The 144,179-nt window shown below is 41.4% G+C and overlaps 3 protein-coding genes and 1 pseudogene across 6 annotated transcripts; all 4 read left to right on the top strand.

Moving 5' to 3' along the window:
- The first annotated feature begins 41,143 nt into the window (after window positions 1-41,143).
- LOC119562527 (serine/threonine-protein kinase GE16371-like) lies at window positions 41,144-77,874 on the top strand. Of its 3 annotated transcripts, none has more exons than XM_037875721.1 (6): window positions 41,144-41,332; window positions 75,203-75,806; window positions 75,866-76,895; window positions 76,955-77,100; window positions 77,170-77,319; window positions 77,382-77,874. In XM_037875721.1, exons 2-6 carry the CDS (start codon window positions 75,204-75,206, stop codon window positions 77,661-77,663), a joined length of 2,211 nt encoding a protein of 736 aa, XP_037731649.1. In that variant the 5' UTR covers window positions 41,144-41,332; window position 75,203; the 3' UTR covers window positions 77,664-77,874. The 3 variants fall into 3 exon arrangements, 2 of the variants coding, with proteins under 2 accessions (XP_037731649.1, XP_037731648.1); XM_037875720.1 differs by having other exon boundaries at window positions 41,145-41,313; XR_005221879.1 differs by lacking the exons at window positions 41,144-41,332; window positions 77,382-77,874 and having other exon boundaries at window positions 75,866-76,888; window positions 77,170-77,311.
- LOC119562531 (uncharacterized protein DDB_G0290685-like) lies at window positions 71,521-99,048 on the top strand. Its single transcript, XM_037875723.1, has 2 exons — window positions 71,521-73,642; window positions 98,706-99,048. The coding sequence occupies exons 1-2, from the start codon at window positions 73,102-73,104 to the stop codon at window positions 98,729-98,731; spliced, it is 567 nt and encodes a 188-aa protein (XP_037731651.1). The 5' UTR covers window positions 71,521-73,101; the 3' UTR covers window positions 98,732-99,048.
- Window positions 99,049-99,906: 858 nt separating this feature from the next.
- LOC119562528 (serine/threonine-protein kinase GE16371-like) lies at window positions 99,907-102,937 on the top strand. Of its 2 annotated transcripts, XM_037875722.1 has the most exons (5): window positions 99,912-100,869; window positions 100,929-101,958; window positions 102,018-102,163; window positions 102,233-102,382; window positions 102,445-102,937. In XM_037875722.1, exons 1-5 carry the CDS (start codon window positions 100,267-100,269, stop codon window positions 102,724-102,726), a joined length of 2,211 nt encoding a protein of 736 aa, XP_037731650.1. In that variant the 5' UTR covers window positions 99,912-100,266; the 3' UTR covers window positions 102,727-102,937. The 2 variants fall into 2 exon arrangements, 1 of the variants encoding a protein (XP_037731650.1); XR_005221880.1 differs by lacking the exon at window positions 102,445-102,937 and having other exon boundaries at window positions 99,907-100,869; window positions 100,929-101,951; window positions 102,233-102,372.
- A 29,572-nt stretch (window positions 102,938-132,509) lies between these two features.
- LOC119562530 lies at window positions 132,510-134,976 on the top strand (annotated as a pseudogene).
- Window positions 134,977-144,179: the final 9,203 nt, after the last annotated feature.

Genomic DNA, 144,179 nt, shown 5'->3' with positions numbered 1-144,179 from the left:
GATTGAACGTAGCTAAGTTAGTGGTAGTTGACCTTCCAGGCATAAAACCATGTTGGTTAGGACTGATGATCCGACCAGCAAGAAAAATTAGCTGCTTAGCTAAAATTCGTTCAAAAATGTTTGAGACATTACTTAGCTTTGCAATTGGCCTATAATTTGAAACAATATTTTTGTAACCAGACTTGAATATAGGAGAAACTGTGGCAAGTTTCCATCTATGCGCAAATACGCCAGTGGAAAGAGACTTGTTGAAGATCATTTTTAGGGGCTCACAAAGAACACCTATACAGTTTTTCAAAATAAATGGAGAAAGGCCATCGCAGTCTAATTTTCCTGAGTCGTTAAAACTCTCAGCCGCCATATGACAGTCCAAATCAGTAACATCTAAGCACCCTATATTTAGCATCGTGGCAATGGCACTGAGTGAATCATCGGTTCAAAGTTAGATGCAAAGTACTTAGCAAATAGATTAGCGACCCCAATATCTGAAGAAGCTGAAAGACTTTCATATGACATATCGGAAGGAAAGTAAGAGGTTGTACGTTTAGAATTGACAAAGTGCCAGAATGATTTAGGATTGGTAATTAGATTACACTCTATATCAGCAATATATTGGCTGTATAAGAATTTATTTAGGAACTCAAACCCACGCTTATGTTGTTTGTACCGATCAAAGTCAGCAGCATCACCTCTTTCTATGTAGCGCTTATAGAATTTATTTCGGAGATTTTTGTATTTTTTTAGTCCTTGTGTGTACCGTGGTAGTCTATAAAAACTTTGAACTCTTGTTTTAGCGTATCTGCCTATAATAGTAGAGAGAAAAGATATAAAATCTTCATAGGATGTATTCACATCCGCATGCGAGAGGACTTCCGCCCATCTGATATTAGAAATATCACTACGGATAGAATCAAAACGGCTAGAATTAATATAGGTAAGAGGCAAGCGAGAATTATTTGGTGAGAAAATATAACAAGTATTTAGGATTAATAGGGGCTAGAGGATTATCGCTGCAACATAAAGTAAGGCATAAATCAGGGTGTACAAAAATTAGATCTAGAAGATTATTTAAGTTATTAAATACATGGTTAATCTGGACTAATCCCATACTAAGAAGCTCATCGATGACTAAGATTTCGTGGGGAAGATGCAAATTACTGGGAACCATTGCTGAAGACTCAACATCATGAGCCCACACGAGCGAAGATAGGTTGAAGTCGCCCAAAACACATATATATTGGCCATCTTCCAGCTCCTGGTATAGGTGGGCAATGTTGTCCACATGTGCTTTATATAAATCAAAACTGCTGCTTGGAGGTATGTATGATACTGTCAGGAAAATTGTTTCCGTAGGACCAGCGAGAGATACAGAGTTGGTCGAGCAGAGAATCCTCGTTCTGGAGACGAATAGCAATGCAACGCAGCTCACGCCGCACAGCAATTAAAACTTCGCCACCTCTGGAGCATCATGTTTTAACGGAATCTCGATCCTTACGGAACACATGATAAAGATTTGAATCAAAGAATTCATTATGGAAGAAATCCATGTTGAGCCAGGTTTAAAAAAAAATGATGACGTCATGATCACCATGAGACGTTTCCTGGAAAAGGGATTGAGCTTTCGTACGCATACCACCGATATTTTGAAAATAAATATTTAAATTTGTATTGTTAGCGCATATCCGGTCATCCATGGTCATGCTATCAATAACTGGTCCAGCATCATGGCCCGAATCCGTAAGAGGCCTCGCTGGGATTTTATCATAATTAATAAAATTATTTGTAAGAACCTTCAGTAAAGTAGTGGTACGGATACGAATAGGCTGGTGATCGGCGCTCCAAATATTAGGTGGGCAGTCAATATTAGCATTCAAAATATAACTGCACGCAGGTGAATCCACTCCTGGTAATAATGAGCGAGAACGTACTACAGCAGTCGCAGTCCATTGTTGTTGTTGATGGCGAAAGCATCTTCAGAGAGCACCTTCAGAGAGAGCACTCTGAGAGGCTCGCCATCCAGCCAAATGTGTCGATAAAAGTTGTTGTAGAAAGTCGAACGTCAGAAAGGTAGAGACGGAGAGCGCATAACTATTAGGCGATGAAGAGTAAAATCCAGCCGACTTTCTAGGTACTTCGGGAGAGAGGCGCAAGATGATGAGAGCTCAACTCCGAGGAGCGCGCCGATATTAGAGCCAGGCGGACGGCGAAAGTCGCGCACAGCGGACAACAAAAGCTCCAGCTGATGTTGTTGATGGTGCAACGGAAGAGAGGCGCAAGATGATGAGAGCGCAACTCCGAGGAGCGCGCCGATATTAGAACCAGGCGGACAGCGAATGTCGCGCAAAGCAAACAACAAAAGCTCCGGCTGATGTTGTTAATGAAGCATCAAGAGAGCAACGGAAAATGATGTTAGCGCAACTCCGAGGAGCGCGCCGAAATCCGAGCCAGGCGGACGGCGAATGTCGCACAAAGTGGACAACAAAAGCTCCAGCTGATGTTGTCGATGGTGCGTTAGGAGAGAGTCAGAAGATGAAGAGAGCGCAGTGAGAAAGGCAAGCAGCTGCCGATGAAAGGCAAGCAGCTCCGACAAATGAGGAAAGGCTTGCAGACGATGTCCCGCAAAAGTATCGACGCCAGTGGCGTCGAACACTAAGGGTTTTTTGATGGCTGACTTGATGATGAAGTTTGTCCAGGCTCCGGCAAATTAGATAAGATTCCATCCCCTACCACAATGGCCCGTTCTCTATGAATAAATCTTTTGACCTTAACTGAGTTCGGCCAGAAATCGTTTTTGAAGACTGTATCGTAAGGCTGATCGGGGATACCAATTTACAAACTTTAAAGTTGTAACGTCAACATCTTTTTTTACAAGTGAGAGAACTAGCATCCACCTTAAGCTTGGTGGACACATATTTTAAAACAGCATTCGGCTCTGTATCAGTTGCAAACTTTCCGACACGCAAAAATTTCTTGGTCGGCAAAACATGAAGGTCTTCGGCATTAGGAGCCACTCCAACAACATGTTTATTGGGCTTGTTGTTGTTCCTTCTCCTCTTATTTCGAACTTGTATGAAATTTCTTCTCTCTATATCCACAGCATGATTAGAAGGGTCAACGACCGCGGAAGCCGTAGCAGCAGCAGCCGCATATGACTGGGGAGCTGCAGCTACGTTGGTAGGCATCGGTAGACGAGGTTTGGGACTTACATTTAAATTCCGAGTCAATCCATCATCTTTAGGGGGAACGCCTCCAAGAATTTATTATGAAGTCAGATGGAAATAAATGACGAAGTTTTCATTAGATTCAAAAACATTACTGAGCACATAAATAGGGAACAAGAAACAATTAACGACTATATCAACATTCATAATAAAGACGTTTATAAAAAATTGTCACAAGAACATAAAGAAATCCACCTGTTACAGTATATAAACCGTATAAGTTTAATATTGACATTCTTACTAATCATGTTAACAATATTGCGGAAAGTCTGCTTCTATCAAAATTAAATGTCATACCAAAATACATATTGTCAAAACTAGAAATTGAAGTGTTAAAAAATATAATAGAAAAGCAAAATCTCAAAATACAGACGGACGAACAATTATACCGATTATTGAATCTAGACACCCTAGCGGACAAATATAATAGATTCATTTTTAATATTAAGATACCAATTTTTGAACCACACAAATTTGTACTTTCCTACATAATCCCCTTACCAATAAGAAACACAACAATCCTTCATTTACCCAAATACATTATACACATTAATATAACATATTCAACACGGACGTCAAATGCACCAACATTTATAATCAATACGTCTGCCACAACGACGAAGTTTTCCAAAAATTCAGTAAGGGATGTTTAAAAAGCATTTTGAACGGGAAAGCAGCTACATGCGAAGCCAAGGAGACGGGAACGGACGAGAAATTTATAGAAGCCGAAGACGGGAACGTTGTTCTAATCAACGCCGTGAACATATTTGTCATTCCCTCTTGTAAGCAACAGTTTATGTTCAGCGGATGTGCATTAATCAATACCAAAAACTGCACAACCCAAATTAATAATTTAACATATGGCGAAAACGTAGGTGAATTCACCGAGGACCTTGAGATATTTATACCTACAAGAGCCAACCATACCACCTCGTGCTACCCTGGACGGCGGCGATCGGTCAGTGGCCGCCCATTCCAACCAGAAAGTACAGCGTCAACAACAACCAGGATGTAGCTCTGTCGCAACATCGGTTGCCGACACCAAAGACCTACACACATACGTACACATATACTTACACTTAGAATTGCGAACATCCCTTGGCTCTGTATGTCGGCTGCCCATTTACCATAACGACGGATCAGGGCACCCAAATTCCTTACTCTTTGCCGATCTTGCCAAATTGATTGAGGCTGAAAGGATTCGACCAACTGCTTATCACCCACAATGAAAAGGAATGGTAGAGCGATAGCATCGCACCCTCAAGGCGGATCTGATGTGTAACTCTTAAATACTTTGGCCTGATCTTTTACCCACAGTACTGTTGGGTTTGCGTTCGTCTTATAAGGCGGAGCTGCAAGAATTTCCTGCTGAAAAGCTTTTCAGCATATAAATGTACTTCACAGTGATACAAGATACTAGGAAGATCATTTACATATATGGAAAACAAAAAAGGGCCCAGCACAGACCCATGTGGCACTTCCCTGGATAAATTGCAAAGAGAGGAAACTTACGTCCCAAATATGGCCGCTTTAGATCTGTTTGTTAAGTACGACATAATGAGCTTGGTCGCATTAAAAAGAAAGTTAAACATGAACTTAAGCTTGGTACAACGAATTCACGGAATAAATGGCCTTACTGTGGCAAGAAGCGGTAAAAACGTTTCGCTGTTTCTGTCCAGTTTTTGTTTTATATCTTCAACAAAATTTGTGATGGTATTAATACAACTCCTTTTCATTCAAAATCCAGGGTATTTCTCGTTGAGAAGAAAATTATTATTTCAGTAAAGTTGAATCTACTAGGACACAAGGTTTTCGAAGGCTTCGAGATAAAGGTTTAAACTAGATATAGGTCTATAGGCATTGTTCGGCTTTTTGGTTCTTGGGGTAATACACTTTTTAAATTGTATATTGTAATGCTTTATCTTTGCTGATTTTATCTTTTTGCTTACTTTAACCCAGCCTCTTAGTATTGAATACGAAATTATTCTGTTTGTATCGCTTTCACCGAAGGTAAGCAACATCTCGCTGACGGCTTGGATATTTTATTTTACTACAGAAACACGGATTTTGGCTTAATCACTTTGGTTCTTAAGGGCACAATATTGTTGAAGAAATACTGGATATTGTTGTTATAAACATCTAATTGGCAATCTGCATGACGGAAACGGTAAATACATGAGCAGTCACAACAAAAAATGTCCATCCTTAGTTCATTATAATCTATGTTTTTAAAATCGCTATACATAAAAGGATTAATTTTGTAATCTGATGTCAAGCCGTATGCCTAAAATATTGTGTCATGTCTAGAGAAAGCGGGTGCAGGAACCTAGACATAATGTATAGTTTTGTTAGGGTCATTAACAAAAAAAATGTCAAATAGTAACTCATAGTTGCTGCTATAGTGGTTGGGGATCGTTTCGTTAGCTGAATAAAGTGCTATGTATATAAAGTTATCCACGAGATGGCTTTCTGACAATAAGTTCCTATTGAAATCGCCTGCCACTATGATGTCGGTGTATTGCATTAAAATGTCTGTAATAGCATTTATTAATGACTTGTAGTCAATTGTCAATTGGGTCTGTACATACAACCTAGCAGGGTTCTTTCATGGGATATATTGGAAAATTCTAGGAGAATATATTCAATAATACTTTCACTTGGTTGCTTAGGTACCACTTTACATTTCAGCTTAGTATTCACATACATAACAAGAAAGGAAGTTAGCTTCGGCTTGCCGAACCCTTGCAGCTATAATTATTAAATTTAAAAACACAAAAAATTATATTCCCAATAGTATAAGATAATATGTCAAAAACAAGGAAGAACGCTATAGTCGACTATCAGATACCCGTTACTCAGCTAAAGGGACCAAAGGGAAATGGAGATATGCAAGCAGCAAAGCGAGAAATTGAAATGCGCCACCTACCCGCGCTAGACAGATTTAAGCGTTATGGGCATAAGAGTGGGCGTGGCAATTTTTTTTTGGATCAATCGATAGGTATTGACGAGATTAATACATTTCAGTTTAAATTTTTTATCTACCATGAAAATTGTGGGCGCCACAGACTTGGGCGGTTTGTGGGCGTTGGAGTGGGCGTGGCATATTCGCGTAATAAGCTTGCGCTGCGCTCAAGCCTACGGAATCTAAATCTGAAATCTCGTTTCTCTATCTTTGATATTTTCCGAGATATCCGCGTTCATATTTACGATTTTTTGAAGTTTGTGGGCGGTTTGTGGGCGTTAAAGTTGGCGTGGCAAACTTTTTTTTAGGTCAGTCGGTAGGTATTGATGAGAACAATACATTTCAGTTAAAATTTTTGTTCTAGCATCAAAACTGTAGGAGCCACAGTTTTGGGCGGTTTGTGGGCGTTAGAGTGGGCGTGGCACTCTTTTGAAACAAACTTGCGCTGCGCAGGAATCTCAGGAATCTGCATGCCTAATCCCAGTATTGTAGCTCTTATAGTTTCCAAGATCTCAGCGTTCATACGGACAGACGGACAGACGGACAGACGGACAGACGGACATGGCTAGATCGACTCGGCTAGTGATCCTGATCAAGAATATATATACTTTATGGGGTCGGAAACGCTTCCTTCTGCCTGTTACATACTTTCCGACGAATCTAGTATACCCTTTTACTCTACGAGTAACGGGTATAAAAATATTGAAATTTGTATTATTAGCGCATATCCGGTCATCCATGGTCATGCTATCCATAATAGGTCCAGCATCATGGCCCGAATCCGTAAGAGGCCTCGCTGGGATTCTATCATAATTACTAAAATTATTTGTAAGAACCTTCAGTAAAGTAGTGGTACGGATACGAATAGGCTGGTGATCGTCGCTCCAAATATTAGGTGGGCAGTCAATATTATCATTCAAACTATAACTGCACGCAGGTGAATCCATTCCTGGTAATAATGAGCGAGAACGTACTACAGCTGCCGCAGTCCATTGTTGTTGTTGATGACTAGAGCATCTCCAGAGAGCACCTTCAGAGAGAGCACTCTGAGAGGCTCGCCATCCAGCCAAATGTGTCGATAAAAGTTGTTGTAGAAAGTCGAACGTCAGAAAGGTAGAGACGGGGAGCGCATAACTATAGGACGACGAAGAGTTAGAATCCAAACGGTTTTCTAGGTACTTCGGGAGAGAGGCGCAAGATGATGAGAGCGCAACTCCGAGGAGCGCGCCGATACTAGAGCCAGGTGGACGGTGAATGTCGCACAAAGCGGACAACAAAAGCTCCAGCTGATGTTGTTGATGGTGAAACGGGAGAGAGGCGCAAGATGATAAGAGCGCAGTGAGAAAGGCAAGCAGCTGCCGATGTTGTTGCGAAAACCCCTCCGACAAATGAGGAAAGGCTTGCAGAAGATGTCCCGTAAAAGTATCGATGCCAGTGGGGTCGACCACTAGGGGTTTTTTGATGGATGACTTGACGTTGAAGTTTGTCCAGGCTCCGGCAAATTAGACAAGATTCCATCCTCTACCACAATGGACCGTTCTCTATGAATAAATCTTTTGACCTTAACTGAGTTCGGCCAGAAATCGTTTTTAAAGACTGAACCGTAATGCTGATCGGGGATACAAAGCTTGAAATTTACATACTTTAAAGTTGTAACGTCAACATCTTTATTTACAAGTTTTACACAAGTGAGAGAACTAGCATCCACCTTAAGCTTGGTGGACACATATTTTAAAACAGCATTCGACTCTGTATCAGTTGCAAACTTTCCGACATGCAAAAATTTCTTGGTCGGCAAAACATGAAGATCTTCGGCATTAGGAGCCACTCCAACAACATGTTTATTGGGCTTGTTGTTGTTCCTTCTCTTCTTATTTCGAACTTGTATGAAATTTCCTCTCTCAATATCCAGAGCATGATTAGAAGGGTCAACGACCGCGGAAGACGTAGCAGCAGCAGCCGCATATGACAGCAGCTACGTTGGTAGGCCTCGGTAGACGAGGTTTGGGATTTACATTCTGATTCAATGCATCATCTTTAGGGGGGGACGCCTCCAAGAATTTATTATGAAGGCCCTGATATAAGCGCTCCAGGGCTTTCAATTTATCATCGAATTCATCAATTTTAGAATGCGAATCATTCGCAACCACACAGCTATCACATTGCCACAGTATATTTGGATTTAAAAAGAGTTTGAGCACATCGTCCGGTAGGGCTACGCAAGAAGTATGATAGGCGCGACGGTACAAAGAAGAGCAGCGAACAGCATCCGAAGCGCGAAGCTGGGCCAGTGTAAGATCGGTTTTGCACTCGGGACAGCGGGGAAGTAACATAGCGAGAATTTTAGGCACGTCTGAACGCAAAGAAAGCTAGATGACGACTGAAATTGTGTTGTGTTGTATTGAATAAATTGTATGGAATTGATCTGCGCGTGCGGTCCCATATTGCTGAAGCGGAGTTGTAGCGACTAACCATAGGAGAGAGCGAGAGGCAGATACGCGGCTAACGCTTTTCGTCGGGTCTGTTTTTCAGCGCGGTACTCAGATGAGCTAAGGAAATACCAGAAAAAATACCGCAAAGCGTAATTGAAATGCGCCACCTACCGGCGGTAGGCAGATTTAAACGTAATGGGCGTTAGAGTGGTCGTGTCAAATTTTTTTTGGATCAATCGATAGGCATTGACGAGACCAATACATTTCAGTTATAATTTTGTATCTAACATGAAAATTGTGGGCGCCACAGGCTTGGGCGGTTTGTGGGCGTTAGAGTGGGCGTGTCATATTCGCGTTACAAACTTGCGCTGCGTACAAGGCTACGGAATCTAATTCTGAGATCCCAATTCTCTATCCTTAATAGTTTCCGAAATATCCACGTTCATATTTAGGATTTTTTGAAGTTTGGGGCGGTTTGTGGGCGATTAAGTGGGTGTGGCAAACTTTTTTTGGGTCAATCAATAGGTATTGATGAGAACAATACATTTCAGTTAAGATCTTTATTCTAGCATAAAAACTGTAGGAGCCACAGTTTTGGGCAGTTTGTGGGCGTTAGAGTGGGCGTGGCACTCTGCTGAAACAAACTTGCGCTGCGTAAGAAGCTGAGGAATCTGCATGCCGAATCTCAATGGCCTAGCTTTTATAGTTTCCGAGATCTCAGCGTTCATCCGGACGGACAGACAGACGGGCATAGCTAGATCGACTCGGCTAGTGATACTGATCAAGAATATATATACTTTATGGGGTCGGAAACGCTCCCTTCTGCCTGTTACATACTTTCCAACGAATCCAGTATACCTTTTTACTCTACGAGTAACGGGTATAAAAAGGGTGGAAAAGAGTAAAATCGACTGCAGGAGGTCAGTGCAGATGAAATAGAACGCCTAATCCAAGCTGTTGCCCTTTATTGTGGGATTTACTGACAGGAAGCAATACCACAACAGTGGCAAATCCGCAGAATAGATGAAGTGCTGGAGAAGATCCACTAGAGAATCCTAGTAGGAAGGACCATGCCGGGTGGGACTTCGCTCTCTACATGGACATTCTAAGATATGACCAAAAGAATTTGGTTGCGTTCTACTAATAGAAGTATCTTTTAAGTAGAACCACCAGTAATTTGATCTCCGACGACCTCTCCATTAGGACTCCGTACACCACCATCACCAGCTACTTGGCAGATTAAGCGGAGCTGGAGGAAATTAAAGCGCCCGCTAAGAAACAGTTGGGCGACTTCCTGCTGCATTAGCGGATCAACCCCGTTCCGAATCCGGCTCCCACTTTGTCACTGTCCAATATTATTATGCTATAATACTATTATGCGCTAGGTAAGCGATTTAAAAAAAAAATCATTGAGTTCTGGTTAATATTAAATTAGTTTCAGTTTCTTGTTAGCGGACAAACAATCTGAAACAGGTTTATATATGTAAAGCATTTACATTAAAAGCTTATACGGATTTTAAACTATTGACATATTCTATGTTTATACCCTTGCAGAGCAGAATCTTGATCAACATCACAAAATGAGTCGATCTACACATGCCCGTCTGTCTGATTTAACGCAAACAAGTCTCCCAGTTTAAAAGCTATCGGGATGAAACCTTCCCAAAAGTCTTTATTTTAATGCAGAATGTATACAAGCCGCGAAGTTCTTGCCTAAAACCAATTTTTCTAGGCTTATATGTCTTTCATGTACACGCTGGCATTACTCAACAAAATGTCCGTAGAGTCGTCCTTAAGATATTCGCAAAAACATGTTTTTCGGTGTTGCTTGATTAAAGAGCTAATATTAAAGAATCCAATTATCTACCACATATTTTCACATCACTTGTTGGGATCGGACACAATCTGAAAGAAGATAGATGTACCTTTCCGACGAAATCTCACTTGATGGAATCAGACTTTAATTAACGGAGTTATAAACCAAAGAAGTTACCAAAATTTAAATTTTCAAGCCTTTTTGAAAGAGTATTCTTTTCAGGATTACTGCCTTAAGAACAATTGTATAAATTATTTTGCGCACATGATTCAATAGATTAGTTTGTCCTTTAAATGTTAAGACCAACTTTGCAAAAATCGGTGGCAAATCGAAAGCGTTATGGTTGGTTGAATAGAAAGAACATTAATTGAGTTGTTAGCAGACTACAATGGGCAAGCACTCGATTAATAAATTTGGTTACGCATGCGGAAGCTATATATGTTAACAACTGTTGTTTACGTTTGTTGTTAGTGAATGACGGATGGTGCATGTACTCTGTGGGAATCAAAGTTTGACATATGCTAGGAACTACCATTTTTTCATGTACATGGCGCTTGCTATTAGTTCCGAGCCAATATAAACTTCGATTTGCCAAAGCTTTCTTTCTTTGTTTTTGAACAAAAATATATTTTTCACAATCTCAAACACAGCATGGAAAAACGCTATATACTATGCATTTCATGCATTCTCCAACACATGATATAAAACTCTCCTTTTTATAAAACCCAGACATATTCAAGAAGTGATATCATATGGCCAGCCATTTTATTTGAATATTTGATAGAGCTTTATAGAGCAGTAGTCTGTGCCTCAGCATTTCGTTCTGAATTCTACTGAATACATAGTCAACTTTCGTGTGTTATTGAATTTATGAAACGGTGTTTATGTACACAGGAATTTGCTCATTTCATGATTTTATGAAATTGGCATAGCATAAACACAGTAATAGTGGAGTGCCTCGACTGCTGAATACATTTTACTCACCTCCGTTCGAAACGGCTGGGATTTTTGACAAATGTGAAACTCCGATTTCCACAGGGCACATCACCATCTACCATCCGATAACAGCTGATCTGAAGACCTGTGGCTAATCAAAGCAAACCTGTTGCTTCTGCGCCTCCCATTTTTAAATGTGACACTCCGATTCCCATAAAGCATATTTACAAACATCGCCTTACTATCGCATAATAGAGTCCGTCAAATTTGGATAGGGAACTATCTGGGAAATTTTCGGAACGCAAAACCTTATGGACCATCCGTTCAACGTATGGTAGATGGTGGATGGATCTCTGTGGGAAGACGCTATTAAGGGAGTTCAAGGGAGATGGAGATATAAAAGCTGCGGCTTGTGGGCGTGGCCAATTTTTTTTGAAATTCAACCCTCTAGCTTTTACACTTCCTAATATCACAGCATTCACGCATTCATAGTGGATCTCCTCCAGCGCTTCAACTATTCTGCGGATTTGCCCCGTTGTGGTATTGCTTTCTGTCGGCCAAGTCCCACAATAATAGGCAACAGCTTGGATTAGGCGTCCGTTTTCATCTGCACTGACCTCCTTTAGCCGTTTTGGGTGTTTTTCTTCCATGTTTATACCCGTTACTCGTAGAGTAAAAGGGTATACTAGATTCGTCGGAAAGTATGTAGCAGGCAGAAGGAAGCGTTTCCGACCCAATATAGTATATATATTCTTGATCAGAATCACTAGCCGAGTCGATCTAGCCATGTCCGTCTGTCCGTCTGTCCGTCTATCCGTCTGTCCGTCTGTCTGTCTGTCCGGATGAACGCTGAGATCTCGGAAACTATAAGAGCTAGGCTATTGAGATTTGTCGTGCAGATTCCTAAGCTTCTTACGCAGCGCAAGTTTGATTCAGCAGAGTGCCACGCCCACTCTAACGCCCACAAACCGCCCAAAACTGTGGCTCCTACAGTTTTGATGCTAGAATAAAAATTTAAACTTAAATGTATTGTTCCATCGATTGACTCAAAAAAAAGTTTGCAACGCCCACTTCAACGCCCACAAACTACAAAAAATCGTAAGTATGAACGCGTATATCTCGGAAAATATCAACGATAGAGAAATGGGATTTCAGATTTAGATTCCGTAGCCTTCAGCGCAGCGTATGTTTGTTACGCGAATATGCCACGGCCACTCTAACGCCCACAAACCACAAAATTGTAACTGAAATGTATTGGTCTCGTCAATACCTATCGATTGATCCCAAAAAAAAACTTTGCCACGCCCACTTTAACGCCCACATCGCTTAAATCTGTCTGTAGGTGGCGCATTTCAATCTCGCTTTGCTGCTTGCATATCTCCGTTTTCCTTTGGTGCCTTTAGCTGAGTATCGGGTATCTGATAGTAGAGGTACTCGACTTTAGCGTTCTTCCTTGTTAATTTTTAAATTCCCCATCGCTTCTGCACGAACCCCGCCAAAGATTTAATTTCTTATTCTTTGTCCGCGGCTAACGGCGTTCGTCGAAAATTCACTCGCGAAATCTGATTACCGCGCTGAAAAACGGACCCGACGATAAGCTTTAGCCGCCTGTTTGCCTCTCGCTCACTCCTATGGTTATTTGCCAAAGCTTTCTTTCTTTGTTTTTGAACAAAAATATATTTTTCACAATCTCAAACACAGCATGAAAAAACGCTATATACTATGCATTTCATGCATTCTCCAACACATGATATAAAACTCTCCTTTTTATAAAACCCAGACATATTCAAGAAGTGATATCATATGGCCAGCCATTTTTTTTGAATATTCGATAGAGCTTTATAGAGCAGTAGTCTGTGCCTCAGCATTTCGTTCTGAATTCTACTGAATACATAGTCAACTTTCGTGTGTTATTGAATTTATGAAACGGTGTTTATGTACACAGGAATTTGCTCATTTCATGATTTTATGAAATTGGCATAGCATAAACACAGTAATAGTGGAGTGCCTCGACTGCTGAATACATTTTACTCACCTCCGTTCGAAACGGCTGGGATTTTTGACAAATGTGAAACTCCGATTTCCACAGGGCACATCACCATCTACCATCCGATAACAGCTGATCTGAAGACCTGTGGCTAATCAAAGCAAACCTGTTGCTTCTGCGCCTCCCATTTTTAAATGTGACACTCCGATTCCCATAAAGCATATTTACAAACATCGCCTTACTATCGCATAATAGAGTCCGTCAAATTTGGATAGGGAACTATCTGGGAAATTTTCGGAACGGCAAAACCTTATGGACCATCCGTTCAACGTATGGTAGATGGTGGATGGATCTCTGTGGGAAGACGCTATTAAGGGAGTTCAAGGGAGATGGAGATATAAAAGCTGCGGCTTGTGGGCGTGGCCAACTTTTTTTGAAATTCAACCATCTAGCTTTTACACTTCCTAATATCACAGCATTCACGCATTCTCAGTGGATCTCCTCCAGCGCTTCAACTATTCTGCGGATTTGCCCCGTTGTGGTATTGCTTTCTGTCGGTCAAGTCCCACAATAATAGGCAACAGCTTGGATTAGGCGTCCGTTTTCATCTGCACTGACCTCCTTTAGCCGTTTTGGGTGTTTTCCTTCCATGTTTATACCCGTTACTCGTAGAGTAAAAGGGTATACTAGATTCGTCGGAAAGTATGTAACAGGCAGAAGGAAGCGTTTCCGACCCAATATAGTATATATATTCTTGATCAGAATCACTAGCCGAGTCGATCTAGCCATGTCCGTCTATCCGTCTGTCCGTCTGTCTGTCTGTCCGGATGAACGCTGAGATCTCGGAAACTATAAGAGCTAGGCTATTGAGATTTGTCGTGCAGATTCCTAAGCTTCTTACGCAGCGCAAGTTTGTTTCAGCAGAGTGCCACGCCCACTCTAACGCCCACAAACCGCCCAAAACTGTGGCTCCTACAGTTTTGATGCTAGAATAAAAATTTAAACTTAAATGTATTGTTCCATCGATTGACTCAAAAAAAAGTTTGCAACGCCCACTTCAACGCCCACAAACCGCCCACAAACTACAAAAAATCGTAAGTATGAACGCGTATATCTCGGAAAATATCAACGATAGAGAAATGGGATTTCAGATTTAGATTCCGTAGCCTTCAGCGCAGCGTATGTTTGTTACGCGAATATGCCACGGCCAATCTAACGCCCACAAACCACAAAATTGTAACTGAAATGTATTGGTCTCGTCAATACCTATCGATTGATCCCAAAAAAACTTTGCCACGCCCACTTTAACGCCCACATCGCTTAAATCTGTCTGTAGGTGGCGCATTTCAATCTCGCTTTGCTGCTTGCATATCTCCGTTTTCCTTTGGTGCCTTTAGCTGAGTATCGGGTATCTGATAGTAGAGGTACTCGACTTTAGCGTTCTTCCTTGTTAATTTTTAAATTCCCCATCGCTTCTGCACGAACACCGCCAAAGATTTAATTTCTTATTCTTTGTCCGCGGCTAACGGCGTTCGTCGAAAATTCACTCGCGAAATCTGATTACCGCGCTGAAAAACGGACCCGACGATAAGCTTTAGCCGCCTGTTTGCCTCTCGCTCACTCCTATGGTTATTTGCCAAAGCTTTCTTTCTTTGTTTTTAAACAAAAATATATTTTTCACAATCTCAAACACAGCATGGAAAAACGCTATATACTATGCATTTCATGCATTCTCCAACACATGATATAAAACTCTCCTTTTTATAAAACCCAGACATATTCGAGAAGTGATATCATATGGCCAGCCATTTTATTTGAATATTTGATAGAGCTTTATAGAGCAGTAGTCTGTGCCTCAGCATTTCGTTCTGAATTCTACTGAATACATAGTCAACTTTCGTGTGTTATTGAATTTATGAAAAGGTGTTTATGTACACAGGAATTTGCTCATTTCATGATTTTATGAAATTGGCATAGCATAAACACAGTAATAGTGGAGTGCCTCGACTGCTGAATACATTTTACTCACCTCCGTTCGAAACGGCTGGGATTTTTGACAAATGTGAAACTCCGATTTCCACAGGGCACATCACCATCTACCATCCGATAACAGCTGATCTGAAGACCTGTGGCTAATCAAAGCAAACCTGTTGCTTCTGCGCCTCCCATTTTTAAATGTGACACTCCGATTCCCATAGAGCATATTTACAAACATCGCCTTACTATCGCATAATAGAGTCCGTCAAATTTGGATAGGGAACTATCTGGGAAATTTTCGGAACGGCAAAACCTTATGGACCATCCGTTCAACGTATGGTAGATGGTGGATGGATCTCTGTGGGAAGACGCTATTAAGGGAGTTCAAGGGAGATGGAGATATAAAAGCTGCGGCTTGTGGGCGTGGCCAATTTTTTTTTAAATTCAACCCTCTAGCTTTTACACTTCCTAATATCACAGCATTCACGCATTCACAGTGGATCTCCTCCAGCGCTTCAACTATTCTGCGGATTTGCCCCGTTGTGGTATTGCTTTCTGTCGTCCAAGTCCCACAATAATAGGCAACAGCTTGGATTAGGCGTCCGTTTTCATCTGCACTGACCTCCTTTAGCCGTTTTGGGTGTTTTTCTTCCATGTTTATACCCGTTACTCGTAGAGTAAAAGGGTATACTAGATTCGTCGGAAAGTATGTAACAGGCAGAAGGAAGCGTTTCCGACCCAATATAGTATATATATTCTTGATCAGAATCACTAGCCGAGTCGATCTAGCCATGTCCGTCTGTCCGTCTGTCCGTCTATCCGTCTGTCCGTCTGTCCGTCTGTCTGTCTGTCCGGATGAACGCTGAGATCTCGGAAACTATAAGAGCTAGGCTATTGAGATTTGGCGTGCAGATTCCTAAGCTTCTTATGCAGCGCAAGTTTGTTTCAGCAGAGTGCCACGCCCACTCTAACGCCACAAACCGCCCAAAACTGTGGCTCCTACAGTTTTGATGCTAGAATAAAAATTTAAACTTAAATGTATTGTTCCATCGATTGACTCAAAAAAAAGTTTGCAACGCCCACTTCAACGCCCACAAACCGCCCACAAACTACAAAAAATCGTAAGTATGAACGCGTATATCTCGGAAAATATCAACGATAGAGAAATGGGATTTCAGATTTAGATTCCGTAGCCTTCAGCGCAGCGTATGTTTGTTACGCGAATATGCCACGGCCACTCTAACGCCCACAAACCACAAAATTGTAACTGAAATGTATTGGTCTCGTCAATACCTATCGATTGATCCCAAAAAAACTTTGCCACGCCCACTTTAACGCCCACATCGCTTAAATCTGTCTGTAGGTGGCGCATTTCAATCTCGCTTTGCTGCTTGCATATCTCCGTTTTCCTTTGGTGCCTTTAGCTGAGTATCGGGTATCTGATAGTAGAGGTACTCGACTTTAGCGTTCTTCCTTGTTAATTTTTAAATTCCCCATCGCTTCTGCACGAACACCGCCAAAGATTTAATTTCTTATTCTTTGTCCGCGGCTAACGGCGTTCGTCGAAAATTCACTCGCGAAATCTGATTACCGCGCTGAAAAACGGACCCGACGATAAGCTTTAGCCGCCTGTTTGCCTCTCGCTCACTCCTATGGTTATTTGCCAAAGCTTTCTTTCTTTGTTTTTGAACAAAAATATATTTTTCACAATCTCAAACACAGCATGGAAAAACGCTATATACTATGCATTTCATGCATTCTCCAACACATGATATAAAACTCTCCTTTTTATAAAACCCAGACATATTCAAGAAGTGATATCATATGGCCAGCCATTTTATTTGAATATTTGATAGAGCTTTATAGAGCAGTAGTCTGTGCCTCAGCATTTCGTTCTGAATTCTACTGAATACATAGTCAACTTTCGTGTGTTATTGAATTTATGAAAAGGTGTTTATGTACACAGGAATTTGCTCATTTCATGATTTTATGAAATTGGCATAGCATAAACACAGTAATAGTGGAGTGCCTCGACTGCTGAATACATTTTACTCACCTCCGTTCGAAACGGCTGGGATTTTTGACAAATGTGAAACTCCGATTTCCACAGGGCACATCACCATCTACCATCCGATAACAGCTGATCTGAAGACCTGTGGCTAATCAAAGCAAACCTGTTGCTTCTGCGCCTCCCATTTTTAAATGTGACACTCCGATTCCCATAAAGCATATTTACAAACATCGCCTTACTATCGCATAATAGAGTCCGTCAAATTTGGATAGGGAACTATCTGGGAAATTTTCGGAACGGCAAAACCTTATGGACCATCCGTTCAACGTATGGTAGATGGTGGATGGATCTCTGTGGGAAGACGCTATTAAGGGAGTTCAAGGGAGATGGAGATATAAAAGCTGCGGCTTGTGGGCGTGGCCAATTTTTTTTTAAATTCAACCCTCTAGCTTTTACACTTCCTAATATCACAGCATTCACGCATTCACAGTGGATCTCCTCCAGCGCTTCAACTATTCTGCGGATTTGCCCCGTTGTGGTATTGCTTTCTGTCGGCCAAGTCCCACAATAATAGGCAACAGCTTGTATTAGGCGTCCGTTTTCATCTGCACTGACCTCCTTTAGCCGTTTTGGGTGTTTTTCTTCCATGTTTATACCCGTTACTCGTAGAGTAAAAGGGTATACTAGATTCGTCGGAAAGTATGTAACAGGCAGAAGGAAGCGTTTCCGACCCAATATAGTATATATATTCTTGATCAGAATCACTAGCCGAGTCGATCTAGCCATGTCCGTCTGTCCGTCTGTCCGTCTATCCGTCTGTCCGTCTGTCTGTCTGTCCGGATGAACGCTGAGATCTCGGAAACTATAAGAGCTAGGCTATTGAGATTTGGCGTGCAGATTCCTAAGCTTCTTATGCAGCGCAAGTTTGTTTCAGCAGAGTGCCACGCCCACTCTAACGCCACAAACCGCCCAAAACTGTGGCTCCTACAGTTTTGATGCTAGAATAAAAATTTAAACTTAAATGTATTGTTCCATCGATTGACTCAAAAAAAAGTTTGCAACGCCCACTTCAACGCCCACAAACCGCCCACAAACTACAAAAAATCGTAAGTATGAACGCGTATATCTCGGAAAATATCAACGATAGAGAAATGGGATTTCAGATTTAGATTCCGAAGCCTTCAGCGCAGCGAATGTTTGTTACGCGAATATGCCACGGCCACTCTAACGCCCACAAACCACAAAATTGTAACTGAAATGTATTGGTCTCGTCAATACCTATCGATTGATCCCAAAAAAAACTTTGCCACGCCCACTTTAACGCCCACATCGCTTAAATCTGTCTGTAGGTGGCGCATTTCAATCTCGCTTTGCTGCTTGCATATCTCCGTTTTCCTTTGGTGCCTTTAGCTGAGTATCGGGTATCTGATAGTAGAGGTACTCGACTTTAGCGTTCTTCCTTGTTAATTTTTAAATTCCCCATCGCTTCTGCACGAACACCGCCAAAGATTTAATTTCTTATTCTTTGTCCGCGGCTAACGGCGTTCGTCGAAAATTCACTCGCGAAATCTGATTACCGCGCTGAAAAACGGACCCGACGATAAGCTTTAGCCGCCTGTTTGCCTCTCGCTCACTCCTATGGTTATTTGCCAAAGCTTTCTTTCTTTGTTTTTGAACAAAAATATATTTTTCACAATCTCAAACACAGCATGGAAAAACGCTATATACTATGCATTTCATGCATTCTCCAACACATGATATAAAACTCTCCTTTTTATAAAACCCAGACATATTCAAGAAGTGATATCATATGGCCAGCCATTTTATTTGAATATTTGATAGAGCTTTATAGAGCAGTAGTCTGTGCCTCAGCATTTCGTTCTGAATTCTACTGAATACATAGTCAACTTTCGTGTATTATTGAATTTATGAAACGGTGTTTATGTACACAGGAATTTGCTTATTTCATGATTTTATGAAATTGGCATAGCATAAACACAGTAATAGTGGAGTGCCTCGACTGCTGAATACATTTTACTCACCTCCGTTCGAAACGGCTGGGATTTTTGACAAATGTGAAACTCCGATTTCCACAGGGCACATCACCATCTACCATCCGATAACAGCTGATCTGAAGACCTGTGGCTAATCAAAGCAAACCTGTTGCTTCTGCGCCTCCCATTTTTAAATGTGACACTCCGATTCCCATAGAGCATATTTACAAACATCGCCTTACTATCGCATAATAGAGTCCGTCAAATTTGGATAGGGAACTATCTGGGAAATTTTCGGAACGGCAAAACCTTATGGACCATCCGTTCAACGTATGGTAGATGGTGGATGGATCTCTGTGGGAAGACGCTATTAAGGGAGTTCAAGGGAGATGGAGATATAAAAGCTGCGGCTTGTGGGCGTGGCCAATTTTTTTTTAAATTCAACCCTCTAGCTTTTACACTTCCTAATATCACAGCATTCACGCATTCACAGTGGATCTCCTCCAGCGCTTCAACTATTCTGCGGATTTGCCCCGTTGTGGTATTGCTTTCTGTCGGCCAAGTCCCACAATAATAGGCAACAGCTTGGATTAGGCGTCCGTTTTCATCTGCACTGACCTCCTTTAGCCGTTTTGGGTGTTTTTCTTCCATGTTTATACCCGTTACTCGTAGAGTAAAAGGGTATACTAGATTCGTCGGAAAGTATGTAACAGGCAGAAGGAAGCGTTTCCGACCCAATATAGTATATATATTCTTGATCAGAATCACTAGCAGAGTCGATCTAGCCATGTCCGTCTGTCCGTCTGTCCGTCTATCCGTCTGTCCGTCTGTCCGTCTGTCTGTCTGTCCGGATGAACGCTGAGATCTCGGAAACTATAAGAGCTAGGCTATTGAGATTTGGCGTGCAGATTCCTAAGCTTCTTATGCAGCGCAAGTTTGTTTCAGCAGAGTGCCACGCCCACTCTAACGCCACAAACCGCCCAAAACTGTGGCTCCTACAGTTTTGATGCTAGAATAAAAATTTAAACTTAAATGTATTGTTCCATCGATTGACTCAAAAAAAAGTTTGCAACGCCCACTTCAACGCCCACAAACCGCCCACAAACTACAAAAAATCGTAAGTATGAACGCGTATATCTCGGAAAATATCAACGATAGAGAAATGGGATTTCAGATTTAGATTCCGTAGCCTTCAGCGCAGCGTATGTTTGTTACGCGAATATGCCACGGCCACTCTAACGCCCACAAACCACAAAATTGTAACTGAAATGTATTGGTCTCGTCAATACCTATCGATTGATCCCAAAAAAACTTTGCCACGCCCACTTTAACGCCCACATCGCTTAAATCTGTCTGTAGGTGGCGCATTTCAATCTCGCTTTGCTGCTTGCATATCTCCGTTTTCCTTTGGTGCCTTTAGCTGAGTATCGGGTATCTGATAGTAGAGGTACTCGACTTTAGCGTTCTTCCTTGTTAATTTTTAAATTCCCCATCGCTTCTGCACGAACACCGCCAAAGATTTAATTTCTTATTCTTTGTCCGCGGCTAACGGCGTTCGTCGAAAATTCACTCGCGAAATCTGATTACCGCGCTGAAAAACGGACCCGACGATAAGCTTTAGCCGCCTGTTTGCCTCTCGCTCACTCCTATGGTTATTTGCCAAAGCTTTCTTTCTTTGTTTTTGAACAAAAATATATTTTTCACAATCTCAAACACAGCATGGAAAAACGCTATATACTATGCATTTCATGCATTCTCCAACACATGATATAAAACTCTCCTTTTTATAAAACCCAGACATATTCAAGAAGTGATATCATATGGCCAGCCATTTTATTTGAATATTTGATAGAGCTTTATAGAGCAGTAGTCTGTGCCTCAGCATTTCGTTCTGAATTCTACTGAATACATAGTCAACTTTCGTGTGTTATTGAATTTATGAAAAGGTGTTTATGTACACAGGAATTTGCTCATTTCATGATTTTATGAAATTGGCATAGCATAAACACAGTAATAGTGGAGTGCCTCGACTGCTGAATACATTTTACTCACCTCCGTTCGAAACGGCTGGGATTTTTGACAAATGTGAAACTCCGATTTCCACAGGGCACATCACCATCTACCATCCGATAACAGCTGATCTGAAGACCTGTGGCTAATCAAAGCAAACCTGTTGCTTCTGCGCCTCCCATTTTTAAATGTGACACTCCAATTCCCATAAAGCATATTTACAAACATCGCCTTACTATCGCATAATAGAGTCCGTCAAATTTGGATAGGGAACTATCTGGGAAATTTTCGGAACGGCAAAACCTTATGGACCATCCGTTCAACGTATGGTAGATGGTGGATGGATCTCTGTGGGAAGACGCTATTAAGGGAGTTCAAGGGAGATGGAGATATAAAAGCTGCGGCTTGTGGGCGTGACCAATTTTTTTTTAAATTCAACCCTCTAGCTTTTACACTTCCTAATATCACAGCATTCACGCATTCACAGTGGATCTCCTCCAGCGCTTCAACTATTCTGCGGATTTGCCCCGTTGTGGTATTGCTTTCTGTCGGCCAAGTCCCACAATAATAGGCAACAGCTTGTATTAGGCGTCCGTTTTCATCTGCACTGACCTCCTTTAGCCGTTTTGGGTGTTTTTCTTCCATGTTTATACCCGTTACTCGTAGAGTAAAAGGGTATACTAGATTCGTCGGAAAGTATGTAACAGGCAGAAGGAAGCGTTTCCGACCCAATATAGTATATATATTCTTGATCAGAATCACTAGCCGAGTCGATCTAGCCATGTCCGTCTGTCCGTCTGTCCGTCTATCCGTCTGTCCGTCTGTCTGTCTGTCCGGATGAACGCTGAGATCTCGGAAACTATAAGAGCTAGGCTATTGAGATTTGGCGTGCAGATTCCTAAGCTTCTTATGCAGCGCAAGTTTGTTTCAGCAGAGTGCCACGCCCACTCTAACGCCACAAACCGCCCAAAACTGTGGCTCCTACAGTTTTGATGCTAGAATAAAAATTTAAACTTAAATGTATTGTTCCATCGATTGACTCAAAAAAAAGTTTGCAACGCCCACTTCAACGCCCACAAACCGCCCACAAACTACAAAAAATCGTAAGTATGAACGCGTATATCTCGGAAAATATCAACGATAGAGAAATGGGATTTCAGATTTAGATTCCGTAGCCTTCAGCGCAGCGTATGTTTGTTACGCGAATATGCCACGGCCACTCTAACGCCCACAAACCACAAAATTGTAACTGAAATGTATTGGTCTCGTCAATACCTATCGATTGATCCCAAAAAAACTTTGCCACGCCCACTTTAACGCCCACATCGCTTAAATCTGTCTGTAGGTGGCGCATTTCAATCTCGCTTTGCTGCTTGCATATCTCCGTTTTCCTTTGGTGCCTTTAGCTGAGTATCGGGTATCTGATAGTAGAGGTACTCGACTTTAGCGTTCTTCCTTGTTAATTTTTAAATTCCCCATCGCTTCTGCACGAACACCGCCAAAGATTTAATTTCTTATTCTTTGTCCGCGGCTAACGGCGTTCGTCGAAAATTCACTCGCGAAATCTGATTACCGCGCTGAAAAACGGACCCGACGATAAGCTTTAGCCGCCTGTTTGCCTCTCGCTCACTCCTATGGTTATTTGCCAAAGCTTTCTTTCTTTGTTTTTGAACAAAAATATATTTTTCACAATCTCAAACACAGCATGGAAAAACGCTATATACTATGCATTTCATGCATTCTCCAACACATGATATAAAACTCTCCTTTTTATAAAACCCAGACATATTCAAGAAGTGATATCATATGGCCAGCCATTTTATTTGAATATTTGATAGAGCTTTATAGAGCAGTAGTCTGTGCCTCAGCATTTCGTTCTGAATTCTACTGAATACATAGTCAACTTTCGTGTGTTATTGAATTTATGAAACGGTGTTTATGTACACAGGAATTTGCTTATTTCATGATTTTATGAAATTGGCATAGCATAAACACAGTAATAGTGGAGTGCCTCGACTGCTGAATACATTTTACTCACCTCCGTTCGAAACGGCTGGGATTTTTGACAAATGTGAAACTCCGATTTCCACAGGGCACATCACCATCTACCATCCGATAACAGCTGATCTGAAGACCTGTGGCTAATCAAAGCAAACCTGTTGCTTCTGCGCCTCCCATTTTTAAATGTGACACTCCGATTCCCATAAAGCATATTTACAAACATCGCCTTACTATCGCATAATAGAGTCCGTCAAATTTGGATAGGGAACTATCTGGGAAATTTTCGGAACGCAAAACCTTATGGACCATCCGTTCAACGTATGGTAGATGGTGGATGGATCTCTGTGGGAAGACGCTATTAAGGGAGTTCAAGGGAGATGGAGATATAAAAGCTGCGGCTTGTGGGCGTGGCCAATTTTTTTTGAAATTCAACCCTCTAGCTTTCACACTTCCTAATATCACAGCATTCACGCATTCATAGTGGATCTCCTCCAGCGCTTCAACTATTCTGCGGATTTGCCCCGTTGTGGTATTGCTTTCTGTCGGCCAAGTCCCACAATAATAGGCAACAGCTTGTATTAGGCGTCCGTTTTCATCTGCACTGACCTCCTTTAGCCGTTTTGGGTGTTTTTCTTCCATGTTTATACCCGTTACTCGTAGAGTAAAAGGGTATACTAGATTCGTCGGAAAGTATGTAGCAGGCAGAAGGAAGCGTTTCCGACCCAATATAGTATATATATTCTTGATCAGAATCACTAGCCGAGTCGATCTAGCCATGTCCGTCTGTCCGTCTGTCCGTCTATCCGTCTGTCCGTCTGTCTGTCTGTCCGGATGAACGCTGAGATCTCGGAAACTATAAGAGCTAGGCTATTGAGATTTGTCGTGCAGATTCCTAAGCTTCTTACGCAGCGCAAGTTTGTTTCAGCAGAGTGCCACGCCCACTCTAACGCCCACAAACCGCCCAAAACTGTGGCTCCTACAGTTTTGATGCTAGAATAAAAATTTAAACTTAAATGTATTGTTCCATCGATTGACTCAAAAAAAAGTTTGCAACGCCCACTTCAACGCCCACAAACTACAAAAAATCGTAAGTATGAACGCGTATATCTCGGAAAATATCAACGATAGAGAAATGGGATTTCAGATTTAGATTCCGTAGCCTTCAGCGCAGCGTATGTTTGTTACGCGAATATGCCACGGCCAATCTAACGCCCACAAACCACAAAATTGTAACTGAAATGTATTGGTCTCGTCAATACCTATCGATTGATCCCAAAAAAACTTTGCCACGCCCACTTTAACGCCCACATCGCTTAAATCTGTCTGTAGGTGGCGCATTTCAATCTCGCTTTGCTGCTTGCATATCTCCGTTTTCCTTTGGTGCCTTTAGCTGAGTATCGGGTATCTGATAGTAGAGGTACTCGACTTTAGCGTTCTTCCTTGTTAATTTTTAAATTCCCCATCGCTTCTGCACGAACACCGCCAAAGATTTAATTTCTTATTCTTTGTCCGCGGCTAACGGCGTTCGTCGAAAATTCACTCGCGAAATCTGATTACCGCGCTGAAAAACGGACCCGACGATAAGCTTTAGCCGCCTGTTTGCCTCTCGCTCACTCCTATGGTTATTTGCCAAAGCTTTCTTTCTTTGTTTTTGAACAAAAATATATTTTTCACAATCTCAAACACAGCATGAAAAAACGCTATATACTATGCATTTCATGCATTCTCCAACACATGATATAAAACTCTCCTTTTTATAAAACCCAGACATATTCAAGAAGTGATATCATATGGCCAGCCATTTTTTTTGAATATTTGATAGAGCTTTATAGAGCAGTAGTCTGTGCCTCAGCATTTCGTTCTGAATTCTACTGAATACATAGTCAACTTTCGTGTGTTATTGAATTTATGAAACGGTGTTTATGTACACAGGAATTTGCTCATTTCATGATTTTATGAAATTGGCATAGCATAAACACAGTAATAGTGGAGTGCCTCGACTGCTGAATACATTTTACTCACCTCCGTTCGAAACGGCTGGGATTTTTGACAAATGTGAAACTCCGATTTCCACAGGGCACATCACCATCTACCATCCGATAACAGCTGATCTGAAGACCTGTGGCTAATCAAAGCAAACCTGTTGCTTCTGCGCCTCCCATTTTTAAATGTGACACTCCGATTCCCATAAAGCATATTTACAAACATCGCCTTACTATCGCATAATAGAGTCCGTCAAATTTGGATAGGGAACTATCTGGGAAATTTTCGGAACGGCAAAACCTTATGGACCATCCGTTCAACGTATGGTAGATGGTGGATGGATCTCTGTGGGAAGACGCTATTAAGGGAGTTCAAGGGAGATGGAGATATAAAAGCTGCGGCTTGTGGGCGTGGCCAATTTTTTTTTAAATTCAACCCTCTAGCTTTTACACTTCCTAATATCACAGCATTCACGCATTCACAGTGGATCTCCTCCAGCGCTTCAACTATTCTGCGGATTTGCCCCGTTGTGGTATTGCTTTCTGTCGGCCAAGTCCCACAATAATAGGCAACAGCTTGTATTAGGCGTCCGTTTTCATCTGCACTGACCTCCTTTAGCCGTTTTGGGTGTTTTTCTTCCATGTTTATACCCGTTACTCGTAGAGTAAAAGGGTATACTAGATTCGTCGGAAAGTATGTAACAGGCAGAAGGAAGCGTTTCCGACCCAATATAGTATATATATTCTTGATCAGAATCACTAGCCGAGTCGATCTAGCCATGTCCGTCTGTCCGTCTGTCCGTCTATCCGTCTGTCCGTCTGTCTGTCTGTCCGGATGAACGCTGAGATCTCGGAAACTATAAGAGCTAGGCTATTGAGATTTGGCGTGCAGATTCCTAAGCTTCTTATGCAGCGCAAGTTTGTTTCAGCAGAGTGCCACGCCCACTCTAACGCCACAAACCGCCCAAAACTGTGGCTCCTACAGTTTTGATGCTAGAATAAAAATTTAAACTTAAATGTATTGTTCCATCGATTGACTCAAAAAAAAAGTTTGCAACGCCCACTTCAACGCCCACAAACCGCCCACAAACTACAAAAAATCGTAAGTATGAACGCGTATATCTCGGAAAATATCAACGATAGAGAAATGGGATTTCAGATTTAGATTCCGAAGCCTTCAGCGCAGCGAATGTTTGTTACGCGAATATGCCACGGCCACTCTAACGCCCACAAACCACAAAATTGTAACTGAAATGTATTGGTCTCGTCAATACCTATCGATTGATCCCAAAAAAAACTTTGCCACGCCCACTTTAACGCCCACATCGCTTAAATCTGTCTGTAGGTGGCGCATTTCAATCTCGCTTTGCTGCTTGCATATCTCCGTTTTCCTTTGGTGCCTTTAGCTGAGTATCGGGTATCTGATAGTAGAGGTACTCGACTTTAGCGTTCTTCCTTGTTAATTTTTAAATTCCCCATCGCTTCTGCACGAACACCGCCAAAGATTTAATTTCTTATTCTTTGTCCGCGGCTAACGGCGTTCGTCGAAAATTCACTCGCGAAATCTGATTACCGCGCTGAAAAACGGACCCGACGATAAGCTTTAGCCGCCTGTTTGCCTCTCGCTCACTCCTATGGTTATTTGCCAAAGCTTTCTTTCTTTGTTTTTGAACAAAAATATATTTTTCACAATCTCAAACACAGCATGGAAAAACGCTATATACTATGCATTTCATGCATTCTCCAACACATGATATAAAACTCTCCTTTTTATAAAACCCAGACATATTCAAGAAGTGATATCATATGGCCAGCCATTTTATTTGAATATTTGATAGAGCTTTATAGAGCAGTAGTCTGTGCCTCAGCATTTCGTTCTGAATTCTACTGAATACATAGTCAACTTTCGTGTGTTATTGAATTTATGAAACGGTGTTTATGTACACAGGAATTTGCTCATTTCATGATTTTATGAAATTGGCATAGCATAAACACAGTAATAGTGGAGTGCCTCGACTGCTGAATACATTTTACTCACCTCCGTTCGAAACGGCTGGGATTTTTGACAAATGTGAAACTCCGATTTCCACAGGGCACATCACCATCTACCATCCGATAACAGCTGATCTGAAGACCTGTGGCTAATCAAAGCAAACCTGTTGCTTCTGCGCCTCCCATTTTTAAATGTGACACTCCGATTCCCATAAAGCATATTTACAAACATCGCCTTACTATCGCATAATAGAGTCCGTCAAATTTGGATAGGGAACTATCTGGGAAATTTTCGGAACGGCAAAACCTTATGGACCATCCGTTCAACGTATGGTAGATGGTGGATGGATCTCTGTGGGAAGACGCTATTAAGGGAGTTCAAGGGAGATGGAGATATAAAAGCTGCGGCTTGTGGGCGTGGCCAATTTTTTTTTAAATTCAACCCTCTAGCTTTTACACTTCCTAATATCACAGCATTCACGCATTCACAGTGGATCTCCTCCAGCGCTTCAACTATTCTGCGGATTTGCCCCGTTGTGGTATTGCTTTCTGTCGGCCAAGTCCCACAATAATAGGCAACAGCTTGTATTAGGCGTCCGTTTTCATCTGCACTGACCTCCTTTAGCCGTTTTGGGTGTTTTTCTTCCATGTTTATACCCGTTACTCGTAGAGTAAAAGGGTATACTAGATTCGTCGGAAAGTATGTAACAGGCAGAAGGAAGCGTTTCCGACCCAATATAGTATATATATTCTTGATCAGAATCACTAGCCGAGTCGATCTAGCCATGTCCGTCTGTCCGTCTGTCCGTCTATCCGTCTGTCCGTCTGTCTGTCTGTCCGGATGAACGCTGAGATCTCGGAAACTATAAGAGCTAGGCTATTGAGATTTGGCGTGCAGATTCCTAAGCTTCTTATGCAGCGCAAGTTTGTTTCAGCAGAGTGCCACGCCCACTCTAACGCCACAAACCGCCCAAAACTGTGGCTCCTACAGTTTTGATGCTAGAATAAAAATTTAAACTTAAATGTATTGTTCCATCGATTGACTCAAAAAAAAGTTTGCAACGCCCACTTCAACGCCCACAAACCGCCCACAAACTACAAAAAATCGTAAGTATGAACGCGTATATCTCGGAAAATATCAACGATAGAGAAATGGGATTTCAGATTTAGATTCCGAAGCCTTCAGCGCAGCGAATGTTTGTTACGCGAATATGCCACGGCCACTCTAACGCCCACAAACCACAAAATTGTAACTGAAATGTATTGGTCTCGTCAATACCTATCGATTGATCCCAAAAAAAACTTTGCCACGCCCACTTTAACGCCCACATCGCTTAAATCTGTCTGTAGGTGGCGCATTTCAATCTCGCTTTGCTGCTTGCATATCTCCGTTTTCCTTTGGTGCCTTTAGCTGAGTATCGGGTATCTGATAGTAGAGGTACTCGACTTTAGCGTTCTTCCTTGTTAATTTTTAAATTCCCCATCGCTTCTGCACGAACACCGCCAAAGATTTAATTTCTTATTCTTTGTCCGCGGCTAACGGCGTTCGTCGAAAATTCACTCGCGAAATCTGATTACCGCGCTGAAAAACGGACCCGACGATAAGCTTTAGCCGCCTGTTTGCCTCTCGCTCACTCCTATGGTTATTTGCCAAAGCTTTCTTTCTTTGTTTTTGAACAAAAATATATTTTTCACAATCTCAAACACAGCATGGAAAAACGCTATATACTATGCATTTCATGCATTCTCCAACACATGATATAAAACTCTCCTTTTTATAAAACCCAGACATATTCAAGAAGTGATATCATATGGCCAGCCATTTTATTTGAATATTTGATAGAGCTTTATAGAGCAGTAGTCTGTGCCTCAGCATTTCGTTCTGAATTCTACTGAATACATAGTCAACTTTCGTGTGTTATTGAATTTATGAAACGGTGTTTATGTACACAGGAATTTGCTTATTTCATGATTTTATGAAATTGGCATAGCATAAACACAGTAATAGTGGAGTGCCTCGACTGCTGAATACATTTTACTCACCTCCGTTCGAAACGGCTGGGATTTTTGACAAATGTGAAACTCCGATTTCCACAGGGCACATCACCATCTACCATCCGATAACAGCTGATCTGAAGACCTGTGGCTAATCAAAGCAAACCTGTTGCTTCTGCGCCTCCCATTTTTAAATGTGACACTCCGATTCCCATAAAGCATATTTACAAACATCGCCTTACTATCGCATAATAGAGTCCGTCAAATTTGGATAGGGAACTATCTGGGAAATTTTCGGAACGCAAAACCTTATGGACCATCCGTTCAACGTATGGTAGATGGTGGATGGATCTCTGTGGGAAGACGCTATTAAGGGAGTTCAAGGGAGATGGAGATATAAAAGCTGCGGCTTGTGGGCGTGGCCAATTTTTTTTGAAATTCAACCCTCTAGCTTTCACACTTCCTAATATCACAGCATTCACGCATTCATAGTGGATCTCCTCCAGCGCTTCAACTATTCTGCGGATTTGCCCCGTTGTGGTATTGCTTTCTGTCGGCCAAGTCCCACAATAATAGGCAACAGCTTGTATTAGGCGTCCGTTTTCATCTGCACTGACCTCCTTTAGCCGTTTTGGGTGTTTTTCTTCCATGTTTATACCCGTTACTCGTAGAGTAAAAGGGTATACTAGATTCGTCGGAAAGTATGTAGCAGGCAGAAGGAAGCGTTTCCGACCCAATATAGTATATATATTCTTGATCAGAATCACTAGCCGAGTCGATCTAGCCATGTCCGTCTGTCCGTCTGTCCGTCTATCCGTCTGTCCGTCTGTCTGTCTGTCCGGATGAACGCTGAGATCTCGGAAACTATAAGAGCTAGGCTATTGAGATTTGTCGTGCAGATTCCTAAGCTTCTTACGCAGCGCAAGTTTGTTTCAGCAGAGTGCCACGCCCACTCTAACGCCCACAAACCGCCCAAAACTGTGGCTCCTACAGTTTTGATGCTAGAATAAAAATTTAAACTTAAATGTATTGTTCCATCGATTGACTCAAAAAAAAGTTTGCAACGCCCACTTCAACGCCCACAAACTACAAAAAATCGTAAGTATGAACGCGTATATCTCGGAAAATATCAACGATAGAGAAATGGGATTTCAGATTTAGATTCCGTAGCCTTCAGCGCAGCGTATGTTTGTTACGCGAATATGCCACGGCCAATCTAACGCCCACAAACCACAAAATTGTAACTGAAATGTATTGGTCTCGTCAATACCTATCGATTGATCCCAAAAAAACTTTGCCACGCCCACTTTAACGCCCACATCGCTTAAATCTGTCTGTAGGTGGCGCATTTCAATCTCGCTTTGCTGCTTGCATATCTCCGTTTTCCTTTGGTGCCTTTAGCTGAGTATCGGGTATCTGATAGTAGAGGTACTCGACTTTAGCGTTCTTCCTTGTTAATTTTTAAATTCCCCATCGCTTCTGCACGAACACCGCCAAAGATTTAATTTCTTATTCTTTGTCCGCGGCTAACGGCGTTCGTCGAAAATTCACTCGCGAAATCTGATTACCGCGCTGAAAAACGGACCCGACGATAAGCTTTAGCCGCCTGTTTGCCTCTCGCTCACTCCTATGGTTATTTGCCAAAGCTTTCTTTCTTTGTTTTTGAACAAAAATATATTTTTCACAATCTTAAACACAGCATGGAAAAACGCTATATACTATGCATTTCATGCATTCTCCAACACATGATATAAAACTCTCCTTTTTATAAAACCCAGACATATTCAAGAAGTGATATCATATGGCCAGCCATTTTTTTTGAATATTTGATAGAGCTTTATAGAGCAGTAGTCTGTGCCTCAGCATTTCGTTCTGAATTCTACTGAATACATAGTCAACTTTCGTGTGTTATTGAATTTATGAAACGGTGTTTATGTACACAGGAATTTGCTCATTTCATGATTTTATGAAATTGGCATAGCATAAACACAGTAATAGTGGAGTGCCTCGACTGCTGAATACATTTTACTCACCTCCGTTCGAAACGGCTGGGATTTTTGACAAATGTGAAACTCCGATTTCCACAGGGCACATCACCATCTACCATCCGATAACAGCTGATCTGAAGACCTGTGGCTAATCAAAGCAAACCTGTTGCTTTTGCGCCTCCCATTTTTAAATGTGACACTCCGATTCCCATAAAGCATATTTACAAACATCGCCTTACTATCGCATAATAGAGTCCGTCAAATTTGGATAGGGAACTATCTGGGAAATTTTCGGAACGGCAAAACCTTATGGACCATCCGTTCAACGTATGGTAGATGGTGGATGGATCTCTGTGTGAAGACGCTATTAAGGGAGTTCAAGGGAGATGGAGATATAAAAGCTGCGGCTTGTGGGCGTGGCCAACTTTTTTTTAAATTCAACCATCTAGCTTTTACACTTCCTAATATCACAGCATTCACGCATTCACAGTGGATCTCCTCCAGCGCTTCAACTATTCTGCGGATTTGCCCCGTTGTGGTATTGCTTTCTGTCGGTCAAGTCCCACAATAATAGGCAACAGCTTGGATTAGGCGTCCGTTTTCATCTGCACTGACCTCCTTTAGCCGTTTTGGGTGTTTTCCTTCCATGTTTATACCCGTTACTCGTAGAGTAAAAGGGTATACTAGATTCGTCGGAAAGTATGTAACAGGCAGAAGGAAGCGTTTCCGACCCAATATAGTATATATATTCTTGATCAGAATCACTAGCCGAGTCGATCTAGCCATGTCCGTCTATCCGTCTGTCCGTCTGTCTGTCTGTCCGGATGAACGCTGAGATCTCGGAAACTATAAGAGCTAGGCTATTGAGATTTGGCGTGCAGATTCCTAAGCTTCTTACGCAGCGCAAGTTTGTTTCAGCAGAGTGCCACGCCCACTCTAACGCCCACAAACCGCCCAAAACTGTGGCTCCTACAGTTTTGATGCTAGAATAAAAATTTAAACTTAAATGTATTGTTCCATCGATTGACTCAAAAAAAAAGTTTGCAACGCCCACTTCAACGCCCACAAACCGCCCACAAACTACAAAAAATCGTAAGTATGAACGCGTATATCTCGGAAAATATCAACGATAGAGAAATGGGATTTCAGATTTAGATTCCGTAGCCTTCAGCGCAGCGTATGTTTGTTACGCGAATATGCCACGGCCACTCTAACGCCCACAAACCACAAAATTGTAACTGAAATGTATTGGTCTCGTCAATACCTATCGATTGATCCCAAAAAAACTTTGCCACGCCCACTTTAACGCCCACATCGCTTAAATCTGTCTGTAGGTGGCGCATTTCAATCTCGCTTTGCTGCTTGCATATCTCCGTTTTCCTTTGGTGCCTTTAGCTGAGTATCGGGTATCTGATAGTAGAGGTACTCGACTTTAGCGTTCTTCCTTGTTAATTTTTAAATTCCCCATCGCTTCTGCACGAACACCGCCAAAGATTTAATTTCTTATTCTTTGTCCGCGGCTAACGGCGTTCGTCGAAAATTCACTCGCGAAATCTGATTACCGCGCTGAAAAACGGAACCGACGATAAGCTTTAGCCGCCTGTTTGCCTCTCGCTCACTCCTATGGTTATTTGCCAAAGCTTTCTTTCTTTGTTTTTGAACAAAAATATATTTTTCACAATCTCAAACACAGCATGGAAAAACGCTATATACTATGCATTTCATGCATTCTCCAACACATGATATAAAACTCTCCTTTTCCAGACATATTCAAGAAGTGATATCATATGGCCAGCCATTTTATTTGAATATTTGATAGAGCTTTATAGAGCAGTAGTCTGTGCCTCAGCATTTCGTTCTGTATTCTACTGAATACATAGTCAACTTTCGTGTGTTATTGAATTTATGAAAAGGTGTTTATGTACACAGGAATTTGCTCATTTCATGATTTTATGAAATTGGCATAGCATAAACACAGTAATAGTGGAGTGCCTCGACTGCTGAATACATTTTACTCACCTCCGTTCGAAACGGCTGGGATTTTTGACAAATGTGAAACTCCGATTTCCACAGGGCACATCACCATCTACCATCCGATAACAGCTGATCTGAAGACCTGTGGCTAATCAAAGCAAACCTGTTGCTTCTGCGCCTCCCATTTTTAAATGTGACACTCCGATTCCCATAAAGCATATTTACAAACATCGCCTTACTATCGCATAATAGAGTCCGTCAAATTTGGATAGGGAACTATCTGGGAAATTTTCGGAACGGCAAAACCTTATGGACCATCCGTTCAACGTATGGTAGATGGTGGATGGATCTCTGTGGGAAGACGCTATTAAGGGAGTTCAAGGGAGATGGAGATATAAAAGCTGCGGCTTGTGGGCGTGGCCAATTTTTTTTTAAATTCAACCCTCTAGCTTTTACACTTCCTAATATCACAGCATTCACGCATTCACAGTGGATCTCCTCCAGCGCTTCAACTATTCTGCGGATTTGCCCCGTTGTGGTATTGCTTTCTGTCGGCCAAGTCCCACAATAATAGGCAACAGCTTGGATTAGGCGTCCGTTTTCATCTGCACTGACCTCCTTTAGCCGTTTTGGGTGTTTTCCTTCCATGTTTATACCCGTTACTCGTAGAGTAAAAGGGTATACTAGATTCGTCGGAAAGTATGTAACAGGCAGAAGGAAGCGTTTCCGACCCAATATAGTATATATATTCTTGATCATAATCACTAGCCGAGTCGATCTAGCCATGTCCGTCTATCCGTCTGTCCGTCTGTCTGTCTGTCCGGATGAACGCTGAGATCTCGGAAACTATAAGAGCTAGGCTATTGAGATTTGGCGTGCAGATTCCTAAGCTTCTTACGCAGCGCAAGTTTGTTTCAGCAGAGTGCCACGCCCACTCTAACGCCCACAAACCGCCCAAAACTGTGGCTCCTACAGTTTTGATGCTAGAATAAAAATTTAAACTTAAATGTATTGTTCCATCGATTGACTCAAAAAAAAGTTTGCAACGCCCACTTCAACGCCCACAAACTACAAAAAATCGTAAGTATGAACGCGTATATCTCGGAAAATATCAACGATAGAGAAATGGGATTTTCAGATTTAGATTCCGTAGCCTTCAGCGCAGCGTATGTTTGTTACGCGAATATGCCACGGCCACTCTAACGCCCACAAACCACAAAATTGTAACTGAAATGTATTGGTCTCGTCAATACCTATCGATTGATCCCAAAAAAAACTTTGCCACGCCCACTTTAACGCCCACATCGCTTAAATCTGTCTGTAGGTGGCGCATTTCAATCTCGCTTTGCTGCTTGCATATCTCCGTTTTCCTTTGGTGCCTTTAGCTGAGTATCGGGTATCTGATAGTAGAGGTACTCGACTTTAGCGTTCTTCCTTGTTAATTTTTAAATTCCCCATCGCTTCTGCACGAACACCGCCAAAGATTTAATTTCTTATTCTTTGTCCGCGGCTAACGGCGTTCGTCGAAAATTCACTCGCGAAATCTGATTACCGCGCTGAAAAACGGACCCGACGATAAGCTTTAGCCGCCTGTTTGCCTCTCGCTCACTCCTATGGTTATTTGCCAAAGCTTTCTTTCTTTGTTTTTGAACAAAAATATATTTTTCACAATCTTAAACACAGCATGGAAAAACGCTATATACTATGCATTTCATGCATTCTCCAACACATGATATAAAACTCTCCTTTTTATAAAACCCAGACATATTCAAGAAGTGATATCATATGGCCAGCCATTTTTTTTGAATATTTGATAGAGCTTTATAGAGCAGTAGTCTGTGCCTCAGCATTTCGTTCTGAATTCTACTGAATACATAGTCAACTTTCGTGTGTTATTGAATTTATGAAACGGTGTTTATGTACACAGGAATTTGCTCATTTCATGATTTTATGAAATTGGCATAGCATAAACACAGTAATAGTGGAGTGCCTCGACTGCTGAATACATTTTACTCACCTCCGTTCGAAACGGCTGGGATTTTTGACAAATGTGAAACTCCGATTTCCACAGGGCACATCACCATCTACCATCCGATAACAGCTGATCTGAAGACCTGTGGCTAATCAAAGCAAACCTGTTGCTTCTGCGCCTCCCATTTTTAAATGTGACACTCCGATTCCCATAAAGCATATTTACAAACATCGCCTTACTATCGCATAATAGAGTCCGTCAAATTTGGATAGGGAACTATCTGGGAAATTTTCGGAACGGCAAAACCTTATTGACCATCCGTTCAACGTATGGTAGATGGTGGATGGATCTCTGTGGGAAGACGCTATTAAGGGAGTTCAAGGGAGATGGAGATATAAAAGCTGCGGCTTGTGGGCGTGGCCAACTTTTTTTGAAATTCAACCATCTAGCTTTTACACTTCCTAATATCACAGCATTCACGCATTCACAGTGGATCTCCTCCAGCGCTTCAACTATTCTGCGGATTTGCCCCGTTGTGGTATTGCTTTCTGTCGGTCAAGTCCCACAATAATAGGCAACAGCTTGGATTAGGCGTCCGTTTTCATCTGCACTGACCTCCTTTAGCCGTTTTGGGTGTTTTCCTTCCATGTTTATACCCGTTACTCGTAGAGTAAAAGGGTATACTAGATTCGTCGGAAAGTATGTAACAGGCAGAAGGAAGCGTTTCCGACCCAATATAGTATATATATTCTTGATCATAATCACTAGCCGAGTCGATCTAGCCATGTCCGTCTATCCGTCTGTCTGTCTGTCCGGATGAACGCTGAGATCTCGGAAACTATAAGAGCTAGGCTATTGAGATTTGGCGTGCAGATTCCTAAGCTTCTTACGCAGCGCAAGTTTGTTTCAGCAGAGTGCCACGCCCACTCTAACGCCCACAAACCGCCCAAAACTGTGGCTCCTACAGTTTTGATGCTAGAATAAAAATTTAAACTTAAATGTATTGTTCCATCGATTGACTCAAAAAAAAGTTTGCAACGCCCACTTCAACGCCCACAAACCGCCCACAAACTACAAAAAATCGTAAGTATGAACGCGTATATCTCGGAAAATATCAACGATAGAGAAATGGGATTTCAGATTTAGATTCCGTAGCCTTCAGCGCAGCGTATGTTTGTTACGCGAATATGCCACGGCCACTCTAACGCCCACAAACCACAAAATTGTAACTGAAATGTATTGCCACGCCAACTTTAACGCCCACATCGCTTAAATCTGTCTGTAGGTGGCGCATTTCAATCTCGCTTTGCTGCTTGCATATCTCCGTTTTCCTTTGGTGCCATTAGCTGAGTATCGGGTATCTGATAGTAGAGGTACTCGACTTTAGCGTTCTTCCTTGTTAATTTTTAAATTTCCCATCGCTTCTGTACGAACACCGCCAAAGATTTAATTTCTTATTCTTTGTCCGCGGCTAACGGCGTTCGTCGAAAATTCACTCGCGAAATCTGATTACCGCGCTGAAAAACGGACCCGACGATAAGCTTTAGCCGCCTGTTTGCCTCTCGCTCACTCCTATGGTTATTTGCCAAAGCTTTCTTTCTTTGTTTTTGAACAAAAATATATTTTTCACAATCTCAAACACAGCATGGAAAAACGCTATATACTATGCATTTCATGCATTCTCCAACACATGATATAAAACTCTCCTTTTTATAAAACCCAGACATATTCAAGAAGTGATATCATATGGCCAGCCATTTTATTTGAATATTTGATAGAGCTTTATAGAGCAGTAGTCTGTGCCTCAGCATTTCGTTCTGAATTCTACTGAATACATAGTCAACTTTCGTGTGTTATTGAATTTATGAAAAGGTGTTTATGTACACAGGAATTTGCTCATTTCATGATTTTATGAAATTGGCATAGCATAAACACAGTAATAGTGGAGTGCCTCGACTGCTGAATACATTTTACTAACCTCCGTTCGAAACGGCTGGGATTTTTGACAAATGTGAAACTCCGATTTCCACAGGGCACATCACCATCTACCATCCGATAACAGCTGATCTGAAGACCTGTGGCTAATCAAAGCAAACCTGTTGCTTCTGCGCCTCCCATTTTTAAATGTGACACTCCGATTCCCATAAAGCATATTTACAAACATCGCCTTACTATCGCATAATAGAGTCCGTCAAATTTGGATAGGGAACTATCTGGGAAATTTTCGGAACGGCAAAACCTTATGGACCATCCGTTCAACGTATGGTAGATGGTGGATGGATCTCTGTGGGAAGACGCTATTAAGGGAGTTCAAGGGAGATGGAGATATAAAAGCTGCGGCTTGTGGGCGTGGCCAATTTTTTTTTAAATTCAACCCTCTAGCTTTTACACTTCCTAATATCACAGCATTCACGCATTCACAGTGGATCTCCTCCAGCGCTTCAACTATTCTGCGGATTTGCCCCGTTGTGGTATTGCTTTCTGTCGGTCAAGTCCCACAATAATAGGCAACAGCTTGGATTAGGCGTCCGTTTTCATCTGCACTGAGCTCCTTTAGCCGTTTTGGGTGTTTTTCTTCCATGTTTATACCCGTTACTCGTAGAGTAAAAGGGTATACTAGATTCGTCGGAAAGTATGTAACAGGCAGAAGGAAGCGTTTCCGACCCAATATAGTATATATATTTTTGATCAGAATCACTAGCCGAGTCGATCTAGCCATGTCCGTCTGTCCGTCAGTCTGTCTGTCCGGATGAACGCTGAGATCTCGGAAACTATAAGAGCTAGGCTATTGAGATTTGGCGTGCAGATTCCTAAGCTTCTTACGCAGCGCAAGTTTGTTTCAGCAGAGTGCCACGCCCACTCTAACGCCCACAAACCGCCCAAAACTGTGGCTCCTACAGTTTTGAAGCTAGAAGTAAAATTTTAACTGAAATGTATTGTTCTTATCAATACCTATCGATTGACTAAAAAAAAGTTTGCAACGCACACTTCAACGCCCACAAACCGCCCACAAACTTCAAAAAATCGTAAATATGAACGCGTATATCTCGGAAAATATCAACGATAGAGAAATGGGATTTCAGATTTAAATTCCGTATTCTTGAGCGCAGCGTATGTTTGTTACGCGAATATGCCACGCCCACTCTAACGCCCACAAACCGCCCAAAACTGTGGCTCCTACAGTTTTGATGCTAGAATAAAAATTTTAACTGAAGTGTATTGTTCTCATCAATCATGTCATCAAAAAAAGTTGGCCACGCCCACTTTAACGCCCACAAACTTCAAGAAATCGTTAATATGAACGCGGATATCTCGGAAAATATCAACGATAGAGAAATGGGTTTTCAGATTTAGATTCCGTAGCCTTGAGCGCCCACTCTAACGCCCACAAACCACAAAATTGTAACTGAAATGTATTGGTCTCGTCAATACCTATCGATTGATCCCAAAAAACTTTTCCACGCCCACTCTAACGCCCACATCGCTTAAATCTGTCTACCGCCGTTAGGTGGCGCATTTCAATCTCGCTTTGCTGCTTGCATATCTCCATTTTCCTTTGGTGCCTTTAGCTGAGTATCGGGTATCTGATAGTAGAGGTACTCGACTATAGCGTTCTTCCTTGTTAATTTTTAAATTCCCCATCGCTTCTGAACGAACACCGCCAAAGATTTAATTTCTTATTCTTTGGGCCGCGGCTAACGGCGTTCATCGAAAATTCACTCGCGAAATCTGATTACCGCGCTGAAAAACGAACCCGAAGATAAGCTTTAGCCGCCTGTTTGCTTCTCGCTCACTCCTATGGTTAGCTCGCGGTTTTCGTCGATGTAAGTACTAGGCTTTAGAAAGGACCAAAATATCATTTACAAATACTATCGATATTCAATGTTTCGGCTAAAAAAATATTGCTATGATAATATTTAAATGAAAATATCATCGATATATCGATATCTTGATAATTTTGACATCCCTATTACTTATTAAAAAACAGTATAACATTTAATTTTTTTAAATAGTGTAACCAAGAACTGAATATATGAATAATTTTTTATTTAAGAACGTCAAAACTATCACTTACTCATATCCACAAAGTACATTGAAATCATATAAGTCTCACATAACTCTTATATAACATTATTAAAATAAAAAATAACTTGCAGTTATAATTATTACATTTAGAAACACAAAAAATGATATTCCCAATAGTATAAGATAATATGTCAAAAAACACAGAAGCTATAATTTGATTCATATTATTTTCCCACCAATTTCCCGATCGTTCCTATGGCAGCTATATGATATAGTCGTCCGATTTGATAAAATTAAATTCGAACTTCAGAACTAATTAAAAAATGTTATTTCCAAGCGTAGGAGGTTATATGCTAAAAAACACCGAAGCTATATTTAGTCTTATATTATTTTCCCACCAATTTTCCGATCGTTCCTATGGCAGCTATATGATACAGTCGTCCGATTTTGATAAAATTTAATGCGATATTCAAAACTAATTAAAAAATGTTATTTCCAAGCATAGGAGTTTATATGTTAAAAATACACCAAAGATATAGTTTTTTTTATTTTTTTCCGATTATTCCTGTGGGAGCTATAAAATATAGTTTTCCGATCCAGATGGTTCCGACTTATATACTAGTTGCAAAAGAAATAAGACTTATGGGAAAGTTTCAGCCCGATAGCTTTAAAACTGAGAAACTAGTTTGCGTAGAAACGGACGGACAGACGGACATGGCTAGATCGACTCGTCTAGTCATGCTGATCAAGAATATATATACTTTATGGGGTAGGAAACGTCTCCATCACTGCGTTTCAAACTTGTTACTGAAATCAATATACCCTCTTTAAGGGTATAAAAAACAAGAGATCGTAACATTACGATTTTACTTTTGGTTGACTTGTGCTTTACATGCTTCTCGAGTAAAAACTCCGCAACTCGCCGCTTAAAATGGCCAAATCGATTTTTTTCAATCTCATTCTTGTTCACATGGAGAATTACTGAAGCAAACAGCTGATCGGCATAAGAAAAACGTATCCGAAGGGAGAGTACTTGCAAGTTCAATTGCTAAACAACGGAAAACTATATACAATTTGAACGCTAGCATATGGAATGTTTTCAGCGCCAAATGATTATTTAATTGCTATTAGCAAATTAATCAAGGATGACATTTCCATTCAGTCAAGAGTGGGACAACAGTGATGCCAAGAGAATTTCCTTAAATTAGAACCCTTTAAAACCTTTTAAGTATTTTCAACACCTTTCTCGCATACGATTTTTCACCAATATACATTTTTAACAATTTTAGGAGGTCGTGCGCTTTCAAATGACCCTTTCTTTATATAAATAATGTACGTTTTTGCTCAACAGGTGCCACGTCATACAAAAATAAAAAATTAACTTTAGGTTGGTCATTTCCTTAATAGAGAGCATAGCAATATATCTATTCAATGTGAGATCCTGGGTCCGGCACCAACAACAATTTCCCTGTAACGGATTCATGTCTTTCCAAATTAATTTTCTTCCCAATAAAATCCCGAAACGCCAAGTACAAATATAACTAAGCTCGTAAACAATTTTGGATAAACACACTGAAATACTGAATCGATTTGCGTGTGCGGTTTCATTTTCCGTTGAAACGAGTTTTTCCCGTTGTTTTCTGGTACGATATTTTTTGTATGAAAAAAGTTGCTGAAGCAGAATTTGGTCGCTGAAGTGAAGACCCCTCTGTGTGAATGGCTATCAAGAGTGGCAAAATATAATTGATTCAAAAATAATCAACAAAATATCATTATACAAAATTTCGGTTCTGAAAATATCGCGATAATATATTTTTAGAGGAAAAATATCGATATTTTGTTGCTGTGATAGATTTCCGATATCACGGTCACACAGTCATGTCAGTTGATGTAAATTAGAGTACACAAATCAGGTTAATTAAAAAGGAGAAATTTTAATGTCAAGCACTGTTTAAGAGTCCTGCCTGCTTGTAACACATAAGTTGTCAACACTTTGTTATCGGGGAGCGTGCAAGCATCATCAACTATCATCAAAAGGTAGCTTATATGTATATATGTGAGTAAAAACTGAATGTGGGCAAAGTAAAGTTAACCCCAGTGTCCGTCTCCAGTCTTTATTTGTATTCGGTTTCATGCAGACAAAGAGTTCCGCATCAGTGTAGCTGCGAATAGCTAAACGAAATAAAGTCCTGTGGTGGCTTAACGGAGTATTTACATGCATACATATGTATGTTGTTTTGCGTAAAAGGTGAAGCCGAAAAAATAAAAATCCCAAAAAAGTCAACTCAAAATAACTAATTTTAACAATTAGGTTTTGGTAAAATCCTCTGCAATCTAGTGGGAGAAGACTGTTGTTTTCCTTTCTTATAAGCCAATGCATAAACAATACATCATTTTTGTAGATAGAATAACTGATATACAGTGGCTCACAGCTGGGGTCAGCCTTCACTTTTCGAACAACAAGACTCTCCTCTGCCACATGAAACATTTTGTTTGGGACAGTTCTGCCCTTGTCAACCACATGATTTGACAAAACGGAAATTATGTGCTGAGCCGTAGAGAATGGCAAATAAACGATTTTAGAAACTGCGCCGCTATAAGCTATTTAAAAAGTGATAGATGACTAATTCCTGTTGCTGGAATGTTGTCCAGCTCCCCATACCTTGTGTTAACTTTGCGTAATATTCACACAATGTGTTCATTTGGTTGATAATGTAATTAAATTAGGTGTAATATGAACTGAATGGTACAAAATTGTCCTACCTTTGACTACCTAAGCAGCAAACTTAAAACTTTATAACCGCCTTGAGGCGGCTTTGGGAAAGTAGGCAAAAAAAATCTTTAAGTTTTTGTTTTCACGTATTATTATAAAGTAAATAAAGAAAGGCTCATAAAACAAATGAAATAGCAATTAAAATTTACGTTATTTAAATTTACAAAGCTCCGTAATATTTTTGTAACAAAATTTAGTTCTCTTATTTCTGATAAAGTTCGTAGAAACATTCGTTTTCCTAAGGAAGGCACAGGTTTGTGTTGCACTTACGGCATACAATTTGTGTTTCGGAAGTGCAACCAGGAAGCTTACAGGTTGTTTTTTTTGCCAGCGCGTGATACAAAATCGGAAAATGCTCAACACCATCATAACGTACTTCATTAGATGGTTCAAAAGTTTTCTTTCCTACATTTTTGGACTTAACCGTCAGAAGGCGGTCTTGGGCACTAGAGGATTAATAGAAATTTTAATGCTTAGCTCACACCCTGTAACTTGGCTGATGAGATAGGCTGACACTTTGTCGAAATTGGCAATTCCCTAGAAGTCAGAGGTTGGCTCCCCAGTGAGTGCAGTGTGTTGAAATGCTAAATCGGTGTTATAGAAATAAATATGACCTTGAGTTTGCCATATATATATATATATATATACAAAACGTCACTAAACGTTCCGTAACTTTTGAAAAAAAGTTTCAACTTAAAGTGTACATCCCTGCGATTAAAACAAGCCGGGTATGCCCAAAACTTATAAAAAATTTAATACATTTCTTAAAGATTTTTATACCCGTTACTCGTAGAGTAAATGGGTATACTAGATTCGTCGGAAAGTATGTAACAGGCAGAAGGAAGCGTTTCCGACCCCATAAAGTATATATATTCTTGATCAGGATCACTAGCCGAGTCGATCTAGCCATGTCCGTCTGTCCGTCCGTCCGGGTGAACGCTGAGACCTCGGAAACTATGAGAGCTAGGCTATTGAGATTTGGCTTGCAGATTCCTGAGCTTCTTACGCAGGGCAAGTTTGTTTCAGTAGAGTGCCACGCCCACTTTTACGCCCACAAACCGCCCAAAACTGTGGCTCCTACAGTTTTGATGCTAGAATAAAAATTTTAACTGAAATGTATTGTTCTCATCAATACCTATCGATTGACCCAAAAAACAGTTTGCCACGCCCACGTTATCGCCCACAAACCGCCCCCAAACTTAAAAAATCGTAAATATGAACGTGGATATCTCGGAAACTATCAAAGATAGAGAATCGGGATTTCAGATTTAGATTCCGTAGCTTTGTACGCAGCGCAATTTTGTTACGCGAATATGCCACGCCCACTCTAACGCCCACAAACCGCCCAAGCCTGTGGCGCCCACAATTTTCATGATAGATACAAAATTTTAATTGAACTGTATTGGTCTCGTCAATACCTATCGATTGACTCCCAATTTGCCACGCCCACTCTAACGCCCATAACGCTTAAATCTGTCTACCGCCGGTAGGTGGCGCATTTCAGTCTTGCTTTGCTGCTTGCTTATCTCCATTTCCCTTTGGTCCCTTTAGCTGAGTAACGGGTATCTGATAGTCGAGGCACTCGACTATAGCGTTCTTTCTTGTTAATTTTAATCTCTGCCAGTTCGTCTAGATCCTAGATAAAGGGAAACCTAAGTGTTCCGTTAATAGGGCTGGCCTGGAGCAGCTTCATCAGAAATACATTTTTTTGGGGCACTCAGCCTGCCAGCATGTGTGCCGACCAGCCACGCTGGCCTGTTATAATTCGAATTAGCATCACAAACTCCGTACGGCTGAAATTGAGCAGTTCAGCTGCTGGTGAGAAATACGACCCCGTGGTGCCCTTTGCCAGCGAATGTTGTATATATTTTATTCTCTGATTTTTTTATATATAGCATGCAAGTTGTCATATGCATGCCGACATTATCCTTTTCTTTAAGGAGAGGAAAGCCATAAAGTTGCATATACTGTCCCGGAACCCATATTAGACTGATTGTAATCTGCCTAGCCATCTCGTAACGATATTTGCGACAGTCTTTTTTTATTCCTTTTTTTCTTATATCTAATAACGTACAATATATACTTATTAGTAAGTGGGCATAGCTGATATTGTAGTGCGGTGCGGGCGCAAAGCAATGCTTTGTACAACGGCGACATCATATATGTCAACTCCTCTCCTCTCTTTTTGCTTCCCTGAGCTTTCGCATGACTGATGCGGCGAAATTGGCCGTTGCGTCCCACTCCTGTTGGTCCTTTAGCAAGGTGGGCACCAGCGTGCTGAGGCTAGTCTCGACACCGGTTGCTGCTTCTAGTGAGGTCCGTCCTCTTCGACCAGCATGCACTCGAAAAGGACATGGTTTGCGTCCTCTTCAATACAAGAGCCGCATGTTGGGCATCCGTCTCCAGAGTCGTGACCATACTTCTTAAGGTGCGAGCGAAAGCATCCGTGTCCGCTCAGGATTTGAGTGAAGTAGAAGTCATCCTTCCCGTGCCTTCTTTCGAGCCATGGTCTCAAGACTGGTATGAGAGCATGTGTCCAGCGCCCAGACGACGCGGAATCCTATCTCTCGTGCCACTGCACTATGGGGACTTTGACCTGTCTTTTGACATTAATTAATAACTCCTGAACTATGTAAGTTATTTTGATTATTATACCCGTTACTCGTAGAGTAAAAGGGTATACTAGATTCGTCGGAAAGTATGTAACAGGCAGAAGGAAGCGTTTCCGACCCCATAAAGTATATATATTCTTGATCAGGATCACTAGCCGAGTCGATCCAGCCATGTCCGTCTGTCTGTCCGTCCGGATGAACGCTGAGATCTTGGAAACTATGAGAGCTAGGCTATTGAGATTTGGCTTGCAGATTCCTGAGCTTCTTACGCAGGGCAAGTTTGTTTCAGTAGAGTGCCACGCCCACTTTTACGCCCACAAACCGCCCAAAACTGTGGCTCCTACAGTTTTGATGCTAGAATAAAAATTTTAACTGAAATGTATTGTTCTCATCAATACCTATCGATTGACCCAAAAAAAAGTTGGCCACGCCCACAAACCGCCCACAAACTTCAAAAAATCGTAAATATGAACGCGGATATCTCGGAAAATATCAAAGATAGAGAAACGGGATTTCAGATTTAGATTCCGTAGGCTTGAGCGCAGCGCAAGTTTGTCACGCGAATAGGCCACGCCCACTCTAACGTCCACAAACCGCCCAAGCCTGTGGCGCTCACAATTTTCATGCTAGATAAAAAATTTTAACTGAAATGTATTGGTCTTGTCAATACCTATCGATTAATACAAAAAAAACTTTGCCACACCCACTCTAACGCCCACAACGCTTAAATGTGTCTACCGCCGGTAGGTGGCGCATTTCAATCTCGCTTTGCTGCTTGCATATCTCCATTTTCCTTTGGTCCCTTTAGCTGAGTAACGGGTATCTGATAGTCGAGGTACTCGACTATAGCGTTCTTCCTTGTTTTTTTTTCTAGTGGTCGTTACATCCTTAGATTTAATTTGCAGAAGTGGTCATGTCGCCCAACCTTTTTCGTCCCAGTTGGACCTGTTCATTATTCCTATGGAAATCGGCCGCAGGTTTCACATCCCCATTATGGACAAAGTCCATTCGTTTTTATTAAAGCTGTCCAAAATTTTCAGCACCTCCAAAAGGCCGGAAAAGTCAGCTTGTGCTGAAACGTTCGCGACCGCTTGACATTGGAAATTTCTATGGAAAAAGGCGAGGGAAATTCAGGGGGTCTCATTTTTTCCGTCCTGACCCCCTGAATTTCCCTCGCCATTTAGATAGGAATTTCCTATAGAATTGGATATAGGAATTTCCTATAGAATTGGATATAGGAAATTCCTATGGAATTGGTTAGGGAAAATTTCTTCAAAATTAGCTAATATAGCTTAAATTTTTTTGAATTACAAAATATGCTTTATTTCGCTACTTTTTTAATGTACCTCTACATATTGGGTTTATTAATGTTACATAACCATTAAAGCTAAACGAGAGTATCTTAGATTTAAAAATTAAAGATGAGTAAGGAACTTTTGATTATTTTTTTTCTTATTTGATTATTTTCTTAGTCCTGGCGGCTTTCTTGTAGGTTCTATCCTTTGACTTTTGAAGCGCCTCACGGACATTTGTGGTATAGACTCCGAAACTAGTGCCGTCAGACCTGGTGGCTTCTGTAAATATATCAAAAACACAAAATGTAGTAAAAAATAATATTTTTCAAACACAACATTAAAGACTGTTCCAAGCCAAAATGTTTGTAAACAAAACGAATTCATATATAAGTACATATGTACATACATAAACAAAAACAATGGCAACACACGCTAAAGTGGCAGGCTCCTTCGGTAACACAATTATACGTTTAAATCTAGTTTTATTTATATATATATATATTTATATTTATATATTTATATATATTATTTTAACAGTACGCAATAAATCACTTTTTTTTTAATTTCGATTTCGATATATATTTTAGATATCGAAATTTTTACACATTATTTATTTTAATCATTATTATTTGGACAATTTAAGAGTTACAATCTGCTAATGCTTTTATATTTTGACATATTTAAGTATAGTCATAATTTTATTTTGTTTCACTAACAACGGTAATTAAGTTTTTACCTTTGACTTTGTTTTAAATGCTCGGGGAGAACAAATTTATATATAAAAGTTTGTTGTAAAAAAAATTTGCTTTGCGCTCGCTTCTGAGGGAATATTTCACCCTGAATTTGACCTATGGAATTTCCTATGTATACGAGCAGCGAACGCTTCGTGAATTTTTATGTGGAAAATATTGTGGAATCAAGCACCACATGCCTGAAGGTCCGACTGGGCTTTCTCTGGCGTATGGTGCCTTTAAAAGAAAATGTAATTATGGACGTCCATCTTTCCTTTCGGATCTACTTTTCTTTCGTTTCCAATTAAGTCCAAGCGAACTTGTCAATCCATAGTGAACTTGTCCATTTTTATACCCGTTACTCGTAGAGTAAAAGGGTATACTAGATTCGTCGGAAAGTATGTAACAGGCAGAAGGAAGCGTTTCCGACCCAATATAGTATATATATTCTTGATCAGAATCACTAGCCGAGTCGATCTAGCCATGTCCGTCTGTCCGTCTATCCGTCTGTCTGTCTGTCCGGATGAACGCTGAGATCTCGGAAACTATAAGAGCTAGGCTATTGAGATTTGGCGTGCAGATTCCTAAGCTTCTTACGCAGCGCAAGTTTGTTTCAGCAGAGTGCCACGCCCACTCTAACGCCCACAAACCGCCCAAAACTGTGGCTCCTACAGTTTTGATGCTAGAATAAAAATTTAAACTTAAATGTATTGTTCCATCGATTGACTCAAAAAAAAGTTTGCAACGCCCACTTCAACGCCCACAAACCGCCCACAAACTACAAAAAATCGTAAGTATGAACGCGTTTATCTCGGAAAATATCAACGATAGAGAAATGGGATTTCAGATTTAGATTCCGTAGCCTTCAGCGCAGCGTATGTTTGTTACGCGAATATGCCACGGCCACTCTAACGCCCACAAACCACAAAATTGTAACTGAAATGTATTGGTCTCGTCAATACCTATCGATTGATCCCAAAAAAAACTTTGCCACGCCCACTTTAACGCCCACATCGCTTAAATCTGTCTGTAGGTGGCGCATTTCAATCTCGCTTTGCTGCTTGCATATCTCCGTTTTCCTTTGGTGCCTTTAGCTGAGTATCGGGTATCTGATAGTAGAGGTACTCGACTTTAGCGTTCTTCCTTGTTAATTTTTAAATTCCCCATCGCTTCTGCACGAACACCGCCAAAGATTTAATTTCTTATTCTTTGTCCGCGGCTAACGGCGTTCGTCGAAAATTCACTCGCGAAATCTGATTACCGCGCTGAAAAACGGACCCGACGATAAGCTTTAGCCGCTTGTTTGCCTCTCGCTCACTCCTATGGTTATTTGCCAAAGCTTTCTTTCTTTGTTTTTGAACAAAAATATATTTTTCACAATCTCAAACACAGCATGGAAAAACGCTATATACTATGCATTTCATGCATACTCCAACACATGATATAAAACTCTCCTTTTTATAAAACCCAGACATATTCAAGAAGTGATATCATATGGCCAGCCATTTTATTTGAATATTTGATAGAGCTTTATAGAGCAGTAGTCTGTGCCTCAGCATTTCGTTCTGAATTCTACTGAATACATAGTCAACTTTCGTGTGTTATTGAATTTATGAAACGGTGTTTATGTACACAGGAATTTGCTCATTTCATGATTTTATGAAATTGGCATAGCATAAACACAGTAATAGTGGAGTGCCTCGACTGCTGAATACATTTACTCACCTCCGTTCGAAACGGCTGGGATTTTTGACAAATGTGAAACTCCGATTTCCACAGGGCACATCACCATCTACCATCCGATAACAGCTGATCTGAAGACCTGTGGCTAATCAAAGCAAACCTGTTGCTTCTGCGCCTCCCATTTTTAAATGTGACACTCCGATTCCCATAAAGCATATTTACAAACATCGCCTTACTATCGCATAATAGAGTCCGTCAAATTTGGATAGGGAACTATCTGGGAAATTTTCGGAACGGCAAAACCTTATGGACCATCCGTTCAACGTATGGTAGATGGTGGATGGATCTCTGTGGGAAGACGCTATTAAGGGAGTTCAAGGGAGATGGAGATATAAAAGCTGCGGCTTGTGGGCGTGGCCAATTTTTTTTTAAATTCAACCCTCTAGCTTTTACACTTCCTAATATCACAGCATTCACGCATTCACAGTGGATCTCCTCCAGCGCTTCAACTATTCTGCGGATTTGCCCCGTTGTGGTATTGCTTTCTGTCGGCCAAGTCCCACAATAATAGGCAACAGCTTGTATTAGGCGTCCGTTTTCATCTGCACTGACCTCCTTTAGCCGTTTTGGGTGTTTTTCTTCCATGTTTATACCCGTTACTCGTAGAGTAAAAGGGTATACTAGATTCGTCGGAAAGTATGTAGCAGGCAGAAGGAAGCGTTTCCGACCCAATATAGTATATATATTCTTGATCAGAATCACTAGCCGAGTCGATCTAGCCATGTCCGTCTGTCCGTCTGTCCGTCTATCCGTCTGTCCGTCTGTCTGTCTGTCCGGATGAACGCTGAGATCTCGGAAACTATAAGAGCTAGGCTATTGAGATTTGGCGTGCAGATTCCTAAGCTTCTTACGCAGCGCAAGTTTGTTTCAGCAGAGTGCCACGCCCACTCTAACGCCACAAACCGCCCAAAACTGTGGCTCCTACAGTTTTGATGCTAGAATAAAAATTTAAACTTAAATGTATTGTTCCATCGATTGACTCAAAAAAAAGTTTGCAACGCCCACTTCAACGCCCACAAACCGCCCACAAACTACAAAAAATCGTAAGTATGAACGCGTATATCTCGGAAAATATCAACGATAGAGAAATGGGATTTCAGATTTAGATTCCGTAGCCTTCAGCGCAGCGTATGTTTGTTACGCGAATATGCCACGGCCACTCTAACGCCCACAAACCACAAAATTGTAACTGAAATGTATTGGTCTCGTCAATACCTATCGATTGATCCCAAAAAAAACTTTGCCACGCCCACTTTAACGCCCACATCGCTTAAATCTGTCTGTAGGTGGCGCATTTCAATCTCGCTTTGCTGCTTGCATATCTCCGTTTTCCTTTGGTGCCTTTAGCTGAGTATCGGGTATCTGATAGTAGAGGTACTCGACTTTAGCGTTCTTCCTTGTTAATTTTTAAATTCCCCATCGCTTCTGCACGAACACCGCCAAAGATTTAATTTCTTATTTTTTGTCCGCGGCTAACGGCGTTCGTCGAAAATTCACTCGCGAAATCTGATTACCGCGCTGAAAAACGGACCCGACGATAAGCTTTAGCCGCCTGTTTGCCTCTCGCTCACTCCTATGGTTATTTGCCAAAGCTTTCTTTCTTTGTTTTTGAACAAAAATATATTTTTCACAATCTCAAACACAGCATGGAAAAACGCTATATACTATGCATTTCATGCATTCTCCAACACATGATATAAAACTCTCCTTTTTATAAAACCCAGACATATTCAAGAAGTGATATCATATGGCCAGCCATTTTATTTGAATATTTGATAGAGCTTTATAGAGCAGTAGTCTGTGCCTCAGCATTTCGTTCTGAATTCTACTGAATACATAGTCAACTTTCGTGTGTTATTGAATTTATGAAACGGTGTTTATGTACACAGGAATTTGCTCATTTCATGATTTTATGAAATTGGCATAGCATAAACACAGTAATAGTGGAGTGCCTCGACTGCTGAATACATTTTACTCACCTCCGTTCGAAACGGCTGGGATTTTTGACAAATGTGAAACTCCGATTTCCACAGGGCACATCACCATCTACCATCCGATAACAGCTGATCTGAAGACCTGTGGCTAATCAAAGCAAACCTGTTGCTTCTGCGCCTCCCATTTTTAAATGTGACACTCCGATTCCCATAAAGCATATTTACAAAGATCGCCTTACTATCGCATAATAGAGTACGTCAAATTTGGATAGGGAACTATCTGGGAAATTTTCGGAACGGCAAAACCTTATGGACCATCCGTTCAACGTATGGTAGATGGTGGATGGATCTCTGTGGGAAGACGCTATTAAGGGAGTTCAAGGGAGATGGAGATATAAAAGCTGCGGCTTGTGGGCGTGGCCAATTTTTTTTTAAATTCAACCCTCTAGCCTTTACACTTTCTAATATCACAGCATTCACGCATTCACAGTGGATCTCCTCCAGCGCTTCAACTATTCTGCGGATTTGCCCCGTTGTGGTATTGCTTTCTGTCGGTCAAGTCCCACAATAATAGGCAACAGCTTGGATTAGGCGTCCGTTTTCATCTGCACTGACCTCCTTTAGCCGTTTTGGGTGTTTTTCTTCCATGTTTATACCCGTTACTCGTAGAGTAAAAGGGTATACTAGATTCGTCGGAAAGTATGTAACATGCAGAAGGAAGCGTTTCCGACCCAATATAGTATATATATTCTTGATCAGAATCACTAGCCGAGTCGATCTAGCCATGTCCGTCTGTCCGTCTGTCCGTCTGTCCGTCTATCCGTCTGTCCGTCTGTCTGTCTGTCCGGATGAACGCTGAGATCTCGGAAACTATAAGAGCTAGGCTATTGAGATTTGGCGTGCAGATTCCTAAGCTTCTTACGCAGCGCAAGTTTGTTTCAGCAGAGTGCCACGCCCACTCTAACGCCCACAAACCGCCCAAAACTGTGGCTCCTACAGTTTTGAAGCTAGAAGTAAAATTTTAACTGAAATGTATTGTTCTTATCAATACCTATCGATTGACTAAAAAAAAGTTTGCAACGCACACTTCAACGCCCACAAACCGCCCACAAACTATCTCGGAAAATATCAACGATAGAGAAATGGGATTTCAGATTTAAATACCGTATTCTTGAGCGCACCGTATGTTTGTTCCGCGAATATGCCACGCCCACTCTAACGCCCACAAACCGCCCAAAACTGTGGCTCCTACAGTTTTGATGCTAGAATAAAAATTTTAACTGAAGTGTATTGTTCTCATCAATCATCTCATCAAAAAAAGTTGGCCACGCCCACTTTAACGCCCACAAACTTCAAGAAATCGTTAATATGAACGCGGATATCTCGGAAAATATCAACGATAGAGAAATGGGTTTTCAGATTTAGATTCCGTAGCCTTGAGCGCCCACTCTAACGCCCACAAACCACAAAATTGTAACTGAAATGTATTGGTCTCGTCAATACCTATCGATTGATCCCAAAAAACTTTTCCACGCCCACTCTAACGCCCACATCGCTTAAATCTGTCTACCGCCGGTAGGTGGCGCATTTCAATCTCGCTTTGCTGCTTGCATATCTCCATTTTCCTTTGGTGCCTTTAGCTGAGTATCGGGTATCTGATAGTAGAGGTACTCGACTATAGCGTTCTTCCTTGTTTTTATTTCATTTTTCGCAAAGTGTCCAAAAATTTACGGAAATAAACTCGCGCTTTCTCCTTTAAACGTTCGATTAAACGTTCTTCATCTAAAGAACATTGTCGAGGATGTGCTCACAAATAAAAGCGAATACGGCACTCTGTTTGTCACGGCCGTAAGTGTGCTTGCGTCACACATTTAAAAAGGCCGCATTGGCAATCGAGAGGTTGCTACATAAAAATTTAATTTTAGCAAAAAGTCGCAAAAAGCGTAGATTGAGGCTGGATTCTTTAAACTAGGAATAAATCACTCTACAAGATGGTCTAAGACACTCACTCAACAAATGTCAACACTCAAATAATTCAAAGTGGGAATTTCTTTCAAAAAGTTATACCAATACATACCTTGCTAAATATATAAATTTTTTGAAAAGTACACACAAAATAAGCAATATATTAATATTAACATACAGTAAACACATGCATAATGAAAATCCATTTCAAATTTGAAGGATTTACGTCTTCTCGTTCAAGAGATATAAATTTTCGTCTTCACTTCCAAAATTTGGCTCAACGTGCTGGAGATTCTATCCTCTACTTCTGCTGCCTCCCTTATTAGCTCGTTCTGTAGAACTAACCCAGCAATGCTAGTCTAGCACCGCTTCCTCAGAAATCGTCCGGAAAGCATTGGATATCCTTGTGGTGCATAGGCTGTGCAGGCGAGCCAAGTTAAGTAATGTACGAGGGCGTCATGGCAGCTTTAACCCACTGGACCGATCCTTGTGGCACCTCAGCAGTAACTTTATACTCTTTGGGACCGTCGCTCGTGTCGTACAACAGCCCTTTATCGATAAGGAAACTGTCGACGATCTTGATTAGATACTCCGGTATTTGTTGCCGCCTCAGGGCCTGCATAATCCTCGTCCAGTTCGCCGTGTTGAAGGCATTCCTGATATCAAGCGTGACAAGTAGGCAGTATTTCTTCGTACCACCTTTCCAGAGCTTTCCGCTGCGATCCCTGTGGCTGTTTGGATCGCGTCTAAAGTCGACTTTCCATTACGGAAGCCGAACCAGTTAGGGGAGAGGCCGCCAGCAGCTTCGATTGCTACATTAAGCCGCTTGGAAATGAGCTTTTCAAAAACCTTGCCAACTGTGTCGAGCAGACAAATTGGTCTGTAGGAGGAAGCTTCCCCTGCACTATAGGCTGGCTGAACACTTTTTGTGGCCAAAACTAATAACTTCAAGCAAAAGCAAATATTTGAGTTCGGTTTTTATATTTGGGGTTATAAGTAGCAAATTAACAGAAAAAAGGCGTGGCACCACCCCTTTTTGGAAGAAATTTCTTGTTATTTCATTAAAAATAATATAAAAATAGATAAGAAAATACTTACCCTAAAAACAAAACTTAATATAAAGGTGTATATTTTTAATTTGGATTTATATTGATATAATGAACATATATTTACAAAAAAGGTGTGGCACCATTTTTTACATGTTACCGCCCTTACGCGCAGCCCCACTAGGTGAATTTATTAATAATTTAATATTCCCAGCCGTGGATTTGATTAAATTTGAAGCTGCTCTTCTCTGAGCCCTTGGTCCCGACAGCAAATAAGGCAATTTTGGCCTGCCATTTATGCAAGCCTTAATGTGGGATGTAAGCCAAGTTAAGTACTTTCTTTTGAAATGACTCAAATTTATTTTGCAAGATGTCCATTTGCGGGACAATCTATAACAAAAAGCTTCGCTTTGTTTTATTAAAACATCCTAATAAGCATCTGAACCAGATATCGAAGGTCTCAATCTGTCAAATATTGCCTGCTTTGTCTCTCCAGAACTCCAAATCCCAAACAATTTTGTATTGGCCAATCTAAGGTTGTGACTTAAAAAGGTAAATTGTGACGAAAGTGCGCAAAAGTGCACTTTAGGATAGCATTCATATGAACAAGAACTGAACTACCGACAACACAGTGTAAATATTAAGGTGAAACTAGGTGAAACTCACTTTATATCTCTATTTAAAGTTAGTTTTTATTGTAAATTTGTACACGTAAAGCGATTATAAAAAACACTTAATTACAGGGACAACACAAACAAATCCAACTTGTGACGACCACAAACATAAAGTACAAACCGCTATCTTTCGATGCCATTTTAACTTGTTTGGTAAAAACTTTGTTTGGTGCCTTATTTTTATAATTTTAAACCGACTCTTTTTTTCACAAAGTAGATTTCGTGCGCCCGTGACACCGAACAGCTGTTTTAACAGCCGATACTTTAACAGATCGTGACTCTGTTAAAATTTCTGTTACGTAATATTGAAGTTTGAAGTTTTCCCAACACTTTGACGTCATTAGATTTTAATATTAACGACTTTCGAAAAATGGATTTTTGGCCACAAAAAGTGGTCAGCCAGCCTATAGTGCCCTGGCGGCTTTCCTGGTTTGTTTAGAAGCACCAACTTCTGGGTCTTACACCTACGGGCAAATGTTCCCTCTCGCAGACAGCTTCAGCAACCTCGGCCTCCGTTACTTCGCTGATCTCCATTGTAGGACCCATTTCATAGTGTGTTTGCTCCTTGGTGCTACCCGTTGGAAACAAAATGCGAACAATCTCATTTAGGTTTTCGGGGTCCGTAGGAGAGCGGTGGCCTGCATTTACCTCCAAGGGTCCTGTTCTGCCGCGTCGCATAACTTTCGGAAGCATTCGCGATTGTTGTCCTGGATAGCGTGCTTTAGGGACCTCCTGGCTTGTTAAAAGGAACGTTCTCTTGGGGGTACCGGCTCGTGGTCTGTTCTAAACGGTTTGCCCTGCACGCGTCCTCCAGGCTGGCTGCAATCTCTTCAGAACTAGAGTTTGCGTCTGCCTCCGGGTCGAGGTGCATGTCCGCAAGGCGCCTACTCATCTTTTGGGCATTCAACGTCTCCTGGCGGTAGCCCTTGGCTACTCTGTTCGGGACGTGCAGAGGATTGCCTCGTGGTCGCCGTGAAAAAGTTGCGGATTCTCCAGTGCGAACGTCGGTCTAGCGTGGAGCTCACGAATGTGAGGTCTACAATAGAGTCAGCTCCTGCCCGATTAAACGTTTTCTGCGTTCCCTCGATCAGCAGCGCGACGTCTAGCGTTGCAAAGGCACTCTGTAACGTACGCCCCCGGATGTTGGTAAGAGGACACCTCCATTCTTTGGTCAACGCGTTGAAATCACAGGCGATGATGGTAGGGTAGCGGCATCGAAGACCATCATGTCCAGTGGATTCCAGTGGTAGACTTGGTGCTAGATAGCATCTGGTATACCCACGTCTCTTCTATTCAAGCTCGAACAAATCCCGCTTCTTTCCGCACCTCTAGAAAGGATCTTCCGGTTTCTCCTGCACAGTTACAGCGCAGACTGTCCGTCGTCTTTAACGTTGTAAGGTTCACTAATGACACCCAAATCTGACCTGGATTCTCTCGCTGACTGCAGAAGTAAGTCTTGCTCAGCTCGACAGTAATTAAGGTTAAGCTGGATCACTCTGCAGCGTAAGAGCACCGCCTGCCTCCTGCTTAGTGGTTCATCGACGTCCTCCTTCACACTCCCTTGCCACATTTATGCAGCACCAGCTCCTGTGGACTTTACTATGGCTATAGGGCTATATGCCCAATCTCCAAATACTTGTAGCACCTGGGCTACGAGTTCCTCTCCTTCACTCTGCAGATAGACCATCCTAGCCTGATTTTGGGTTTGCCAAGAACTTCTTCGGCATCTTTGCTGGGCGGACCAACCACTGCCGTCTGGGTATCTCTATAGAATGGACGTATGCTGCTCACTTTAACTAAGTCGGCGTTCACGGTCAATTGGTCCACCAGAGCCTTGATAACATCGTTGGCCGCTACTAGTTGATCTTGGTCGCTGATCACGACCGTTGGTTAGAAATATAAGCGATTGAGTTGTGTGGACTGCATGTAATTTTATTCTTGCCAGTTGCGAAGCCGATTTGATACTGATACGAATTTCACAAAAAGACGCCGTCCTAGCAGCGTTGCCAGAAACGAAAAAGTATATATATATGAATCTCGGTTTTTTGTTACATAGGATAGAGATGGCATTATGCGCCTAAATATAAGAGTTTATTAAAGACTGCAACCGTTCACGAACATACCGACCCGCCCTGAAACACAGTTTCTGAATGGGGCAAAACAGCAACCTTCGTGATCGGTCTGATCATCTCTCCAGTTGATGTTTTCAATTTGACTGCTCGAACGAGGTTGTCCTACCCTGGGTAGGTTTCCATAATCCGTGCGATGTGCCAGGATGCTGGTGGTGTATTGGACTCCTTAACGAGAACTACATCACCAATCGATAGGTTAGGTGTTGAAGTGGTCCATTTCGGACGTTGTTGCAGAGTAGTCAGATACTCCTGATGCCTTTTCTTCCAGAATCCTTGAAGCAAAGCCTGGATGCTTTGCCAATATCCTAATCGGCCCACCGGGATGTGGCTTAAGTCAGGATCTGGCACGGTGGTTAACGGTCGGCCAATTAAGAAGTGGGCGGGTGATAAGTAGTTTTTTTCGGTATCCGATGTGTAGCACAAGGGGCGTGAATTTATCACTGCGCTGATTTGAGTAAGCAAGGTGCGCATTTGCTCGAAGGTGAGCGTTGAATTGCCGGTGACTCGGCGCAGGTGCAGTTTGACACAGCGAACTGCCGACTCCCATTTCCCTCCCCAATGAGGAGCTCTAGGGGGGAGTGAGTACCCACTGAATTCCATCATTCGCCAGAGTGGATGTGACGATGTCCTTGTGTCGTTGTGATGAAAGCAATTCTTGCATTTCGTTGAGGGATCGCTTAGCTCCAATGAAGTTTGTTCCGTTGTCGCTGTAGATCTTGCTACACTTGCCACGCAGGGATATGAAGCGCCGCAAGGCAGCCAGGAAGGTTTCTGTTGTCAGGTCTGTGGCAAGTTCCAGGTGTATGGCCGAGGTGACCATGCAGACAAACAGGCAAATGTAGCCCTTGCTGATACGTGGCTTCCGAACTTTGGCATCCTTCAGAAAGATTGGACCTGCATAGTCGCAACAAATGGAAGGGCTTGAGTGACACGCACGCTGGGTAAATCAGCCATTTGTTGTTGGGCAGTGTGGTAGCGTTGACGAAAGCAGGATAAACAGTCGTGTGTTATTCTGCGAATGAGATTACGTGCTCCAATTATCCAGAATCTCTGAAGAACGATTACAAACAGGGAAGAACCGCCAGGGTGAAGAATTACTCGGTGCTCGTGTTCCAGGATCAACTTCGAAATGCGGTGCGTTTTTGGTAGCAAAACTGGTTGTTTTGCCTCTCGGGACAATTGCAATTGGTGCAGTCGTCCGCCTACCCTCAGCAAATCGTTTTCGTTAATCATTGGCGCAAGTTTGGCCAGCTGCGATCGGTTCCTTAGGGGTTTCTTGGCAAGGAGCAATTGATAGTCCTCGTAAAAACATCGTTGCGCGTGTTTTATACAAATGATCCTTGCTGCCTCAATCTCTTCAAAAGTAAGAGCTCTTGAAGCCTTATCGCAGGATGGATTTTGTGTGCGATCAGCTCATCGAGTGGATGAACCTGAGTTGCAACAGCCAGTGTAGCCAAACAGTTTTTCTTGACTTCTCCTTGAATGCGTTTGTCTGAAAGAGATAAATCAAATCGTGAATCGTTTAACTTCACCAGGTATTGATCCTGGTCCCGTAGCCACAAAGGTCCATTCCACAAATGGAAGTCGATGAGGTCAGCAGCCATCAGACCCCTGGAAGCGCAGTCAGCTGGGTTTGATTTGGAGTCTACGTGCCGCCAGGCCTTCATAGGAATAGTGTCAAGGATTTCCGAGGTTCGGTTTCCAACAAAAGTCTTTAGTTGTGCTGGTGCATAGGATAACCAGGAGAGCACTATTGATGAGTCGGACCAGGCAAAAACAGTTGTCTTCGCAGCCACAAGGGACACCGAGATGGATCCGTCGTCATTTGTAACTCTGCTGTACACCACAGCAGCATACGCCTTGGTTGAGGCATCCGAAAATCCGTGGAGCTCGATGTTGTCTGCGTCGTTGGCAACGAAGCGTGGTAATTTTAATTTTTGTAGAGTGTCTAGATCTGCTCTCCACTTCAGCCAGTTGGGAGCGGGTCATCCCAATCCAAGTTTAAGAGCCAGAGTTTTTGGAAAATAATCATAAATTGGATTACAATGGCTGCCAAAAGTCCGAGAGGATCAAATATCCAGGATGCCAGTATAGTCCAAGGACCTTAACTGGCGACGATTGTCCGTCGGTATCATCCGTTTGTATGAATGAGGTATTGGATACCCATTTCCCGAGTTCAAGATTTGCGCACGACATCAGCTGAATCAACTCGTCTCGGTTTCGACGTAGTTCATCATCATTGTTTGACCCAGTAAGGACATCATCGACATAAAAATCCTCCAGTAGGATTTTTGAAGCATTCGGGTATTCCTCTTGATGATTCACAGTTGTTCCAGCACTCGTACCGCCAGGAATGGTGCACATGACGTTCCGTAGGTTACAGTACACAATTGGAAATGCTTGATCGGATCGGATGGATCCTCTCTCCAAACGATCTTCTGGTAGCTTCTGTGCTTTTCGTTCACCCATATTTGGCGGAACATTTTAACGATGTCCGCTGAGAATGCGAACTTGTACATTCGAAAGCGTAGGCACACAGCAAATAAATCGCGTTGGATACTGGGCCCCGTGAAAAGAGAGTCATTCAAGGCCTTACCATTGGCGTCGCGAAAGGATCCATCAAAGACCACTCGCAGTTTTCGGCCTAGTACTGGGTGGCGACACCTCACGCATGTGCCCCATGTTGATATACTCCCGCATAAAGTATACGTACTGTGTCCGCAGCTGCTCGTTTTGTTGTAGTCGTCGCTCCACCGATTTGAAACGTTTAAGAGCTCCTTGTAGAGTTTCTCCGAACTCAGGATTTTCCGTGTTGAATGGAAGTTCCACGACATACTTCCCGTTTTCATCGCGACTGTGGGTGGCGAGAAAGTGCTTCTCGACCTGTTCGTCTTCCGGTTCCAATTTTGTGTTGCTTTGAACGTTCTAAAGTTCCTAAAACTTCTGTAACGTGTTGTCGATATCCATTGTTGTGGTTAGTGCAATAGCGTTGCTTGCGTTCGATGTGATTAGTGATGTGATAACCCATCCGAATACCGAGGAAATAGCGATAAAATTACCCTTGTTGTCGTACATCTTTCGTCCTGTGAACACTGACCATACGTGTGCGCTTCCCAATAGTATATCAACTGGTGTGTTTGCGTTGAAATGTGTATCTGCCAGCTGCAGATCCTTAAATACCTCGAGTGTCGATTCGTCGATGTTTTGGCGTTCCAGAGATGAGGTGATTCTGCCTAGCACGTGGGCATAGACAACCCAACGATCATCAGCGTGCTGCATCCCCTTGTCGTGTCTGCTTTTACAGAAGAGATTCCCGTAACCAAAATGCGTGATGCCGACCGTTTCAGTCCGAGAGCTTGGATACAACGCTCCGATACATAAGACAGCTCTGATCCTGTGTCCAATAGAAGACGGCATGTTACGTGGTCACTTTTTGCGTTTTTAACATACACCATAGCAGTTGGTAATATGCTTCGTTTGAATTCCGTTAGATGTGTAGACTTTGCAGTGCCTTGTGCACATACAACCTTTTGGGTGCCCGCTTAATGTTAGACGCGCTTAAGTTTTGCTCGTCCCCCGCTATCTGGGCAAGATTCCCACTAGCCTTTGCATTGCCTGCATTTGAATGTTGACTTGCACCTGTTGACCCCATGACCAGGTCGCAAGCAGTTGTAGCATAGTGATTTCTCCTTCACAAATGATCGCCTCTGCAGTCCAGACATATCCAGAAACTGCTGACAGCCATATAGAGTGTGTTCTGTAGAACTACATTTGATGCAGCCACTACTTTCAACTGCAACCATTGATTGTGTGATCCTTTTCGGCTTTTCAGGATGTGTTGTCTTGCTGCCAGTCGCAAGCTCCCTTTTGCTCAGCTCCAGTTCCTCGCAGCGAGAATGGAGAAACTTGAAGAATTCCTCCAGAGTGCGTGAATCTGTTTCCATGCTGCGCTCAATCCACCTGCGCCGTGTGTCAGCGTCAAGTTTATCTAGGGCTAGATAGATGATCCAACAATCGCGTCCCGTCTGATTCACCGCATCCAATCCACGAACAATTTCGTTTGCTCCGTCCGAAACCTTCCGTAGAACTGTTGAATCTATCTTTGTAGTTGTTGGCAGGCTCATAAACTGTTCCAAAAACGAGTTTACAATGTGCCGTGGACGATTGAATCTTTCCTTAAGACGTTCCCATGCAGTGTTGTAAGCCGTGTCCATAATTGCCAAGTGTCGAACCAAGTTGGCAGCCTCATCAACGAGTAGTGTTTTTAAGTGATGGAACTTCTGGGTGTTGGACAAATGCTGTTTGTTATGAATTGTGCTTTTATAAATGTCTTGAAAGGATGGCCACTCTGTGTAGTTGCCAGAGAACTGTTTGATTTGAATTTTTGGCAATTCGCTCAGATTCGAATTCGCCGTGAGTACCGAGTTTCGAGAATTCGCTAATGTGACGTCACCACCAACATGGTCAGGCATGTTCGGTGTGCTCTGACTTACAGCAAGTCGCTCAAATAGTTGTTGGTTTTGTTGCAGCAAGTTCAAAATTGCATCGTTGTTTGAATGTAGCCCGTTGCTGCCACTCGCACTGCTCGTAGATGTCCCCGGTTGAAGATCATTACTCCTTTCCTTTAGAATAGCGCTTGCCCTTAGGTATTTTGCTTCGTAGACCGCATTGTCGATCTCCGGATCGACATAACCTTCCACTTCCTCGTGAAGCGCAATGCAATCGCTAAACAGGTAGAACTCCTCCCAAACATTGTTGAGAAGATCTATCCGTGTGACGATCTCTGTGTGTGTAGCAATCTCCGTTTGTTCAGCCCATGCCAAGACACGTGTGATGTTGGCCTTGAATCTGGCACTGCTTTTCACTAATGATTATAATTGTTCCATTGCAAACAATTACTATGAGAATCAAAGCACTTCAAAACTGTCCAAGAATCCGGAACGATGGACCAGCAATATGGTTAGAAATATAAGCGATTGAGTTGTGTGGACTGTATTTAATTTTATTCTTGCTAGTTGCGAAGCCTATTTGATACTGATACGAATTTCACAAAAAGACGCCGTCCTAGCAGCGTTGCCAGAAACGAAAAAGTATATATATATGTATATCGGTTTTCTGTAACATAGGATAGAGATGGCATTATGCGCCTAAATATGAGAGTTTATTAAAGACTGCAACCGTTCACGAACGACCGTCTTACTCCTCGAGCTTTCAGATACCTTGCGCACCTCCGCCGCTTCTCCTAGAACACCCTCGAGGTTCTCTCTCATCACCTCCGTGCTGGTGTCCTCGCTTCTGTTAAACTCTAGGAGATTTCCATTTGCTGTATATTCTCATCTCAGTTTTAAAGCTATCGGGCTGAAACTTACCCAAAAGTCTTATTTCTTTTGCAGGTAGTATATAAGTCGGAACCAGTCTTATCCGACAACTATATCTTATAGCTCCCTTGCAGTCCGATCGTCCGATTTTGATAAAATTTAATTCGAAACTCAAAACTAATTAAAAAATGTAATTTCCAAGCCTAGAAGGTTATATGTCAAAAAACACCAAATATATAATTTTTTAAAATTTATTTTGCGATTATTCCTATGGGAGCTATAAGATATAGTTGTCCGATCCGGCTGGTTCCGACTTATATACTACCTGCAAAAAATATAAGACTTTTGAGAAAGTTTCAGCCCGATAGCTTTAAAACTGAGAGACTAGTTTGCGTAGAAACGGACGGACAGACGGACATGGCTAGATCGACTCGTCTAGTCATGCTGATCAAGAATATATATACTTTATGGGGTCGGAAACGTCTTTTTCATTGCGTTGCAAACTTCTGACTGAAATCATTACATACGTATATCGACATTTTCTCCAGCGCACAGTGGGCTCACAATAAATACTCCTTTCAAAGAAACAAAATTAAAGTCCGTAATTATTTACATACATAAATCCAATAAATAAATATTTATTGAATTTACTTATCCGACAGTGTGACCGTATATTTTTACGAACTTCGATTGGTTCCTGAAGTCCAATTAGTTTCTAGCGCGATTTCGTTTTCTTACGTCTGAATTAAAATTATAAATTATTTTGCGTCATGGCAACATCAGCAAAATCCGCGTTAGCCCGATTTATGGCCACAGCTGACTGTCTGATCCACTTTGAGGCCACTGTGACCGCTCCAGGTGCTCCTTCCCCAACGTTATCCGCCTGTAAAATCCGTTGCGATCATTTCAATTCCTTGTGGCAAACGATAAAGGCAGCATATGACGTATGCTCCGATTGCGTTGTGGCTGCAGGCGAGAGCGCCGCAGACACTAAATCCATACTTAAATCGAACTATTACCAAACGTACTCCACTTATGAAATGTTTGCCGCGCAGCTCATGGAACAAATCCAACAGGGCTCCTTCGAAATACCATAAGCTAAAGTTACTCCGTCCCAAAATTTCACGTCATATGGCTGTCGTCTGCATCCTATCGACACATAGGTTTTCTCGAACAATTATCTTCGCTGACCGACTATCCGGGACCTTTTCACGGCGATATGCATGGACCATCCGAGTCTAACGCCCGTTCAAAAATTATTCTCTTTAAATTACAAAACTACTGTCGAAGCTCATTCAATTGTTTCGAGATCCCCACTCACCAATGATGGCTTTCGCTCAGCCCAAAAAATTCTAACTGAGCGTTTCGAAAATTAGCGATTGCAGGTGAACAGTCACCTGAAAACTTTTCAATATGCAATTCATAGCGCAGGAGTCTGGAGCAGCCTTAAAGGAACTTCAACGCACGGTGCAAGGTTGCTTTACTTCCTTACAATTTTCCGGCGTTAGTATTGAGAATGTTCACGCCAAAAGGGCGTTTAATTTCTGGAGCAGTGTCGAGCGGCAGTTTTCTCCAGATGTCTACAACTCGCGCGCTCGTACTGCCCTCAGCTCTCCCTCTCCATCTCTCACCTAAGATTCCGTTCCGCATTGGGGCGCTCAAGTAAAGCTAGGCTTATGCAGTTCTACTTTCAAAGTGTCCAAATATACACCCACGCACGTCGCATAAAAACTCTAAAGTACGCCCGTGTTTTTTCGTAACTTCGTTCTTTGGACTTCATTCAATTTCAGCGATCAAGCCACCCCGTCTTAACAAAATTTAAGACCTCCAAAACTGTGCAACGGTACAAGATTGCAAGTAAAAGCTCTTCATAAGTATTTAAGAAACTGTAAAATTTTTAAATTATAAGTAAAAACAAGGAAAAACGCTATAGTCGAGTACTTCGACTATCAGATACCCGTTACTCAGCTAAAGGGACCAAAGGGAAATGGAGATATGCAAGCAGAAAAGCGAGATTTAAATGAGCCACCTACCGGCAGAAGACAGATTTAAGCATTGTGGGCGTTAGGGTAGGCGTGGCAAATTTTTTTTTTTGGATCAATCGATAGGTATTGACGAGACCAATACATTTCAGTTAAAATTTTTTATCTAGCATAAAAATTGTGGGCGCCACAGGCTTAGGCGGTTTGTGGGCGTTAGAGTGGGCGTGGCATATTCGCATAACAAACTTGCGCTGCGTACAAGGCTACGAAATCTAAATATGAAATCCCAATACTCTATCTTTGATAGTTTCCGAGATATCCGCGTTCATATTTACGATTTTTTGAAGTTTGTGGGCGTTAAAGTGGGCGTGTCAATCGATAGGTATTGATGAGAACAATTCATTTCAGTTTAAATTTTTACTCTAGCATCAAAACTGAAGAAGCCACAGTTTTGGGCGGTTTGTGGGCGTTAGAGTGGGCGTGGCGTAAGAAGCTCAGGAATCTTTTCGCCAAATCTCAATAGCCTAGCTCTCATAGTTTCCAAGATCTCAGCGTTCATCCGGACAGACAGACAGACGGACAAACGGACATGGCTAGATCGACTCGGCTAGTGATCCTGATCAAGAATATATATACTTTATGGGGTCGGAAACGCTTCCTTCTGCCTGTTACATACTTTCCGACGAATCTAGTATACCCTTTTACTCTACGAGTAACGGGTATAATAAATAAAATTTGTTGTGTACCACGAATTCTTCCAATACCATCAAATATACCGTTTCGGTTTATAAAGTGCATTAAAAGTCGGTCGTGTTTTTTTTCTTCACTCCGAATTTTTATTTATTTTCTTGTTTGCCTATTCGGTCTTAAAAATAAATTAAGATCACTATTTCATACGCTTCGCGAGTGAACTTATTCTATTCTGTGCAAATACTTAGTAAATCCATTTACAATTTGAATTTTATGTTCTCTTTTTTGTTTTTGTAATTTATATTGCTTTGTGCGTTGTCCGTAGAAGCTGCAGTGCTATTTTGTGTTGTTGTTTTCTGCAAGCGCATTAACTGCATTACGCTCCCGCTCTCCCGCACACTTTCTCTCTAAATGTTGTTTCTGTGATTTCTATTGTTTTCTTTTGTGCGTTGTCCGTCGTAGCTACAGTGCTGCTTGGTGTTGTTGTTTTTGCATGCGCATCAACTGCATTACGTTCCCGCTCTCTCGCACTCCCTCTCTTAACTTTTTTTTCTGATTCCCTTAATCGAAAGCTAAAGCGTACAGAGTTTGTGTTTGTTCCGCACTTTCAACTGTTTGCTTGAAAATTTATATTCCTTTATATTCCTCTGGTACAGAGGTCCTAATAACACAAACAATGGATATCTTTTTCAGCTCTATTAAAAAATGCCATAAATTAATCAGAGCTGACCAATCAAAACTGACGAGTTGGCTCTGTGAAAAAATGGCTCATACCAAGTGTGTCGGGTATACCGGTTGAACTAGTGATGACCTGGCTAATGGTCATAACTTATTATATTGTTGAGACCCATGTCTAGAAGTTGCGCAGGAGATGAGATCTTTTATGCGCCAATCAAAAGGTGGCTTAAAGGGTGTAAATAATAGCTTTGGCGTTGCCAGAAATAGTTTTCGCCGAGCAGATGAGTTACTCTCAGCGTTGGATTCATAATTTAACATCCTTAAGCTATTGGATGAGTATCCAAAGCGTAAAAAAGCCACTGGTGGTAGGCAGCCTAGTGAGAACACCCTGCAATCCCCGGAAAGTAACGATCAGAGCTCCATCATGAAGCAGCGGTCGACCAAAGCCAAGATCAGCAGCTAAAAAATATATAGACAAATTGCAATCTGACTCGTCTGCAATTGACTCACCTCCTCCTTCACTAAATATAATGACACCGTCAGTTAATACTGAGTTCTACTGGCACAAGTTGGCTCTGCAGAAACACCATCTGCCGCACCAAAACCCCTATTAGTGGTTCTGCCAAAAAAAACAAATATTTGTGACCCGGCTTTCCCCTGAACAAACGGCCTCCGAGGTTTTAGACTATATATATTCGTCTTTTAAGAATTTTGTTCCAAATGAGATCTTTTCAACCATATGTTCTGCCAATTTCTGGCCAGCACTTATGGTGGTAGAGAAATTCGAAAGTAGGAATAGGAATACAAGTTAAAGAAAAAAACTTGGAGAAATCAGATTCCCGAGCCAAAGCCAGAGTACCGTCGCACTTTGATCTTCTACCGTAACCACTTCCTCAAAAAACTAAAAACTATCTTATTAGAATTCCAGAGGCTTGCGTAGCAAGTTAACTAGATTGTATTCGGACAGTTTTTTCTTTTGCACCTAGTATTATTGTTGTTTCTGAGACCTGGTTAAAAGATCCTAAACTCTTAAATTCTCCCTGGTGAATACACCAATTATTGGCATGATCGACCATCCAGGCGAGGAGGTGGAGTCTTAATTGCCGTGTTCTCTACCCTTAAGTCGAAAGAGATACTTGTTGAGGAATTCTATAATATTGAATTCATATGTGTAAGGCTACCGTTTCCTGGTAGAGCAGGTGATACCTGGTCTACCTGCTCGTACATACCGCCTGCATCTGATTTTCCGGAGTATTTAAATTATATTTTCGCTATATAGTCCGTTTCAAATAAGCTGTCTAATATAGTTCAACTTGTGCTTCTATGAGATTTTAATATATCTGGAACTTCTTTGAAGATGATAAATCGAATGTACTCATCATGACTTCACTGAAGGTTTGCTTGACATATCTTTGTCTCAAGTTAGTAACTCTTTAGGCCGTTTACTGGACCTGTGCTTTGTAACTACTCCGGACTGCGTGTTTCTGTCCAAAGTAGCACCACTTACTCAACCCGCAGATCCATATCATCCTGCTTCTGAGGTCTCAATCGACACTGGGGCTGTGTCAGTAGAAAAATCAGAGAAGTCAACTAAGCGATTACATTGTTTTCGCAAGGCTGACTTTCAGAGGCTAAACTTTTATACAGGGGTGGTCAAAAGTATTTTCTCAAAACAAAAGTTAAATATACTCATCATTTGAACTTACTTCTTTTTAAATTTGGCATCAATGGAAAGGTAATTTAAATGCCGTTTGAATGATACAATACATTTTTTAACCCATTCAGTACTTATTGAAAAGGACGAATTTGTGTGAAAATGTCCTTTTTGAACTTTTTTCCTCTACTTGAAAACTTAAATTTTTTGATGCAAAAAGTTTCTTCAAACAAAAATAACCAGAAACATAATAAGCTTTAAGTAAAAGTACCTATGCACAAGGAGGCAGTGCCTTGTATATGCTGTTCGCACTTGGAACCAACTTCCACACACTATCAAGGCAATCAGTAACGAAACTCAATTTAAAAACGCACTGCAAGACTATTTTAAGACTATTTAAGATCACCACCTGACTATTAACCCTCACTATTTAGCATATTGGAATTTAAATTTAGAGAGAAAGTGAAAACTAATAAGAATTAAAAATTTAAATTTAAAGTTAAAATTAACTAATTCAAAATAAAAAATATATAAAATGAAAATTAAAAATTTAAAAAAAATAAAAATAAAAATAAAAATCAAAATAATAGTAATAATGAAACTGATTATACAGGGGTGGTCATAAGTATTTTCACAAAGCAAAAGTTAAATATACTCATAACTTGAACTTACTTCTTGTTAAGTTTGGCATCAATGGAAAGGTAATTTAAATGCCGTTTGAATGATACAATACATTTTATAACCCATTCAGTACTTATTGAATAGGACGAATTTGTGTGAAAATCTACTGTTGAACTTTTTTCCTCGTCTTGAAAATTTAAATTTTTTGAAGCAAAAAGTTTCTTCAAACAAAATAAATAGTAACTGCAAAAAGAATTTTTCAAAAATCATTTTGCTTATATTTTTTATGATTTTTTGAAAATGCTTAAAAACATGCATTTGAGCCATATTTTTCTCTTTTTCATACAAATTTTTTCCGACATTGTCACCTTCAAAAAATCATAAAAAATATAAGCAAAATGATTTTTGAAAAATTCTTTTTGCAGTTACTATTATTTTTGTTTGAAGAAACTTTTTGCATCAAAAACTTTAAGTTTTCAAGTCGAGGAAAAAAGTTCAAAAAGGACATTTTCACACAAATTCGTCCTTTTCAATAAGTACTGAATGGGTTAAGAAATGTATTGTATCATTCAAACGGCATTTAAATTACCTTTCCATTGATGCCAAAGTTAACAAGAAGTAAGTTCAAATTATGAGTATATTTAACTTTTGTTTTGTGAAAATACTTTTGACCACCCTAGTATATCAGACTTTGATTGGTCCGATCTCTATTCATCGCAAAATATGGATAAGCTATAAATATTTTATTAAGTACAGTAAATTCGTTTTTCAATTCTTTTCCGTTATACTATCCGTCAGTCTTAAACAATCCACCTTGTTAAGGTAAAGAGGTGACATACCTGAGAAATAATAACTCCAGACTTTATAGGAAATTCAAAGATACCGGTTCTCAATCTTTTTATTCTAGATACTCAAGTGCTCGGTCTAGTTTTACCGTACTTAACTCTCTGTGTTACAAAAACTATTGAAATCGTTGTAAAGCTCAATTCAGTTCAATAAAGTTAACAAATTTTGTTAGCACTAAGCGTAAATCCTTCCTCGATATCTGTTACGTGGGCATATTAGAGCCCGAGTCCTGGCAGGGACTTGGGCCGAGGGAGAGGCATCCGATGTTCAGGCGCCATTTGCCGGCATAAGCTACGTCGTATTCAGGTCGTGGGATCTTGGTGAGTCTCTCTCCTCTCCAACATAACGAGAATAAATATTAAAAGTGCCTGGAATATAATATTAGTTCATAAGGTTCGTCAGTCGTCAGTCCACACTGCCCCACAAGCTTAGCTGTCGCTTGATCGCAATACGATCGGGCTGTGTTTTGGCCATATTCCCTCCCCTTTACAAATTCGTGTGCCAATGGATCGTCGCGGGCCGCCCAATACTATCCCCTATTGTGAAGGTTGTCCGTCAAAAGTTATGTCATTGTTCTTGACCTACTCCACTTCTCGCGTCAGCACACCCCCTTAATAGAGCTCTAGCACTTCATGTTTTGATATTCTGTTACATTACAAATTTATTGGATAATTTTTATATCGGCGAATGCCGTGGATGAATAACATAATGTTGGCTAATTCATATGGAAATTAAATTAATTGACAATATTTGGTTAGCGGAGAGTATCGAATTTACCACCTGTGAAGGTGCACACATCAGCAAAATGCTGACTATTCACGACTACAAAACGTCGCTCAGAGAGCTCTTGCAATTGTACATACAACAACAAGGCTAATACTCGTCGCTGAAAAAGTTTATAGTAGTCTATAAAACTGTAGGATACTGCACAGATATTTATATATGTATGTTTATAAGAAGGAACCGTGCTCTGACAAACTTACCCCCTCTTTAAATCCTGGGCGATGAGATCTCGACGCTCCGGATCCTGGGCTTTGGAAAATATTATATTTGGATATATATATATATATATAAATATACGTGCACCAAAATACGGCTGTTCCTAATTATACCAATTCATTTAAACACAAAATATATAGTTATATTATGCCAGAGGCATGCGACTTCAACGGTTGCTCATCATGATTCGCACTTTGTCTATCGATTCGGTTGGTTTAAATGTATTTCAGTGCATGTTTGAATGCTTCCAATGTTTTTCGTTGATTTTCACATGTTCTCCAATTGTATTACTTGAGGATATTGGTCTTTGGTTATGCATGAGTTCACTTTAGCTTTGGTTGGCTCGATTAACACATTTATATTGCACCACTACTTTCTCAAAAGTACGTTATTGGTCACCACGCTTTCGAACGGATGGCTCCTACAGCTGAACAATTTTCAGGAGCATGGGGATCACGGGTACAGCGGCTACAAACATCACAGTATGTCAGATGTCGTCCTTATTGTTGATCCTCTCCACGTTCTTTGATGACAATGGCGGCGCTGGTCCAACACATAAGGATCTTTCGAGCAGCGATTTGTGTCCTCCTCAAAGACTGTTGGATATGGTGGCTGGTCCTGGTGGCAAAGAAATCAGTGGACGACTACTCCAGGGAAAGTTGTCTTCCCTCGGAGCTGTCGGCTTCCGTCAGCAAGACACACAAATGGGTTCTCTCCTCTTCTCTAAATGTCTAAGGTCTTTTATACCAGACTAGAGCTTTTACTTGGCTGCCGGTATTGATCGGATCACTTAGGTGTTCCCAGCTAGGATTACTATTCTTCGATATCTGCTATCTTGGGAGTCAACGGCCGGCTGGTGCACTTTGCCAGCTACTGGAGTATGGTTACCAGTAGGTCGATCGTGGCCGTTGTTCTGGCCACGCGACACCCGAGAATTGCCGAATTGCATTTTCTTCTGCCTTTACTAGTATGAGTCTGGTTAGTCACATGCACCCCTCCCCCTGTCTAAATATTCGTCGTTTTTTCTCTATGTGGAGGGCGTACATAACATATCTTTTGAAAATATTACCGCAACAACTGATCAGAGACAGCCGATCTTTTACCAAATTTTTTTCAAACGACATTCCACTTTACCTTATTCTTTACAGCCTTATTCTTACACTGTATCCAAGTCGAATTTTATTTTCTGTCCCACCTTGAGGGAAAGCTATTTGCTTGTTGATCTGCAATGTGTCAAGCCTGTATTTTCACCTGGTCTTAATGGAATTTCTAGCTGCGTGCTTAGATATTACGTGGTGGCTCTATTCAAGCCCCTTCTCCAATTAGTAACCTTATCCTTAGAATCTCCACAATTTCCCAATATGTGAAAGGAATCATTTGTAATTCCTCTCCACAAGAAAGGTAGCAAAGTGGAAGCATGTGTTAACACGGGTTTATGAAACGGAGATGAACAACCACTAGCCTTTTGGAACTTACCTTATTTGTAATAAACGGATTTTTAAAAACATCTTTAAGCAGAGGTCATTAACACTGTCTTTAGTAAAGCATTTGACTCAGTAAATCACGTTCTTCTGGTTAGAAATTCGATTTAATATGGTTCCCTTTTGATCTTTTAAGATAGATCTTAAGTTTCTGAATTGCAGAACCAACGGGTACTTTTTATAAATTCTCTCTCTTGTATACTCCACGTTACCTCCGGTGTCCCACAAGGGAGCCGCTACTTTTACTCTTTCTCGAGTACTAATGTACGCAGATGCTAAATTATGCGTGCAGTCCAACTTACAATCCGATTTGAATAATTTTCAAATCTCAAATTATTTCGGCTCTTTAAAAAAAACAACAAAATTGTATGAAATTAAGATGTATTTTAAATTTTATTAAATCATCCGCCACTTCTGTTTTTGCCCAAAGAACGATTGAAATTATGTATACCCCACATATATTATCATATTACCATATTGTATAATACTATATATAAATACATGCCATATTATCTTCCCACAGCATCATTTTTACGATTTCTTAACATGTGCTTAGAAGTAACTAAAATATAATACAATTTAGGAACTAATAAGTTTCTCAAGATTTGTGTAAGAAATGAAAGCTTAAACATTTTGATAGGATTTGATACTGATTTATGCAAACTGTAATGAAGAAAAGTTATTATGAATAAAATGTACAGATTTAAAACAAGGAAGAACGCTATAGTCCAGTACCTCGACTATCAGATACCCGTTATCCAGCTAAAGGGACCAATGGGAAATGGAGATATGCAAGCAGCAAAGCGAGATTGAAATGCGCGCTCCTACCCGCGATCTCAATATATGGTTATGTGGGCAGCAGACAGATTTAAGCGATATGGGCGTTAGAGTGAGCGTGGCAAATTTTTTTTTTGTTCAATCGATAGGTATTGAAGAGACCAATACGTTTCAGTTAATTTGTTATCTACCATGAAAATTGTGGGCGCCACAGGCTTGCGCGGCTTGTGGGTGTTAGAGTGGGCGTGGCATAATCACGTGACAAACACACATAACCATATATTAAGATCGCGAGTAAGGTGCGCATTACAATCTCGCTTTGCTGGTTGCATATCTCCATTTCCCTTATGTCCCTTTAGCTGAGTAACGGGTATCCGACAGTCGAGGTAGTCGACTATAGCGTTCTTACTTGTTTTTCTTGAGAAGATACATAATTCAAATGGTGGCTTCAAATAAAAATTGTTTCATTGACATTGTCGGTTGCGCAGTCGCAGCAGCGCGCGAGTGATTTAAAGACATATTTAAATATTATTATTCCCGTAAAATAATCAGGAGACTGTGAGGCTGGACCGAGGAACCCTTTAGGTTAGTGGTTGAATTGTGGACTCGACTTGACCCAGAAAATTCTGGTGGGGATTTGCCAGGTCAAAACGATTGGCATGGCTCAGTTTTTTTGGGATATCCATCTTGGAAGCCCACGAGGAGTGACCGTAACCTAGCAGCCTCGAGCTTCTAGGCGAGGTCCTTACATAATCAGGGCTTCATATTTTGTCGTGGAAGACGGGAGCCACCAGGCCTCGGTCAATTTATTTAAATCATTTCCCCAAAAAGTCATGAAGTGATAAAGATTTCTGTCAGTGTGTTGTTAGTGAATTTCTGTGTGATTAATGTTAATGTATAAATATCATTAATGGTTCTTTAATGGTTAATGTAATATTAATGTTAAATAACCTTAATGGTTATAAATCCAAAGATCGCAAGTGTGCCACGCATTCCCCCTTTAGAGCTCTTACGAGTGGGTTAGGATGGTCGTTCCCAGGGGAGCATTGTATGTACAGAGCTTTCCGATTAAGTATTTAGATAATGTTCCATTTTAGTTTACTACCGTATATGTTTACAGAAATCGAAATATAATGATCTTTGTTTTTGTTTGTGCCTAACCGAAGTAGACACTTGCAGGACGATCGCGTCGCGGCAATGGTAACTATGGTTACTGTAATGCCGGACCACAGGCGATGCGGGAACTGCGATGAGGTTGAGCTAACGTAGGTAGGTAGGTAGGTCAGGGAGTTTTGAATGTGGTAGCACTTTGCGTAGTTGGCTCGGCTGACACTGCAAAATGTGCTGACTGCATTGGCGGGTCAGAGTATCGCTGAGACGGTGACTCGGTGAGTTAGTGAGACATATAATATGCTGATTAGTAATTCTCTTCTGCAGTGGGTGCTACTGAGCGCCTGGTACTGTTTCCAACTTGGCCACTGCTTGATTTGTTGGGTGCTGGTCATGTTTGTAGCAGGAATGCTACGTCGTAGTATGTATGTATGTGTATGTTATTGTATTCCTTCTAGATCATTCGTGTAAGTTCTAAGAATAAGTTGTTGTTGTTGTACGATGCCGCTCACTGTTCTCTATCTCTCTCATCGCTCTCACACTCTCCCAATGAGTCGGGGGTTGATGCGGATCGTGAGCTGAGAGCGAGGGCAGTTGAACGCCGACCGTGATCCTGAACAGACGAAATTATAAAATAAAGACTAGAAGTACATATATATGTGTGTTGGTGTTTAACTTTGGGGGAATATATCATACCCCTACAAAATCAGAAGTGGGCCGATCACGAGCCAATTAATTAAATTGTTAGTAAAAAGAAAATCAAAATGGATTTAAACAACGAGTCGATTGAACAATTAAAAAGGTGGTTGAGTGTATTAAAGTTATCAACAACCGGAACAAAGAGACAATTGATCTTGCGATTAAATAATATACCGAAGGAAATTCGGGAAAAGTTTGACGAAATGGCGAGACAAAAAGGAGACAAAGACGGCGACAAAAGTAAAGGCGAAGACAGCGGCGACGAGAATTTCGAAGACGGCGGCGGAACTATCCAGAAAGAAGGCGGCGACAAAAGTAACGGCAAAGACGGCGGCATCCAGAGTTACAACGAAGAAGACGGCGACAAAAGTAAAGGCGAAGACAGCGGCGACGAGAATTTCGAAGACGGCGGCGGAACTATCCAGAAAGAAGGCGGCGACAAAAGTAACAGCAAAGACGGAGACAAAAGTAACGGCAAAGACGGCGGCATCCAGAATTACGACGAAGAAGGCGGCGACAAAAGTAACGGCAAAGACGGCGGCATCCAGAGTTACGACGAAGAAGACGGCAACAAAAGTAATGGCGAAGAAGGCAGCATCCAGAATTATAGGGCAGTAATTCGCTCTTTTTAGTACCACTCTCCTTTCTGTCTGTCGAAAGCTCCCTCGCAGAGCAGTTGCCATTCTAATTCCAGCGATTGAAAAAGCTGCTTACGCGCGATAAAATAAATTTTACGGCTCATCACAAAAACATTGTTAAAATTAACTGAAATAAACAATACATTTAAATTTCTACCTAGTTTAGTGTACGTTTATGAATTAATTGTTGTAAAAGCTCGGCATTAAATTTATTTATATATAACATTTTTGGAAATTTGAAGATCTATTATATTTATAATGCATTTAGTGTATTTAAAAAATTTTTTTTTATCTATATATATTTATATTTTTATATATTTTTTCATTCGTTGTATAATTCATTTTAAAAATTTATTCTTGTGTGTCTGTTATAAATTAAACATTTATACCCGTTACTCGTAGAGTAAAAGGGTATACTAGATTCGTCGAAAAGTATGTAACAGGCAGAAGGAAGCGTTTCCGACCCCATACAGTACATATATTCTTGATCAGGATCACTAGCCGAGTCGATCTAGCCATGTCCGTCTGTCCGTCCGTCCGGATGAACGCTGAGATCTCGTAAACTATAAGAGCTAGGCTATTGGGATTTGGCATGCAGAATCCTGAGCTTCTTACGCAGCGCAAGTTGGTTTTAGCATGGTGCCACGCCCACTCTAGAGCCCACAAACCGCCCAAAGTTGCGGCTCCTACAGTTTTGATGCTTGAATAAAAATTTTAACTGAAGTGTATTGTTCTCATCAATACCTATTGATTGACCTAAAAAAAAGTTTGCCACGCCCACTTTAACTGCCCACAAACTTCAAAAAATTGTTAGTATGAACGCGAATATCTCGGAAACTATCAAAGATAGAGAATTGGGATTTCAGATTTAGATTCCGTAGGCTTGTACGCAGCGCAAGTTTGTCTCGCGAATATGCGCCCAAAATGTTCATGCTGGGCAAAAATTTTAACTGAAATGTATTAGTCTTGTCAATACCTATTGATTGACCCAAAAAAAATTGGACACGCCCACTCTAACGCCCATAACGCTTAAATATGTTACCGCCCACATAACTATATATGTATGTATAGAGATCGCGGGTAGGTGGCGCATTTCAATCTCGCCTTGCTTCCATATCTCCATTTCCCATTGGTCCCTTTAGCTGAGTAAAGGGTATCTAATAGTCGAGGTACTCGATTATAGCGTTATTTCTTGTTTTTAATATATGAAACTCTGTCGTGCTATATTACTACTAATGGGATCTATATAAAATTAAAAACCATTTTTTGTGTTCTGCTAATTAGCTAAAACAATTGTAAACCTTTTATTTACCAACACTTTGATTAAAGTTTTATTTTAGTTGGATTTGATACTTTTTTTATTTACATTTATTTTTATACATACATTTATACATTTATTTTTATTTTTATTTTAAACAATGCTTTTAACACGCAGTCCAGAGATCATACAATAAGAAGAGAAAGCAGTACATTGCTTTATCTGCAGAAACTCTATTGAGTATATAACTTCTTTTCCGCTTTACTTTAGTATGGAAGTCCACACAATGACGTTGAACAGCCTACATTGCACTGCCACGGAGCTTTCCTCCCTCAAAGCTTCTGCATCTGCGCCTGCCTCGCCCAAGATCACATCAAAGAAGAATATTTCCAACAATGCTGTCTCCGAGGCTACTATCATTGAACGCCTGAAGCATAGTTCAACCTGTGAGCTGGAAAAGGAGTATAATGAACTGAAGAACTGGCACGGTTCTTTAACAGGCAATAGAAGTGTGGGAAAAAGGAATGGTTCGTTAAGTGGGGACTCCTCAACCACGTCAGCCACGCCCGGAACCAAAACAATGGAAAGTGGTGTTACGATGAGCTCTGCTAGTGCGATGGCATCCTTGACAATTGTACCCGCCGTCGCCCAAATTAAGAAGCGTATCTCGAGCAGCCGAACTCCGACACGCAAAGCGCATCGTATCAAATTCTTCCGCAATGGGGATCGTTTCTATTCCGGCATAACAATACCTGTCTCCAATGAACGGTACCGATCCTTCGAGAGTCTTTATGAAGACTTAACCCGGTTGCTTGAGGAGAGTGTCAAGATACCTGGGGCTGTTCGCACGATATATAGCATGTGCGGGAAAAAGGTGCGTACTCCTCGGTGTTGCCTCTACTCTCATACAGTCTCATGCTTTTGCTTTTTTAGATTAACACTCTCGATGAGTTGGAGGACGGTCAGAGCTACGTTTGTTCCTGCAATAACGAGCAATTTAAGAAGGTGGAATACAACACTGGCTCCCATCCTTTGGTTAATTTGACGTTGTCCAACAACAGTCGATCGAATAATCAGCGATTGGCTAAAAATTATAGACCCGCCTCTCCCTTAAAAAACGGATCACTAGCAAGTAGCAATGGACCACTTACAGTATGTGGCGGAGGAGTGGACAACAGGATTCCGTTGAACGCGTCCCGCTTTATCAACCGTGACACTGTGGTTCATCCTCGTATAGTTACGCTGATACGTAATGGAACTAAGCCCCGCCACATTATGCGTTTGTTGTTAAACAAGCGTAACAGTCCAAGCTTCGAACACGTACTGACCGCCATTACCCAAGTGGTTCGCCTAGATACGGGATATGTTAGAAAGGTAATTACCCTTTCAGGTATATCAGTGGTTCAACTCGCAGATTTTTTTGGACCGGATGATATTTTCTTTGCATATGGGACAGAGAGAATCAACACTGCGGAGGATTTTAAGTTGGAAGCGGAGGAGCAACGTGCTATTAATGTCATACGCAAGACCCTGCGCACGGCAGGGACCACCTGCATGGGACCCAAGCCCAAGATGCCTTTCAAGAGCAAAAAGGCTTATCCCCCGTTGGTGGATTCGGAGGAATTTAAAGCCGCTCCCGCGCCTGATGACCATAGAGAGGCTGCTTTACTGAAAAACCCTGGCATAGAGCTCGATGACTTGCCAGCAGATATACGGGGCAGTTACACGTTGGGACAAATTATCGGCGACGGGAACTTTGCCATTGTTCTGAAGATCATGCATCGTCAAACGGGAAATTTATATGCCTTGAAAATAATAGATAAAAACAAATGCAAGGGCAAGGAGCACTACATTGATGCTGAAGTTCGAGTCATGAAAAAGTTGGATCATCCGAATATAATATCACTTATAATGAATGTGGAGAAACATACAAATATGTATCTGGTACTGGAGTATGTAAGTGGTAAGCGTTGATTTCTGTACAGTTTCTACCAGCTAAAATATGTAAATATATTATTTTAGGTGGCGATCTGTTCGATGCAATAACTCAGGCCACTCGATTCTCAGAAAGTCAATCGCGAATTATGATAAGGCATTTGGCGTCAGCCATGTCTTACCTGCATTCAATGGGCATTGTGCACAGAGATATTAAGCCTGAGAATCTCCTGGTAGGAGCCTTGTAATTTGAATTAATCATCTGTTTAACAAATAATGATTGAAACCATTTACATTTACAGGTAGAACTAGATGAACATGGAAACGTTCTTGAACTAAAGCTCGCTGATTTTGGATTAGCATGCGAGGTAAACGATCTTCTTTTTGCCGTTTGTGGTACCCCCACCTATGTCGCGCCGGAGATATTGTTAGAAGTCGGATATGGTTTAAAGGTGAGAAACTAAACTAAATCGTCATTAAGTTAGTTAAATATTCCCGTTTTTGCATCCAAAAGATCGACGTGTGGGCCGCTGGCATCATTTTGTACATACTACTGTGCGGGTTTCCACCGTTTGTGGCGCCCGATAATCAACAGGAACCACTCTTTGACGCCATTATATCGGGCATTTACGAGTTTCCAGATCCATACTGGTCCGATGTAGGTGACGGCGTACGTGATTTGATCGCCAATATGCTGCAGTCGGATCCGAACGTTCGCTTTACAAGCGAAGACATCCTTGATCATTATTGGACGATGGAAAATGAGCAACACGAATGCAAAAATTATAGTAGATGAATTGTGACCGTGTAAAACGTTTACATAAACTACATTTCCACCCCACAGTATTTATGCGGGATAAATTTTTGTATTATGTATCTTAAAAAGCTATTATATAAGCCTTTATTTATTTATACTTTTAACCGCAAACGCTATTCGGGGATATTCATGTAACGATATCCACAAATTAAAAACGACCATTCAAGAGTAATGACGAAAATAGCCGAAAGCATTTCTTGAATTCCATAGTTATGTACATAATGAGGTGAATTCTTTGCACACAATACTTTTAAACACAATTGGGAGTTACGGCCTAATGTTACGATCAGAGACTGCCAACTTGTTTTGCGGTAGATATATAATAACTCTTAGCACCCAGATGAGGAATTCTGTAAACTTCGTATTTCGATGTGACCTGCGAACAACTAGTGATTCCGATTGAAACTGAATTCCTCGTAAGGGTTCTTTATCAACTGTCTTTCTCCGCCAGTGAGTTTTGTATTTCGCTTGTGCGGTTCTGTTAGATCTTCGTCTAAGGCAGACTGATTGTATAGGGGTAAACGACATCGATGATTATAATGCGTTTTGTCTTACAATCGTACGTCATACCAGATCGGTCCTGTCTGAACTCAAATTTGACCGGTGATTTACTTTGGTCCAGCTATGTAGTTTCGTACCTAAGCCAGATCGCCTGCAATGAAAAGTTTGGAATTCTGGAAATATGAATTATCACTGGCGGACCTGTATAGCGGCCAAGTTTTTATGAGAATACGTATTATGACAGCTCGCAAATAACTGTCGACCAATACGTGCGTTTGCGAAATAAGTTTTATTCACTCAGACTTTGAGCAATTGATCATATTAAAATTTTGTTTGCTCTCAACCGACGAGCATTTTTTTCCGTTTTTTTGCTTGGCCTAATCTTGGCCGGTCGGCTAGTGATCCTGATCACTTTATGACGTCGGAAACGCATCCTTCTACCTGTTTTATACTTAAAAATAGATAAGGAAAAATTTAACTAGAAAACAAAACGTAATGTCTAGATTTTTGTTTGTGTTTATACTGAAATATCGAACATATTTTGAGAAAAACTAGTATTTAAAAGTCCTGGAAGGTAAAATATAAATAATTATGGTATTGAAACATCTTCTTCGGTGTCAAGTTCCGTATCCCTTAACTCAAGTGGATCAGAGCTTCTTAAGGGACTATCAAGCCACTCTAAGTCTTCCTTTGGAAGACGCAGTCGGTGTTGTTCTTTTTTACGATTAGCTAGACTTACCAATGATATTGGATCTGAGGTGTCCAAAGATCTTTGGATTACGTCCTTCAAAGTGTTTCTTCGACTTCTTTTCCTTCGAAATAGAACATAGGATGTATTGTGCTTTCAATAATATCACTTGCGAGAACGAGGATTTTATAAACCGTGGTGGCCATGGGTAGCCAAGAATATTTGTTTATAATTATTTCTGCCGTGAAATAACAAATGTTTTGGAATTTTCACATTGATCGAAAATTGGCACGATAAACGTATAAGAAATGTTCGTACCCAAGGGTTTTCAACATGACCAGCACCCAACAAATCAAGCAGTAGGCAAGTTGGAAACAGTACCAGGCGCTCAGTAGCACCCACTGCAGATGAGAATTACTGATCAGCATATTATATGTCTCACTAATTCACCGCCACAACTGTACACTGACCCGCCAATGCAGTCAGCACATTCGCGGTGTCAGCGTAGCCAACTAGTTAAACTGCTACCATAATCAAAGCTCCCTGACCTACCTACCTACTTTAGCATATATCTTATTTCACTTATCATTACACTAAACTTCTGTGTTCCAAGTAGTATATAAGCTTGTATCAAATTAAGAATAAATCAGCTATCAACACACCTCAGAACTCCGCGGTTCTACTTCCTACCTCTTGGAATAGGGCTCGTAATACACTATCTCAACTAGCAGCTAACCTACGTTAGTTCAACCTCAGCGCAGGTCAGCATCGTTATCATTGCCGCAACGCGATCGTCTTGTGAGTATCTACTTCGGTTAGGCACAAACATTGGTGACCCCGACGTGATCCTTTACCAACAAAGGATCACACTCCAGCAACCCCCTTCCCACCAAAAGTTTAACCTCTGACTGGTGAGAAAACCCGTTAAGTTCACTACATCCACCCACCCTGGAAACCATAGTTCATCCAGCTTCACAAGATACTAAGCTTAATCCAGTTTCACAGGATTCACAGCTTCATCCAGCTTCACATGATACTCAGCTTCATCCAGCTTCACAGGATACTCAGATTCATCCAGATTCTATGTTTCCAATACACACAACATGTCTACTTAATTCATAGAGGAAACAAGTCACACAAGAATCGATTTACACAATCGATTACTAGACAACCAAAATGAGCTACAAGTACAGATCCAACAGCTCATAAAGAATTATGGCAAGGATTCGGTCGAACGACCCCACCGAGACGGCTATTATTCCGGTAAGCTAAATCAGCTAAACGATCTCTGGCAGCAGTTTTGCGACCTAGATGAAGAAGTCCAGCAAGCGGCATTGCCCACTGGAAGTGAGTACTCTTCACGACTAGTAGCACTTAAGAAGCTGGTCAAAAAATATCAGAATATCTTTCTGGACAACATGCCGACTGGAAGCGGGCTTCCGAAGGCCCCCAGACGAACTTCTGCGAACATCAAGATCGCAACAGGAGATCAAGTCAACGAATTGGAGTCATCATTAACATTAGCCTCGAACGCCCCAACCGTCCCCCCAGCCCTACAAAGGCACCTGGATCTCCATTGGGCGTTACTGAGGCAAGCCCACGACGAATTGGACAGCACATCTGGGGCCGCAGCTCTGGCAGTAGCAGAGCTAGCTCAATTCCACACATTATACGAGGAATACGAAATGAACCTGCTTCGAGAAAACGACGCGTCAATAAGCCTAAGCTTGGCACTTCCGCCAATTAGCATTCCGGAGTTCAACGGCGAGTATCTAGACTGGCCACAGTTCCATGATCTCTTTGTGGAATTGGTACATAATAAACCATATTCGGCCAGTCAAAAACTACATATTCTACAGAGTTCGCTTCGAGGTGAAGCCTTCTCACAGGGTGGCTATGACGACACCTGGTTGCGATTAAAGGCCAGGTACCAAAACGGAAAAATTCTATTATTCGCCGCCATAGCAAAAATGATTGACCATAAAGCCTAGTACTCAGATCGGCTAAGAGTTTCACTAGTCGAAAAATCGTATTCTTTGTAGTGTGACCGAAGTTTTCAAAGTTCAACCTCCATGCATGTGGCATGGTCTTACTGTCAAGCAGCTGGGTTTGTTGACAAACGGAAAACAAATCAATTGGAGCAATTTAAAAAAGAAGAGTCTGCTGGTGCACAAAGAAATTAAAATAAAAATAAATGAAATTTTCAACGGATGTTTCTGTTTTTGTAAATTAGAAGCTTAAGGCTTCCTTCTCGCCCCACGGATGCTTCGCCATCTTTCCCGCGCCAGCTCCAGCTCCGAGCTGGCCAATAATGGCTTATAATGGCCCCTCCAGCTGTCCCTTAGCGGGCCACCTTATTTCCTCCTCCCTATAGAAGCCGGCGCATTCTCTATCTCAGCTCCATCACCAGCTGCCAAGTAGCTGGTGAAGGAGGAGTCCTCAATGGAGAGCTCGTCGGAGATCGAGCGATGTCCCATGTTCCTTCCCACTGGGATTCTCTAGTGGATCTCCTCCAGCGCTTCAACTATTCTACGGATTTGCCCCGTTGTGGTATTGCATCCTGTCGGTCAAGTCCCACAACAATGGGCAACAGCTTGGATTAGGCGTCCTTTTTTATCTGCACTGACCTTCTTTAGCCGTTTTGGGTGTTTTTCTTCCATTTTTAATTTTTAAATTCCCCACCGCCACTGCACGAACACCGCCAAAGATTAAATTTCTTATTCTTTGCGCCGCGGCTAACGGCGTTCATCGAAAATTCACTCGCGAAATCTGGTATTTTTTCTGGTATTTCCTTAGCTCATCTGAGTACCGCGCTGAAAAACAGACCCGACGAAAAGCTTTAGCCGCCTGTTTGCATCTCGCTCACTCCTAGGTTAGCTCGTGGTTTTCGTCGATGTGAGTACTAGGCTTAAGCCTATAGACGGCTCCTCGCGCCAACTAAGGGCCTTGCATGACTCTATCAAAAACTCAATGAGTACTCTTAAAAACCTCGATGTCAGCACAAAATCCTGGGATCCAATCCTGTGTTTTATGATCAGAAGAAAACTAGACCAGCAGTCTCTAGCTGCACTGGAGTTAAGGAGTGTACTGACGTTTATTGGGCGGCGCGCTTTCATGCTGGAGACGATCAGCACTCAACCTACAGCAACACTTCGCCATCAGTTAGTTCACAATTAAGAGAGCTGTAAGATTTGTCACCTAGGACCGCGAAATCTTAGAGCAGGTAGCCGTTTCCAGGAAATGGACCTCAAAACACGGCTCCAACTATTATTCAAGTAGGAGCATGTATAAATTGTTTGTCTACAGCTCATAAGGTTAAAGACTGTGGATCACCGACCACTTGCCGAGTCTGCCAGCGACGGCATCATTCACTGTTACACCAAGGACCGACTAGCAATCCAGTGGCCGGCGCAGCAACCATTGCAGACTACGACAACCCTAGAGGATATACTCTGCTCGCGACCGCCAAGGTATCATTACAAGGGCCAACCGATCGCGCTGTAATAGATGCTGGATCACAGATCTGCTATCTCTTAAGGAAATGTTACCGATTCAAATATCTGGAATCGGAGGAAAAACAACAACAGCAATTAGATCAATACAAAGGCTCTTATTTGTTACATCAGGTTTTGAAACACTAGTAGAGGTATTTATTATTTCCACAGTCATTTCTGATTAACCGTCAGTACCGATTGCAACCGATCTTAATATTCCCGAGGGACTGCCGTTAGCAGATCCTGACTTTCGGAAACCTGGACCCATTGACCTAACCTTAGGGATTGATGTACATTATCGTGAAATAACCGGTGAACTTCTTAGACTAGGACCTAATAAACCTTTGGCACAAGGCACACGGCTTAGATATGTAATCACAGGTTTTCTCAATAAAGAACCCGTATCTGATTCGGAAATCAACCCTATTTTGGTAGTAGACGCAGATGGTCGTGCTGGACCGAACGCTGAGCCAACGAAAGATAAAATTCCGATGAATGATAATCAATTTGATATAAAATAAGATTTCACTCGATGAAGAAGGGATTCATTTAACGAACTTAGCATTGATGGACTATAAAATAAAGGAGCCTGAAGGTATAACTACCGACACTGACTCGTCCGATCGAGAATCAACCGCTATACATAATAGTTCATTGCAGCTGACTGAACTTTCGTACCCAAGGGTGCTCAACATGACCAGCACCCAACAAATCAAGCAGTAGCCAAGTCGCTCAGTAGCACCCACTGCAGATGAGAATTGTTGATCAGCATATTATATGTCTCACTAACTCACCGTCACAACGGTACACTGACCCGCCAATGCAGTCAGCACATTTGCGGTGTCAGCCGTGCTAACTACGCAAATTGCTACCATACTCAAAACTCCCTGACCTACCTACCTACTTTAGAATATAGCTTATTTCACTAATCATTACACTAAACATCCGTTTTCCAAGTAGTATATAAGCATGTATCAAATGAAGAATAAATCAGTTATCAACGCAACTCAACTCCGCGGTTGCCGCGACGCGATCGTCTTGCGAGTGTCTACTTCGGTTAGGCACAAACAAGGATGTTTTTTAAGTTCTTATTAAGATAAGATCAAAAACTGTTATCTCCGCGAAAATCTCTGGTGCATTTCCCAAAATTAATTTTAAACCGCTAGAATCAATCATTTACAAAGGAGTTTTTCTTGTGGCGAATATACTTCTTTTGACAACACACTTCTGTAAATCTACAAAACCCTGTTTTTAGTTCGAAAGACCTCCGCTTCCATCGAAACCATAACTTAGTAGTACTTTGTTTTAAAGTAACTTGTATTTTTTTTACAAGATTTACAAGATTGTCTCCCAAAATCTATACCAGAAGTTTTGGCTTTGTTGCGTGCCAATCATGTTTTCTGCCATCTGGCATCGCTGAAAACTCCTCAGTATAGATTGGTATCTAAAATCCCTCTCTGGTCACATTCCTGTAAGAACCACGCTAAGAAGCCCACTAAGAAAAGAGATCTCAATTTTCAACAATCACTCATTTATAACAAAGTACAAAATATATATTATAATCCAAGCATCCAAGTTCTGTGTTTCACGTAAGTGCAGGACTTACCTTGGTTTAAAGACAAACCATAGTTGGTGACCCCAGACGACTCGAACATCTGCAGTTAAAGCAATCGCATATCGACTTACTCATAACTTCAACATAACCTAAAACAATGCCGGATAACGAAGACTTCGTCGACGCGCAGGAAGCACTTAACTTGGTATTTGCCAATATGCCCTTCCCTCAACTACATTCCCTCACCAACATCGAAATGTTTTTCCCCAAACTGGAAAGCTGGTTTTTACCGCAAGGTCTCGGTGCACGCTAGGAACAGGAGAAATACGCAGCAGTAATCGCGTATGCTGATCCCAAAAACCTGGATTAAGTGCACGATCTTAACAATAACCCACCACAAAAAAACCCGTACGCAACCTTCAAGCAAGCAATTTTGTCCAATTTGCCGAATCAGAGATGGTGCGCCTCGACAGACTTGCGACAGCCAACTACAGCAAACTAACGCCACCAATGACGAATCGGTTGTACGTCGCTACTGGATCAAGCGCTTACCACCTCCCGCGCGTGCTGTAATCGTAGGTCTGCTCGAAAGCTCTCCCAACACCAACCTCGCTCAGCTTGCAACTGCTGCCGATGCTTCCCCTAACTACGTCACTTCGGATCACCTGTATGCAGTATCACAGCAAAACACACACCACGCTTCTCAGGAGGATCGCATCACACAGCTGGTTAAACGCCTGGATCACAATGACAAGATGCTACAGCAGATCAACAACAAGCTAAGTCACCTCCTTTACACCACTAATCAGCAACGCGGTCGGAGCTATAATCGATCGCCCAGCAACAACAGCTTCCGGGGTAACACACTATCCAGGGACAATTCTAACCCTCAATTTTGCTGGTACCACAACAAGTACGCGGACAGTGCCCAGCGTTGCATCAAACCTCTTTCCATGCCAACAACAGCTCAAAAACTAAGGTCCACGAACAGGTCAACAAAGCAGCTTCGACGACCGTATCGCAAATGCCTCACAACGCTACCCATTGCTCAAAGTAAACATCTGCAGAATTTCATCCTCCAACCGTCTCTTCGTTCCGGACTCCGAATCGGGTAAAAGTTTTCTCATCGACACTGGAGCTGACGTATCTGTTTACCACCAAAAACAATTAATCGAGACATCATCATTCGCAGCCAATGGAACAGCAATCCATACTTATGGTACCACCCGCCCTGCGCTGGATCTCGGCTTGCCCCGCCCTTTCACATGAATTTTTACCATAGCCGATAAGAAAATCCCAATCATTGGTTCAGACTTCTTGCAGCACTTTAATTTCCTGGGTGATCTTAAAAACTCGAAGTTAGTGTCGAAATGTCGAAACACGCCTATCATACTGCGGTATATTTAGCCAACAATCAGGACATATAACATTCACTGCGAATTCTCCAAGCTACTGGATTTAAGGACATTACACAGCCTAACTCATCTCCTCCTTAAGCAATTACCACTAAAGTCACACACACTAACGCATTGAAACCAAAGGCTCTCCACCATTCGCTAGGCCCAGAAGACTTACTCCAGAAAAATTCCAAGCAGCAAAAAGTGAGTTCCAGTATCTGATCAACCTCGGCGTTTGCCGCGCGTCACAAAGCCGTGCGGCGATTACCGAGCTCTCAATGCTCAAACCACCTCAGATCGGTATCCCTTACCAGACGTACAAGACTGCACTCATATATTTTTCGGGAAGCACGTATTTTCGAGGCTCTAGACATCCCCAAAACGTCTATAACTACTTCTTTTGTGTTATTTGAATTCACCCACATGACTTTCAGACTGTGCAACGCGGCACAAACATTCCAACGATACATGCATTCCGCATTTTCAGAGATGGATTTTGTCTTCGTTTACGTCGATGATATCGCGGTTGCATCAGTTAACATGGAGCAGCACCAACTTTACAATTCAACCGCACCAAAAATACAGCTATCGATCGAAAGCTATTCGCTATATACCTCAGCATCAGACACTTTCGCGACATGCTAGAAGGAAGAACATTTGACATTCGCACAGATCATAAACCTTTGGTATACGCTTTTTCGCAAAAACCAGGAAATGCCTCCCCACGGCAACTTCGACAACTGGATTTTATTAGCGAATTGACTACCTACCTACCCATAACACTACCGCTGACACGTCTACAGTTTGAGTCCCAATTGTTCCATGAATGGTCACTACTGCTAGGAATAAACTACCTTCGCACAACAGCATATCACCCGCAAGCAAACGGAATCATCGATCGCTGGCACAGAACACTAAAGGCAGCCATTATGTGCAAAAATCGTGTAAATTGGCCACAAAAACTTCCACTGATCCTGCTCGGGTTGCGTTCAGCATTCAAGCCAGACCACCAACAACATCAGCACAACTTGTGTACGAAACAACCCTTCGCCTTCCAGGAGAATTTTTTCATCAAAACTCCAATTTCCAACCGAAAACTGACTTCGCAAAGGAACTGGAGGATAAAATGCATGTAATTCCTTCATCGAAACTCAGCAGCCAATTATTCCACCCCCAAATCCATCCAGTGACTTTAGCAACAGGATCGAAGACACCATAACGACCCCTGCTGTTACCCTTGTTGTCGTACATCTTTCGTCCTGTGAACACTGACCACACGTGTGCGCTTCCCAATAGCATATCAACTGGTGTGTTTGCGTTGAAATGTGTATCTGCCAGCTGCAGATCCTTAAATACCTCAAGTGTCGATTCGTCGATGTTTTGGCGTTCCAGAGATGAGGTGATTCTGCCTAGCACGTGGGCATAGACAACCCAACGATCATCAGCGTGCTGCATCCCCTTGTCGTGTCTGCTTTTACAGAAGAGATTCCCGTAACCAAAATGCGTGATGCCGACCGTTTCAGTCCGAGAGCTTGGATACAACGCTCCGATACATAAGTCAGCTCTTATCCTGTGTCCAATAGAAGACGGCATGTTACGTGGTCACTTTTTGCGTTTTTAACATACACCATAGCAGTTGGTAATATGCTTCGTTTGAATTCCGTTAGATGTGTAGACTTTGCAGTGCCTTGTGCACATACAACCTTTTGGGTGCCCGCTCCTTGGGCCAAATGACTGAGTGTCACTGAGTTTATGTTAGACGCGCTTAAGTTTTGCTCGTCCCCCGCTATCTGGGCAAGATTCCCACTAGCCTTTGCATTGCCTGCATTTGAATGTTGACTTGCACCTGTTGACCCCATGACCAGGTCGCAAGCAGTTGTAGCATAGTGATTTCTCCTTCACAAATGATCGCCTCTGCAGTCCAGACATATCCAGAAACTGCTGACAGCCATATAGAGTGTGTTCTGAGTGGGTGAATCTGTTTCCATGCTGCGCTCAATCCACCTGCGCCGTGTGTCAGCGTCAAGTTTATCTAGGGCTAGATAGATGATCCAACAATCGCGTCCCGTCTGATTCACCGCATCCAATCCACGAACAATTTCGTTTGCTCCGTCCGAAACCTTCCGTAGAACTGTTGAATCTATCTTTGTAGTTGTTGGCAGGCTCATAAACTGTTCCAAAAACGAGTTTACAATGTGCCGTGGACGATTGAATCTTTCCTTAAGACGTTCCCATGCTGTGTTGTAAGCCGTGTCCATAATTGCCAAGTGTCGAACCAAGTTGGCAGCCTCATCAACGAGTAGTGTTTTTAAGTGATGGAACTTCTGGGTGTTGGACAAATGCTGTTTGTTATGAATTGTGCTTTCATAAATGTCTTGAAAGGATGGTCACTCTGTGTAGTTGCCAGAGAACTGTTTGATTTGAATTTTTGGCAATTCGCTCAGATTCGAATTCGCCGTGAGTACCGAGTTTCGAGAATTCGCTAATGTGACGTCACCACCAACATGGTCAGGCATGTTCGGTGTGCTCCGACTTACAGCAAGTCGCTCAAATAGTTGTTGGTTTTGTTGCAGCAAGTTCAAAATTGCATCGTTGTTTGAATGTAGCCCGTTGCTGCCACTCGCACTGCTCGTAGATGTCCCCGGTTGAAGATCATTACTCCTTTCCTTTAGAATAGCGCTTGCCCTTAGGTATTTTGCTTCGTAGACCGCATTGTCGATCTCCGGATCGACATAACCTTCCACTTCCTCGTGAAGCGCAATGCAATCGCTAAACAGGTAGAACTCCTCCCAAACATTGTTGAGAAGATCTATCCGTGTGACGATCTCTGTGTGTGTAGCAATCTCCGTTTGTTCAGCCCATGCCAAGACACGTGTGATGTTGGCCTTGAATCTGGCACTGCTTTTCACTAATGATTATAATTGTTCCATTGCAAACAATTACTATGAGAATCAAAGCACTTCAAAACTGTCCAAGAATCCGGAACGATGGACCAGCAATATGGTTAGAAATATAAGCGATTGAGTTGTGTGGACTGTATTTAATTTTATTCTTGCTAGTTGCGAAGCCTATTTGATACTGATACGAATTTCACAAAAAGACGCCGTCCTAGCAGCGTTGCCAGAAACGAAAAAGTATATATATATGTATATCGGTTTTCTGTAACATAGGATAGAGATGGCATTATGCGCCTAAATATGAGAGTTTATTAAAGACTGCAACCGTTCACGAACAACCGTCTTACTCCTCGAGCTTTCAGATAGCTTGCGCACCTCCGCCGCTTCTCCTAGAACACCCTCGAGGTTCTCTCTCATCACCTCCGTGCTGGTGTCCTCGCTTCTGTTAAACTCTAGGAGATTTCCATTTGCTGTATATTCTCATCTCAGTTTTAAAGCTATCGGGCTGAAACTTACCCAAAAGTCTTATTTCTTTTGCAGGTAGTATATAAGTCGGAACCAGTCTTATCCGACAACTATATCTTATAGCTCCCTTGCAGTCCGATCGTCCGATTTTGATAAAATTTAATTTGAAACTCAAAACTAATTAAAAAATGTAATTTCCAAGCCTAGAAGGTTATATGTCAAAAAACACCAAATATATAATTTTTTAAAATTTATTTTGCGATTATTCCTATGGGAGCTATAAGATATAGTTGTCCGATCCGGCTGGTTCCGACTTATATACTACCTGCAAAAAATATAAGACTTTTGAGAAAGTTTCAGCCCGATAGCTTTAAAACTGAGAGACTAGTTTGCGTAGAAACGGACGGACAGACGGACATGGCTAGATCGACTCGTCTAGTCATGCTGATCAAGAATATATATACTTTATGGGGTCGGAAACGTCTTCTTCATTGCGTTGCAAACTTCTGACTGAAATCATTACATACGTATATCGACATTTTCTCCAGCGCACAGTGGGTCAAGGGCTCACAATAAATACTCCTTTCAAAGAAACAAAATTAAAGTCCGTAATTATTTACATACATAAATCCAATAAATAAATATTTATTGAATTTACTTATCCGACAGTGTGACCGTATATTTTTACGAACTTCGATTGGTTCCTGAAGTCCAATTAGTTTCTAGCGCGATTTCGTTTTCTTACGTCTGAATTAAAATTATAAATTATTTTGCGTCATGGCAACATCAGCAAAATCCGCGTTAGCCCGATTTATGGCCACAGCTGACTGTCTGATCCACTTTGAGGCCACTGTGACCGCTCCAGGTGCTCCTTCCCCAACGTTATCCGCCTGTAAAATCCGTTGCGATCATTTCAATTCCTTGTGGCAAACGATAAAGGCAGCATATGACGTATGCTCCGATTGCGTTGTGGCTGCAGGCGAGAGCGCCGCTGACACTAAATCCATACTTAAATCGAACTAAACCAAACGTACTCCACTTATGAAATGTTTGCCGCGCAGCTCATGGAACAAATCCAACAGGGCTCCTCCGAAATACCATAAGCTAAAGTTACTCCGTCCCAAAATTTCACGTCATATGGCTGTCGTCTGCATCCTATCGACACATAGGTTTTCTCGAACAATTATCTTCGCTGACCGACTATCCGGGACCTTTTCACGGCGATATGCATGGACCATCCGAGTCTAACGCCCGTTCAAAAATTATTCTCTTTAAATTACAAAACTACTGTCGAAGCTCATTCAATTGTTTCGAGATCCCCACTCACCAATGATGGCTTTCGCTCAGCCCAAAAAATTCTAACTGAGCGTTTCGAAAATTAGCGATTGCAGGTGAACAGTCACCTGAAAACTTTTCAATATGCAATTCATAGCGCAGGAGTCTGGAGCAGCCTTAAAGGAACTTCAACGCACGGTGCAAGGTTGCTTTACTTCCTTACAATTTTCCGGCGTTAATATTGAGAATGTTCACGCCAAAAGGGCGTTTAATTTCTGGAGCAGTGTCGAGCGGCAGTTTTCTCCAGATGTCTACAACTCGCGCGCTCGTACTGCCCTCAGCTCTCCCTCTCCATCTCTCACCTAAGATTCCGTTCCGCATTGGGGCGCTCAAGTAAAGCTAGGCTTATGCAGTTCTACTTTCAAAGTGTCCAAATATACACCCACGCACGTCGCATAAAAACTCTAAAGTACGCCCGTGTTTTTTCGTAACTTCGTTCTTTGGACTTCATTCAATTTCAGCGATCAAGCCACCCCGTCTTAACAAAATTTAAGACCTCCAAAACTGTGCAACGGTACAAGATTGCAAGTAAAAGCTCTTCATAAGTCTTTAAGAAACTGTAAAATTTTTAAATTATAAGTAAAAACAAGGAAAAACGCTATAGTCGAGTACCTCGACTATCAGATACCCGTTACTCAGCTAAAGGGACCAAAGGGAAATGGAGATATGCAAGCAGAAAAGCGAGATTTAAATGAGCCACCTACCGGCAGAAGACAGATTTAAGCATTGTGGGCGTTAGGGTAGGCGTGGCAAATTTTTTTTTTTTGGATCAATCGATAGGTATTGACGAGACCAATACATTTCAGTTAAAATTTTTTATCTAGCATAAAAATTGTGGGCGCCACAGGCTTAGGCGGTTTGTGGGCGTTAGAGTGGGCGTGGCATATTCGCATAACAAACTTGCGCTGCGTACAAGGCTACGGAATCTAAATATGAAATCCCAATACTCTATCTTTGATAGTTTCCGAGATATCCGCGTTCATATTTACGATTTTTTGAAGTTTGTGGGCGTTAAAGTGGGCGTGTCAATCGATAGGTATTGATGAGAACAATTCATTTCAGTTTAAATTTTTACTCTAGCATCAAAACTGTAGAAGCCACAGTTTTGGGCGGTTTGTGGGCGTTAGAGTGGGCGTGGCGTAAGAAGCTCAGGAATCTTTTCGCCAAATCTCAATAGCCTAGCTCTCATAGTTACCAAGATCTCAGCGTTCATCCGGACAGACAGACAGACGGACAGACGGATATGGCTAGATCGACTCGGCTAGTGATCCTGATCAAGAATATATATACTTTATGGGGTCGGAAACGCTTCCTTCTGCCTGTTACATACTTTCCGACGAATCTAGTATACCCTTTTACTCTACGAGTAACGGGTATAATAAATAAAATTTGTTGTGTACCACGAATTCTTCCAATACCATCAAATATACCGTTTCGGTTTATAAAGTGCATTAAAAGTCGGTCGTGTTTTTTTTCTTCACTCCGAATTTTTATTTATTTTCTTGTTTGCCTATTCGGTCTTAAAAATAAATTAAGATCACTATTTCATACGCTTCGCGAGTGAACTTATTCTATTCTGTGCAAATACTTAGTAAATCCATTTACAATTTGAATTTTATGTTCTCTTTTTTGTTTTTGTAATTTATATTGCTTTGTGCGTTGTCCGTAGAAGCTGCAGTGCTATTTTGTGTTGTTGTTTTCTGCAAGCGCATTAACTGCATTACGCTCCCGCTCTCCCGCACACTTTCTCTCTAAATGTTGTTTCTGTGATTTCTATTGTTTTCTTTTGTGCGTTGTCCGTCGTAGCTACAGTGCTGCTTGGTGTTGTTGTTTTTGCATGCGCATCAACTGCATTACGTTCCCGCTCTCTCGCACTCCCTCTCTTAACTTTTTTTTCTGATTCCCTTAATCGAAAGCTAAAGCGTACAGAGTTTGTGTTTGTTCCGCACTTTCAACTGTTTGCTTGAAAATTTATATTCCTTTATATTCCTCTGGTACAGAGGTCCTAATAACACAAACAATGGATATCTTTTTCAGCTCTATTAAAAAATGCCATAAATTAATCAGAGCTGACCAATCAAAACTGACGAGTTGGCTCTGTGAAAAAATGGCTCATACCAAGTGTGTCGGGTATACCGGTTGAACTAGTGATGACCTGGCTAATGGTCATAACTTATTATATTGTTGAGACCCATGTCTAGAAGTTGCGCAGGAGATGAGATCTTTTGTGCGCCAATCAAAAGGTGGCTTAAAGGGTGTAAATAATAGCTTTGGCGTAGCCAGAGATAGTTTTCGCCGAGCAGATGAGTTACTCTCAGCGTTGGATTCATAATTTAACATCCTTAAGCTATTGGATGAGTATCCAAAGCGTAAAAAAGCCACTGGTGGTAGGCAGCCTAGTGAGAACACCCTGCAATCCCCGGAAAGTAACGATCAGAGCTCCATCATGAAGCAGCGGTCGACCAAAGCCAAGATCAGCAGCTAAAAAATATATAGACAAATTGCAATCTGACTCGTCTGCAATTGACTCACCTCCTCCTTCACTAAATATAATGACACCGTCAGTTAATACTGAGTTCTACTGGCACAAGTTGGCTCTGCAGAAACACCATCTGCCGCACCAAAACCCCTATTAGTGGTTCTGCCAAAAAAAAACAAATATTTGTGACCCGGCTTTCCCCTGAACAAACGGCCTCCGAGGTTTTAGACTATATATATTCGTCTTTTAAGAATTTTGTTCCAAATGAGATCTTTTCAACCATATGTTCTGCCAATTTCTGGCCAGCACTTATGGTGGTAGAGAAATTCGAAAGTAGGAATAGGAATACAAGTTAAAGAAAAAAACTTGGAGAAATCAGATTCCCGAGCCAAAGCCAGAGTACCGTCGCACTTTGACCTTCTACCGTAACCACTTCCTCAAAAAACTAAAAACTATCTTATTAGAATTCCAGAGGCTTGCGTAGCAAGTTAACTAGATTGTATTCGGACAGTTTTTTCTTTTGCACCTAGTATTATTGTTGTTTCTGAGACCTGGTTAAAAGATCCTAAACTCTTAAATTCTCCCTGGTGAATACACCAATTATTGGCATGATCGACCATCCAGGCGAGGAGGTGGAGTCTTAATTGCCGTGTTCTCTACCCTTAAGTCGAAAGAGATACTTGTTGAGGAATTCTATAATATTGAATTCATATGTGTAAGGCTACCGTTTCCTGGTAGAGCAGGTGATACCTGGTCTACCTGCTCGTACATACCGCCTGCATCTGATTTTCCGGAGTATTTAAATTATATTTTCGCTATATAGTCCGTTTCAAATAAGCTGTCTAATATAGTTCAACTTGTGCTTCTATGAGATTTTAATATATCTGGAACTTCTTTGAAGATGATAAATCGAATGTACTCATCATGACTTCACTGAAGGTTTGCTTGACATATCTTTGTCTCAAGTTAGTAACTCTTTAGGCCGTTTACTGGACCTGTGCTTTGTAACTACTCCGGACTGCGTGTTTCTGTCCAAAGTAGCACCACTTACTCAACCCGCAGATCCATATCATCCTGCTTCTGAGGTCTCAATCGACACTGGGGCTGTGTCAGTAGAAAAATCAGAGAAGTCAACTAAGCGATTACATTGTTTTCGCAAGGCTGACTTTCAGAGGCTAAACTTTTATATATCAGAATTTGATTGGTCCGATCTCTATTCATCGCAAAATATGGATAAGCTATAAATATTTTATTAAGTACAGTAAATTCGTTTTTCAATTCTTGTTTTCCGTTATACTATCCGTCAGTCTTAAACAATCCACCTTGTTAAGATAAAGAGGTGACATACCTGAGAAATAATAACTCCAGACTTTATAGGAAATTCAAAGATACCGGTTCTCAATCTTTTTATTCTAGATACTCAAGTGCTCGGTCTAGTTTTACCGTACTTAACTCTCTGTGTTACAAAAACTATTGAAATCGTTGTAAAGCTCAATTCAGTTCAATAAAGTTAACAAATTTTGTTAGCACTAAGCGTAAATCCTTCCTCGATATCTGTTACGTGGGCATATTAGAGCCCGAGTCCTGGCAGGGACTTGGGCCGAGGGAGAGGCATCCGATGTTCAGGCGCCATTTGCCGGCATAAGCTACGTCGTATTCAGGTCGTGGGATCTTGGTGAGTCTCTCTCCTCTCCAACATAACGAGAATAAATATTAAAAGTGCCTGGAATATAATATTAGTTCATAAGGTTCGTCAGTCGTCAGTCCACACTGCCCCACAAGCTTAGCTGTCGCTTGATCGCAATACGATCGGGCTGTGTTTTGGCCATATTCCCTCCCCTTTACAAATTCGTGTGCCAATGGATCGTCGCGGGCCGCCCAATACGATCCCCTATTGTCAAGGTTGTCCGTCAAAAGTTATGTCATTGTTCTTGACCTACTCCACTTCTCGCGTCAGCACACCCCCTTAATAGAGCTCTAGCACTTCATGTTTTGATATTCTGTTACATTACAAATTTATTGGATAATTTTTATATCGGCGAATGCCGTGGATGAATAACATAATGTTGGCTAATTCATATGGAAATTAAATTTATTGACAATATTTGGTTAGCGGAGAGTATCGAATTTACCACCTGTGAAGGTGCACACATCAGCAAAATGCTGACTATTCACGACTACAAAACGTCGCTCAGAGAGCTCTTGCAATTGTACATACAACAACAAGGCTAATACTCGTCGCTGAAAAAGTTTATAGTAGTCTATAAAACTGTAGGATACTGCACAGATATTTATATATGTATGTTTATAAGAAGGAACCGTGCTCTGACAAACTTACCCCCTCTTTAAATCCTGGGCGATGAGATCTCGACGCTCCGGATCCTGGGCTTTGGAAAATATTATATTTGGATATATATATATATATAAATATACGTGCACCAAAATACGGCTGTTCCTAATTATACCAATTCATTTAAACACAAAATATATAGTTATATTATGCCAGAGGCATGCGACTTCAACGGTTGCTCATCATGATTCGCACTTTGTCTATCGATTCGGTTGGTTTAAATGTATTTCAGTGCATGTTTGAATGCTTCCAATGTTTTTCGTTGATTTTCACTTGTTCTCCAATTGTATTACTTGAGGATATTGGTCTTTGGTTATGCATGAGTTCACTTTAGCTTTGGTTGGCTCGATTAACACATTTATATTGCACCACTACTTTCTCAAAAGTACGTTATTGGTCACCACGCTTTCGAACGGATGGCTCCTACAGCTGAACAATTTTCAGGAGCATGGGGATCACGGGTACAGCGGCTACAAACATCACAGTATGTCAGATGTCGTCCTTATTGTTGATCCTCTCCACGTTCTTTGATGACAATGGCGGCGCTGGTCCAACACATAAGGATCTTTCGAGCAGCGATTTGTGTCCTCCTCAAAGACTGTTGGATATGGTGGCTGGTCCTGGTGGCAAAAAACTCAGTGGACGACTACTACAGGGAAAGTTGTCTTCCCTCGGAGCTGTCGGCTTCCGTCAGCAAGACACACAAATGGGTTCTCTCCTCTTCTCTAAATGTCTAAGGTCTTTTATACCAGACTAGAGCTTTTACTTGGCTGCCGGTATTGATCGGATCACTTAGGTGTTCCCAGCTAGGATTACTATTCCTCGATATCTGCTATCTTGGGAGTCAACGGCCGGCTGGTGCACTTTGCCAGCTACTGGAGTATGGTTACCAGTAGGTCGATCGTGGCCGTTGTTCTGGCCACGCGGCACCCGAGAATTGCCGAATTGCATTTTCTTCTGCCTTTACTAGTATGAGTCTGGTTAGTCACATGCACCCCTCCCCCTGTCTAAATATTCGTCGTTTTTTCTCTATGTGGAGGGCGTACATAACATATCTTTTGAAAATATTACCGCAACAACTGATCAGAGACAGCCGATCTTTTACCAAATTTTTTTCAAACGACATTCCACTTTACCTTATTCTTTACAGCCTTATTCTTACACTGTATCCAAGTCGTATTTTATTTTCTGTCCCACCTTGAGGGAAAGCTATTTGCTTGTTGATCTGCAATGTGTCAAGCCTGTATTTTCACCTGGTCTTGATGGAATTTCTAGCTGCGTGCTTAGATATTGCGTGGTGGCTCTATTCAAGCCCCTTCTCCAATTAGTAACCTTATCCTTAGAATCTCCACAATTTCCCAATATGTGAAAGGAATCATTTGTAATTCCTCTCCACAAGAAAGGTAGCAAAGTGGAAGCATGCAATTAGATAAATTGTCGGCGATCTCAAAGCTTCTGGAAAATATTATTACTCCTCTGTTGGTCAGTTATATCTCCGTGTTAACACGGGTTTATGAAACGGAGATGAACAACCACTAGCCTTTTGGAACTTACCTTATTTGTAATAAACGGATTTTTAAAAACATCTTTAAGCAGAGGTCATTAACACTGTCTTTAGTAAAGCATTTGACTCAGTAAATCACGTTCTTCTGGTTAGAAATTCGATTTAATATGGTTCCCTTTTGATCTTTTAAGATAGATCTTAAGTTTCTGAATTGCAGAACCAACGGGTACTTTTTATAAATTCTCTCTCTTGTATACTCCACGTTACCTCCGGTGTCCCACAAGGGAGCCGCTACTTTTACTCTTTCTCGAGTACTAATGTACGCAGATGCTAAATTATGCGTGCAGTCCAACTTACAATCCGATTTGAATAATTTTCAAATCTCAAATTATTTCGGCTCTTTAAAAAAAACAACAAAATTGTATGAAATTAAGATGTATTTTAAATTTTATTAAATCATCCGCCACTTCTGTTTTTGCCCAAAGAACGATTGAAATTATGTATACCCCACATATATTATCATATTACCATATTGTATAATACTATATATCAATACATGCCATATTATCTTCCCACAGCATCATTTTTACGATTTCTTAACATGTGCTTAGAAGTAACTAAAATATAATACAATTTAGGAACTAATAAGTTTCTCAAGATTTGTGTAAGAAATGAAAGCTTAAACATTTTGATAGGATTTGATACTGATTTATGCAAACTGTAATGAAGAAAAGTTATTATGAATAAAATGTACAGATTTAAAACAAGGAAGAACGCTATAGTCCAGTACCTCGACTATCAGATACCCGTTATCCAGCTAAAGGGACCAATGGGAAATGGAGATATGCAAGCAGCAAAGCGAGATTGAAATGCGCGCTCCTACCCGCGATCTCAATATATGGTTATGTGGGCAGCAGACAGATTTAAGCGATATGGGCGTTAGAGTGAGCGTGGCAAATTTTTTTTTTGTTCAATCGATAGGTATTGAAGAGACCAATACGTTTCAGTTAATTTGTTATCTACCATGAAAATTGTGGGCGCCACAGGCTTGCGCGGCTTGTGGGTGTTAGAGTGGGCGTGGCATAATCACGTGACAAACACACATAACCATATATTAAGATCGCGAGTAAGGTGCGCATTACAATCTCGCTTTGCTGGTTGCATATCTCCATTTCCCTTATGTCCCTTTAGCTGAGTAACGGGTATCCGACAGTCGAGGTAGTCGACTATAGCGTTCTTACTTGTTTTTCTTGAGAAGATACATAATTCAAATGGTGGCTTCAAATAAAAATTGTTTCATTGACATTGTCGGTTGCGCAGTCGCAGCAGCGCGCGAGTGATTTAAAGACATATTTAAATATTATTATTCCCGTAAAATAATCAGGAGACTGTGAGGCTGGACCGAGGAACCCTTTAGGTTAGTGGTTGAATTGTGGACTCGACTTGACCCAGTAAATTCTGGTGGGGATTTGCCAGGTCAAAACGATTGGCATGGCTCAGTTTTTTTGGGATATCCATCTTGGAAGCCCACGAGGAGTGACCGTAACCTAGCAGCCTCGAGCTTCTGGGCGAGGTCCTTACATAATCAGGGCTTCATATTTTGTCGTGGAAGACGGGAGCCACCAGGCCTCGGTCAATTTATTTAAATCATTTCCCCAAAAAGTCATGAAGTGATAAAGATTTCTGTCAGTGTGTTGTTAGTGAATTTCTGTGTGATTAATGTTAATGTATAAATATCATTAATGGTTCTTTAATGGTTAATGTAATATTAATGTTAAATAATCTTAATGGTTATAAATCCAAAGATCGCAAGTGTGCCACGCATTCCCCCTTTAGAGCTCTTACGAGTGGGTTAGGATGGTCGTTCCCAGGGGAGCATTGTATGTACAGAGCTTTCCGATTAAGTATTTAGATAATGTTCCATTTTAGTTTACTACCGTATATGTTTACAGAAATCGAAATATAATGGTCTTTGTTTTTGTTTGTGCCTAACCGAAGTAGACACTTGCAGGACGATCGCGTCGCGGCAATGGTAACTATGGTTACTGTAATGCCGGACCACAGGCGATGCGGGAACTGCGATGAGGTTGAGCTAACGTAGGTAGGTAGGTAGGTCAGGGAGTTTTGAATGTGGTAGCACTTTGCGTAGTTGGCTCGGCTGACACTGCAAAATGTGCTGACTGCATTGGCGGGTCAGAGTATCGCTGAGACGGTGACTCGGTGAGTTAGTGAGACATATAATATGCTGATTAGTAATTCTCTTCTGCAGTGGGTGCTACTGAGCGCCTGGTACTGTTTCCAACTTGGCCACTGCTTGATTTGTTGGGTGCTGGTCATGTTGAGCACCCTTTGGTAAATAGGGCAGTAATTCGCTCTTTTTAGTACCACTCTCCTTTCTGTCTGTCGAAAGCTCCCTCGCAGAGCAGTTGCCATTCTAATTCCAGCGATTGAAAAAGCTGCTTACGCGCGATAAAATAAATTTTACGGCTCATCACAAAAACATTGTTAAAATTAACTGAAATAAACAATACATTTAAATTTCTACCTAGTTTAGTGTACGTTTATGAATTAATTGTTGTAAAAGCTCGGCATTAAATTTATTTATATATAACATTTTTGGAAATTTGAAGATCTATTATATTTATAATGCATTTAGTGTATTTAAAAAATTTTTTTTTATCTATATATATTTATATTTTTATATATTTTTTCATTCGTTGTATAATTCATTTTAAAAATTTATTCTTGTGTGTCTGTTATAAATTAAACATTTATACCCGTTACTCGTAGAGTAAAAGGGTATACTAGATTCGTCGAAAAGTATGTAACAGGCAGAAGGAAGCGTTTCCGACCCCATACAGTACATATATTCTTGATCAGGATCACTAGCCGAGTCGATCTAGCCATGTCCGTCTGTCCGTCCGTCCGGATGAACGCTGAGATCCCGTAAACTATAAGAGCTAGGCTATTGGGATTTGGCATGCAGAATCCTGAGCTTCTTACGCAGCGCAAGTTGGTTTTAGCATGGTGCCACGCCCACTCTAAAGCCCACAAACCGCCCAAAGTTGCGGCTCCTACAGTTTTGATGCTTGAATAAAAATTTTAACTGAAGTGTATTGTTCTCATCAATACCTATTGATTGACCTAAAAAAAAGTTTGCCACGCCCACTTTAACTGCCCACAAACTTCAAAAAATTGTTAGTATGAACGCGAATATCTCGGAAACTATCAAAGATAGAGAATTGGGATTTCAGATTTAGATTCCGTAGGCTTGTACGCAGCGCAAGTTTGTCACGCGAATATGCGCCCAAAATGTTCATGCTGGGCAAAAATTTTAACTGAAATGTATTAGTCTTGTCAATACCTATTGATTGACCCAAAAAAAATTGGACACGCCCACTCTAACGCCCATAACGCTTAAATATGTTACCGCCCACATAACTATATATGTATGTATAGAGATCGCGGGTAGGTGGCGCATTTCAATCTCGCCTTGCTTCCATATCTCCATTTCCCATTGGTCCCTTTAGCTGAGTAAAGGGTATCTAATAGTCGAGGTACTCGATTATAGCGTTATTTCTTGTTTTTAATATATGAAACTCTGTCGTGCTATATTACTACTAATGGGATCTATATAAAATTAAAAACCATTTTTTGTGTTCTGCTAATTAGCTAAAACAATTGTAAACCTTTTATTTACCAACACTTTGATTAAAGTTTTATTTTAGTTGGATTTGATACTTTTTTTATTTACATTTATTTTTATACATACATTTATACATTTATTTTTATTTTTATTTTAAACAATGCTTTTAACACGCAGTCCAGAGATCATACAATAAGAAGAGAAAGCAGTACATTGCTTTATCTGCAGAAACTCTATTGAGTATATAACTTCTTTTCCGCTTTACTTTAGTATGGAAGTCCACACAATGACGTTGAACAGCCTACATTGCACTGCCACGGAGCTTTCCTCCCTCAAAGCTTCTGCATCTGCGCCTGCCTCGCCCAAGATCACATCAAAGAAGAATATTTCCAACAATGCTGTCTCCGAGGCTACTATCATTGAACGCCTGAAGCATAGTTCAACCTGTGAGCTGGAAAAGGAGTATAATGAACTGAAGAACTGGCACGGTTCTTTAACAGGCAATAGAAGTGTGGGAAAAAGGAATGGTTCGTTAAGTGGGGACTCCTCAACCACGTCAGCCACGCCCGGAACCAAAACAATGGAAAGTGGTGTTACGATGAGCTCTGCTAGTGCGATGGCATCCTTGACAATTGTACCCGCCGTCGCCCAAATTAAGAAGCGTATCTCGAGCAGCCGAACTCCGACACGCAAAGCGCATCGTATCAAATTCTTCCGCAATGGGGATCGTTTCTATTCCGGCATAACAATACCTGTCTCCAATGAACGGTACCGATCCTTCGAGAGTCTTTATGAAGACTTAACCCGGTTGCTTGAGGAGAGTGTCAAGATACCTGGGGCTGTTCGCACGATATATAGCATGTGCGGGAAAAAGGTGCGTACTCCTCGGTGTTGCCTCTACTCTCATACAGTCTCATGCTTTTGCTTTTTTAGATTAACACTCTCGATGAGTTGGAGGACGGTCAGAGCTACGTTTGTTCCTGCAATAACGAGCAATTTAAGAAGGTGGAATACAACACTGGCTCCCATCCTTTGGTTAATTTGACGTTGTCCAACAACAGTCGATCGAATAATCAGCGATTGGCTAAAAATTATAGACCCGCCTCTCCCTTAAAAAACGGATCACTAGCAAGTAGCAATGGACCACTTACAGTATGTGGCGGAGGAGTGGACAACAGGATTCCGTTGAACGCGTCCCGCTTTATCAACCGTGACACTGTGGTTCATCCTCGTATAGTTACGCTGATACGTAATGGAAGTAAGCCCCGCCACATTATGCGTTTGTTGTTAAACAAGCGTAACAGTCCAAGCTTCGAACACGTACTGACCGCCATTACCCAAGTGGTTCGCCTAGATACGGGATATGTTAGAAAGGTAATTACCCTTTCAGGTATATCAGTGGTTCAACTCGCAGATTTTTTTGGACCGGATGATATTTTCTTTGCATATGGGACAGAGAGAATCAACACTGCGGAGGATTTTAAGTTGGAAGCGGAGGAGCAACGTGCTATTAATGTCATACGCAAGACCCTGCGCACGGCAGGGACCACCTGCATGGGACCCAAGCCCAAGATGCCTTTCAAGAGCAAAAAGGCTTATCCCCCGTTGGTGGATTCGGAGGAATTTAAAGCCGCTCCCGCGCCTGATGACCATAGAGAGGCTGCTTTACTGAAAAACCCTGGCATAGAGCTCGATGACTTGCCAGCAGATATACGGGGCAGTTACACGTTGGGACAAATTATCGGCGACGGGAACTTTGCCATTGTTCTGAAGATCATGCATCGTCAAACGGGAAATTTATATGCCTTGAAAATAATAGATAAAAACAAATGCAAGGGCAAGGAGCACTACATTGATGCTGAAGTTCGAGTCATGAAAAAGTTGGATCATCCGAATATAATATCACTTATAATGAATGTGGAGAAACATACAAATATGTATCTGGTACTGGAGTATGTAAGTGGTAAGCGTTGATTTCTGTACAGTTTCTACCAGCTAAAATATGTAAATATATTATTTTAGGTGGCGATCTGTTCGATGCAATAACTCAGGCCACTCGATTCTCAGAAAGTCAATCGCGAATTATGATAAGGCATTTGGCGTCAGCCATGTCTTACCTGCATTCAATGGGCATTGTGCACAGATATATTAAGCCTGAGAATCTCCTGGTAGGAGCCTTGTAATTTGAATTAATCATCTGTTTAACAAATAATGATTGAAACCATTTACATTTACAGGTAGAACTAGATGAACATGGAAACGTTCTTGAACTAAAGCTCGCTGATTTTGGATTAGCATGCAAAGTAAACGATCTTCTTTTTGCCGTTTGTGGTACCCCCACCTATGTCGCGCCGGAGATATTGTTAGAAGTCGGATATGGTTTAAAGGTGAGAAACTAAACTAAATCGTCATTAAGTTAGTTAAATATTCCCGTTTTTGCATCCAAAAGATCGACGTGTGGGCCGCTGGCATCATTTTGTACATACTACTGTGCGGGTTTCCACCGTTTGTGGCGCCCGATAATCAACAGGAACCACTCTTTGACGCCATTATATCGGGCATTTACGAGTTTCCAGATCCATACTGGTCCGATGTAGGTGACGGCGTACGTGATTTGATCGCCAATATGCTGCAGTCGGATCCGAACGTTCGCTTTACAAGCGAAGACATCCTTGATCATTATTGGACGATGGAAAATGAGCAACACGAATGCAAAAATTATAGTAGATGAATTGTGACCGTGTAAAACGTTTACATAAACTACATTTCCACCCCACAGTATTTATGCGGGATAAATTTTTGTATTATGTATCTTAAAAAGCTATTATATAAGCCTTTATTTATTTATACTTTTAACCGCAAACGCTATTCGGGGATATTCATGTAACGATATCCACAAATTAAAAACGACCATTCAAGAGTAATGACGAAAATAGCCGAAAGCATTTCTTGAATTCCATAGTTATGTACATAATGAGGTGAATTCTTTGCACACAATACTTTTAAACACAATTGGGAGTTACGGCCTAATGTTACGATCAGAGACTGCCAACTTGTTTTGCGGTAGATATATAATAACTCTTAGCACCCAGATGAGGAATTCTGTAAACTTCGTATTTCGATGTGACCTGCGAACAACTAGTGATTCCGATTGAAACTGAATTCCTCGTAAGGGTTCTTTATCAACTGTCTTTCTCCGCCAGTGAGTTTTGTATTTCGCTTGTGCGGTTCTGTTAGATCTTCGTCTAAGGCAGACTGATTGTATAGGGGTAAACGACATCGATGATTATAATGCGTTTTGTCTTACAATCGTACGTCATACCAGATCGGTCCTGTCTGAACTCAAATTTGACCGGTGATTTACTTTGGTCCAGCTATGTAGTTTCGTACCTAAGCCAGATCGCCTGCAATGAAAAGTTTGGAATTCTGGAAATATGAATTATCACTGGCGGACCAGTATAGCGGCCAAGTTTTTATGAGAATACGTATTATGACAGCTCGCAAATAACTGTCGACCAATACGTGCGTTTGCGAAATAAGTTTTATTCACTCAGACTTTGAGCAATTTATCATATTAAAATTTTGTTTGCTCTCAACCGACGAGCATTTTATTCCGTTTTCTTGCTTGGCCTAATCTTGGCCGGTCGGCTAGTGATCCTGATCACTTTATGAGGTCGGAAACGCATCCTTCTACCTGTTTTATACTTAAAAATAGATAAGGAAAATTTTAACTAGAAAACAAAACGTAATGTCTAGATTTTTGTTTGTGTTTATACTGAAATATCGAACATATTTTGAGAAAAACTAGTATTTAAAAGTCCTGGAAGGTAAAATATAAATAATTATGGTATTGAAACATCTTCTTCGGTGTCAAGTGGATCAGAGCTTCTTAAGGGACTATCAAGCCACTCTAAGTCTTCCTTTGGAAGACGCAGTCGGTGTTGTTCTTTTTTACGATTAGCTAGACTTACCAATGATATTGGATCTGAGGTGTCCAAAGATCTTTGGATTACGTCCTTCAAAGTGTTTCTTCGACTTCTTTTCCTTCGAAATAGAACATAGGATGTATTGTGCTTTCAATAATATCACTTGCGAGAACGAGGATTTTATAAACCGTGGTGGCCATGGGTAGCCAAGAATATTTGTTTATAATTATTTCTGCCGTGAAATAACAAATGTTTTGGAATTTTCACATTGATCGAAAATTGGCACGATAAACGTATAAGAAATGTTCGTACCCAAGGGTTTTCAACATGACCAGCACCCAACAAATCAAGCAGTAGGCAAGTTGGAAACAGTACCAGGCGCTCAGTAGCACCCACTGCAGATGAGAATTACTGATCAGCATATTATATGTCTCACTAATTCACCGCCACAACTGTACACTGACCCGCCAATGCAGTCAGCACATTCGCGGTGTCAGCGTAGCCAACTAGTTAAACTGCTACCATAATCAAAGCTCCCTGACCTACCTACCTACTTTAGCATATATCTTATTTCACTTATCATTACACTAAACTTCTGTGTTCCAAGTAGTATATAAGCTTGTATCAAATTAAGAATAAATCAGCTATCAACACACCTCAGAACTCCGCGGTTCTACTTCCTACCTCTTGGAATAGGGCTCGTAATACACTATCTCAACTAGCAGCTAACCTACGTTAGTTCAACCTCAGCGCAGGTCAGCATCGTTATCATTGCCGCAACGCGATCGTCTTGTGAGTATCTACTTCGGTTAGGCACAAACATTGGTGACCCCGACGTGATCCTTTACCAACAAAGGATCACACTCCAGCAACCCCCTTCCCACCAAAAGTTTAACCTCTGACTGGTGAGAAGACCCGTTAAGTTCACTACATCCACCCACCCTGGAAACCATAGTTCATCCAGCTTCACAAGATACTAAGCTTAATCCAGTTTCACAGGATTCACAGCTTCATCCAGCTTCACATGATACTCAGCTTCATCCAGCTTCACAGGATACTCAGATTCATCCAGATTCTATGTTTCCAAGACACACAACATGTCTACTTAATTCATAGAGGAAACAAGTCACACAAGAATCGATTTACACAATCGATTACTAGACAACCAAAATGAGCTACAAGTACAGATCCAACAGCTCATAAAGAATTATGGCAAGGATTCGGTCGAACGACCCCACCGAGACGGCTATTATTCCGGTAAGCTAAATCAGCTAAACGATCTCTGGCAGCAGTTTTGCGACCTAGATGAAGAAGTCCAGCAAGCGGCATTGCCCACTGGAAGTGAGTACTCTTCACGACTAGTAGCACTTAAGAAGCTGGTCAAAAAATATCAGAATATCTTTCTGGACAACATGCCGACTGGAAGCGGGCTTCCGAAGGCCCCCAGACGAACTTCTGCGAACATCAAGATCGCAACAGGAGATCAAGTCAACGAATTGGAGTCATCATTAACATTAGCCTCGAACGCCCCAACCGTCCCCCCAGCCCTACAAAGGCACCTGGATCTCCATTGGGCGTTACTGAGGCAAGCCCACGACGAATTGGACAGCACATCTGGGGCCGCAGCTCTGGCAGTAGCAGAGCTAGCTCAATTCCACACATTATACGAGGAATACGAAATGAACCTGCTTCGAGAAAACGACGCGTCAATAAGCCTAAGCTTGGCACTTCCGCCAATTAGCATTCCGGAGTTCAACGGCGAGTATCTAGACTGGCCACAGTTCCATGATCTCTTTGTGGAATTGGTACATAATAAACCATATTCGGCCAGTCAAAAACTACATATTCTACAGAGTTCGCTTCGAGGTGAAGCCTTCTCACAGGGTGGCTATGACGACACCTGGTTGCGATTAAAGGCCAGGTACCAAAACGGAAAAATTCTATTATTCGCCGCCATAGCAAAAATGATTGACCATAAAGCCTAGTACTCAGATCGGCTAAGAGTTTCACTAGTCGAAAAATCGTATTCTTTGTAGTGTGACCGAAGTTTTTAAAGTTCAACCTCCATGCATGTGGCATGGTCTTACTGTCAAGCAGCTGGGTTTGTTGACAAACGGAAAACAAATCAATTGGAGCAATTTAAAAAAGAAGAGTCTGCTGGTGCACAAAGAAATTAAAATAAAAATAAATGAAATTTTCAACGGATGTTTCTGTTTTTGTAAATTAGAAGCTTAAGGCTTCCTTCTCGCCCCACGGATGCTTCGCCATCTTTCCCGCGCCAGCTCCAGCTCCGAGCTGGCCAATAATGGCTTATAATGGCCCCTCCAGCTGTCCCTTAGCGGGCCACCTTATTTCCTCCTCCCTATAGAAGCCGGCGCATTCTCTATCTCAGCTCCATCACCAGCTGCCAAGTAGCTGGTGAAGGAGGAGTCCTCAATGGAGAGCTCGTCGGAGATCGAGCGATGTCCCATGTTCCTTCCCACTGGGATTCTCTAGTGGATCTCCTCCAGCGCTTCAACTATTCTACGGATTTGCCCCGTTGTGGTATTGCATCCTGTCGGTCAAGTCCCACAACAATGGGCAACAGCTTGGATTAGGCGTCCTTTTTTATCTGCACTGACCTTCTTTAGCCGTTTTGGGTGTTTTTCTTCCATTTTTAATTTTTAAATTCCCCACCGCCACTGCACGAACGCCGCCAAAGATTAAATTTCTTATTCTTTGCGCCGCGGCTAACGGCGTTCATCGAAAATTCACTCGCGAAATCTGGTATTTTTTCTGGTATTTCCTTAGCTCATCTGAGTACCGCGCTGAAAAACAGACCCGACGAAAAGCTTTAGCCGCCTGTTTGCATCTCGCTCACTCCTAGGTTAGCTCGTGGTTTTCGTCGATGTGAGTACTAGGCTTAAGCCTATAGACGGCTCCTCGCGCCAACTAAGGGCCTTGCATGACTCTATCAAAAACTCAATGAGTACTCTTAAAAACCTCGATGTCAGCACAAAATCCTGGGATCCAATCCTGTGTTTTATGATCAGAAGAAAACTAGACCAGCAGTCTCTAGCTGCACTGGAGTTAAGGAGTGTACTGACGTTTATTGGGCGGCGCGCTTTCATGCTGGAGACGATCAGCACTCAACCTACAGCAACACTTCGCCATCAGTTAGTTCACAATTAAGAGAGCTGTAAGATTTGTCACCTAGGACCACGAAATCTTAGAGCAGGTAGCCGTTTCCAGGAAATGGACCTCAAAACACGGCTCCAACTATTATTCAAGTAGGAGCATGTATAAATTGTTTGTCTACAGCTCATAAGGTTAAAGACTGTGGATCACCGACCACTTGCCGAGTCTGCCAGCGACGGCATCATTCACTGTTACACCAAGGACCGACTAGCAATCCAGTGGCCGGCGCAGCAACCATTGCAGACTACGACAACCCTAGAGGATATACTCTGCTCGCGACCGCCAAGGTATCATTACAAGGGCCAACCGATCGCGCTGTAATAGATGCTGGATCACAGGTGAGTCTTGTCTCAAGGAGGATGGCAGATCTGCTATCTCTTAAGGAAATGTTACCGATTCAAATATCTGGAATCGGAGGAAAAACAACAACAGCAATTAGATCAATACAAAGGCTCTTATTTGTTACATCAGGTTTTGAAACACTAGTAGAGGTATTTATTATTTCCACAGTCATTTCTGATTAACCGTCAGTACCGATTGCAACCGATCTTAATATTCCCGAGGGACTGCCGTTAGCAGATCCTGACTTTCGGAAACCTGGACCCATTGACCTAACCTTAGGGATTGATGTACATTATCGTGAAATAACCGGTGAACTTCTTAGACTAGGACCTAATAAACCTTTGGCACAAGGCACACGGCTTAGATATGTAATCACAGGTTTTCTCAATAAAGAACCCGTATCTGATTCGGAAATCAACCCTATTTCGGTAGAAGACGCAGATGGTCGTGCTGGACCGAACGCTGAGCCAACGAAAGATAAAATTCCGATGAATGATAATCAATTTGATATAGAATAAGATTTCACTCGATGAAGAAGGGATTCATTTAACGAACTTAGCATTGATGGACTATAAAATAAAGGAGCCTGAAGGTATAACTACCGACACTGACTCGTCCGATCGAGAATCAACCGCTATACATAATAGTTCATTGCAGCTGACTGAACTTTCGTACCCAAGGGTGCTCAACATGACCAGCACCCAACAAATCAAGCAGTAGCCAAGTCGCTCAGTAGCACCCACTGCAGATGAGAATTGTTGATCAGCATATTATATGTCTCACTAACTCACCGTCACAACGGTACACTGACCCGCCAATGCAGTCAGCACATTTGCGGTGTCAGCCGTGCTAACTACGCAAATTGCTACCATACTCAAAACTCCCTGACCTACCTACCTACTTTAGAATATAGCTTATTTCACTAATCATTACACTAAACATCCGTTTTCCAAGTAGTATATAAGCATGTATCAAATGAAGAATAAATCAGTTATCAACGCAACTCAACTCCGCTGTTGCCGCGACGCGATCGTCTTGCGAGTGTCTACTTCGGTTAGGCACAAACAAGGATGTTTTTTAAGTTCTTATTAAGATAAGATCAAAAACTGTTATCTCCGCGAAAATCTCTGGTGCATTTCCCAAAATTAATTTTAAACCGCTAGAATCAATCATTTACAAAGGAGTTTTTCTTGTGGCGAATATACTTCTTTTGACAACACACTTCTGTAAATCTACAAAACCCTGTTTTTAGTTCGAAAGACCTCCGCTTCCATCGAAACCATAACTTAGTAGTACTTTGTTTTAAAGTAATTTGTATTTTTTTTACAAGATTTACAAGATTGTCTCCCAAAATCTATACCAGAAGTTTTGGCTTTGTTGCGTGCCAATCATGTTTTCTGCCATCTGGCATCGCTGAAAACTCCTCAGTATAGATTGGTATCTAAAATCCCTCTCTGGTCACATTCCTGTAAGAACCACGCTAGGAAGCCCACTAAGAAAAGAGATCTCAATTTTCAACAATCACTCATTTATAACAAAGTACAAAATATATATTATAATCTAAGCATCCAAGTTCTGTGTTTCACGTAAGTGCAGGACTTACCTTGGTTTAAAGACAAACCATAGTTGGTGACCCCAGACGACTCGAACATCTGCAGTTAAAGCAATCGCATCTCGACTTACTCATAACTTCAACATAACCTAAAACAATGCCGGATAACGAAGACTTCGTCGACGCGCAGGAAGCACTTAACTTGGTATTTGCCAAGATGCCCTTCCCTCAACTACATTCCCTCACCAACATCGAAATGTTTTTCCCCAAACTGGAAAGCTGGTTTTTACCGCAAGGTCTCGGTGCACGCTAGGAACAGGAGAAATACGCAGCAGTAATCGCGTATGCTGATCCCAAAAACCTGGATTAAGTGCACGATCTTAACAATAACCCACCACAAAAAAACCCGTACGCAACCTTCAAGCAAGCAATTTTGTCCAATTTGCCGAATCAGAGATGGTGCGCCTCGACAGACTTGCGACAGCCAACTACAGCAAACTAACGCCACCAATGACGAATCGGTTGTACGTCGCTACTGGATCAAGCGCTTACCACCTCCCGCGCGTGCTGTAATCGTAGGTCTGCTCGAAAGCTCTCCCAACACCAACCTCGCTCAGCTTGCAACTGCTGCCGATGCTTCCCCTAACTACGTCACTTCGGATCACCTGTATGCAGTATCACAGCAAAACACACACCACGCTTCTCAGGAGGATCGCATCACACAGCTGGTTAAACGCCTGGATCACAATGACAAGATGCTACAGCAGATCAACAACAAGCTAAGTCACCCCGTTTACACCACTAATCAGCAACGCGGTCGGAGCTATAATCGATCGCCCAGCAACAACAGCTTCCGGGGTAACACACTATCCAGGGACAATTCTAACTCTCAATTTTGCTGGTACCACAACAAGTACGCGGACAGTGCCCAGCGTTGCATCAAACCTCTTTCCATGCCAACAACAGCTCAAAAACTAAGGTCCACGAACAGGTCAACAAAGCAGCTTCGACGACCGTATCGCAAATGCCTCACAACGCTACCCATTGCTCAAAGTAAACATCTGCAGAATTTCATCCTCCAACCGTCTCTTCGTTCCGGACTCCGAATCGGGTAAAAGTTTTCTCATCGACACTGGAGCTGACGTATCTGTTTACCACCAAAAACAATTAATCGAGACATCATCATTCGCAGCCAATGGAACAGCAATCCATACTTATGGTACCACCCGCCCTGCGCTGGATCTCGGCTTGCCCCGCCCTTTCACATGAATTTTTACCATAGCCGATAAGAAAATCCCAATCATTGGTTCAGACTTCTTGCAGCACTTTAATTTCCTGGGTGATCTTAAAAACTCGAAGTTAGTGTCGAAATGTCGAAACACGCCTATCATACTGCGGTATATTTAGCCAACAATCAGGACATATAACATTCACTGCGAATTCTCCAAGCTACTGGATTTAAGGACATTACACAGCCTAACTCATCTCCTCCTTAAGCAATTACCACTAAAGTCACACACACTAACGCATTGAAACCAAAGGCTCTCCACCATTCGCTAGGCCCAGAAGACTTACTCCAGAAAAATTCCAAGCAGCAAAAAGTGAGTTCCAGTATCTGATCAACCTCGGCGTTTGCCGCGCGTCACAAAGCCGTGCGGCGATTACCGAGCTCTCAATGCCCAAACCACCTCAGATCGGTATCCCTTACCAGACGTACAAGACTGCACTCATATATTTTTCGGGAAGCACGTATTTTCGAGGCTCTAGACATCCCCAAAACGTCTATAACTACTTCTTTTGTGTTATTTGAATTCACCCACATGACTTTCAGACTGTGCAACGCGGCACAAACATTCCAACGATACATGCATTCCGCATTTTCAGAGATGGATTTTGTCTTCGTTTACGTCGATGATATCGCGGTTGCATCAGTTAACATGGAGCAGCACCAACTTTACAATTCAACCGCACCAAAAATACAGCTATCGATCGAAAGCTATTCGCTATATACCTCAGCATCAGACACTTTCGCGACATGCTAGAAGGAAGAACATTTGATATTCGCACAGATCATAAACCTTTGGTATACGCTTTTTCGCAAAAACCAGGAAATGCCTCCCCACGGCAACTTCGACAACTGGATTTTATTAGCGAATTGACTACCTACCTACCCATAACACTACCGCTGACACGTCTACAGTTTGAGTCCCAATTGTTCCATGAATGGTCACTACTGCTAGGAATAAACTACCTTCGCACAACAGCATATCACCCGCAAGCAAACGGAATCATCGATCGCTGGCACAGAACACTAAAGGCAGCCATTATGTGCAAAAATCGTGTAAATTGGCCACAAAAACTTCCACTGATCCTGCTCGGGTTGCGTTCAGCATTCAAGCCAGACCACCAACAACATCAGCACAACTTGTGTACGAAACAACCCTTCGCCTTCCAGGAGAATTTTTTCATCAAAACTCCAATTTCCAACCGAAAACTGACTTCGCAAAGGAACTGGAGGATAAAATGCATGTAATTCCTTTATCGAAACTCAGCAGCCAATTATTCCACCCCCAAATCCATCCAGTGACTTTAGCAACAGGATCGAAGACACCATAACGACCCCTGCTGTTACCCTTGTTGTCGTACATCTTTCGTCCTGTGAACACTGACCACACGTGTGCGCTTCCCAATAGCATATCAACTGGTGTGTTTGCGTTGAAATGTGTATCTGCCAGCTGCAGATCCTTAAATACCTCAAGTGTCGATTCGTCGATGTTTTGGCGTTCCAGAGATGAGGTGATTCTGCCTAGCACGTGGGCATAGACAACCCAACGATCATCAGCGTGCTGCATCCCCTTGTCGTGTCTGCTTTTACAGAAGAGATTCCCGTAACCAAAATGCGTGATGCCGACCGTTTCAGTCCGAGAGCTTGGATACAACGCTCCGATACATAAGTCAGCTCTTATCCTGTGTCCAATAGAAGACGGCATGTTACGTGGTCACTTTTTGCGTTTTTAACATACACCATACCAGTTGGTAATATGCTTCGTTTGAATTCCGTTAGATGTGTAGACTTTGCAGTGCCTTGTGCACATACAACCTTTTGGGTGCCCGCTCCTTGGGCCAAATGACTGAGTGTCACTGAGTTTATGTTAGACGCGCTTAAGTTTTGCTCGTCCCCCGCTATCTGGGCAAGATTCCCACTAGCCTTTGCATTGCCTGCATTTGAATGTTGACTTGCACCTGTTGACCCCATGACCAGGTCGCAAGCAGTTGTAGCATAGTGATTTCTCCTTCACAAATGATCGCCTCTGCAGTCCAGACATATCCAGAAACTGCTGACAGCCATATTGAGTGTGTTCTGAGTGGGTGAATCTGTTTCCATGCTGCGCTCAATCCACCTGCGCCGTGTGTCAGCGTCAAGTTTATCTAGGGCTAGATAGATGATCCAACAATCGCGTCCCGTCTGATTCACCGCATCCAATCCACGAACACTTTCGTTTGCTCCGTCCGAAACCTTCCGTAGAACTGTTGAATCTATCTTTGTAGTTGTTGGCAGGCTCATAAACTGTTCCAAAAACGAGTTTACAATGTGCCGTGGACGATTGAATCTTTCCTTAAGACGTTCCCATGCAGTGTTGTAAGCCGTGTCCATAATTGCCAAGTGTCGAACCAAGTTGGCAGCCTCATCAACGAGTAGTGTTTTTAAGTGATGGAACTTCTGGGTGTTGGACAAATGCTGTTTGTTATGAATTGTGCTTTTATAAATGTCTTGAAAGGATGGCCACTCTGTGTAGTTGCCAGAGAACTGTTTGATTTGAATTTTTGGCAATTCGCTCAGATTCGAATTCGCCGTGAGTACCGAGTTTCGAGAATTCGCTAATGTGACGTCACCGCCAACATGGTCAGGCGTGTTCGGTGTGCTCTGACTTACAGAAAGTCGCTCAAATAGTTGTTGGTTTTGTTGCAGCAAGTTCAAGATTGCATCATTGTTTGAATGTAGCCCGTTGCTGCCACTCGCACTGCTCGTAAATGTCCCCGGTTGAAGATCATTACTCCTTTCCTTTAGAATAGCGCTTGCCCTTATTTATTTTGCTTCGTAGACCGCATTGTCGATCTCCGGATCGACGTAGCCTTCCACTTCTTCGTGAAGCGCAATGCAATCGCTAAACAGGTAGAACTCCTTCCAAACATTGTTGAAAAGATCTATCCGTGTGACGATCTCTGTGTGTGTAGCAATCTCCGTTTGTTCAGCCCATGCCAAGACACATGTGATGTTGGCCTTGAATCTGGCACTGCTTTTCACTAATGATTATAATTGTTCCATTGCAAACAATTACTATGAGAATCAAAGCACTTCAAAACTGTCCAAGAATCCGGAACGATGGACCAGCAATATGGTTAGAAATATAAGCGATTGAGTTGTGTGGACTGTATTTAATTTTATTCTTGCTAGTTGCGAAGCCTATTTGATACTGATACGAATTTCACAAAACGACGCCGTCCTAGCAGCGTTGCCAGAAACGAAAAAGTATATATATATATGTATATCGGTTTTCTGTAACATAGGATAGAGATGGCATTATGCGCCTAAATATGGGAGTTAATTAAAGAATGCAACCGTTCACGAACAACCGTCTTACTCCTCGAGCTTTCAGATAGCTCGCGCACCTCCGCCGCTTCTCCTAGAACACCCTCGAGGCTCTCTCTCATCACCTCCGTGCTGGTGTCCTCGCTTCTGTTAAACTCTAGGAGATTTCCATTTGCTGTATATTCTCATCTCAGTTTTAAAGCTATCGGGCTGAAACTTACCCAAAAGTCTTATTTCTTTTGCAGGTAGTATATAAGTCGAACCAGTCATATCCGACAACTATATCTTATAGCTCCCATAGAAAAACCCAAAAAAAAAAAAACCAAAAAAATATATGTCTTTGGTGTTTTTTAACATATAATTATTTAATTTTAATTAGTTCTGAAAATCGAATTTAATTTTATCAAAATCGGACGATCGGACTGCAAGGGATTACAAACTTCGGCTTGTCGAAGTTAACTTCCTTTCTTGTTAAATATAAAATTAAACTAAATATATTTAAATCTTTGGAAAATATAATTTTTAATACAGCTAAGTAGCCAACGAAAATTTATACAAATTTTAGTTTAGTCAAAAAAAAAAATTTCCACAAGATTCGAGTGTAAAACATCTCCGATCCAATTATCCATTGTTTGCGGATTATTCGATACAATTAAAAAAAGAAGACCAATAATTGCAAGAAACTGTAGGAATTATAAGGCTGGTTTTGAACTTTTTCTATTATTTTTGTACACTTCGAGTTGATTAAAAAGTTCTTTACGCCTAATGGCAAGTTACGCAGAGCACATTTTGCAGATGGTTTCAATTTTATTGATAAGTACTTTATGGTCATAAAATTCATCATCATCTAAGGAATGGGCACCATCATCACTAAGGAGAGACATGAAATCGAAATGAAAGAGAATTTTACGCAAATCCGGTTATTGTGATAAATCTGGGCGTAAAATGTCTGTATTCCATTTTTTTTGTTTTTGAATATCAGTTTTAAAAAACCTTTGATTTCATTCGATTTTCTTTCAACTAACGTCATTGTTTCTCGATGAAACAGGGCTCATATTGAGGCCATCAAAGATTTGCTTTGTCAATGTGGAAGAAAGGAAGTTAACTTCGGCAAGCCCAAGTTTGTACACCCTTGCAGCTATAATTATTACATTTAAAAATACAAAAAATGATATTCCCAATAGTATAAGATAATATGTCAAAAAACACCGAAGCTATAATTTGTTTCATATTATTTTCCCACCAATTTTCCGATCGTTCCTATGGCAGCTATATGATGTAGTCGTCCGATTTTGATAAAATTTAATTCGAAACTCAAAACTTATTAAAAAATGTAATTTCCAAGCTTAGAAGGTTATATGTCAAAAAACACCAAATATATAATTTTTTAAAATTTATTTTCCGATTATTCCTATGGGAGATATAGTTGTCCGATCCGGCTGGTTCCGACTTATATACTACCTGCAAAAAATATAAGACTTTTTTCAGCCCGATAGCTTTAAAACTGAGAGACTAGTTTGCGTAGAAACGGACGGACAGACGGACATGGCTAGATCGACTCGTCTAGTCATGCTGATCAAGAATATATATACTTTATGGGGTCGGAAACGTCTTCTTCACTGCGTTGCAAACTTCTGACTGAAATCATTACATACGTATATCGACATTTTCTCCAGCGCACAGTGGGTCAAGGGCTCACAATAAATACTCCTTTCAAAGAAACAAAATTAAAGTCCGTAATTATTTATTAATAAATAAATATTTATTGAATTTACTTATCCGACAGTGTGACCGTATATTTTTACGAACTTCGATTGGTTCCTGAAGTCCAATTAGTTTCTAGCGCGATTTCGTTTTCTTACGTCTGAATTAAAATTATAAATTATTTTGCGTCATGGCAACATCAGCAAAATCCGCGTTAGCCCGATTTATGGCCACAGCTGACTGTCTGATCCACTTTGAGGCCACTGTGAACGCTCCAGGTGCTCCTACCCCAACGTTATCCGCCTGTAAAATCCGTTGCGATCATTTCAATTCCTTGTGGCAAACGATAAAGGCAGCATATGACGTATGCTCCGATTGCGTTGTGGCTGCAGGCGAGAGCGCCGCAGACACTAAATCCATACTTAAATCGAACTATTACCAAACGTACTCCACTTATGAAATGTTTGCCGCGCAGCTCATGGAACAAATCCAACAGGGCTCCTCCGAAATACCATAAGCTAAAGTTACTCCGTCCCAAAATTTCACGTCATATGGCTGTCGTCTGCATCCTATCGACACATAGGTTTTCTCGAACAATTATCTTCGCTGACCGACTATCCGGGACCTTTTCACGGCGATATGCATGGACCGTCCGAGTCTAACGCCCGTTCAAAAATTATTCTCTTTAAATTAAAAAACTACTGTCGAAGCTCATTCAATTGTTTCGAGATCCCCACTCACCAATGATGGCTTTCGCTCAGCCCAAAAAATTCTAACTGAGGGTTTCGAAAATTAGCGATTGCAGGTGAACAGTCACCTGAAAACTTTTCAATATGCAATTCATAGCGCAGGAGTCTGGAGCAGCCTTAAATGAACTTCAACGCACGGTGCAAGGTTGCTTTACTTCCTTACAATTTTCCGGCGTTAATATTGAGAATGTTCACGCCAAAAGGGCGTTTAATTTCTGGAGCAGTGTCCAGCGGCAGTTTTCTCCAGATGTCTACAACTCGCGCGCTCGTACTGCCCTCAGCTCTCCCTCTCCATCTCTCACCTAAGATTCCGTTCCGCATTGGGGCGCTCAAGTAAAGCTAGGCTTATGCAGTTCTACTTTCAAAGTGTCTAAATAAACACCCACGCACGTCGCATAAAAACTCTAAAGTACCCCCGTGTTTTTTCGTAACTTCGTTCTTTGGACTTCATTCAATTTCAGCGATCAAGCCACCCCGCCCCAACAACCTCCAAATCTGTGCAACGGTACAAGATTGCAAGTAAAAGCTCTTCATAACTGTAAAATTTTGAAATTATAAGTAAAAATAAATACAATTTTTTGTGTACCACAAATACTTCCAATACCATCAAATTTACCGTTTCGGTTTATAAGCCTACAATTCCCTGTAAAAGTTTGCTTTGCATTAACAATCAGACCTTCAAGATTGCTGGACTAGACGATTGTTTCACTCATGGTCAGTTTTATGTGCTTTTATCCGCTGTGTTATCTTAGTTACCGTAGTAATTACGAGGCAGAACTATACTGAGATGGCTTTTGTTCAACATGCAGGTTCGGATTTTACCTTCTTTGGGGTCAAGCATTAGTTTTTATTCTTTTTTTTCTAGGATTAAGTTTCCTCCGCTATCTGTCAGGCGGAGCGAGAGGGCAGCGGACGCTGCTTTACTGTGGTGGAGGTTTTTCTGCAGGAGTCTCAGTGACATACGCAGTAGAACCCTACACCACAGTGACGTCGGCCTCATGGATGTCGCTCAGGAGGTCGTCTTCTACCGCCGGTTCTAGCACTCCCATCGCTCTGCGAATCAATAAAATAGCCGTCCTACGGCCCCAAAGGCGCCTACGGCACAGTTGCCTACGGCTTTGGAGTCACCTTTGTATCACTATACGCCTGTTCGAACGAATAAATAGATATAATGAAAGAAGTAAATTATTTAACAAATGTTTCTGTATACTTTTCGTTGTTCAATTTCAAGAGAGCCATGGCAATTTTTGTATCTTCACTAGTAAAAGTCAGAGTACAAAAACCATTTCTAAAATACACAAGAAAACGAAATGAAAAGAAAAAAACAATCTGATAGAAAAAAAAGCTTAGCCGAAAATGGCCTCTGTTCTGTAATAAACATTCTGCATTAAAAGTCGGTTCTGTTTTTGTTCTGCACTCCGAATTTTTATTTATTTTCTTGTTTGCCTATTCGGTCTTAAAAATAAATTAAGATCACTATTTCGTACGCTTCGCGAGTGAACTTATTCTATTCTGTGCAAATACTTAGTAAATCCATTTACAATTTGAATTTTATGTTCTCTTTTTTGTTTTTGTAATTTATATTGCTTTGTGCGTTGTTCGTAGAAGCTGCAGTGCTATTTTGTGTTGTTGTTTTCTGCAAGCGCATTAACTGCATTACGCTCCCGCTCTCCCGCACACTTTCTCTCTAAATGTTGTTTCTGTGATTTCTATTGTTTTCTTTTGTGCGTTGTCCGTCGTAGCTACAGTACTGCTTGGTGTTGTTGTTTTTGCATGCGCATCAACTGCATTACGTTCCCGCTCTCTCGCACTCCCTCTCTTAACTTTTTTTTCTGATTCCCTTAATCGAAAGCTAAAGCGTACAGAGTTTGTGTTTGTTCCGCACTTTCAACTGTTTGCTTGAAAATTTATATTCCTTTATATTCCTCTGGTACAGAGGTCCTAATAACACAAACAATGGATATCTTTTTCAGCTCTATTAAAAAATGCCATAAATTAATCAGAGCTGACCAATCAAAACTGATGAGTTGGCTCTGTGAAAAAATGGCTCATACCAAGTGTGTCGGGTATACCGGTTGAACTAGTGATGACCTGGCTAATGGTCATAACTTATTAAATTGTTGAGACCCATGTCTAGAAGTTGCGCAGGAGATGAGATCTTTTATGCGCCAATCAAAAGGTGGCTTAAAGAGTGTAAATAATAGCTTTGGCGTAGCCAGAGATAGTTTTCGCCGAGCAGATGAGTTACTCTCAGCATTGGATTCATAACTTAACATACTCAAGCTATTGGATGAGTATCCAAAGCGTAAAAAAGCCACTGGTGGTAGGCAGCCTAGTGAGAACACCCTGCAATCCCCGGAAAGTAACGATCAGAGCTCCATCATGAAGCAGCGGTCGACCAAAGTCAAGATCAGCAGCTAAAAAATATATAGACAAATTGCCATCTGACTCGTCTGCAATTGACTCACCAGTTCCTCCTTCACTAAATATAATGACACCGTCAGTTAATACTGAGTTCTACTGGCACAAGTTGGCTCTGCAGAAACACCATCTGCCGCACCAAAACCCCTATTAGTGGTTCTGCCAAAAAAAACAAATATTTGTGACCCGGCTTTCCCCTGAACCTCCGAGGCCTCCGAGGTTTTAGACTATATATATTCGTCTTTTAAGAATTTTGTTCCAAATGAGATCTTTTCAACCATATGTTCTGCCAATTTCTGGCCAGCACTTATGGTGGTAGAGAAATTCGAAAGTAGGAATAGGAATACAAGTTAAAGAAAAAAACTTGGAGAAATCAGATTCCCGAGCCAAAGCCAGAGTACCGTCGCACTTTGATCTTCTACCGTAACCACTTCCTCAAAAAACTAAAAACTATCTTATTAGAATTCCAGAGGCTTGCGTAGCAAGTTAACTAGATTGTATTCGGACAGTTTTTTCTTTTGCACCTAGTATTATTGTTGTTTCTGAGACCTGGTTAAAAGATCCTAAACTCTTAAATTCTCCCTGGTGAATACACCAATTATTGGCATGATCGACCATCCAGGCGAGGAGGTGGAGTCTTAATTGCCGTGTTCTCTACCCTTAAGTCGAAAGAGATACTTGTTGAGGAATTCTATAATATTGAATTCATGTGTGTAAGGCTACCGTTTCCTGGTAGAGCAGGTGATACCTGGTCTACCTGCTCGTACATACCGCCTGCATCTGATTTTCCGGAGTATTTAAATTATATTTTCGCTATATAGTCCGTTTCAAATAAGCTGTCTAATATAGTTCAACTTGTGCTTCTATGAGATTTTAATATATCTGGAACTTCTTTGAAGATGATAAATCGAATGTACTCATCATGACTTCACTGAAGGTTTGCTTGACATATCTTTGTCTCAAGTTAGTAACTCTTTAGGCCGTTTACTGGACCTGTGCTTTGTAACTACTCCGGACTGCGTGTTTCTGTCCAAAGTAGCACCACTTACTCAACCCGCAGATCCATATCATCCTGCTTCTGAGGTCTCAATCGACACTGGGGCTGTGTCAGTAGAAAAATCAGAGAAGTCAACTAAGCGATTACATTGTTTTCGCAAGGCTGACTTTCAGAGGCTAAACTTTTATATATCAGAATTTGATTGGTCCGATCTCTATTCATCGCAAAATATGGATAAGCTATAAATATTTTATTAAGTACAGTAAATTCGTTTTTCAATTCTTGTTTTCCGTTATACTATCCGTCAGTCTTAAACAATCCACCTTGATAAGGTAAAGAGGTGACATACCTGAGAAATAATAACTCCAGACTTTATAGGAAATTCAAAGATACCGGTTCTCAATCTTTTTATTCTAGATACTCAAGTGCTCGGTCTAGTTTTACCGTACTTAACTCTCTGTGTTACAAAAACTATTGAAATCGTTGTAAAGCTCAATTAAGTTCAATAAAGTTAACAAATTTTGTTAGCACTAAGCGTAAATCCTTCCTCGATATCTGTTACGTGGGCATATTAGAGCCCGAGTCCTGGCAGGGACTTGGGCCGAGGGAGAGGCATTCGATGTTCAGGCGCCATTTGCCGGCATAAGCTACGTCGTATTCAGGTCGTGGGATCTTGGTGAGTCTCTCTCCTCTCCAACATAACGAGAATAAATATTAAAAGTGCCTGGAATATAATATTAGTTCATAAGGTTCGTCAGTCGTCAGTCCACACTGCCCCACAAGCTTAGCTGTCGCTTGATCGCAATACGATCGGGCTGTGTTTTGGCCATATTCCCTCCCCTTTACAAATTCGTGTGCCAATGGATCGTCGCGGGCCGCCCAATACGATCCCCTATTGTCAAGGTTGTCCGTCAAAAGTTATGTCATTGTTCTTGACCTACTCCACTTCTCGCGTCAGCACACCCCCTTAATAGAGCTCTAGCACTTCATGTTTTGATATTCTGTTACATTACAAATTTATTGGATAATTTTTATATCGGCGAATGCCGTGGATGAATAACATAATGTTAGCTAATTCATATGGAAATTAAATTAATTGACAATATTTGGTTAGCGGAGAGTATCGAATTTACCACCTGTGAAGGTGCACACATCAGCAAAATGCTGACTATTCACGACTACAAAACGTCGCTCAGAGAGCTCTTGCAATTGTACATACAACAACAAGGCTAATACTCGTCGCTGAAAAAGTTTATAGTAGTCTATAAAACTGTAGGATACTGCACAGATATTTATATATGTATGTTTATAAGAAGGAACCGTGCTCTGACAAACTTACCCCCTCTTTAAATCCTGGGCGATGAGATCTCGACGCTCCGGATCCTGGGCTTTGGAAAATATTATATTTGGATATATATATATATATAAATATATGTGCACCAAAATACGGCTGTTCCTAAGTATACCAATTCATTTAAACACAAAATATATAGTTATATTATGCCAGAGGCATGCGACTTCTTCAATGGTTGCTCATTATGATTCGCACTTTGTCTATCGATTCGGTTGGCTTAAATGTATTTCAGTGCATGTTTGAATGCTTCCAATGTTTTTCGTTGATTTTCACTTGTTCTCCAATTGTATTACTTGAGGATATTGGTCTTTGGTTATGCATGAGTTCACTATACGTTATTGGTCACCACGCTTTCGAACGGATGGCTCCTACAGCTGAACAATTTTCAGGAGCATGGGGATCACGGGTACAGCGGCTACGAACATCACAGTATGTCGGATGTCGTCCTTATTGTTGATCCTCTCCACGTTCTTTGATGACAAAGGCGGCGCTGGTCCAACACATAAGGATCTTTCGAGCAGCGATTTGTGTCCTCCTCAAGGACTGTTGGACTGTTGGCTGGTCCTGGTGGCAAAAAACTCAGTGGACGACTACTCCAGGGAAAGTCGTCTTCCCACGGAGCTGCCGGCTTTCGTCAGCAAGACACACAAATGGATTCTCTCCTCTTCTCTTAATGTCTAAGGTATTTTATACCAGACTAGAGCTTTAACTTGGCTGCCGGTATGGATCGGATCACTTAGGTGTTCCCAGCTAGGATTACTATTCCTCGATATCTGCTATCTTGGGAGTCAACGGCCGGCTGGTGCACTTTGCCAGCTACAGGAGTATGGTTACCAGTAGGTCGATAGTGGCCGTTGTTCTGGCCGCGACACCCGAGAATTGCCGAATTGCATTTTCTTCTGCCTTTACTAGTATGAGTCTGGTTAGTCACATGCACCCTTCCCCCTGTCTAAATATTCGTCGTTTTTTCTCTATGTGGAGGGCGTAAATAACATATCTTTTGAAAATATTACCGCAACAACTGATCAGAGACAGCCGATCTTTTACCAAATTTTTTTCAAACGACATTCCACTTTACCTTATTCTTTACAGCCTTATTCTTACACTGTATCCAAGTCGAATTTTATTTTCTGTCCCACCTTGAGGGAAAGCTATTTGCTTGTTGATCTGCAATGTGTCAAGCCTGTATTTTCACCTGGTCTTGATGGAATTTCTAGCTGCGTGCTTAGATATTGCGTGGTGGCTCTATTCAAGCCCCTTCTCCAATTAGTAACCTTATCCTTAGAATCTCCACAATTTCCCAATATGTGAAAGGAATCATTTGTAATTCCTCTCCACAAGAAAGGTAGCAAAGTGGAAGCATGCAATTAGATAAATTGTCGGCGATCTCAAAGCTTCTGGAAAATATTATTACTCCTCTGTTGGTCAGTTATATCTCCGTGTTAACACGGGTTTATGAAACGGAGATGAACAACCACTAGCCTTTTGGAACTTACCTTATTTGTAATAAACGGATTTTTAAAAACATCTTTAAGCAGAGGTCATTAACACTTTCTTTAGTAAAGCATTTGACTCAGTAAATCACGTTCTTCTGGTTAGAAATTCGATTTAATAGGGTTCCCTTTTGATCTTTAAGATAGATCTTAAGTTTCTGAATTGCAGAACACAACGGGTACTTTTTATAAATTCTCTCTCTTGTATACTCCACGTTACCTCCGGTGTCCCACAAGGGAGCCGCTACTTTTACTCTTTCTCGAGTACTAATGTACGCTGATGCTAAATTATGCGTGCAGTCCAACTTACAATCGGATTTGAATAATTTTCAAATCTCAAATTATTTCGGCTCTTTAAATAAAAACAACAAAATTGTATGAAATTAAGATGTATTTTAAATTTTATTAAATCATCCGCCACTTCTGTTTTTGCCCAAAGAACGATTGAAATTATGTATACCCCACATATATTATCATATTACCATATTGTATAATACTATATATAAATACATGCCATATTATCTTCCCACAGCATCATTTTTACGATTTCTTAACATGTGCTTAGAAGTAGCTAAAATATAATACAATTTAGGAACTAATAAGTTTCTCAAGATTTGTGTAAGAAATGAAAGCTTAAACATTTTGATAGGATTTGATACTGATTTATGCAAACTGTAATGAAGAAAAGTTATTATGAATAAAATGTACAGATTTAAAACAAGGAAGAACGCTATAGTCCAGTACCTCGACTATCAGATACCCGTTATCCAGCTAAAGGGTCCAATGGGAAATGGAGATATGCAAGCAGCAAAGCGAGATTGAAATGCGCGCTCCTACCCGCGATCTCAATATATGGTTATGTGGGCAGCAGACAGATTTAAGCGTTATGGGCGTTAGAGTGAGCGTGGCAAATTTTTTTTTGTTCAATCGATAGGTATTGAAGAGACCAATACGTTTCAGTTAATTTGTTATCTACCATGAAAATTGTGGGCGCCACAGGCTTGCGCGGCTTGTGGGTGTTAGAGTGGGCGTGGCATAATCACGTGACAAACACACATAACCATATATTAAGATCGCGAGTAAGGTGCGCATTACAATCTCGCTTTGCTGGTTGCATATCTCCATTTCCCTTATGTCCCTTTAGCTGAGTAACGGGTATCCGACAGTCGAGGTAGTCGACTATAGCGTTCTTACTTGTTTTTCTTGAGAAGATACATAATTCAAATGGTGGCTTCAAATAAAAATTGTTTCATTGACATTGTCGGTTGCGCAGTCGCAGCAGCGCGCGAGTGATTTAAAGACATATTTAAATATTATTATTCCCGTAAAATAATCAGGAGACTGTGAGGCTGGACCGAGGAACCCTTTAGGTTAGTGGTTGAATTGTGGACTCGACTTGACCCAGTAAATTCTGGTGGGGATTTGCCAGGTCAAAACGATTGGCATGGCTCAGTTTTTTTGGGATATTCATCTTGGAAGCCCACGAGGAGTGACCGTAACCTAGCAGCCTCGAGCTTCTGGGCGAGGTCCTTACATAATCAGGGCTTCATATTTTGTCGTGGAAGACGGGAGCCACCAGGCCTCGGTCAATTTATTTAAATCATTTCCCCAAAAAGTCATGAAGTGATAAAGATTTCTGTCAGTGTGTTGTTAGTGAATTTCTGTGTGATTAATGTTAATGTATAAATATCATTAATGGTTCTTTAATGGTTAATGTAATATTAATTGTTGGGGTAATTACCTGGTAAGGGTTATAACGATTAAGGATTATGGGGTTCGAAAGACCGACTTCTAACCTACACAAGCCACTGTCGTTGTAGTCGTCGAAAGATTCGTTTGAAGAAAACACCTGTTATATGCTGATCACTTATTTTTGGATCTTTTGCAATATATTTGAGCTTTTGCGCTCGTCAACTCGTGTACTTCAAGAATTTTTTTATGCAAGTGGCGTCTCTTTTTGCCGACTAGAGTGACCGTCTTTCATTCGGTGATACATGCGAGATTTCCATAACAGTTTAGTATTTTTCTTACATAACACAATGACATAACATCAACATATCAAATTCAAATTAATATAATGCATCAACATCCTCCTCCCAAGTATTGGAGTCGTGGAAAATTAAGTATAGACGACGGCAATACTTAGAGTTTACAATGTATCTGTTCTTACATCTAGTTTAATTATTTTTTTCAGCAGGTCTCTTATAAATATGGTCTTTAATTTTTACATCAACAATTCTCACACGCCCCTCATTTGATGGATACGTTTTGACAATTATGCCTTTTGGCCAAACATTTCTAGGAAGGTCGGATTCCATTATCAAAACTACATCACCTTCTTTTAAAACATTACTGTCTTTTGTCCATTTACGACTACATAGTAAAAATTGTCTATATTCTTTTTTCCATTTCAACCAAAAAATGTCTGCAAGTCTTTGTGACGATTTCCACATATTTAACAGTCTCAAATCACCATCATTGGTGTTAGTGTAAAAGGATTCGCGATAATTAGAACCAATTAACAAGTCATTTGGCGTTAATGGTTCCGACATGTAGTCTGAAGGAACAATCAAAACTTGTCTACTGTTAATCATAAACTCGATCTCACAAAACAAAGTTTTCAAAGTGTACTCTCTAGGATATCTCTCTTTTAGTAGAACTCCTAAATATTTCTTGACTGACTGTATGAGCCTCTCCCAAGCTCCTCCCATGTGAGGGGACAATGGCGGGTTAAAGTACCAAGTGCAACCTTTCGTGGTTAAAAACTGAGTAAACTTGTCATTTGGCCACTGTTCTATGATTTCTTTTATGTCCTTGTCAGCGCGTCTGAAATTGGTTCCGTTGTCTGAATATAATTCTGTCGGAAATCCTCGCCTACAACCAAATTGTCTAAATACATGCATAAACGCATTGCAGGATAGGTCTTCAGCAATCTCAAGATGAACTGCTCGTGTTGTCATGCATGTGAAAATAACACCGTAACGCTTTACATGGCTTCTATTTTGTGTAACTTCTATAGGCCCAAAATAATCAATACCTACTTTCAAAAAGGCTCTTTCGGTTGGCTTTATACGGCAACTTGTAAGCTGACCCATTAGAGGTGGTTGCGGCCTGGCTTTTTTGTTTTTACATTGCTGACAATTTCGAATGATGTTCTTTACTGTACTTCTACATTTTGTAATCCAAAACCTTTGGCGGATGTTGGCAATTACAGTTTCGGTTCCCATATGACAATTTTCGACGTGATAGTACTGAACGAGTAATTTAGTGAATGGATGATCTCTGCTTAAGATAATCGGATTTTTAGAGTCGATACTCATCTCCTCTTCACTTAAATTATTTAGTCTGCCTCTGAGTCTTAACAGATTATCGCTAGAGAAAAATAGGGGTAGACTATGCAGACTGCTTGAAGTTGATACACGTTTATTACATTTAAGTTTTCCAATTTCCTGATAATAACTGTCTTGTTGTATGCTAAGAAAGATTAATTTTTCCGCTTTGAAAAGTTCTGTGGCTGTTAGCTCATTATTGATAGATATTCTCAAATTTGGTCTTAGCTTTGTCAAGTATCTCAAAACCCAGGCTGTTGTTCTTAAGAATCTCATCCAATTGGAGAACCTTGAGACGTCCGGTAATATAAATGACTGCTTTCGAATGGTAGTGAGATTTACGAACTCTTTATCGCTAGCATCAGAACTGTCTGGACTTAGAGGGATTTTACCTAATGGCCACTGATCTTGATTTTTTCTAAGGAATGGCGGTCCTGTCAGCCATAACTCATTTGATGAGAAGTCAAAGGATGAGATCTTTGTTGCTTTATCAGCGGGGTTCAGTTTTGAGGGTACATGTCGCCATTCACTTGAATTTGTCAATTCTTGTATCTCTCCCAAGCGCTGAGCCACAAAAGTCTTGAACCTTTTGCTGCTCGTTTTCAGCCAGTATAAGACTATCTCGGAATCTGTCCACATGAAAGTTGAGTCTATTCTGAGATTGAGCGTTTCCTTAATAGCTTTGCTTAGCCTAGCTCCTAGTAAGGTTCCTTGAAGCTCTAGTCTAGGAATTGACATTGGTTTAAGTGGCGCTACTCGCGACTTAGCTGAAATCAGGGTGGTTTCTATTTGGCTGTTACACTGGAAGCGTAGGTACGCGCAAGATGCGTATGCGTATTTTGATGCATCGCAAAGTATATGTAACTGAACATTACAATGACTTATGCTAAGTGTAGTCAACTGCCTTGGAATGTAAAAATCGTTTATTTTATTTAAGCTGTTACACAATGCCTTCCATATTTGAAATTGATCGTCTGTAATGTAGTCGTCCCAATGGATTCCGCTATCCCAAATGGCTTGTAGAAGGATTTTATTTGATATCAAAAGGTTTGAAAGAAACCCTAAGGGATCAAAAATGGACATAGTTATTTTTAATATTTCTCGCTTAGTTGGTCGTCTGAGATTGTTAAGAAGTTCAAAATGGGACTTAGAAAACTTTAAATTGTATGTGAATATGTCTTTTTTGTGATCCCAAATTAAACCTAGAACTCTCTCTTCGGTTAAATTCTTTTCTGTGACTTGTTTCGATGGAGTGTTGTCTGTTATCTGATTTAAAACTTCTGGAGAATTAGATCTCCAATTTCGCATGTCGAATCCACCTGCCTTGTGTACATATGTTACGTCCTTAATTAATTTTACGGCTGTACTAATGTCTGGAGCTCCACCCAAATAGTTATCCATGTAATGTTTTGTTATTATGTCCTTACAGGCTTGGTCATAGTCATTTTGAAAATCTAAGGCGTTTCTGTTTCTGACCTGTTGGGCGATACTTGGGCTACATTTAGCGCCAAAAAATAGAACTTGTATTTCGTACACGTCCGGTTCGGATTGTCGGTTGTCGCCTCGCCATAGGATTCTTTGTGCGCAACGGTCTGACTCCTGTACTTTTATTTGGAGAAACATCTCTTTGATATCTCCGACAAATGCAATTTTGTGTTCTCGAAAATTCATTAGAACTGTTGACAATTGGCTATATAGATCTGGACCTGGCAAAAGGAAATCATTAAGACAATAACCATGGCTTTTGGAGGCCGAGTCGAAAACTATTCTAAGTTTGTCTGGCTTGTTGCTATTTAGAACTCCAAAGTGTGGCAAATAGTAGGTCAAGGGAGTGATATTAGTTTTCTCAGCAGAAGTCAATTTCCTCATATACCCATTTTGTATGTAGGAGTCAAAGGTTTGTTTACATTTTTTCCCGTACTCCGGGTTTTTGTCCATTTTTCTTTCGCATAACAACAATCTAGAGTATGCATTTTTGTAACTTTCAGGTAGTTTAATGTCGTCACTTTTCCAAAATAGACCACATTGAAATCTGTCATCGATTCGTTTGAGGGTTTTGTCAACAATTTCCAAACATCTTCTGTCGTCAAGTGATGTCGGAAAGTCATGAGGTGTTAATAACTCATTCTCAATGGACCAATAGGATTTAACCAGATTGTGTAGAATGTCCAGGTCATCGTTAGGGTTGTCGTAACCTACGCAATTAAATACGTGGCATGAATAATTTCTATCTGGAATTTCTCTAATCATTCCCACTGTTCCATGTACAACCCAACCCAGCGCCGTTTTGCTAGCGACAGGTCCTTGAAATGATTGATATTTCAATTTCCGAGATACTATGATTGACCAATTGTCTTGACCAATCAAAATCTTTGGATGCGCGTTTTGGTAGGAACAAAAGGAAAAGTCTTTCAAAAACTCGTAGGTCTCAGACATGTCGCTTATTGAAAGGGTTTGAAGGGGTAGATATAAGCATGATACGGTCTTAACTTTTCGAAGAGTAAATACTTTGGAAGTCTGTTCCTTACCTCGGATACCCACACTAACTACCTTTGAGTTCGCTTGTTCATATACCTCGTTATTTGTCCACTGCATCTTTAAAGGACTAGTCGGTCCTTCTAGTTGTAGGTCAGTCGCTAGTTGTTCATCGATCAATGAAATTGTCAAGGCTTCGTCAAGTAAAGCGTATGTCTCGATTGCTTTTTGTGGACCTATTAGTGTGACTGGAATGACCTTTAGTAATACTTTGTTACAACCGAAATTAATGTTGCAGTTCATGTCGGGAATTGTCTTGTTTTGGTCAGGATTACTAGGCATATCAAGGGAAGCGCTTGCTGTGTTGTCTTTCTCTTTATGCAACAAAAAATTGTGGTTAAACTTACAATTTTCTGCCCTACAAGTCTTTTTGCGTTTGCAGTCTTTCATAATGTGATTTCTACCCAGACAAGATATACATAACTTATTGTGAGATGTGAATTCCCAACGCTTGTCGACACTCAAGGATTTAAATTTTGGACAATCTGTTATGTGATGATCAGTAGACTTACAATAGTTACAATAGTATTTGGATTTTTCAAATGTCTTGACTGGACTTGAGACTGTTAGTGTTGTGTCTTTTGATTTATTCTGACCGAATCCGAGCAATGTTGCTGCTTTTATGGTTTGACCTAACCATTCGTGAAATAGTATAATCTTCGGATCGTCAGACTTTATTTTTTGAAAATGTTTTATGAATGAGATTCTTTGAGAAACCTGAATTTTTTCTAGAATTTCCTCAAACAGCAAATTGTTACGAATCTGATCAATATCATTGAAGGACAGTAAAGTTTGAATGAGATTTGTAATCATATCATAAAAAGTGATAGGTCTGTCATATTTATCCTCTTTGATTACAGGAAAAGCTCGAATTTTATCTATCATCATTTTCACGACATGACTACAGTCTCCGAATCGATTTCTTAATATGTCAATTATCTCATTTACATTTTGTGGCACTTATAGAAGTGACTGTACACATTCTTTGGCTCGACCTGTCAGTGCTTTTCGCAAGCGATTGATGTTCTCGTAGTCGGTGAATTTACACACTTGAGAACTGTTCTTATACTCGGCAATAAAAATTGGCCATTCTAAAGGGTCACCACTGAATAAGGGAAGTTCCTGTTTAATTGTTTGCCTAGCCATAAAACTAACAATGGCATTTGAATTGATGTCATCAGGCTGATCTGTTTGCTTTCGTTGAGAAGACTTAACCCACTCACGTGTCCTGGTGCCGTTGTTGTACTCATCGCCGATGTTATCATCTTGGTCGTCTTGGCTTCTGTTGTCTTCTTCAATTTCTGTCATTTGCATCTGCATCTCCAGTTCCAACTTTTTCTCCTCGAACTCAAGCTGCATCCGTTTAGCTTTCAGCTCTTGTTGCTTCTGTAGATGCTCCATTTGAAGTTGAAGTTTTTGGGCTTTAACGGATCGTTGAGATTGGTGGCTCCGGTTAGACTGTGCTTCTTCGTCCCACCTTTCTGGAACTTTCTGCGTTGATGCTGCCCCTCGCATAACCGTTGCCATTGAAATCTCCAGTAGATTCGCCGCAGAGGTGCCTGGTCGCGGCGTGTCCTCTATTTCCCTGGGCGTATTGTCGTCATTCTTCTGCTTCTTGAGACGTGTCTTAGGCATCTTTTTGAGGTTGTGTTTGTCCAGTTCCAAATTTTACAGGTACACACACACTAGTCGTCGTCAATGTATGTGTGAAGACTGTTCTGTGCATGTCCGAGATCACGCTCGGTAGTACATACACTTGCAAATTTTGGCTGATGAAATTGCGCTCTAGTTTCGCGTAATCCATGTGCCGTTCAGGAGGCTAAGAAGGACCATTTGTTGGGGTAATTACCTGGTAAGGGTTATACCGGTTAAGGACTATGGGGCTCGAAAGACCATTTGTTGGGGTAATTACCTGGTAAGGGTTATACCGATTAAGGATTATGGGGCTCGAAAGACCGACTTCTAACCCACACAAGCCACTGTCGTTGTAGTCGTCGAAAGATTTGTTTGAAGAAAACACCTGTTATATGCTGATCACTTATTTTTGGATCTTTTGCAATATATTTGAGCTTTTGCGTTCGTCAACTCGTGTACTTCAAGAATTTTTTTATGCAAGTGGCGTCTCTTTTTGCCGACTAGAGTGACCGTCTTTCATTCGGTGATACATGCGAGATTTCCATAACAGTTTAGTATTTTTCTTACATAACACAATGACATAACATCAACATATCAAATTCAAATTAATATAATGCATCAACATTAATGTTAAATAACCTTAATGGTTATAAATCCAAAGATCGCAAGTGTGCCACGCATTCCCCCTTTAGAGCTCTTACGAGTGGGTTAGGATGGTCGTTCCCAGGGGAGCATTGTATGTACAGAGCTTTCCGATTAAGTATTTAGATAATGTTCCATTTTAGTTTACTACCGTATATGTTTACAGAAATCGAAATATAATGATCTTTGTTTTTGTTTGTGCCTAACCGAAGTAGACACTTGCAGGACGATCGCGTCGCGGCAATGGTAACTATGGTTACTGTAATGCCGGACCACAGGCGATGCGGGAACTGCGATGAGGTTGAGTTAACGTAGGTAGGTAGGTAGGTCAGGGAGTTTTGATTGTGGTAGCACTTTGCGTAGTTGGCTCGGCTGACACTGCAAAATGTGCTGACTGCATTGGCGGGTCAGAGTATCGCTGAGACGGTGACTCGGTGAGTTAGTGAAACATATAATATGCTGATTCTATATGCTGATTCTCTTCTGCAGTGGGTGCTACTGAGCGCCTGGTACTGTTTCCAACTTGGCCACTGCTTGATTTGTTGGGTGCTGGTCATGTTGAGCACCCTTTGGTAAATAGGGCAGTAATTCGCTCTTTTTAGTACCACTCTCCTTTCTGTCTGTCGAAAGCTCCCTCGCAGAGCAGTTGCCATTCTAATTCCAGCGATTGAAAAAACTGCTTACGCGCGATAAAATAAATTTTACGGCTCATCACAAAAACATTGTTAAAATTAACTGAAATAAACAATACATTTAAATTTCTACCTAGTTTAGTGTACGTTTATGAATTAATTGTTGTAAAAGCTCGGCATTAAATTTATTTATATATAACATTTTTGGAAATTTTAAGATCTATTATATTTATAATGCATTTAGTGTATTTAAAAATTTTTTTTTAATCTATATATATTTATATTTTTATATATTTTTTCATTCGTTGTATAATTCATTTTAAAAATTTATTCTTGTGTGTCTGTTATAAATTAAATATTTATACCCGTTACTCGTAGAGTAAAAGGGTATACTAGATTCGTCGAAAAGTATGTAACAGGCAGAAGGAAGCGTTTCCGACCCCATACAGTTCTTTATTCTTGATCAGGATCACTAGCCGAGTCGATCTAGCCATGTCCGTCTGTCCGTCCGTCCGGATGAACGCTGAGATCTCGTAAACTATAAGAGCTAGGCTATTGGGATTTGGCATGCAGAATCCTGAGCTTCTTACGCAGCGCAAGTTGGTTTTAGCATGGTGCCACGCCCACTCTAGAGCCCACAAACCGCCCAAAGTTGCGGCTCCTACAGTTTTGATGCTTGAATAAAAATTTTAACTGAAGTGTATTGTTCTCATCAATACCTATCGATTGACCTAAAAAAAAGTTAGCCACGCCCACTTTAACCGCTCACAAGCTTCAAAAAATTGTTAGTATGAACGCGAATATCTCGGAAACTATCAAAGATAGAGAATTGGGATTTCAGATTTAGATTCCGTAGGCTTGTACGCAGCGCAAGTTTGTCACGCGAATATGCGCCCAAAATGTTCATGCTGGGAAAAAATTTTAACTGAAATGTATTAGTCTTGTCAATACCTATTGATTGACCCAAAAAAAATTGGGCACGCCCACTCTAACGCCCATAACGCTTAAATATGTCTACCGCCCACATAACCATATATGTATAGAGATCGCGGGTAGGTGGCGCATTTCAATCTCGCCTTGCTTCCATATCTCCATTTCCCATTGGTCCCTTTAGCTGAGTAAAGGGTATCTAATAGTCGAGGTACTCGATTATAGCGTTATTTCTTGTTTTTAATATATGAAACTCTGTCGTGCTATATTACTACTAATGGGATCTATATAAAATTAAAAACCTACAAAACAATTGTAAACCTTTTATTTACCAACACTTTGATTAAAGTTTTATTTTAGTTGGATTTGATACTTTTTTTATTTAATTTAAACAATGCTTTTAACACGCAGTCCAGAGATCATACAATAAGAAGAGAGAGCAGTACATTGCTTTATCTGCAGAAGCTCTATTGAGTATATAACTTTTTTTCCGCTTTCCTTTAGTATGGAAGTCCACACAGTGACGGTGAACAGCCTACATTGCACTGCCACGGAGCTTTCCTCCCTCAAAGCTTCTGCATCTGCGCCTGCCTCGCCCAAGATCACATCAAAGAAGAATATTTCCAACAAAGCTGTCTCCGAGGCTACTATCATTGAACGCCTGAAGCATAGTTCAACCTGTGAGCTGGAAAAGGAGTATAATGAACTGAAGAACTGGCACGGTTCTTTAACAGGCAATAGAAGTGTGGGAAAAAGGAATGGCTCGTTAAGTGGGGACTCCTCAACCACGTCAGCCACGCCCGGAACCAAAACAATGGAAAGTGGTTTTACGATTAAGAAAGCGTATCTCGAGCAGCCGAACTCCGACACGCAAAGCGCATCGTATCAAATTCTTCCGCAATGGGGATCGTTTCTATTCCGGCATAACAATACCTGTCTCCAATGAACGGTACCGATCCTTCGAGAGTCTTTATGAAGACTTAGCCCGGTTGCTTGAGGAGAGTGTCAAGATACCAGGGGCTGTTCGCACGATATATAGCATGTGCGGGAAAAAGGTGCGTACTCCTCGGTGTTGCCTCTACTCTCAAACAGTCTCATGCTTTTGCTTTTTTAGATTAACACTCTCGATGAGTTGGAGGACGGTCAGAGCTACGTTTGTTCCTGCAACAACGAGCAATTTAAGAAGGTGGAATACAACACTGGCTCCCATCCTTTGGTTAATTTGACGTTGTCCAACAACAGTCGATCGAATAAACAGCGATTGGCTAAAAATTATAGACCCGCCTCTCCCTTAAAAAACGGATCACTAGCAAGTAGCAATGGACCACTTACAGTATGTGGCGGAGGAGTGGACAACAGGATTCCGTTGAACGCGTCCCGCTTTATCAACCGTGACACTGTGGTTCATCCTCGTATAGTTACGCTGATACGTAATGGAACTAAGCCCCGCCACATTATGCGTTTGTTGTTAAACAAGCGTAACAGTCCAAGCTTCGAACACGTACTGACCGCCATTACCCAAGTGGTTCGCCTAGATACGGGATATGTTAGAAAGGTATTTACCCTTTCAGGTATATCAGTGGTTCAACTCGCAGATTTTTTTGGACCGGATGATATTTTCTTTGCATATGGGACAGAGAGAATCAACACTGCGGAGGATTTTAAGTTGGAAGCGGAGGAGCAACGTGCTATTAATGTCATACGCAAGACCCTGCGCACGGCAGGGACCACCTGCATGGGACCCAAGCCCAAGATGCCTTTCAAGAGCAAAAAGGCTTATCCCCCGTTGGTGCATTCGGAGGAATTTAAAGCCGCTCCCGCGCCTGATGACCATAGAGAGGCTGCTTTACTGAAAAACCCTGGCATAGAGCTCGATGACTTGCAAGCAGATATACGGGGCAGTTACACGTTGGGACAAATTATCGGCGACGGGAACTTTGCCATTGTTCTGAAGATCATGCATCGTCAAACGGGAAATTTATATGCCTTGAAAATAATAGATAAAAACAAATGCAAGGGCAAGGAGCACTACATTGATGCTGAAGTTCGAGTCATGAAAAAGTTGGATCATCCGAATATAATATCACTTATAATGAATGTGGAGAAACATACAAATATGTATCTGGTACTGGAGTATGTAAGTGGTAAGCGTTGATTTCTGTACAGTTTCTACCAGCTAAAATATGTAAATATATTATTTTAGGTGGCGATCTGTTCGATGCAATAACTCAGGCCACTCGATTCTTAGAAAGTCAATCGCGAATTATGATAAGGCATTTGGCGTCAGCCATGTCTTACCTGCATTCAATGGGCATTGTGCACTGAGATATTAAGCCTGAGAATCTCCTGGTAGGAGCCTTGTAATTTGAATTAATCATCTGTTTAACAAATAATGATTGAAACCATTTACATTTACAGGTAGAACTAGATGAACATGGAAACGTTCTTGAACTAAAGCTCGCTGATTTTGGATTAGCATGCGAGGTAAACGATCTTCTTTTTGCCGTTTGTGGTACCCCCACCTATTTCGCGCCGGAGATATTGTTAGAAGTCGAATATGGTTTAAAGGTGAGAAACAAAACTAAATCTTCATTAAGTTAGTTAAATATTCCCGTTTTTGCATCCAAAAGATCGACGTGTGGGCCGCTGGCATCATTTTGTACATACTACTGTGCGGGTCTCCACCGTGTGTGGCGCCCGATAATCAACAGGAACCACTCTTTGACGCCATTATATCGGGCATTTACGAGTTTCCAGATCCATACTGGTCCGATGTAGGTGATGGCGTACGTGATTTGATCGCCAATATGCTGCAGTCGGATCCGAACGTTCGCTTTACAAGCGAAGACATCCTTGATCATTATTGGACGATGGAAAATGAGCAACACGAATGCAAAAATTATAATAGATGAATTGTGACCGTGTAAAACGTTTACATAAACTTCATTTCCACCCCACAGTATTTATGCGGGATACATTTTTGTATTATGTATCTTAAAAAGCTATTATATAAGCCTTTATTTATTTATACTTTTAGCCGCAAACGCTATTCGGGGATATTCATGTAACGATATCCACAAATTAAAAACGACCATTCAAGAGTAATGACGAAAATAGCCGAAAGCATTTCTTGAATTCCATAGTTATGTACATAATGAGGTGAATTCTTTGCACACAACAACTAGTGATTCCGATTGAAACTGAATTCCTCGTAAGGGTTCTTTATCAACTGTCTTTCTCCGCCAGTGAGTTTTGTATTTCGCTTGTGCGGTTCTGTTAGATCTTCGTCTAAGGCAGACTGATTGTATAGGGGTAAACGACATCGATGATTATAATGCGTTTTGTCTTACAATCGTACGTCATACCAGATCGGTCCTGTCTGAACTCAAATTTGACCGGTGATTTACTTTGGTCCAGCTATGTAGTTTCGTACCTAAGCCAGATCGCCTGCAATGAAAAGTTTGGAATTCTGGAAATATGAATTATCACTGGCGGACCTGTATAGCGGCCTAGTTTTTATGAGAATACGTATTATGACAGCTCGCAAATAACTGCCGACCAATACGTGCGTTTGCGAAATAAGTTTTATTCACTCAGACTTTGAGCAATTGATCATATTAAAATTTTGTTTGCTCTCAACCGACGAGCATTTTTTCCGTTTTTTTGCTTGGCCTAATCTTGGCTTGTCGGCTAGTGATCCTGATCACTTTATGAGGTCGGAAACGCATCCTTCTACCTGTTTTATACTTAAAAATAGATAAGGAAAAATTTAACTAGAAAACAAAACGTAATGTCTAGATTTTTGTTTGTGTTTATACTGAAATATCGAACATATTTTGAGAAAAACTAGTATTTAAAAGTCCTGGAAGGTAAAATATAAATAATTATGGTATTGAAACATCTTCTTCGGTGTCAAGTTCCATATCCCTTAACTCAAGTGGATCAGAGCTTCTTAAGGGACTATCAAGCCACTCTAAGTCTTCCTTTGGAAGACGCAGTCGGTGTTGTTCTGTTTTACGATTAGCTAGACTTACCAATGATATTGGATCTGAGGTGTCCAAAGATCTTTGGATTACGTCCTTCAAAGTGTTTCTTCGACTTCTTTTCCTTCGAAATAGAACATAGGATGTATTGTGTTTTCAATAATATCACTTGCGAGAACGAGGATTTTATAAACCGTGGCGGCCATGGGTAGCCAAGAATATTTGCCTATAATTATTTCTGCCGTGAAATAACAAATGTTTTGGAATTTTCACATTGATCGAAAATTGGCACGATAAACGTATAAGAAATGTTCGTACCCAAGGGTTTTCAACATGACCAGCACCCAACAAATCAAGCAGTAGGCAAGTTGGAAACAGTACCAGGCGCTCAGTAGCACCCACTGCAGATGAGAATTACTGATCAGCATATTATATGTCTCACTAATTCACCGCCACAACTGTACACTGACCCGCCAATGCAGTCAGCACATTCGCGGTGTCAGCGTAGCCAACTAGTTAAACTGCTACCATAATCAAAGCTCCCTGACCTACCTACCTACTTTAGCATATATCTTATTTCACTTATCATTACACTAAACTTCTGTGTTCCAAGTAGTATATAAGCTTGTATCAAATTAAGAATAAATCAGCTATCAACACACCTCAGAACTCCGCGGTTCTACTTCCTACCTCTTGGAATAGGGCTCGTAATACACTATCTCAACTAGCAGCTAAGCTACGTTAGTTCAACCTCAGCGCAGGTCAGCATCGTTATCATTGCCGCAACGCGATCGTCTTGTGAGTATCTACTTCGGTTAGGCACAAACATTGGTGACCCCGACGTGATCCTTTACCAACAAAGGATCACACTCCAGCAACCCCCTTCCCACCAAAAGTTTAACCTCTGACTGGTGAGAAGACCCGTTAAGTTCACTACATCCACCCACCCTGGAAACCATAGTTCATTCAGCTTCACAAGATACTAAGCTTAATCCAGTTTCACAGGATTCACAGCTTCATCCAGCTTCACATGATACTCAGCTTCATCCAGCTTCACAGGATACTCAGATTCATCCAGATTCTATGTTTCCAAGACACACAACATGTCTACTTAATTCATAGAGGAAACAAGTCACACAAGAATCGATTTACACAATCGATTACTAGACAACCAAAATGAGCTACAAGTACAGATCCAACAGCTCATAAAGAATTATGGCAAGGATTCGGTCGAACGACCCCACCGAGACGGCTATTATTCCGGTAAGCTAAATCAGCTAAACGATCTCTGGCAGCAGTTTTGCGACCTAGATGAAGAAGTCCAGCAAGCGGCATTGCCCACTGGAAGTGAGTACTCTTCACGACTAGTAGCACTTAAGAAGCTGGTCAAAAAATATCAGAATATCTTTCTGGACAACATGCCGACTGGAAGCGGGCTTCCGAAGGCCCCCAGACGAACTTCTGCGAACATCAAGATCGCAACAGGAGATCAAGTCAACGAATTGGAGTCATCATTAACATTAGCCTCGAACGCCCCAACCGTCCCCCCAGCCCTACAAAGGCACCTGGATCTCCATTGGGCGTTACTGAGGCAAGCCCACGACGAATTGGACAGCACATCTGGGGCCGCAGCTCTGGCAGTAGCAGAGCTAGCTCAATTCCACACATTATACGAGGAATACGAAATGAACCTGCTTCGAGAAAACGACGCGTCAATAAGCCTAAACTTGGCACTTCCGCCATTTAGTATTCCGGAGTTCAACGGCGAGTATCTAGACTGGCCACGGTTCCATGATCTCTTTGTGGAATTGGTACATAATAATCCATGTTCAGCCAGTCAAAAACTACATATTCTACAGAGTTCGCTTCGAGGTGAAGCCTTCTCACAGGGTGGCTATGACGACACCTGGTTGCGATTGAAGGCCAGGTACCAAAACGGAAAAATACTATTATTCGCCGCCATAGCAAAAATGATTGACCATAAGCCTATAGACCGCTCCTCGCGCCAACTAAGGGCCTTGCATGACACTATCAAAAACTCAATGAGTACTCTTAAAAACCTCGATGTCAGCACAAAATCCTGGGATCCAATCATGTGTTTTATGATCAGAAGATAACTAGACCAGCAGTCTCTAGCTGCACTGGAGTTAAGGAGTGTATTGACGTTTATTGAGCGGCGCAGCAACCATTGCAGGCTACGACAACCCTAGAGGATATACTCTGCTCGCGACCGCCAAGGTATCATTACAAGGGCCAACCGATCGCGCTGTAATAGATGCTGGATCACAGGTGAGTCTTATCTCAAGGAGGATGGCAGATCTGCTATCTCTTAAGGAAATGTCACCTATTGAAATATCTGGAATCGGAGGAAAAACAACAACAGCAATTAGATCAATACAAAGGCTCTTATTTGTTACATCAGGTTTTGAAACACTAGTAGAGGTATTTATTATTTCCACAGTCATTTCTGATTAACCGTCAGTACCGATTGCAACCGATCTTAATATTCCCGAGGGACTGCCGTTAGCAGATCCTGACTTTCGGAAACCTGGACCCATTGACCTAACCTTAGGGATTGATGTATATTATCGTGAAATAACCGGTGAACTTCTTAGACTAGGACCTAATAAACCTTTGGCACAAGGCACACGGCTTAGATATGTAATCACAGGTTTTCTCAATAAAGAACCCGTATCTGATTCGGAAATCAACCCTATTTTGGTAGAAGACGCAGATGGTCGTGCAGGACCGAACGCTGAGCAAACGAAAGATAAAATTCCGATGAATGATAATCAATTTGATGCAGAATAAGATTTCACTCGATGAATAAGGGATTCATTTAACGAACTTAGCATTGATGGACTATAAAATAAAGGAGCCTGAAGGTATAACTACCGACACAGACTCGTCCGATCGAGAATCAACCGCTATACATAATAGTTCATTGCAGCTGACTGAACTTTATACTACAAGAGAAAAACCAATTAATACAGAACCGACTTCTCATCAACTTAAAACCTACAAGAAGCCTGACTTTTGTTCAACATTTCTAAATTTAACCAAGAAATATCTAAGTTTCGTTGCAGAAAGTCCACATACCATAGACGTGCCAAATGATGAAGTTCTGCGAGGGCAAAATTTCAGTACCCACGGTAATGTCAATTTTATCGGAAAGGGGAGTGTCAAGCAGCATCAAGAAGGTATGAAGGACCTTAATCACAAACATGAACCTCCGCAACTGAGGGAGGGATCCTCCACAGTCAATGATTTGTTAGGTGCTTTCTATACAATTCGGTCAAGGGCTGACCGACATCACGCCTTAATTGAGGGTACCCCTCAATGTGGGGGGGGGGGGGGGGGGGGGGGGGGTAACGTTCGTACCCAAGGGTGCTCAACATGACCAGCACCCAACAAATCAAGCAGTAGCCAAGTCGCTCAGTAGCACCCACTGCAGATGAGAATTGTTGATCAGCATATTATATGTCTCACTAACTCACCGTCACAACGGTACACTGACCCGCCAATGCAGTCAGCACATTTGCGGTGTCAGCCGTGCCAACTACGCAAATTGCTACCATAATCAAAACTCCCTGACCTACCTACCTACTTTAGAATATAGCTTATTTCACTAATCATTACACTAAACATCCGTGTTCCAAGTAGTATATAAGCATGTATCAAATGAAGAATAAATCAGTTATCAACGCAACTCAACTCCGCTGTTGCCGCGACGCGATCGTCTTGCGAGTGTCTACTTCGGTTAGGCACAAACAAGGATGTTTTTTAAGTTCTTATTAAGATAAGATCAAAAACTGTTATCTCCGCGAAAATCTCTGGTGCATTTCCCAAAATTAATTTTAAACCTTTAGAGCCTTATAAATTGTGGCGATTATTTCCGCTAGAATCAATCATTTGCAAGGGAGTTTCTCTTGTGGCGAATATACTTCTTTTGACAACACACTTCTGTAAATCTACAAAACCCTGTTTTTAGTTCGAAAGACCTCCGCTTCCATCGAAACCTTAACTTAGTAGTAATTTGTTTTAAAGTAATTTGTAATTTTTTTACAAGATTTCTACTTGGGATACAATCTATACCAAAAGTTTTGGCTTTGTTGCGTGGCAATCATGTTTTCTGCCATCTGGCATCGCTGAAAACTCCTCAGTATAGATTGGTATCTAAAAACCCTCTCTAGTCACATTCCTGTAAGAACCACGCTAAGAAGCCCACTAAGAAAAGAGATCTCAATTTTCAACAATCACTCATTTATAACAAAGTACAAAATATATATTATAATCTAAGCATCCAAGTTCTGTGTTTCACGTAAGTGCAGGACTTACCTTGGTTTAAAGACAAACCATAGTTGGTGACCCCAGGCGATTCGAACATCTGCAGTTAAAGCAATCGCATCTCGACTTACTCATAACTTCAACATAACCTAAAACAATGCCGGATAACGAAGACTTCGTCGACGCGCAGGAAGCACTTAACTTGGTATTTGCCAAGATGCCCTTCCCTCAACTACATTCCCTCACCAACATCGAAATGTTTTTCCCCAAACTGGAAAGCTGGTTTTTACCGCAAGGTCTCGGTGCACGCTAGGAACAGGAGAAATACGCAGCAGTAATCGCGTATGCTGATCCCAAATACCTGGGTTAAGTGCACGATCTTAACAATAACCCACCACAAATAAACCCGTACGCAACCCTCAAGCATGCAATTTTGTCCAAATTGCCGAATCAGAGATGGTGCGCCTCGACAGACTTGCGACAGATATTCAACTAAGTGACGGTCGTCCAAGTCATCTACTCAGCCAACTACAGCAAACTAACGCCACCAATGACGAATCGGTTGTACGTCGCTACTGGATCAAGCGCTTACCACCTCCCGCGCGTGCTGTAATCGTAGGTCTGCTCGAAAGCTCTCCCAACACCAACCTCGCTCAGCTTGCAACTGCTGCCGATGCTTCCCCTAACTACGTCACTTCGGATCACATGTATGCAGAATCACAGCAAAACACACACCACGCTTCTCAGGAGGATCGCATCACACAGCTGGTTAAACGCCTGGATCACAATGACAAGATGCTACAGCAGATCAACAACAAGCTAAGTCACCCCCTTTACACCACTAATCGGCAACGGGTCGGAGCTACAATCGATTGCCCAGCAACAACAGCTTCCGGGGTAACACACTATCCAGGGACAATTCTAACCCTCAATTTTGCTGGTACCACAACAAGTACGCGGACAGTGCCCAGCGTTGCATCAAACCTCTTTCCATGCCAACAACAGCTCAAAAACTAAGGTCCACGAACAGGTCAACAAAGCAGCTTCGACGACCGTATCGCAAATGCCTCACAACGCTACCCATTGCTCAAAGTAAACATCTGCAGAATTTCATCCTCCAACCGTCTCTTCGTTCCGGACTCCGAATCGGGTAAAAGTTTTCTCATCGACACTGGAGCTGACGTATCTGTTATACCACCAAAAACAATTAATCGAGACATCATCATTCGCAGCCAATGGAACAGCAATCCATATATATGGTACCACCCGCCCTGCGCTGGATCTCAGCTTGCCCCGCCCTTTCACATGAATTTTTACCATAGCCGATAAGAAAATCCCAATCATTGGTTCAGACTTCTTGCAGCACTTTAATCTCCTGGTTGATCTTAAAAACTCGAAGTTAGTGTATGTCGAAACACGCCTACCATACTGCGGTATATTTAGCCAACAATCAGGACATATAACATTCACTGCGAATTCTCCAAGCTACTGGATTTAAGGACATTACACAGCTTAACTCATCTCCTCCTTAAGCAATTACCACCAACGTCACACACTGCATTGAAACCAAAGGCTCTCCACCATTCGCTAGGCCCAGAAGACTTACTCCAGAAAAATTCCAAGCAGCAAAAAGTGAGTTCCAGTATCTGATCAACCTCGGCGTTTGCCGCTTGTCGATTACCGAGCTCTCAATGCCCAAACCACCTCAGATCGGTATCCCTTACCAGACGTACAAGACTGCACTCATATATTTTTCGGGAAGCACGTATTTTCGAGGCTCTAGACATCCCCAAAACAGCTATAACTACTACTTTTGTGTTATTTGAATTCACCCACATGACTTTCAGACTGTGCAACGCGGCACAAACATTCCAACGATACATGCATTCCGCATTTTCAGAGATGGATTTTGTCTTCGTTTACGTCGATGATATCGCGGTTGCATCAGTTAACATGGAGCAGCACCAACTTTACAATTCAACCGCACCAAAAATCCAGCTGTCGATCGAAAGCTATTCGCTGTATACCTCAGCATCAGACATTCGCACAGATCATAAACCTTTGGTATACGCTTTCTCGCAAAAACCAGAAAATGCCTCCCCACGGCAACTTCGACAATTGGATTTCATTAGTGAATTCACTACCTACCTACGCATAACACTACCGCTGACACGCTGACAGTTTGAGTCCCAATTGTTCCATGAATGGTCACTACTGCTAGGAATAGACTACCTTCGCACAACAGCATATCACCCGCAAGCAAACGGAATCATCGATCGCTGGCACAGTACACTAAAGGCAGCCATTATGTGCAAAAATCGTGTAAATTGGCCACAAAAACTTCCACTGATCCTGCTCGTGTTGCATTCAGCATTCAAGCCAGACACCCAACAACATCAGCACAACTTGTGTACGAAACAACCCTTCGCCTTCCAGGAGAATTTTTTAATCAAAACTCAAACTTCCAACCGAAAACTGACTTCGCAAAGGAACTGGAGGATAAAATGCATGTAATTCCTTCATCGAAACTCAGCAGCCAATTATTCCACCCCCAAATCCATCCAGTGACTTTAGCAACAGGATCGAAGACACCGTAACGACCCCTGCTGTTATCCAATCTTCAAGATCTCGTCGTACAATTATACTCCCTGATCGTTATACAACATGAAGTCTAGGGGGAGTACTGTGGCGATCATGTTTTCTACCATCTGGCAACGCTGAAAACTTCTCAGAATACATTGGTAATTAAAAACCCTCTTTGGTCACACTATTGTAAGAACCACGCTAAAAAGCCCACTAAGAAAAGAGATCTCAATTTTCAACAATCACTCATTTATAACAAAGTACAAAATATATATTATAATTTAAGCATCCAAGTTCTGTGTTTCAGGTAAGTACAGGACTTACCTTGGTTTGAAGACAAACCATAGTTGTTTCAAAATGAATGCTATTTTGATGGATGCATACCATTCTAAACCAGCTATTGAAGCGCTATATATTTCAAACATTGCCTTTTCTTTCGCACTCTTGGTCGCTGCAGAACTCCAAATCTCGAACAATTTCGTATTGGCAAACCTGAGTGTGACCTAAAAAATCATTTTTTTTTTAAATTTACTTTAGATTATCATAACTTTCTAACGTTTTTTAGGTTCAACTAGAGGATAATTCTGTCACGAATACAATAAATGTTGACTCGTTCCGATAGGACGTATACTTTTTTTATTATACCCGTTACTCGTAGGGTAAAAGGGTATACTAGATTCGTCGGAAAGTATGTAAAAGGCAGAAGGAAGCGTTTCCGACCCCATAAAGTATATTTATTCTTGATCAGGATCACTATCCGAGTCGATCTAGCCATGTCCGTCTGTACGTCCGTCCGGATGAACGCAGAGATCTCGGAAACTATAAGAGCTAGGCTATTGGGATTTGGCATGCAGATTCGTGAGCTTCTTACGCAGCGCAAGTTCAGCAGAGTGCCACGTCCACTCTAATGCCCACAAACCGCCCAAAAATGTGGCTCCTACAGTTTTGATGCTAGAACCAAAATGAAATGAAACTGAAATGTATTGTTCTCATCAATACCTACCGATTGACCTAAAAAAAGTTTGCCACGCCCACTTTAACGACCACAAACCGCCCACAAACTTCAAAAAATCGTTAATATGAACGCGGATATCTCAGAAAATATCAAAGATAGAGAAACGGGACTTCAGATTTAGATTCCCTAGGCTTGAGCGCAGCGCAAGTTTGTTACGCGAATATGCCACGTCCACTCTAACGCCCACAAACCGCCCAAATCTGTGGTGCCCACAATTTTCATGCTAGATACAAAATTTTAACTGAAATGTATTGGTCTCGTCAATACCTATCGATTGATTTGCCACGCCCACTCTAACGCCCACAAC

The sequence above is a fragment of the Drosophila subpulchrella genome, unplaced genomic scaffold (genome assembly GCF_014743375.2).
Source record: "Drosophila subpulchrella strain 33 F10 #4 breed RU33 unplaced genomic scaffold, RU_Dsub_v1.1 Primary Assembly Seq55, whole genome shotgun sequence".
Taxonomy (NCBI): Eukaryota; Metazoa; Arthropoda; class Insecta; order Diptera; family Drosophilidae; genus Drosophila; species Drosophila subpulchrella.
The sequence above is the reverse complement of the archived record's forward strand: the minus strand, read 5'-3'. Positions and strand labels throughout refer to the sequence as shown.

Bases quoted from the DNA above. Each gene is read 5' to 3' on its own strand.
- LOC119562527 (XM_037875721.1), top strand. From the start codon at position 75,204: ATGGAAGTCCACACAATGACGTTGAACAGCCTACATTGCACTGCCACG. The intron at 75,807-75,865 runs GTGCGTACTCCT...TTGCTTTTTTAG, and splicing joins ATAGCATGTGCGGGAAAAAG to ATTAACACTCTCGATGAGTT. The intron at 76,896-76,954 runs GTAAGCGTTGAT...ATATTATTTTAG, and splicing joins GGTACTGGAGTATGTAAGTG to GTGGCGATCTGTTCGATGCA.
- LOC119562531 (XM_037875723.1), top strand. From the start codon at position 73,102: ATGGATTTAAACAACGAGTCGATTGAACAATTAAAAAGGTGGTTGAGT. The intron at 73,643-98,705 runs ATAGGGCAGTAA...ACCCTTTGGTAA, and splicing joins AGAAGGCAGCATCCAGAATT to ATAGGGCAGTAATTCGCTCT.
- LOC119562528 (XM_037875722.1), top strand. From the start codon at position 100,267: ATGGAAGTCCACACAATGACGTTGAACAGCCTACATTGCACTGCCACG. The intron at 100,870-100,928 runs GTGCGTACTCCT...TTGCTTTTTTAG, and splicing joins ATAGCATGTGCGGGAAAAAG to ATTAACACTCTCGATGAGTT. The intron at 101,959-102,017 runs GTAAGCGTTGAT...ATATTATTTTAG, and splicing joins GGTACTGGAGTATGTAAGTG to GTGGCGATCTGTTCGATGCA.